The sequence below is a fragment of the Balaenoptera ricei genome, chromosome 1, assembly GCF_028023285.1.
Source record: "Balaenoptera ricei isolate mBalRic1 chromosome 1, mBalRic1.hap2, whole genome shotgun sequence".
In the NCBI taxonomy this organism is placed as follows: Eukaryota; Metazoa; Chordata; class Mammalia; order Artiodactyla; family Balaenopteridae; genus Balaenoptera; species Balaenoptera ricei.
Window position 1 is genome coordinate 83,014,733 of NC_082639.1, and position 127,129 is coordinate 83,141,861.

General features: G+C 37.8%; 1 protein-coding gene across 2 annotated transcripts; it reads right to left on the reverse strand.

The window, feature by feature from the left end:
- Positions 1-482: 482 nt before the first annotated feature.
- ARHGAP29 (Rho GTPase activating protein 29) lies at positions 483-78,187 on the reverse strand. 2 transcript variants are annotated; one of them, XM_059926581.1, is made up of 23 exons: positions 78,056-78,187; positions 60,451-60,687; positions 47,009-47,143; positions 37,478-37,574; positions 37,040-37,112; positions 34,155-34,203; positions 33,587-33,724; positions 32,621-32,685; positions 32,086-32,196; positions 31,896-31,976; positions 31,105-31,293; positions 30,214-30,351; positions 18,099-18,256; positions 17,416-17,555; positions 17,031-17,135; positions 14,476-14,574; positions 12,692-12,831; positions 12,213-12,401; positions 11,807-11,944; positions 7,130-7,362; positions 5,570-5,900; positions 5,328-5,436; positions 483-3,176 (listed from the first exon to the last, which is right to left on the reverse strand). In XM_059926581.1, the coding sequence occupies exons 2-23, from the start codon at positions 60,653-60,655 to the stop codon at positions 2,293-2,295; spliced, it is 3,807 nt and encodes a 1,268-aa protein (XP_059782564.1). In that variant the 5' UTR covers positions 60,656-60,687; positions 78,056-78,187; the 3' UTR covers positions 483-2,292. The 2 variants fall into 2 exon arrangements, with proteins under 2 accessions (XP_059782564.1, XP_059782557.1); XM_059926574.1 differs by lacking the exon at positions 78,056-78,187 and adding an exon at positions 66,264-66,385.
- Positions 78,188-127,129: the final 48,942 nt, after the last annotated feature.

Consider the following 127,129-nt stretch of genomic DNA (forward strand, 5'->3'; position numbering starts at 1 on the left):
CATCCAAAGAAGGAGATGTTGTGTATATGGTGGGATCGGAAGGGAGTCCTCTATTATGAGCTCCTTCTGGAAAACCAAACAATTAATTCCAACAAGTTCTGCTCCCAGGTAGACCAACTGAAAGCAGCACTCAACGAAAAGCATCTGGAATTAGGCAACAGAAAACACATTATCTTTCATCAGGATAACACAAGACTGCATGTTTCTTTGATGATCAGGCAAAAACTGTTATAGCTTGGCTGGGAAGTTCTGATTCATCTGCCGTATTCACCAGACATTGCACCTTCGGATTTCCATTTATTTTGGTCTTTACAAAATTCTCTTATTGGAAAACATTTCAATTCCCTGGAAGACTGTAAAAGGCACCTGGAACAGTTCTTTGCTCAAAAAGATAAAAAGTTTTGGGAAGATGGAATTATGAAGTTGCCTGAAAAATGGCAGAAGGTAGTGGAACAAAACAGTGAATACGTTGTTCAATAAAGTTCTTGGTGAAAATGAAAAATGTGTCTTTTATTTTTACTTAAAACCCGAAGAAACATTATGGTCAACCATCAGAATCTGGCAGCCCTGTGTTTGAGACTTGACTCCAACTGTTACACCTGTGGAACCTAGAGCACATTATTTAACTAAGCGTCAGTTTCCTTACCCATAACACAGGAATAATAAAGTACCTACCTACCCATTATAGGCTGCTGTAAACTTGAAATAATTTATGTGGAACTTAGCAGAGTTCATGGCATGCAGAAAGGGCTCAATCAATGTTGGCTCTTATTTTCTTTTTAGGTTTTCATACCAATACAATTCTTTTATATTTTTTACAATGAGGACTAAAAACAAGGCTCCAGCACAAAAAGATGGGTTATTCTTTCTTCCTAGTCCTTAATGTCATATAGAACTATATAACAACTTCCCATAAAATGAATTCCATGTTGTAGTCAAGGGACATATGAGCCCCAAGTGCTGACCACTAAGCCAATGGTTAATAAACCTTAAAGTCTCACACCCTAAGAGGACACAATTTCAGAGAAACCACAAGAACTTGAAATAATTTAACAGGTTAATATATATATTCTTTATCAAGTATAACATGGTCATACAAAAGCATTTGTTACAAATATAATTCACACATATAAAAAGAGGGTATTTTATTTTTTGTCCCTTTTATATCCTATTTTACGCAAAATGACAAAACCAAGAAAATAACAGAACTATACTAGTTCTAAAAACTGGGAATTTTATAAATGAAATATATCCAATCATCTATACTTCCTCTCAAATTCCAAACAATGAATTATTGAATTATACTTAGAATCAACTTAAATAAATCTTTGTATGATTCAGATGAAACATACATTGTCAATGGTTATAAACTCAGGTAGAAAAAATACATAAAATTATTCATAAGTGAAAACACTTCATACAAAAGAAATGTTTTTTTTAAAGAAAATCCCAGACAATATTAAAAGGAAAGGCACTGAATTTTAAAACATTGTTTTGGACTATTATATAAAATACCAAAAGGTTCAGAACTGTTGAACAACAAAAGTTTATGCAGAACAAAGCCAAGAAGTGAAAATTATTAAATGTATAATAGCTAAAACCAAATAAGACATGACTGAACTATACAATTTAGAAACATGTTTAAGTGCATTTTCTTTGTACAATTCAACTGACTATCACGTGTAAAATCTGGCAATTAATTAAAATGCAATTAAATACAGATTTGCAAGCCTTTTGGCCATTACGCAAATATGAAAAAGTTAAGTGACTCGCCAACTGAAAAATAAAAGGTTACACACATACCATAAAAGCACAAATGGTCAAAGATACACTATAAAATTGTGTGAAAAAACAATCATACCAAACAAAGATCTTTCAGGCACTTGCACTTGGAAACATTCCTTTTATAAATAAGCATGTAGTTTCACTTCAAAAAAATAAAGCTGATTTCCTCAATTGCACCTATTAGTTGAGAGCTATATCATATATTAGGGATGCACTTAAATGGACCATATTATGGGGAATCAACTGAACTTTAAAAAACATGAGTCTATCTATTTATTCACAACTTCAAAAATACATATAATTCCAGTGAGGCACAGATGGGGCCCTATCAAAACATTCTGTCATTCAGTATAACCAACACAGGATAACACAACACAGTGACAAAAACCAAAATCCACGATTTGGCAATCCTATACAAGAGAGGCTCTGTCAAAAATTTCTTCCAGAAAACAAATACACCACCACAAAACAACAAAACACAAAAAGAAAAACTGAATTCTGACAACCCTACACAAACTGTGGGATTTCATCTTCAAGGTCTTCAAACTGCTGCATTCGTTTTAGCCTCGGTCTCTGACATGCTGGATGTACACCAGGTAAGTCACGCTCTTCAGCCTTCTCTTTAGGCTTGCTAACTGGCTGCACGGGACCAGCTGATGCATTTTCAGAACCGGGAACTGATTTCAGCGCGTGCTCCTGGGGAGCGTGAGTTGTGCAAGGGGGCACAGCTGCGGAGGTTGTCACAGATTTCTCCTCATCCCCTCTCCCACTAGCAGCAGGAGCAGGTGGTTTATAAAACGTGGTCCAGTGCTGGGGCTGCAGTGTTCTGGGTGCTCTGACAGGAGCAGGAGGGCAGGAGTCAGAAGACCGTCTCTCTGACACTTGTCTGGCTGACCTGATGGGTTCTGTGTATGGCTTACTGGTGGTGCTGAGTGGGTGGTCCCCACCACTCCTGATGCTCACTGACACTTCTCTTTCCTGGAATGCACTGGGCACAATCACTGCAGTCTTTGCAGTCCGGTCATTTTGTTCATACCGTTTCTCCCGAGTTTTCGGTAGAGGTTGCTGATCAAAGCCATCAAATTTGGAACAAACAATAGTTGGGGTGTCTTTTCTATTAACTCCTTCAAAGGTAGGATTCTTGCAAAACTTGTCTGAATTTACATTCCCCATATTTCTGCCATTTCTCTCATTAGGGGAGCTTGCAAGAAGTAGTCGTCTGTCTATAGGCAAACTTACAGGTCTAATCTTGGTCCTTGGAGTATGCCTCTCGACGCCATTTATTTCCTTATCGGACTTCAGAGTAGGCAGCTTGGAGGTTTTACAAACATCTTCCATCTTTTGTGATGCTGATTCAAGCTCTTGGTCTACAAGCAAACGCACTTTGTTGTCTGAAAAAGGAAAAGATTCATTTAAAAATCAAACTTTATGGCACGTAGTTAACAAGAGAGTCTAAATGAGTTATAGATGAACACCCTCTCAAAACAAGGGTCTTCGTATATTTTTTCCAAGTTATTCTCTGGTAAAGTACTCATAAAATATTAAAGGTGCACTTTGAATTAAAATGTTAGAATTCCATATTTATTTAAATCAATATAATAAACAGCTACAAAATTCACTGCAGGTTAGTGAAAAAAAAAACCACACCTGCTGATGTAGCTTCTCTTATGTGCTGCATATGAACAAGTATTTGTTGGCTGAAAGGGTTGTCATGATTTCAACAGGCAGATATTGGTGTGTTACCCTCAGAAAAGTTACACCAATTTACATGCCAACTAAATGTAAGTATGTCCTGAATCCTAAGGCTTTTGCCAACTCAATCTGCTTTTCAGTTATGTTCAACCCACAGTGACAGCATATCATATTAAATGCCTTAGATGCCCTCATCTGATCAACTAATAAGTGGACTATAATATTCATCCTGTCTGATTAAGGTTGAATAGTTTAAGTAAAAAATGCCATTCTCCCTATTTGCTGTTTACTCCCAGACGTACTTTCTTCTCTTTCCTATCAAGTCTGGACCCATGTTTTCTCAAGCTGGGACCCTGAACTCCTTCAGACCCTACCCTTTTTTGTAGCATCTCCCCTAAAATATTCCCATTTCTGGTAAGTTCCAGCCTTCTGCTCATGCCCCTCTTTTGGGCAGCGGTCTGCAAACAGCAGCCCATCAGAATGACTTGACAGTCCTTACCTCATCTGACCCTTCTCCTTACCTGAGACTGCGGACCTCTCTTCTCTGGGCTTCCAGGGCAGTGCTCTCTTGTTTTGATTTCCCAGGTGCTTCCCCATGTGTATAAAACACCCTAAGGGACCTGACACACTGTGGTCAGGCTGTAGGCACCAAAGTGCATTCTTAAGTTCTAAGGGAAAAAACTTGAGTGTAATGGGTAAGAGTGCAGACTCTGAACCCCACCTGCCAGGTTTAACTCAGCTCTACCCCTTCTGCACTAGGCAAGGTAATCTCACTGTCCCTCAGTGTCTTCATCTGTCAAAAGGAATCATAATTTTATCTATGATGATATGTGGCCTAAAAGATCTAACCATGAAAAGTGCTTATTTATCTGGTATACAGTTAGCCCTTGAAAAATGACATTTATTTTTATTACTATTCCTAATTGGGAGACCTAGCTCACAGAATAGTGAAATAATCACAAACATAGGTTCAAATACTGAACACTTTATTGGGGCATGACCTCTGACATTATTTAACCTCTCTCAGACTGTTAGGCTATGGGTTGAACAGGGCTGTTACTACCTATTTATAGCACAGAATTTTTCTGAAGATAAAATCAGATAAATGGAATCAAACAATAAGCACGGTGCTTAGCACAGAGCAGGCAGGTACTTAATGAATGTTAGCTCCCTTACTTTTTAGACCTGTCAGGCTGTGATCACTAATACTTCATTACACTCAAATTTAAAATATATGGCTGCACTTAAAAAAACTGCAAGTTAGCTCTAGTGATGTACAGAATTATAGTAACAAGTGGAAGCCTTTCCACAAATGAATAGCTTGGTAGCTATCACTGCAACTAAAATTACCATACAGTGAATAAAATGATTACAGTCGAGGAAATTAAAAAGATATACACATAAGTGTGCTTAATGTGTTACAGGCAGGCGACAGGAAAAGGCATTTGAAAAAAAATTTTAGAGGTTTTTTTGAGTCTAAATTTTTTGAATTTTAGGAGTCTAGTTGACACCTTATGAGTAATGAGATCAATACAATGATCTATAGTAAAGAAGATGCTAATGAATCATCATACTGCTTAACAGATTTCGGCCTTGACTTTAACTAATGGCAAAAATAAAAATAAAAGAAGTTTTCAAAACACAAAACACACCTTTGAACTCCAAGATGTCTTTTTATAAGAAGGGCTACTGTAAAGAATGAAGGCAACTTTCTTAATGGCTGGCGAAGATGCACTTACTAATGAAGCTTCTTTCTCTGACTTCTCTCAACACCACTCACCTTGGCTTTTAATCATGGTTTATTGGGACAGTTTTAAGTCAGCAAATATGCATTTTACATGGCCACTCACCAATGAGACATGCATCACATTTTTCGAATGCATTTTGCTTCTGTTCTGATTCCTCAAATGATGCAGTGGATTCAAAACTTTTGCTTTCACTATCTGCAGTATGGATATCCTGTTGATGGAAGAAAATTTTTAAACTGGAAGAAGCAAAACACACCTCAAAGTAAACAGTTCAAAGACTCTTAACTTATTAATAACGTAAACATTACAAAGTTCCAACACAATTCCATAAGAGCAAAACTCACTTCCTTTGAAGAGAAAAACAGTGACTTCGCAGAATGTTCTGGATCTCTTTCTTCTGGTGATAACAGAGGCTTCGGAAGATAGCCTTGGTCAACCTGAGGTGCACCACCACCTGCACTACACACAGCTACATCTTGTGGCTGTAGGGACCCATCGAAGATCTTCTGTGAGTAGGTAATGAGGAACTCCACCAACCGCGCTTGATTTGAATAGTCAGCAAGAGAGGAGATGGTGATAGGAGCAGCTGTGGGCCTTGGCCTAATGAGACTTGGTCCAAATATCACCCCCAAGTTTCTGGAGTTCATTTTGTTTTCTTCTGCATGATCTACGACTCTGTGATGCAGAACACATAGAGCTGTATTAGATTTTCTTGACAGTAGTTTACTATGGGCTGGGAAGGGTGGAGGAAAAATGGGCTGCAGAAGTCTAGGGAAAGGATATATTTATTTGCTTAAATACTGACCACACACCAAGTTGGGTTTCACAGTATTAGGATTAGGATTAAATTTAAGTAAGTAGAAGGAACCAGTACAGTTTTACCAGCAGAAATTTAAAAACACCCCTAAAAGCTGCTCCCACCTTTGTAAATATATATTACATCCTCCCAGGTCCATATGCTGGAAACTTTCTATCTCACTGCTAGTCCTCAAGCCTAGTTGAGCCTAAAGATCTCTCTGCTTTATTGCCAATCCCACTGCTCTGGCCTTACTTCAAGCTCTCATCACCTTTTATTTCTCTGGCTATTCAAAGAGATCCGAACTGAAATAAATACCTCCCCTCCAACCTGTTCTCCATATTGCTGCCATAAAGATCTAATAGGCAAACCTGAGCATGTTAAATTCCTGGCTTAAAATTCTTCACTGAGTACAGAAAGAAGACAGTCAACTCATCTGCCAGGTATGTATGACTTTACCAGGACTCCTCCAGCTCACTCTGTGCTACTGCTTGCTATATCCTGGCCTAACCAAATTACTTAAACGTCCTCAAAAGCAAAATGATCTCTTGTGCCTCTGTGTCTATTACCCTCTGTCTGGAATGCTCTTTTGTACATTCTCTGTCACCAAACCATTACTCAGTTCTTCAAGTCTGGCTCAGGGTTACCTTCTCTGATTCATGACCCCCTCTCCCCCATCTTCCACTGCATGTTGAGCAAAGTTCCATCAGAACAAGAATGATGCAGCGCTGCACTTGTGTGCAGGTCTGCCCCTCAAGCTAACAAGCACAACAGATTACAGAAGCCTTGTATTTGCATCCTAATTTCCCCAGCCAGAGCCTGGCATATAATTGGCATCTGAGGGAAAGATGTTGGCTGCATGAATATATATTCAATGTCTCTCTTTCCCTAACACATATTAGAAATGAAACATTCAATGTAAAAACAATACCACAAGAGTGTGAATGTACTTAATACTACTGAACTGTACACTTAAAAATGGCTAAAATGGTAAATTTATATGTTATGTGTATTTTACCACAATTTTTTAAAAAACCATAAAAGCAAAACCAAAAAACTGATCAATTATCCACCCACTAATCAATGTCTGTCTTATTCAAATTCTTACCGCTTAAGATGAACTATGAGGTAATGAAGGCTGTTAAAATTTGATGCTGGCAATTGTCTTAGAAGATCCTTGCTTTTTAGAAGAATTCTGTTTATTTCTATACACGTACTTGGACATTTTTTGTCCTCAGGATTATCCTTTTTCATCTCTTGTTCTTCATTTACATGTTGGATCTCTATTGCAAGGTCTATAAATTCCTTGTACAATCGGAATAAAATAAATGGTTCTGGGAGCTAAAGAAATAAAATTATGTTAGAAATATCATTCTGCCCATTTTTTCCCTGTTAATAACCTACTGAATAGCTACTGAGTGGTTTAGCATGTTCTTTTTAGAGTAACAGGACTTAAGGTCAATCACATTTAGAAATGTACATGTCTCATCACAAGGAAAAATACTTTTCTATTTCTTTAATTTTGTATCTGTATGAGATGATGGATGTTCACTAAACTTACTGTGATAATCATTTCATGGTGTATGGAAGCCAAATCGTTGTGCTGCACACCTTAAACTTAGACAGTGCTGTATGTCAATTATATCTCAATACAACTAGAAGAAAAAAAATTACACCCAAGAACAAGAAAAAAAAGAAATGTACATATGTTTGCTAGATGTGATCTATAAAGTGAATCCGATATCACCATACATTATATCTATATTAAAAATGACTTACCTGGTCATCAGTAAAACTCTAAACCTAAAGCCCCATGATATGATTTTAAAACTCTGATAGATATTCTATACCAATTACATTCATGACTGCCCCAAAGTTAGCATGATCTTCAACTATTTTATTAAAACAAACCCAGGCTAATATACAATATAAGTCAAATTAATTAGAAAAAGCTTATTTTCTGTTGGTGTGGGGGAGAGAGAGAACAAAAAGCTATAGGGTGCTTGTGTTTTCCTCGGGCCAGATTGAAGATTAGCAAAAGACAATATGACTTACAAGAAAGAAACTGTCAACATTTTGTTTTCCAATTTTTAAATACCACTTGAATTGCCATAAGTAGGTCAAAAAAAGTTCCTCTCTCAAACTGTCAATGGGCATACCACCTTGATCTGTCTACTGGCATAACTGATTTCAATGATTCCACTGCTCAGCGATGGAAAATACAGCATCTCTCTGGCTAGCTGATGTCCTACAACATCTGTCGTGAGGTAGGCACCACTTCTCCAGTTTCCCCTTCTGTTCCCAGAGAGGGGAAGCCTTGAGATTAATTTCTACCTCTACCATCTTGGTCACTCTTGGAGCTTCAGATTTACCACATGGTAATGAGTAAATAAAGGCTACTCTCTTAACACTGTAAGAATTGAGCATGGCTTCCCACACTAAAGCTTTGGTCCCATGTATTCCTAGGATAAAATGAGAGCTGACAGTATTGGACCCCATTTATTTCCTCTCCTCGACTGACTAAAAGAAATAAAGCATGATTCATTATGAGATTAAAAGTCATTCAAAGATACTGTTTCTACTTCTCAGTTGAGAATCCTAAAAAATGTGATTGAAGAGATATCAATAGTTTCCTGGGCTAACGTGGCACATCCAACATTTGTAGCTAATTTCTTTCCCTCCTACAACCCCATTGAAATACAGTTAAGCCTGCAGGACTGGAAGAACAGGAATGGGGACAGAAGTAACATTTCACAAGCTGAAGAGGAGGTGAACAAGTGCTCACTTAGCACTCCTGAGAAAGCTGAAATTCCAAACTGAGAACCAACATGATTTAGCGGATCCTAAGGAGACTCAGGGATTGTCAGACTAGGTCCTCTGATCTCGGGGAAGGGTGAGCTATCTAAACAGCATTAGATTTCTAGATCCTTGTCTCCACTCCATGCTCCTGAGCAACCTCAGAAGTCTGGGGATTTCTTCTCTGGGCAGTGTGAAACACAGGGTCTCTGGACGGGCAATGCCAAGCACAAGGAACAGGTGGGCAACTATCTTAAAATAAGGATTTAGTGACTGTATGCCTGCTGAATGCAGAGATCCTGGAGCTTCTGACCTAACATGGCTCCCAGAGTTCTGGAACCATATCTGTAGGCAGGGAAAGACCTTTCTCTTAGGTATCAGACAAGCCCAAGAGCAGAGAACTAGAGATACAGACATCAGGTACTTCCCAAACAGCTCTCCTAGATAACACTACAGTAAAGCTCAAAATCTTCAAAGCCTTCATGTATTCAAGAGCTTCTGGATAGATTTCAGTTCCCAAAGCTTTACTTTTAAGGAGACAACTATGGAAGACAGAGTCAAAATAAGTAGGGAAAAAACCAGCTTGAAGGTCTACAACTGTGCTGTCAATATCGTGGCCAGTAACCACATACGGCTACTGAGCAGTGGCAAGGTGGCTGCTCCAAACTGCCATGTGCTCCAGATGAAAAGTATATACCACATTTCCAAGAGTCAGGGCCAAAAAGGCAAATGTTTCATTAATAATTTAAGAATATTGATTAGATGTTCAGATAATATTTTCAATATGTTGAATAAAATATTAAAATTAACTTCACCTGTTTCTTTTTATGTGGCTACTACATAATTTAATATTATATATAGGGCTCACATTATATTTCTATTGGACGGGGCTAGAAGCTAAGCAGAGGAAAGAATCCTCTTTAAAGAAAGCTACGGGGCTTCCCTGGTGGCGCAGTGGTTGAGAATCTGCCTGCCAATGCAGGGGACACGGGTTCGAGCCCTGGTCTGGGAAGATCCCACATGCCGCGGAGCAACTGGGCCCGTGAGTCACAACTGCTGAGCCTGCGCATCTGGAGCCTGTGCTCCGCAACGAGAGAGGCCGCGATAGTGAGAGGCCCGTGCACCGCGATGAAGAGTGGCCCCCACTTGCCACAACTAGAGAAAGCCCTCGCACAGAGACGAAGAGCCAACACAGCCAAAAATAAATAAATAAATAAATAAATAAAAATTTTTAAAAAGCTATGAATATTTCAGGTAGAAGAGATGGTGCATTCAATTAAAAAAAGAATGCTGTAAAAGGGACAGAAAACCAGAATTCTTGGAAACTAAAAGATGATCTCAGAAATAAAATAGTTTACAATAGGAATGGAAAACAAAGTTGAGGAAGTTTCTTAGAAGGTGTTAAAAGAAAACAAAAACAAAAAGAAATGAAAATAGGAAAAAGGGAAGGAAACTAGAGAACGAGTGCAGTTGTTAAGTATCCAAATATAAGTTCCAGAAAGAAAATAGAGAGAAAATAGAGAGGAGGAAATGAGCAAGAAAATTAAAGTTCCAAGAACTAAAGGACAAGTAAGCAGAATGACAGAGCTTGTGGAGTGCCTGACACCACGGACTGAAATACACCCATATCAAGGCATACACTGTGAAATTTTAGGATAATGGAGAGAAAAAGAAGATTCTACAAGCTTTCAGAGAGAAAACAATAGGCCATATAAAAAGAATCAGGAATGAGAAGGATTTCAGGCTTCAAAGAGAATTAAAAAACACCTTCAAATTTCTGAAGAAAAATAATTTTCAGCCTACAATACTATAAACTTTCACAGTATTCCCATTCAGGAAAGCAGAATAAATACATTTACAGATCAAACAGTTTCAAATATTTACTCTTATTCCACCTTGCTCAAAGATGGGCATGACCAAAACAGGACAATAAATAAAAAACAGAGGACATGACACAGAAGACAGGTGTTCCCTCACAGAAGAGGGTAGAGAAGAGAGATCCCAGGATGACAGCTCTTCATCATATTAAAACGGACCCAGATGAAGAACAAAGCTCCTGAGAAGGACACAATGAGGACCATCGTCACTATGCTCTCTGTAACTGTCTCTTCACTTTCACCCAAGGACAGAAAGTTTCACCCAAGGACAGAATGCAGCTGGGCTTGTCCCAGATCTTTTGTACTTGGCTTATCATGACAATGTGCTGCTTGTTTCTGTAACCCTTCCATGAACTGCTGCCTGAGCCGCTAAGGCCACTTACTTCACCCACAGAAGTGTTTTCTTCAGACCTACTCCTATAACATGCAGGTACAAGAGTGAGCAAAGAAAGAGAAAATATAGAGCAAGTCCACTCCCGACCACATTCCTGCTCAATTTCCAGTACCTAGCTTATAGGATAGCCCTGCCCCCCAACTAGGGTGAACTTCATGTTCCCTGAATGCATTCACACCTTGACTACTAACCTCCCACAATAGCTATTTTAAAATATCTATGAAAGTAAAGCCAAACTATGACCCAGAAACTGTTCTACTGGCTGAATTCTTCATATAACAGTGTGAATGGTGGACTTTTCTTAAACAGCTAGATTTATGCTTTCTACTCAGTTTTCTAGAACTTAATGATATATTGTTTAGGAATACACAACAGGTATTAAAACTATTAAGAAAAGAGAGGGAGGTATTAACATGGTTAGGAAAGACCACTGGGTAGAGCTGTGGGCTACAACTGGGGAGGGGCATACAGGGGCCTTCTATAAGGTATAGTGATATTTTATTTCCTTAAGCTAGGTGATGGAAAATGAGTTTTTACTATTATGGGTCTTTAAATTGTACATATATTTTATACACTCTTTGATCTGTACGTTAATAATTGGAAAGATATTAACATGGTCTATGTCAATGAAAACAATATGTGTGGCAAACGTTATCAGCAAACCGCAAATTATATTTTTGCTCTATTTAATGGTAAATTTCAAGGCTAAAAACTTTACCTGTCGAAGGTATAATTTCAAGACATCACAGATGTCATGTGAACTAAATTCTGAAATGTCTACCAAGTGCATTCCATTTTCCAATGCTTGACACAGTTTTTCAGTTTTTATTTTGTTTCCACATACACGATAAATTCCCTTGAGAAGAAAAGAGAAAAAATTTTGCAAAATTCTGCTTCAGTACAAATGATTAAATGCAGATCTCTAAATATACTTAATGTCTACTTCAATTCTAAATATTTTAGAAAAAACTAGGACCAAATGAGGTAATATTTTCCAAATAAATCTGAATAAATTCAGTTATTTAGTAAAAACTGAGAGCATTGTTCTCCTTTAATGTCTCCTTATCATTAGAACAAATCACATTTACATTAAAAAATTTTTAATTTTAAAAGTTATAATGTACCTGTAGACACAAGGCTCTATTTTCAATCTCTAAGGCACATATTTTGAGTACAAAAGGGATGCCATCTGGTTCCTTTTTTGCAACTTGTGTGAATTCTGCTCCAAATAAGTGTATTTTCCCCAGAAGTTTCTGATGACCACAGATGATGACTAAATTTTCCAAACACTTTCGGTGACAAACAAGGAGACACTACAAGAAAATTAAAGTCTGAAATGGTTAACTCACCTTAAAACTATTCACAACTGGACGAACTACAGGTAGAGTGGTAACAGAACAAAAATGAGTTTAAAAGGTATTACTTGTGTTTGAAATACATTTACTAGCAAAATGAAATATAAAATTATAGAAAATACACAGTGGTTCAATTTATTAAAAATACATTTGCAAAAGATCTTAATCGGTAAAATTAATAACAAAAAGCATTCATTGCTCAAAGCAAAAAGCATAAAAGGGCTAATGTAATTCCAGAAAGATCTTACCTCTTCGCATTCAACACCCTGGAATACCACAATGCCTTCACAGTCCCTGCACTTCGTGGGGGACCTCAGTTTGCGAAACTTGTGAGTGAGAGCTGCCTTTGACATCAAAGTTTTCTTAAATGTTCCGAGGGAATTGGGTCCTTGTAACAGAAGTAGAATAGTATGTAAGAACTGTAAGACTACAGAAAAATTATACCATATGATACTACATTTAAAAAAATCTTTAAATAAGATTACAAAAAGCTCTTACTATAATAACAAAATAAGCATCCAACTTACAGATCTCTTACAAGGCACACATATATCAAACATTTAAGCTACGAGTAAAAATCACCATCAGACAAATAAGATACTTCTAAAATAGCATGGCATAATGTTTCCAGAATCAGCGAATTTACACTGTTATTAACATGTCCTTTATTACACAGGTGGCATTACATTCTTAGAAAATGACCCTATGAAAGCTTGGAATAAAACTAGCTATATGAGGTTAGTGTGTCAGCATTATTTGCATTAAAGATAAAGCTATTCTCAATTCATTATAAAATTATAAGTAATACTAGCTAGTTATCTATCAATATCCTACCAGAGGGCTTCCCTGGTGGTGCAGTGGTTAAGAATCCACCTGCCAATGCAGGGGACATGGGTTCGAGCCCTGGTCCGGGAGGATCCCACATGCCGCAGAGCAGCTGAGCCTGTGAGCCACAGCTGCTGAGCCTGCACTCTAGAGCCCCCAAGCCACAACTACTGAAGCCCACGTGCCTAGAGCCCGTGCTCTGCAGCAAGAGAGGCCACCGCAGTGAGAAGCCCGCGCACCGCAACGAGGAGTGGACCCCGCTCGCCGCAACTAGAGAAGGCCTGCGCGCAGCAACAAAGACCCAATGCAGCCAAAAAAAAAAAAAAAAAAAATCCTACCAGAGGTAGAGACGTTCTTATACTATTTAAGAAAATGATACCAGAACAGGTATCTGGAGGTCTCAAATGAAGCCATTAACATGACTTCTCTTTTATATCCTTCAGCATCCACAACTTTCCCTGCCCCCAAGAAGTTCATGTATTTACTTTTCCCGCCTAGCTTCTTACACTATTTCATTCATTCATTCATTTATTTATTTATTTATTTATTTATTTATTTATGGCTGTGTTGGGTCTTCGTTTCTGTGCAAGGGCTTTCTCCAGTTGTGGCAAGCGGGGGCCACTCCTCATCGCGGTGCGCAGGCCTCTCACTATCGCGGCCTCTCTTGTTGCGGAGCACAGGCTCCAGATGCGCAGGCTCAGCAATTGTGGCTCACGGGCCTAGTCGCTCTGCGGCATGTGGGATCTTCCCAGACCAGGGCTCGAATCCGTGTCCCCTGCATTGGCAGGCAGATTCTCAACCACTGCGCCACCAGGGAAGCCCTACACTATTTCTTTTGAAGAGGCTTTTCTCATATAGAAATTCTCATGAATAGAATGTCTCATGTATTGCAACACTCTGAACAATTAAGTCACTATTAGATTTATGAAAGACCAAAATATCTAGCCTATTTTATCAACATGCTAATACATTTTGGCTCCACTGGTTTTGCTGTTTATTCTTATATTCTTACTTGTAACATTTGATTAATACATTATCAACCCATACTTGTATATAATTTGTTGGGATATATTTAAGTCACCATAATGCCTTTTTTTAAAATACACAGTAAAGGAATTCTTTAAATCATACTATTTTTTCCCTAATATCATGCAATGCTACTGATTCAACTGGTTTAGTGGAAACTTGAGTCAGGTGAGTGTAATACCAGCTTCTGAAGGGGAAGGTGGCTCTCTTTCATCCAGATCATCTGCAGAAGACATGGTTCCACTGGATGGAGTTCGTGGAAGTTTTCGATGAAAGTCTCCTAAAAGAAAATTCATTGTAGAATTTAAGAAATGGGTAGTGACAACATTTTTTGAATAACGCAAGTCATACTATTATATTAGCTACAATGTAAACATTTGCTTCCATTCACAGACTTTGGATACAGGGGATTCTGATACTCTTGGGAACAAAAGAGAATTGAGCCAAATCTGACTTTTCCAAATAAATTTAAAATTGAGGATCACACATTCCAATGAACCTTACTGTCAACTTCTGGTAGTAAGTGCTAGAGATTATAAACTCAAGGACAGGGAGTATTTTCTATTCAAGCCTTATATCTAATGTCTGACAGAATAGCTGGCACAATGGTAAAGTTGTCATTAAATGCTTGTTGAATTAAGTGATAAAGAAATACTTACAATGTAACCTAAAGCTTTCTAAAATAAACAAAAATCTACAAATATAGCAATACAATAGTACCGTCACATTTATGTTGCCAGTAAGACAGAAGACCAGGAACCAGGACCAATGATCCTGGCAGGGAGCAGAGCATGGGATACAAGCTGTCAGCCAAGGACTCTGCCATGTGTCTCAAAGCATGTTTGGAAGCAGCCCGACCAGGTAATGAGGTTTATTTGCTCCCTGCTGATATTACACACAGGGCTGTGTCTAAGTGGAGGGTTACACTTAACTCAAGGCCTTAACAGTCTTAGGTTCAGTGTTAGAAAGGGCTTTACAAATTATTAAACCACATCTCTCTCAAAAGATTCCCCCCACTTCAAACTATGCTTAAAAGGTGGTGGTCTAGTTTTTGTTTTGAATGTGTCCCCCAGTGACTAAGAAATCATGAGACCACATGTTCATTTTAGAACTATTCTAACTGTAAAATGACTTCCTTGTATTGCTGAGCAGAAACCTGCCACCTATAAATCCCAGCTCTTGGTCACATGTCTCCCTAAAGGAGCAAACAAGCACTCTGACTCTCACCCTTTTACACTTCAATGTCTGAGAACAGCTGTCACGTCCCCAGGTTTCCTCTTTCCCAGGCTATGCATCCCTCAGTCTTCACCCATTTATCATGCGACCAGTTTCCAAATTTTTGTCTTTACCACATGAAGTCTTACAGGATTCCAAATAATTTAGAGCTGGCTCTAGACTGTCTCTTAATTCCTGGGGATAGCTAGAACCACTCTGTTTTTATAAAACTAATTACAAATATTCAGTTAAATATTTAGGAATGCATCTCCAGAGTGTCCCTGAACAGCAATAATTTTAAAGTAGGACTCAAAGTAGTTGCTGACAATCTGCCTATAAACCCCAGTACGGCATGGAAGTCATTTCTAACTTTAAATTCAAGGGCTTTATTTACATGAATAACATTTCTGTAATATGTAGAACACCAGAAAAAAAAACAAAGCCTTGGACTCTGAGGTAGGTTAAATCCTAACTTATCTCCCGCAGTGCCAAGCTCTTAGGAGAAAGAAACTTAGCCAGGAAGAACAGGACTGGGAGAAGTCTCTGGTAGAAAAGTAGAGGAGGAAGAACATTGAAAGTAATAATCTCAAGGGTTCAAGTGACACCTTCTTCTCTTGCTAGCTGCATTACCTCTGGCAAGTCATTCTCTTTGCAGCCACTAAGGGAGAGTTCAAAACATCTATTCTGCCTCTCTAAGGAGCATGAGACTATCAAAGTACCTTAAAGCACATTTATAAAAAATGAAATTATCAGAGGCACAAGAATTGTTGTTAACTGTACAGTTCATTATAGTGATTAACTACAAAATAATCCAAAAGACAGATCACAGTTATGTTCATAAAATGGAATACTATACAGCATACAGTATACAGTATAAAATAAAGACAGCTTCTCATATCAATATGAATCTCAAAAAAAAGATGCATGAAAGAAGTCACAAAAGAATAGTATGATTTCATCTGCATAATATTCCAAAATGGGCAAAGCTCAACTAGATATAAGTACTAAAACATTTAAAATAGCCAGGGAAAGATTAACAAAATTCAGGATGATGGCTCATCTGGGGGGTGATAGAGCAAGGTTATCAAGGAGGTATACACAGGGGCCTTCTAATATACTAATAATGTTTTATTTCTTAGGCTAGGTGTTGAATATATAAGGGTTTGTTCTATTATTTTTATTTAAACTGTACACATGTATGTACAAACTCCTCCCTATGAGACAGTTCATTATAAAAATAAGATAGTTATAAACAACAAGGATTTACTGTATAGCACAGGGAACTATATTCAGTATCTTGTACTAAACTATAATGGAAAGGAATCAAAAAAGTATATAGATATATACATAAATATATGTATAACCTAATCACTTTGCTGTACATTTAAAACTAACACAATATTGTAAATCAACCATACGTCAACTTTAAAAAAAGAAAAAGAAGGTAGTTAAAAATATCCCCCAAAAGGAAAATTTTAATCTGTCATTGAATTTTCACTCTAGACTTAAATACTTATGTACCTGGACTTATAGATTCAGAATCCAGAGATCTAGATTCACTGCTTCCTCCAGTGCTCTCAGAATCACTAAACATCCCAAATGTCCATGACCTTATAAAAGAAGGACCTTTAAGAAAAGAATATTTGAAGTCAAACTTGGCTACAGACAAATTTCATAAGTGTTTCAAAATACTGACATTATTTAAAACGAGACAAGTCAAACTTCTTTAACAGCGTTAAGCAACTGACTGTAAGACAAGCACAGTGCTCACAACTGTGAATAAAACCTCATAAGGTTACAATTCAAGGCCTGGTTTTTAAATTCCAGAGCTGCAATTCATTTAATGATCACATTTAAACAATTTGATCTTTCATAAATTAGTGCTCTCTTTAATGTGAAACACTACCTGATATGTCTGCACTGTTAGAGCATCTGTCCTCTTCAATCTTATTAGAGTTGTCAGGAAGGCGCACAACATCTTCTAAAGAGTCGGAAGGTCCATACCCGGAAGTGTGAGGGGTATTTGTTAACTGTTTATTTACATTCCTAAGAAAAACCCAAATAAAACTCATCATTCAGAAGCATGACTACTTTATTCTATTTTCAGGAAAATCTGTTAATTTAATGAACAGAGTAGTTAAATTAACTAAATATTAGGAACAAACCATATTATACAGTTGAACTTCTTAAAAGAGATGTGAATAAAACTTATTAATCATTTGTATTTAATACAGCTGAAACACAGAAAAGAATAGCAAAAGTACAGTCCATTATTCATATCATGGTTAAACTCTTCTGGTATAACCTGTGTGGAAAATGTAGGTTGTTAAGTTTGTGGACATTCGAAATTGATATGACCATGATTTGCCATTCTCAAAGGATTTCTACATCTCAAAGAACTGAGCTCTGTGTTAAAATGGAAAGCTTTACTCTTAAGTGAGTCAGATCTTAAATAATATTTTAAAAATTCAGAAGGTTTTAAAGTCAATTCTACCAGTGTTAGAAAAAAACATCACCTGACAACAGATAGGAAACTTAGCAGTAAAGATTTTATGCCTTGAAATAATTTCACCTAACATTAATTCTCACCCATCAACTTTTTCCTCCTCAGCTGAATTCGTGGCCCTGACAAACTCACTGTACTCCTGGCCTGGGTCATAGAGTTTGGCACCATCACAGAGAGACTGTAAATTGTTCGCGAGGGAGGCAGCCTGCAGGTGTTGCATCTGGAAGAGGTTAACTGTTACCTGTGGGAACAGATAGAAACAAAAGGCAACGTAACTCATGTTATAGAGAATGCTGCGTAAATACACATTTATTTCAAGTGACAGCACCAAGAAAAGGTCACACAGTGAAGAGCTCAACAGTGAATCTCCTCGAGAGCACACTATGTTGCCTGACTCAGTACCAGGTCTAAATCAGAAAAAAAAAAAAAGTAGTTTTAATCCAATACCTAACAGCAATCATTTCTGGCAAAACTGGCTTTAATCTGAAACGTTTAAAAGCACAACTCCATGTCCCTAATGGTTCACAATTTTAGGAGACAGATATGTTTTTGAGGATCCCCAGCTCCATACTGATGGTCTGACCACAACTGTCTAAACTGAAAAACATGGGGAAAAATATTCCAATCAGAACACTTGTTATTTTGACTTTCACTTCTTCAATCCTTTACAAATAGAAATGCTTTATACTTATAATGTGTCCTACAGCACTCAGTTTTTATAATTAGGTACTATCCTGAGTCTCTTCAAAATACATTATTCCACTGAGTTTCTACAAATGCCTAAATATACTGTCACTACTGCCACTTATAGTAACAACAACAATAGCAGCTGGAGCGTGCTTACAATATGCCAGATCCATTCTGAGAGCTGTACATGAATTAACTACTCTCATGTTCACAGAAACCCAGGCTTTGGGTATACTACGACAAATAAACAGATGAGATCCCAGCCCTCATAAGAGTCTGCATTTTCCTGAGGGTGGTGTTGGAGAGAGAGGATAAACTAAGTAAATAAGATAATTTCTGGTACTGAAAACTGCTATGAATATGATATAATATTGTCACCTTATGGAATATGACCAGGCATATGCTTGCAAAAGGGTACTTTTGACATGACAGTTTGGTGAAGGACTCTCTGAAGAGGTAACATCTGAACTGAGACCTGATACAAGAAAGAGCCAGTGTGAAGTTTCAGGGAGAAGACCAATCCAGACAAACGGAAGAGGTAGTGCAAAGATCCTAGGGTAAAAGTGAGTAAGAAAGAACTTGTCATGCTCAAGAAGCAGATGAAAGGTCAGTGTGGCATTTCAGTTTGAGATGAAGCCAGAAGGGGAAGATGTAATCTAAACCAATGTAAGGGGTCTGGATTTAAGTACAACTGAAGGAAGCCAGTGAAGGTTTTAAAAGGGTGTTAAGAGCTATAACATGATCTGATTTATTTTTCTAAATGCCACTCCGGCTCCTGTGTGGGAAATGTGAATGAATGCCAAATTTCAATTGGCTTAATGTTGTTATTTCAAAGACTGCCATGTTTCCTCTTTCATCTCTCTTGATTATACCAGATGATATGTTGAACTTCTGATTAGCTTCTAAGTCCTTTCCAAGATAGACAGGCATTCTCCAAGGATAACTAAGAGTCAGCATAAATAGTATTTGAAAAGTGCACATAAATGAATAGCTTGTTTGTGCCCTCTTTCAAGGAACATAGGAAATTCAAACTGTGGATGGTAAACTTTAAGTCCAGCAATTAGCTACAATCAGGGAATTCTCCAGTTAAAGGTAAACTGAACTTACTCTCTTGAGTAAAGGTAACTAACTATATGTTCATTTTTAATACTTTTAAATAAGCTCTATGAATCTAGTTAGAAACACCAATAACTTAAAAAGCCAAATGAATATACTGGCATAATTGCTCATCTGCTGAATGTTTGTCTCTGGGTACTTATTAATAATAAAGACTTAAGCAATAATATATACTGGAAGCCCAATCTTAAAATCTCTTTTCCCTAAATGATTCAGCCTTCTCCCTCACCTAACAGAAATGCTAAAGATTGAGGTCCCCATGGGGTAGATCCTACGGGACTTGCTGGGCATCTTAACTGGGGTGGCTCATGGGTACCTCAACAACCATCATGCCTCTAAGATCTTTTTTGTCCCCCAATCCCTTCCTGAGTCAGGGACTTGGTCCTTTTCTTCTAGGTCCCCAATGTGTAGCACAGTGTCCTAAGTGCTTCATAAAGGGGAAATGACCAAATGAATAGTAGTAGAATGTGTTATCAGTCATGGTCATACTGAAATTCTGCACGTTTCCTGGTACTGCTCACTCAAGCACATAGGACTTCCAACTCTATGCCCAGCTTTTGTCACCTACATCTAATTTTTAGCTACTCCATGGGCACATAGATTAGCACACATTTTTCTGACAGTTGTTGAAACAGAATATGCCATAATATCAAATCAATGGGAACAGATTCTCCCATATAGATTAGCAATAATCTAAAAATTAATTTTTGTTCAATATAATTTTCTATCCTATATTTTTAAAAAGATAAATTTTTCTTGAATACTCTTTAAAACAAAAGGAAAAACTCTTGTGATAATGTTTCCCATTCTTCAAAGCCCATTGATTTGATTAGGTCTTTAGTGACTGACTTGGTAATTTCTCCTTTCTCTCACTTAGTAATGTAATTATGATTTACATCCCATACCCTTCAATACTTCATAATTCAAGACAATTTTGAATATTCAGGAGTAATTCTTGATGTTCATGATATAACTTACAATTTTGCTGGGACATGAAACTGATTTGTGTATCTTCCTTAAGACAGTGAGTGAATATAACTGTGTCTAGCATCTTTACATCTCAAATAATTTTGTTTTCTCTGCAATGATATACACAATAACATATCCTAGAGTGAAAATAAAATTCTTTTAAAAACAATTGGAGAGATGGTGTTGAAAAATAAGTCACCAAAATCCCCCAATTCTCCTGCTTTGATGGAGAAGAAAACATAAAGAAATCTGAGAAAATTATGGCTCTTACCTGGGAAAAAACACCAATATTCAAGAACTCAGTGTTGGATTTGCTATCTGCTTGGATCTTCATGTGAATAATGCCATACGGAATAAGTAAAACTGATTAAACTGGTTCAAAAGAACTCCAGCTAGTAAGAAATTCTGCTCACAAATATATATAGAGAAATTTTCTATAAACTGTCTCTATACATTACATGCTGCAGTAATTTTCAGGAGTTTGGGGATTTGTTCAAGTTTGGGGAACTTTAACCTCAAAGTCTACTTCATACACTGATATGTACTGCTCTCCAATTTTTCAGATGTATTAATTCTCTCCCTCTAAATAAATGCTAAACTCCTTGAGAGCAGGTATCTGTCTTATATTTCTTTTAAATAAATAGTAGGCATTAATAAATACAGATGTTATATACAAAATTAGGTAACTTCTTGTTTGTATCACATCAAATTAAAAGAAATCATAATTGTTGGATCACCAAATAGCATCACTTTTTAAGAGAGAGGTAGACAAGCAAGATTAAGCTCGTGAGAGAACTCAAAACCATGTTACATGAAGAAGAGTAATTAGATTTGGGGGTGTTTAGCCTGGAAAAAAACATCCAGGGAGAAAAGGTAATAACTATCTTTAAATATTTAAAGTACTATCTTGTGGAAGAGGGATTATATCAGTACAGTACAACTTGAAAGGTCCACAAGAAAACAGATCTTTTTTTAGCTCAATATAAATATCACATTAATTTTGAAGCTGTTCAAATCCAGGCTAAGTAATCATTCAGCAAGACAGCATAGTATTTAGGAGCACAGGCTCTGAAGTTATTCAACCAGGGTCTATCCTAGCTTTACAACTTACATGCTGGGTGACCTTGGTATCAAGTTATTTATAACTTCTCTAAACCTGTATTTCCAAAAAAGTTAATGTACAAATACGTATCATAGGGGATCTTGTTCAAAATGCAGATTCTGATACCAAAAGTCTAGGTTGAAACCCAAGATTCTGCATTCCTCACAGGCTCCCAAAGGAATGAGAATGTGACTGGTCCAAGGAACACATTTTGAGAAGAAGGGCTTTCTAAGCTTTAGTTTCCTCATCAGTAAAATGGAGCTTAAAACAACTGTTTTTACCTAGTAGGACTCTGTGAAAATTAAATGAGTTAATGAAGGCAAAGACCTTAAGGCACTGGCAAGCACATAATCTTAGCTATCATCAGCTATTGTTTGAGGTGAAAAGGGCTTGTTAAAGGTAAAAGATTGGCTTAAATAATTTACGTGGGAATTTTGGATCCTGGAATTTTGTAATTCTTTTAAATAATTTTACTAAAATTGATTCTGTAAATTAACCACATATTAATTAATCAGAATTTGGTAAATAAATGAAATACAATCTTAAACACCCAGAAACATTTTAAGGAAGACTTCTGATTCAAATGGAATAAGCTCACTTCCCACAGTCTCTCAATGAATTTTCCTAAAAACCCTTGACAGAATGCATGGATTAGCTATCTGAGGGCTCTGAAAAGTAAATGGTAGCAGGTAGACTGTGGAAATAAACTACAAATCAAGGTATGACCAATTAGTGGTATGCTTCCTGTTATTTTTTTTTCTTCTACTGTGTTTCCCAGCTAGTACACAGATCCTACTCCAATAAATGTGACTGAAAGAGTGGGGGAAATCCTTTGGTTTCTTTTGTATGTTTGTTTTCTCTCCTGCCCCAGCCCCCAAGCAACCCCCAAGCCCTAAGATGAAGTCCTGTGGCAGTGGCAGTGATGGCAGTAGCAGTAGAATAGACATCTAAAACTCTTCTCTATAAGCAGAGGGGAATTCTCTATAAGTAGATGAACTGTGGTCTGAAGAGTGAGGGGTCTGAAATTCCTGTTTTTTTTTTCTCTTTATCCTTCCCCTACTTGGCTCTTAAAGCAGCAGACTAGGTTGACTACAGCTTCCCAGCCAGAAGACCTAGAAGGGAGCCCTTAGGAGTTGAAGAGTGAACCTAGCTAGATCAAATGCCTGCAAAACTTTTTAAGAATCAACATTCAATATAGGTTATAAAGAAAACCCAGAGTCATATAAGGTAATATTGCAAATGTCTAGGATATCATCCAAAACTACTTGTCACACAAAGAACCAGGAAAATCTCAGTGACTCACAAGAGAAAAGACAATAAACAGATACCAACCCTGAGATGACTCAGCTATTTGAATTATCAGATAAAGACTTTAAAGCAGATATTATAATGGTTTCAAGAAATAAGGGCCAACAATATTAAAACGTGGAAAGACTGAAGTCTCAGCAGAGAATTGGAAGATATAAAAAAGAAACCAGAGGAAATTTTACTACTGAAAAATATAATATCCAAAACAAAAAATTTACTGGATTGACTGTATAAAAAATGGAGATAACAAAGGAAAGAGTCAGTGAACTTGAAGCTAGATCAGTAGAACAAGAGGAAAAAAAGATTGGGGGAAAAAAAGGTCCCACATTCCTGTGGGATAATAACAAAAGGTCTCACATTTGAGTCTTTAGAGTCTTAGAGGAAGAGGGGAGCGTGTTACAAAAAAATATTTTAAGAAAAAATAGCCAAAAACTTCCCAAATATTGCAAAAGTCAAACTTGCAGATTCAAGAAGTTCAGGGAATCCCAAATAGGAGAAACTCAACAAAATCCACACCCAAATACATTGTAATCAAACTGTTGAAACCCAAAGATAAAGAAAAAATTTTGCAAGCAGCCAAAAAACCCAAAACAAAACAAAACAAAAAACAATGCATGCCACATAGGGGAACACTGATTCAAATGACTATAGATTTCTCATTGGAAACTATGGATGCCAGAAGGCAGTGGAATAACATTTTTAAAGTGTTGAAAGAAAATAACCGAATTCTATAACCAGTGAAAATATCCTTCCGGAATGAAGAAGAAGTAAAGACATTCTCAGATGAAAGACAACCAAGAGCATTCATCACCAGAAGACCAACTATAAAAGAAATGGGAGGGTTTCCCTGGTGGCGCAGTGGTTGAGAATCTGCCTGCCAATGCAGGGGACACGGGTTCGAGCCTTGGTCCAGGAAGATCCCACATGCCGCGGAGCGACTAGGCCTGTGAGCCATGGCTACTGAGCCTGTGCGTCTGGAGCCTATGCTCCGCAACAAGAGAGGCCGCGATAGTGAGAGGCCCGCGCACCACGATGAAGAGTGGCCCCCACTTGCCGCAACTAGAGAAAGCCCTCGCACAGAAATGAAGACCCGACACAGCCAAAAATTAATTAATTACTTAATTAAAAAAAAAAAAGAAATGGGAAAGGAAGTTCTTTAGACAAAAGAGAAATAATACCACAGAGAAGATGGAACTTTGGAGTGAAAGAATAATAACAGAAATGGTAAATATCTGGGTAAATGTAAAGGTTATTTTTCTTCTCTTCTCTAAAATATGAGACTTTTGAAAACAAAAATTGTAAGATTGTCTGGTGAGGTTTTCAATGTACATAGATGTAATATACATATATTAAGCACAGCCCAAAATGAGTAAAGGAACTTATATGGTGGTATCGTTTTTACATTCCACTTGAGCTTGGTAAAATATTAGTTCTAAGTAGACTGAAAAGTTCATATATATATATCTCTAGTGCAACCATTTAAACAAAAAACACTATACAAACAGATATAATCAAAGACCCAATAGATAAATTAAAATGTATACAAGAGATAAATTAAAATTTAGATAATTCTTTTAGATAAATTAAAATATAATTCTAACATATAAATAAAACAGATTAAATCTTTAATAGATAAACAGATGAATTAAAATGTAATTCTAAAAAATTATCAATTTATACAAAATAAGGCAGCAAAAGGGAAACAGATGAAGGGAAACATAAGGTACAAATAGAAAACAAATAAAAAATAGTAGGCCTAAATCTAAACATATATTTACATTAAATATAAATGGTCTAAACATTCCACTTAAAAGAGATCATCAAAATAGATTTTAAAAAAATCAGCACTGAACAATATGCTATATAAGAACTTCATTTAAAATATAGTGATTAAAAGTAAACAAATGGGAAAAGATATACCATACTAAAAATAATAAAAAGAAAACTTAAATACTTCTATCAATATTAAACAATGTAGACTAAAAGGCAAGGAAAATTACTGGGATAAAAAGAGACATTTCATAAAGATGAAAGGATCAATTCACTGAGAATATATAACAATCATTAATATATAAGCAACTGAGAGATTCAAAATATATAAAGCAAAAACTGATAGAATTAAAAATGTACAGTATATTGAAAACTTCAAAACTCCTTTCTCGATAATTGACATAAATAAAAAGTAAATCATCAAGGATATAGAAGAAATAAATAACACCATAAACCAAAAGGAACTAATTGACATTTACAGAATACTCCAGCCAACAACAGTAGAACACACATTCTTTCAAGTGCACACACATGGAACAGGCACCAAGATAGACCATATCCTGGGTCATAATGCAAACCATAACAAATTTAAGAGAATTAAAATCATACAAAGTATTTCTTTCACCATAACAGAATTAAACTAGAAATCAATATCAGGAAGATATCCAGAAAATCCTCAAATAATTAGAAATCAAATAACAAGCTTCTACAATATCCACAGGTAAAATATGAAGTTTCAAGGGAAATTAGAAAATATTTTGAACTGTATAAAAATGGAAGTATATATAAAAATGGAAGTACAAATTCAAAATTTGTGGGATGTAGATAAGTAGTGCTTAGAGGGAAATTTAAATCATTAAATATTTGTATTAAAAAAGCAGAGGTCTTGATGAAACCTAAGCTTCTACCTTCAAGAAACTAAAAAGAATAGCCAAATAAATGCAAAGCAAGCAGAAACAATAAAAAGCAGAAATAAAAATTTAAAAAGACAACTAGAGAAAAACCAATGAAATCTAAAGCTGTTTCTCAGAAAAGATCAATGAAATTTATAAACCTGTAGCCAGACTAACCAGAGAGAGAGGAAGTGAGGGAGAAGGCACAAATTATCAAAATCAGGAATGAAAGAAAGGATATCACTACAGCCCACTGAGACACTGAAAGGATAAGAGTTATGAACAACTCTATGCACATAAATACAACAACTTAGATGAAAGGGAGGGACCTAATTCCACAAAATACCAAAATTCACCTAAAAAGAAACAACTAACTCAAATAGGCTTATATCAAAAGAAATTGAATACATAGTGAAAGATCTTCTAAAAATGAAAACTCCAAGCCCAGATGCTTTCACCAGGGAATGCCACCAAATATTTTAAGAAATAACACCAATTCTACACAATCTCTTCCAGAAAATAGAATAGGAAGGAGCATTTCCCAACTTATTTTATGAGGCCAAAATTACCCTGACTCCAAAACCAGACAAAGGCAGTATAAGAAAAAAACTAAACTAAACAAAAACATAATACCAGTATCTTTCATTAACAGATTAGGAAAAAAATACTCAACAAAATATTAGCAAATTGAATCCAGCAATATAGAAAAGGAACAATGCATCATAACCAAGAGCAGCTTATCCCAAGAACGCAAGGCTAGGTGAACACTCAAATATCAAATGTAATCCATCATATTAAGAGACTGAAGAGAAAAATTATATTATCACATCAGTCAAATGATGCAAAATAACCCTCATTTGATAAGATCCAAGATCTTCATGATAAAATTCTCAGCAAACTAGAAAAAGGGGAAATTCTTTAACATGATAAAAGGTATCTTTAAAAAAACTTACAGCTATCATCATGTTTAATGGTGAGAGACTGTTTTCTTCCTAAGATCAAGAATAAGGCAAAGATGTCTTTTCTCACACTCCTATTCAACAATGAACTGTAAGTCCTAGCCAGTGCAATAAGAAAAAAGAAAAAAGGAATAGTTTGAAAGAAAGAAAGAAAACTGTCCCTTTTTGCAGACAACATGATTTTTTATGTAGAAAACCCCAATGATTCTGCAAAAAACGTTCCTAGAACTAATAAGTGAGTTTAGCAAGGTTGCAAGATACAAAATCAACATACAAAAATCATTTGTATTTCTCAACACTAACAATGAATAAATGAATTTGAAATTAAATAAGTGTGTGTATGTATGTATGCATAGATACATATACACATGTACACATAAATCATGTATGTATTTATTTATATCAATCACATTCACAACAGACCCCCAAATAAACACTTACATACATAAGCTTAAATCTAACATAACATGGGGAAGACTTATATGTTAAAAACTACAAAATGCTGATTAAAACTATCATTTACCTAAATAAATGGAGACACATACTGTGTTCATGGATTGGAAACTCATAGTTAAGATGCTATGTATATAGTCAATTCTCCCTAATCTGATTAAGATTTAACACAATTCCAATCAAAATGTTAGCAAGATTTTTTTGTAGATACAGACAAGCTGATTCTAACATTTTAATGAAAGTCAAAGGATCTGAAACACTCAAAACAATTCTGAAAAGAATAAAGTTGGAAGACTCACAGTACCTGATTTTAAGACTTGCTAGACAACACCAGTAATCAACCTAGTAGTGTTTTGACAAAACGATAGACACATATATATATATCCATGGAACAAAATAGAGAAACTAGAAATTGAACTACAAAAACATGGTCAATTGATTTTTGACAAAGATGCAAAGGCAATTCAATGGTGATGGCACACAGTGTCTTCAACAAACAGTATTGGAACAAGTGGACATCTGTATTAATCATGTTTTCTTTTAAATTTTCTGTATTTTATGATGTTTTAATATCTTAAAAAGCTTGCTGGCTGGGGAGAGACTGCTCCATCCAATGCTAGCCAATTCTTAGCCGGGGAACAAGCATGTCTTTCATATGCAACTCCAACCATCTCTATCTAACTCTCACACACCAAGCCAATATTTCCCCCTGCCCTAAATCATCCCAGGGCCAGGTACCAAGCAATTGCAGGCCATCCCTATTCCCCAAAGCCCACTGAAATTACACAAACTAGCCAATCCTTTATTGCTTATCCTGTCCTGCCTTGCCTTTCCCCAGAAACCCCAATAAAGGCTTTATACTCAACTCTCCCCTCACTCCTGCTTCTGCTTCACCAAACCTGGTACCTTTATGGCCCTGTGTGGCATAGTGTGTTCCCTTCTCTCAGAAAATCTAAGTAATTCATTTTTCAATGACATTGACCTCTCCACGTCAACATTCAGTCACCTCTATAAATTAAAGTCCCGTGGGTATAATTTTAATACAACATCCATATGCAAAAAATGAATTTCAACCTATACTTCACACCTTATAAAAAATTAACTTAAAATGGATCATTTCTCAATGCCAAACTATAAAAGTTTTAGTAGAAAACATAGAAGTCTTTGTGATCTTGGGTTAGATGAAGCACTCTTAGATATAATACCAAAAGCATGACCCATAAAGGAAGAAATAAAGTTAGACTTAATTTCTTAAAACTTTCTGCTCCCTGAAAGACACTGCTGAAAGAATAAAGATATGCTTCAGACTGGAAGACAATATATGCCAGCTCAACAATAAGAAAACAAACAACTCAATCCAAAAGAATAGGCAAAACACAGATTGCAAACAAGCCCCTTAAAAGATGCTCAATATCATAAGTCATTCTAAAAAACACAAATTAAAACCACTACCTAAGAACAGCAAAAATATAAAAACAACAACTGACAAGTGTTGTCAAGGATGCAGAACAACTGGAACTCTCATACATTGCTGGTTAGAATGAAAAATGTTATGGCTACTCTGGAAAACAGTTTGGCAATTTCTTATAAAGTTAAACAGACATTTACCATACCACCCATTAATCTCACTCCTAGGTATTCACCCCAGAAATGTGAAAACTTACAGTCACACAAAAAACTGTAAATAAGTATTCATAGTAGCTCTATTCCTAATCACCCCAAACTGGAAACAATGCAACTGTCCAACAGGTGAATGGATAAACACTGTGGTACATTCATATAGTGGACTACAACTCAGCAATAAAAAGAAATGAACTATTGATACATGCATAACACTGATGAATCTCAAAAGCATTATGCTGAATAAAGAAGCCAATCTCCAAAAGATACATACTATGATTGCATTTATATGACATTGTGGAAAAGACCAAACTACATAGATGGAGAACAGATCAATACTTGCCAGGGATAAGGGGTGGGTGGAGAGTTTGACTACAAAGGGTCAGCTTGAGGAAATTTTTTTGGAGTGATGGAATTGTTCTGAATCCTGACTGTGACAGTAGTGGTTACACAAATTTATATACGTGTTAAAACTCGTGAAATGTACACCGAAAAAAGGTACAGTCATTCCTCAGTATCTGAGGGGAATTGTTTCCAGGACCACCCATGAACACCAAAATCCACGGATGTGCAAGTCCCTTATATAAAATAGCATAGCATTTGCATATATATTACTACGCACAACCTCCTGTATACTTTAAGTCATCTCTAGGTTATTTATAATACCTAATGCAATGTAAATGTTATGTAAATAGCTGTAAATACAATGTAAATGCTATGTAAATAGTTACCAGCGCAGGACAAATTCAAGTTTTGCTGTTTGGAAGTTTCTGGAAAATTTTCCCCCCTGAATATTCTCAATCCATGGTTGGTTGAATCCACTGATGTAGAACCCGTGGATACAGAGGGCTGACTGTATTTTGCACATACATTTTTTTAATAAAAACCATGGTAAAGAGGCAAATGAAAACACCTGAGAACAGGATGCTTTGTCTTCAAATAAACCATTGGGTTCAATTTCAATATTTAGTTTACTCAAATTTTGAAGAAAGATCTCATACTGCTTATAGAAGTTCCAGGGATTAAATCCATTTTGTCAACCAAGCTGAGAAAGACAGTGGCATAGAGGCAATTTCAAACTCTCAGACTTCAGTTTTAACCAAACAAATCATCAATCCATGGAGTGGAGAACCAGATAAAAACAATGAAACTCAAACCACGTACCAGTATTAAAAACTGAGAGTCAACTTTTAAAGTCTAAACTTTCCATTAATCTCAGAAATTAAATCCCATAAGAATCATGACTCATCAAGCATTCCTCTCCCTTCTTCAGATATATAGACTTTTTTTTCCTCTTTAAAATACTGAAGAAATTACTTACAGCTTTAAGGGTAAGATCACACTGGAAAACAAGTTTTCGGAGTTGTGTTAAAATTTCTCTTTTGGTATTTTCTAGATCATTTCGTCTTTCTTCAACATTTGTCACACAAACTTTGTAGAGTTCATTTGCTTCTTCTACCTTCAGGAGTATCAGGGGAAAAAGTGACACTGGTTCACTGAATCTATATTTTAAAACAAATGCTTACTCTAGTAAGGCTTGACTTAAATAATTGAAAAGGCTTATGCATGAAAGTTCTGAAATATTCTATATTTTAAGTAGAATATTTCTAAAGAGAAATATTCTGTTTTGGTCAGCAATTCAAGGGCACTTGTCTTTCATGAACAGTCAAGTATGATTTACAATTAGTATACTGTTTGTCTATAAAATAAACATCCACTTCTATTTAATAGCCTTTTCTATTTATATTTACCATTTTCTATATAATCTTCTTACAGAATTTATCAGTTATATTTCATAAATAATACAAAGCTTCAGCCTAGTCTTGCTACCAGGTATTAGAATAAGTACACATATACACACAGTTGCCTAAATGGTGAACTTTCTGAACAATCAAGTAAAAAAGATTAAACTACTGCTCTAAGATATATCTTTCACAAACAAACCCCAAAATTCAAAAGATAAGCAAAAATCTCTTGGCACAGTGGTTCTCAAAGTGTGGATCCTCGGCAGCAGCAGCACATGGGCACTTAGAAATGCAGGTTGTCTGGGGCCAACCCTACACCTGCTGAATCAGAAACTCTGGGGATGGGGCCCAGCGGTCTGTTTTAACAAGCCTTCCAGGTGGTCCTGATGCAGGTTAAAGTTTGAGAACCAAAGCCTTAGCAGATTTTTGCTAATTCAGTAATAACAAATAACAAAAAAGATGATTACTTTTTGAAGAGCCTCTTCTTCCAGTCTTCGCTTTTTTTCTAGCTGCCTGTTGAGATTTTTTACTAATCCACCACTTGAGCACAGATGCTCCTCTTCTGCACGAAACATGGAAGATTTTGCTTTTTCATATTCATCTTGACGTTGCATGCACAACAATTTTGCCTTTTTAAGAGCAGTCTCTGTTTCAAGCTACACAGAAAAAAAAGAGTATTAAATACAGAATAAGAAAAATCTTAATGTACAAGTTTCTTTAGCATATTCAGCAAGATAGTTAAGACTGCATTTTAGATAACCTATAGAGTAAGATATGCATCTTCCCAGGGTAGATGCTTACAGACTGCAGATGATTTTTTTTTTAAAGTCTTTTTTATTTTTTTATTTTTTAATTAATTAATTAATTTATTTATTTATTTTTGGCTGCGTTGGGTCTTCGTTGTTGCATGCGGGCTTTCTCTAGTTGCGGCGAGCGGGGGCTACTCTTTGTTGTGGTGCGCAGGCTTCTCACTGTCGTGGCCTCTCCTGTTACGGAGCACGGGCTCCAGGCGCGCAGGCTTCAGTAGTCATGGCACGTGGGCTCAGTAGTTGTGGCTCGTGGGCTCTAGAGCGCAGGCTCAGCAGTTGTGGTGCACAGGCCCAGCTGCTCCGCGGCATGTGGGATCTTCCCGGGCCAGGGCTCGAACCCGCATCCCCTGCACTGGCAGGCAGATTCCCAACTACTGCGCCACCAGGGAAGCCCCCGCAGATGATTTTTAGATGTTCATAAATAGATGAAACTCTACTGTAATACTAACCATTTTATTTTGTTCCTGTTTCCAAAGTTCTTTTATTTCTTTCCTTTGTTTTTCCATTTCATTTTTCCTCCCAAGTAGAGGCTGGCAAGGGTATTTTTTAAAAAAGAAAGAGAGAAAAAAGCTGTTTTCTAAAGGTATACTGCTGTTGTTTTTTTTTTTTTTTAAGTATATTGTATTTATAAATTTTTACCTGCACAAATTTGTTGGCTTGGAGAGCTGCAATTGTTTGTTGTAAAAGGTGACTGCTCTCTATATCATTAAGAAGAGCATTGGTAAATAAAGACTGCAGTGGCATAAACTCCTAGAATTTAAAATTGAAAAGTAAATTTTCCAATAGAAATGTACTAGAGTTCTAGATCCTCCCCACCCCCACTAAACTTCTTCAAAAAGAGAAATTTTTAAGCTTAGATTTTTTTCAGAAAAATGACTATTCATAAATATGACCATATGAGAAAAATACTGAAGAAAATTAACGAAGTAATTCTAAACCTCATTAGCAAAGTTAGTAGCTAACAAGATAATCAACATTCATATAAAACTGTGGATTTCCTAGTTTCTTCATAATGCGTATCCTTATAAGTTTAAAAAGATTTTATTTTGTCAGTAAAAAGGTTATTTAGCATGTAAGTTCTTTCCTATGTTAAGTACAAAATTTTCTGATTTTGCAAGGCGCTCATCTGAGTAATCTCCCGGCAAAGGACCCTAGTAGTTCACTGACCACTTACCTGAAGTCCAATGTTAGTTCTAGTTGCCTCTGCCAACTTGACAATATTTCTAGTGGACTCCAATTCTGAAAAGGTCAAAGAAGGCATCAGAAGGTAAATTCAACTTATTTTTCCCCCCTCCATACTCTAAAAATATTTGTAATCCCCCAATTAAAAAGTGATCACAAATACTAGTCTGCATCATGATATGAAGTTATGATTCTTAATTAGAAGTACTCATCAAAATCAACTGGGAAACTTTCAAAATGCACTTGATTAGATCTCACTTCTCTGGGGGAATGGGACCTAGGTCTGTGTATTATCTGTTTCTAAGGCTATTCAGGTGAATCTGATGGGCATTCCCTATTAAAAGCAAATAATGTAGTGGAAAGAGCATAGCCTTTGGGTAAATTCTATACTCTTCCAGTTACTACTATATGATCTTAGGCAAATCTGCTGACCTTAGGCAAATCCCCTGTCTCATTTGCCTCCACTGTAAAATGGCGATGATAATCTTGTCTTGCCTACTTCCCAGGGTTTTGGTAAGGATTAAATGAGAAAATGGATGTTGAAAGCATTTTGTCAACTGTAAAACACTGGGAAAATATTAACTATTAAGATGTTCCTTATATGTTTCCATTGCCTTCTGATCCGACAGCTACTGTTGTTTTTGTCTCCTTTAACCATATTATCTGATTGCATTTCTTTTCACCCACTAGAATATGACTTCTTTAAAGGCAAAGACAGTTTACTATGTCTTGGTGCCCGCAGATCTAGTGGTTGGTCCACATCAATGTTCAATAAGTATATTTACTGTGAGAAGAGTCTTTCCTATTTTAAGAAGAGAAAATGGGCAATGATTTTATGTACTACAATGAAAGAGCTACTAATTTGGAATCATATTATTTATAGTCTGTAGAACATGAATCACAAACAATTCAGTTCTTACGTTCCAAAGTTAATCAGATGCCCCAAAGGGCAACTCACCCAAGCTCAGCTTCTTTTCAACCCATGCAACTATGTTCTTGGTATATTTTAACCATGTTTTAGCATATGACAAAGCCAATTCTATAGAGTTAGTGTTCTTTAACAGCATGCTGTCTAATTCTATAGGAGAAAAACTTCCTGAAAATAAAAATATCAAGGTAAGTATACATTAAATATGAGCTCATAACTCTAAACAAAGACACATTCATATCCTAAGATGTTCTTCAATGTAAACTGGTTAAAAAATATGTGACAAATTCATAATTAAAGGGTCACAGTTTAAACTGAAAATAATTTTAAATTATATTTTTTAATCAATGTGTATTTCTATTATTCATCAAGTTACAAGCCCTATATAATTCTTGATCAGTCTCTATCATCACATTATCTATCTACTCTAGCAGGTTTTTTTCCTTAAGTTTTATACGTAAAACTTCACACATCATTCATTTTATGTCTGAAATGAATACTTTAGGTTACTAAGCAAGGAGAGATTAAGTAATCCAAAACATTTATCAAAAGTAACTGTAAAAAGTTTGACTAAAGTTTTAAGTACCTCAAGCATTACCTTTTTCACTGGATGAGTCCACTGATTCCACAGAAACATTTTCAAAAGACTTAAAACATGGAAGAAAACAAATTTAAGATTAGAGCAGAAGATAACAGAACTTTGCTTCAAATTTTTTTCACTCTAATTTGTTACTCTGACATAATTCCTACTAAAGAATTTCAAGCATTTAGAACTCAGAGGGCCTGAGAAGTCTGTTTAAATGCCAGAACATTTAATAAGAATTATATAGCTTTTTACAACAGCAGTTCTCAAGGTCCAAGAATGAATAACCTCATTGTTTACTAACAGCATTAGTTAACATTAATGAATCCATTCAAAACTTTAGATTCTGCAGATCTCAAAAATATTAGTCAGCAAGTTATAGAAGCAATCTAAATAGACTGCTATCTAAATAGAAGACAAAGACCTCTCTCTTTCAGCCATCTTTTACCATTTCATTGTATGATAAGCTGTCTCTGAAGGTCCATTGGACAGCTTAGTGCAGAACTTTCTATGATGATGGAAATGTTCTATATCTGCACTGTCCAGTAAGGTAGCTAATAGCTACATGTAGCTATATGAGCATTTGAAAAGTGGCTAATTTAAATGAAAATTAAAATTTTAATTTAATGAATTACATGTGACAAGTGGCTACCTTATTGGACAGTGCAGGAAAAGGTTATATACCGAAATTGTGAGGATTTATATTTAGTTGGGCAATACGGAGTATGAAGGAATTCAATGCAACAGGAATCAAGTAAAACCTGGGTTTGAAGTCAAGCTCTATCACTTAGTAGCTGTATAACACTGAGCTATGTATTTATACTCATTTAACTTTGGTTTGCCCTTCCATAAAATGAGGATAAGAACAGTACTTCATACGACTATTTTTTTTTTTTTTGGCATTTTTTTTTTTTTTTAATTTATTTATTTGTGGCTTTGTTGGGTCTTCGTTTCTGTGCGAGGGCTTTCTCTAGCTGCGGTGAGCGGGGGCCACTCTTCATCGCGGTGCGCGGGCCTCTTATTATCGTGGCCTCTCTTGTTGCGGAGCACAGGCTCCAGACGCACAGGCTCAGTAATTCTGGCTCACGGGCCTAGTTGCTCCGCGGCATGTGGGATCTTCCCAGACCAGGGCTCGAACCCGTGTCCCCTGCATTAGCAGGCAGAGTGTCAACCACTGTGCCACCAGGGAAGCCCACATACGACTATTTTAAGGATTAAGATGATGTAGGTTTAGCACAGTGCATGGTTATCTATTAAGCACTATTAAATAAATGGCAACTATTATTTTAAAAGATATTTTTCAAAACTCTTCATCGAACGAAGTAATTTTATTAGTAGTATATCATCATGGATTTTTAGATTTCAATTTCTATGGTAAATTAAAAACTGCAAAAAGGAAAAAGTATTATCCTATTAAGAATTAGTATACATGTGCACAACAGAAGTACACGAATAGGAGATATGATTTACACCTAAAATTTAAATTGTTTAGACCCCTTTTACACTGATATAATGTTTTATTACACCTTCTAAATTAGCAGCAAGCTTGAAAATATGAAATTGAGGAAAAATCATAAATATCAGCAAAATATTTAAAGATCTTAAAATTCTTCATCATTCTGATATGGTTTCTACACTATCCTCCTTTAGTCCTTCAGTCACCAAATGGATGACTTCAGAAGTTGTCACAATTGTTTTCTAAATACTGTAGTACATATAACAAATGCCTTAAATAGTCATTCATATTTTGTATTATTTAAGAAAGATCTATAGTTTTTATATTATTTTGATATAATAACAGGTACTTGGCACATTTCCAAATATTTGTTGAAATCCTTTTGGATTCCAATCCTTTTTGGAAATCCTTAACAGGAAATGATCAACATATGTCCCTAATGCAGTTTGTTTAAATATCTTGCATTTGGTGAAAAACTTTTAGTCAAATGAAAATATTACTACTACAATTAGTATAAATCTTTAAAGCAATATTCTCCATACATTCCTAATGTTCTTTTATTTCATAGCAATTTTTCTTCCAATTAGGAATCAGAACCCCAGTTCTCTAACATACTTATAAGGATGCTCTCAGGGAGAATTCAGACCTTCAGTTCTGTTAATAAGTGTTTCATGGTAACAAACAAACTGTAGGATGTGTGAAAAGATTAACACCCTCTTTACTTCTTTTATCATTTTTCTACCAGTCTTAAAATCTGCGACAATGTCAGGAAGGAAAAACAGCTATGAATTACTTACTAAAATTTTGGACCATAGACATATAGGTTCATTACATAAGACACTATAAAATTACCAGCTATGTTTTTTTAAAAAGATGGTTCAGGACTTCCCTGGTGGCACAGTGGTTAAGAATCCGCCTGCCAATGCCAGGGGACACAGGTACGAGCCCATGTGGGAAGATCCCACATGCTGCGGAGCAACTAAGCCCGTGTGCCACAACTACTGCGCCTGCGCTCTAGAGCCCGTGTGCCACAACTACTGAGCCTGCATGCTGCAACTACTGAAGCCCATGCGCCTAGAGCCTGTGCTCTGCAACAAGAGAAACTACTGCAATGAGAAGCCTGCGCACTGCAACGAAGAGTAGCCCCCGCTCGCCGCAACTAGAGAAAGCCCGTGTGCAGCAACGAAGACCCAACAGATCCAAAAATAAATAAATAAAATAAATTTATTAAAAAAAAAAGAAAAAGATGGTTCCACTTCAAAAGTACAATTAAATTTTTGGTCCAGAAACTGACCATAATTTATCATATTTAAAATGAACTGAGCTGTTTTTTTGGCTAAACGAAACAACTATCAAAGACTAATGCTGAGATTAAGATTAGGATATTATTAAAATATTAAGTTAAAAACATTAAAATCTTTGCTTTCATACAAACTTGGCCTACCTTACTTTCCCGGGAAACAGGCAGTCGCAATAATGAATCATTGCCTACATCTCCCATGAGGAAGTTTGTCAGGCTATCCAGGGGAATTAAAAAAAAAAAGAGAAATGGAAATAAACAAGTCATGACATTGCTCTGTCACAAGCTTTACATTCAACATGTCATCTAGGTTAAATTTTTTAAAAGTAAGAACCTTAGAAATAAACTGCTAGGAATCTATCCACATACCACATATTCACTTGCAAATGGATGTTGCTTCTAAACAGCGATAAACACCTCCAAATACAGCAATAAAGCAACACAGAATGTAGCTTTTCTGCAGTTGTGATAATATTTCATGCTAGTTAATACTTTACTTTGCATGTATGTACTGAATTATTGTGACATACTCTCATTGAGACATCTAGGCCCTAATTCTTTAAATGACAATTCTCTACTTACATATTTCCAAAGGTAAAGGCCAAGGTTTCAATGGAAGAAAACACTTCTCTGAAGAGATCATTTTTGTTATCTTCATTTACTTCTGTGAAGTTCACAGCTTTAGGGAAAAGTTGGTTACAATAAATGAGGAGAAAATACTTTAAACTAGATTTATACAAAGTCATTTAATCCCATAAAAATCCATCATTACTACTAGAAGCATTAGAAGATTCAGAAACTGAAAAGCCTAATACACAAAATAAATATGATGTTCAAGTTCTTCATTAAAGAAATCATACAAAAGAATCACCTTGCATAAAAGTAGCCGACATTCCAACCTGACTCCTCCACACATTACATAATTTGACACATCTAAAAAGTGACTCAATGTGAAATCAATCGATCTTGAGTCACACAGTCCATGTTATACCAGCCTTCCCTCATTAAGAGTGCTCTGTGTTTTTTTCTCTTGCTTATTGCTTCACGGCATTTTTTAAAAACAGCTAAGTGCACTGTGGCTCACTTAAGTCAATATGAAGTACATTTTCCACTACAAATTACCAATATTTGAAGTCACATATACATTTGACATAGCATAAAACCTATATACAAAGCATACCAATTAAAAACACACAAAGCTTTAAAATTTTTCAATTCCTATTTATTTATACCCTTATTTCTTATAGGGTCTTGGGCTCTGAGGTCCATTTTAATTGATACATAGCTGTCTTTTGTTTATCACAGGGACAGTCTAACATTTTGCATTTTGTTAAAATTATGAAACATAAACTGAAAAAGGTTTCTTATCATAACTTCATCTGTATGCACCTTTGTTAAAAGCCCAGATACAATCTACAGAGACAAAATCTGAGGGTTGAATAGGTAAATTTTTTAAAGTAACTCATTCTACTCAGATTGAGTTCAAGGAGCAACCGGCCCCCTGTATCCCACCCTCCCTAGGATCCTTGCCAATAACTGGAAGGAGAGAAACCAAGTGGAGAGGAAGCTATCCTTTGTTTTAAAACAGAGTTGTTCTGAAGCTTGCCTGCACATCAGAATTACTTATGCGGCTTTAGAAACAAAGTCTGAGTCCCACCACCAAAGATTCAGATTTCACAGGTCTGGTGAAGCACATATATTTGTTCAACAGCTCTCCCAGGTGATTCTAATGTGCAACTAGGGTTGAAAATGTTTCCTGGAAAGCCAGGATTCCTAAGCAGGGATGAATTAAACCTTAAGCCTGGAAGCCTCATGAAATTACAACCAAGATTTTACACGCCTTTGTAGATATGAGGGGGTAAGGTCCACACCTTTCATCAGATTCTTCTAAATATCCCTGATACAAACAAGAAGAAAAACTTAAAAACTGCCTTTGTAGATATGAGGGGGTAAGGTCCACACCTTTCATCAGATTCTTCTAAATATCCCTGATACAAACAAGAAGAAAAATTTAAGAACAGCCATAAATAATTTTTAAAATATTTTTTGATTTCTGCTCTGGTCAAGATGGAAAAACAGGCTTATATATCTGAAACAACTAAAAGAAATCTGTACAAAATATATGAAACAGCAGTTTTCATGACATTAGCTATCAGGCAACACAGAACAAAAATCCTAACAGACAAGAAACAAACATGGTGAACTCTACAACTGCCCCAAGCTTACTGCCTAATAACACACAAAGATTTCTAAGCAAAGGAAACTACCAGAGATAAAGAAGGTCATTTTATAATGATGGATTCAATTCATCAAGAGGACATAATTTTACACATTTATGTACCTAATAAACAACTTCAAAATGCATGAAGCAAAAACTAATAGAACTGAAATGACAAATTCACAACTATAGCCAGAGATTTCAAAAACCCTCTCTCAATAATTGACAGAACATGTAGACAGAAAATCAGTAAAGGATGTGAAAGCCTTCAACAATACTATCAGCCACCTTGACGAGACTGACATATAAAGAACATTCTACCCAATGACAGCAAAATACATGTTCTCTTCAAACACACACTGAATATTTACCAAGATGGACCATATTATGGGCCATAAAACAAGTCTCAATGGGTTTAAAAGGATTCAAGTCAGGCAAAATATGTTCTGTGACTAGATGGAATTAAATTATAAAAATCTCTGGAAAAATCCTCAAATATTAGGAAACTAACACACTTCTAAATAAACCATGGATCAAAGAAGAAAAAGGGAAATTAGAAAGTATTTTGAACACAATGAAAATGAAAACACAACATATAAATATTGGTGAAGGTGGCGGCAGAGAGGCACAGAAGGGAGGGATGACAAAGGGACATGCATTACCTGGATTGTGATGGTTTCACAAGAGTATGCATATCAAAATTGATCAAATTGTACCCTTAATTTAAATATGTGCAGCTTATTTTAAGTCAATTATACCTCAATAATGCTGTTTTTAAAACTGCACTTGAAAGTAGACTTTAAATGTAATTTATAATGTAATACCAGCAAAAATGTAAAGCCTACTCCTATTTCCCAACTTTAACCTGTTAGACTTTAAAGAAAAAAATACTTTATAACACTTTGCAAAATTCTATAATTATTCTTCGTTTCCTATAAATATATTTTTCAAAGCACTAAACATGACTGGGAGATAACTGTAAGTAGTAAAAAGACAATTAATTTGAACCATCTTCAATCGCTATCTTCATCCCTACTCAAATGAGGTTACAGCCATCTAATGAAAATTCCTATTACGGCCCTTGCCTCTACTTCAAAACAGCTCTATACTTCTAATATCTTTTCATTTTTTTGCTCCTGTCCAGTGTTTCAAAGAAAAGTCTTTGGCTCCTTTCCAATAATAAATCTTCCCATTCTCTCCCGCATTCTCCAAAACCCTATACCACCATTACTCCTCCCTCATAACTTCACTATCTCCTACCAACTGACATTTTTTCTTCTGCTACTAACAACATACCCAAATCTTTTCTACAGGAAAAAAATTAAATTTACTATATTTCTTCTTAAAGTTACCATCCTATCTAATTCAGCATTTCTTTACAGCTAAAACTTTATAAATAGATAATGACAATTCACCAGGATTTGGCTTTTCATCCAGTTTAATGGTTAGCAGGGGTTGGAAAACTTTTTCTGTAAAGGGCTAGATAGTAAATATTTTAGACTTTTTGGGACATACAATCTGTTGCAACTATTCAACTCTGTATAAAGTAGCCAAACATAAACAAATAAGAGTAGTTGTTTCCGATAAAACTTTATTTACAGAAACAGGCAGCAGGCCAGATTTGGCCCACTGGTAGTAGTTTGTGCACCCCTGGTTAAAAGGATGGGTTCCAAAGCCAGTCTGCCTAGGTTAAATCCTAAATCTGCCTCTTAACGAGGTTAAGTAACTTAACTGCTCTGTTCTTCAGTTTCCTCATTTATAAAATGGGGATAATAATATGTATTTTGAGAAACACTGTGAAGATTTAATGAACTTAGAACAGAGCTTGTTACACAGAAAATGCTCAATGAATGTTAGTTATTTTCACTCAATACCACTGAACAACACTGTCAACAATAACCTCCAACTGTTTTAGTCAAACTTGGAAGTCTTTTTCCTTCTAAGTTTTCATCCTACTTCACTATTCTGCAACTCAGAACAACTCTACCACTTCATACATATGCAACCTTGGACAAATCACTCTATGTCCCAGCTTTCTTATCTGCAAAATGGGAGTTGAGATGATAATAATTTGCTGTGAAGATTAATGGGTAATCCATGTAAAGAGCTTAACAGCATCTGGCATACAGTAAGTACATCCTCAATGTATTATGTCAGCTATTATTAATACAAATATTAACCATTTCCTTCTATCTTGAAGCATTTTGCTTAGAAGCAATACATTATAGCAACTAGAAAATGCAAGGCTTCAGAGTTTCAAACCTGAGTTTAAATCTGACCCTTACCACTTCCTGTGTTACTCTGGATACATCACCTAACTTCAATTTCCCCATATGTAAAATGGCGTGTTACTGAAAGGAACAACTGAGAAACAAATGTAAAACACCTAGGGTACAGTGCTTGGTATTTAGTAAACATGAGCACCCCCATATTCTACATCTGATCTGTGCTTCATACAGTTGTTTCCACTCAGCCAGCAGTTCTCATCTGGCCTTCTTCTCTATACATTACCCCCAGAGAATCTCATCCACTTTCAATACCTTTAAGGGAATGAATCCTTAAACTACCTGTCTAGTTTCACCCTCTGAGCTCCAGACCCATATTTCCGATGGTCTGTTTGATACATTCCTCCCCCTATTTCCCAATCTTTACCCACCAGCACTGCAATCTCAACATGTACCAAACTGAACTCTCATCTCTTCCTATCTACTCTGCCCCTCAAGCCTACTCTCTTCCGTACATTCCTTAGCTCATTAGTTGTGCTTCCAAAATGCCTCTAACTTTTTTTTCTTTCTTTCCATTCCCATTGACACTGACTTAGTTCCAAGGCCATATTTTACTTCTAGTTTGGACTACTTAACAACCTGCTAAGTGGCCTCTCTCTCTCCACTCTCTCCCCTCTACTAGCTGACTTTCGAATCAAATCAAGATTTTGCTTAAAGTTTAAATAATTGTCTCCCTTGGGTTCCCTATTAAAATAGTCACAACAATGAGCACTAAGACACATTTAGTATCTCTTTAAGAACACACATGAATAGCTTTCATACATATAACCTATTAGAAACAGCAACTTTCAAACAGTTTTACCACAACCTTCGGTAAGAAATACATATCACATCATGACCAACTATACCATACACACATAATAGTTATTAGTTACATAACACCTACAAAGTTTCTGAAACATCCTTAAGTCTTATACAATGAGTGTTAACACTCCGATTTTTCTTTTCTATTCTCTTTCATATTTTAAAACGCTGGTTACAATTCACTAACTCGATGTCATAAATCAAAGGCCAAAGTTTGAAAACCACCGAATTAAAAGATATAATGGAAGAAAATTTTCACCATTTGCACAGGGAAAATTCCTTAGGGAGAAAAACAAAACAAAAGCTACAAGATTTATAAACTGAAAACTTCACATTGCTTCTGAGAAACAAAAAAAGACAACCTGAAGAACTTAAATGCATACTATATTCTCAGACAGAAATGATAAGTATATAAATTCTCCTTAATTTTATTTATAAATTTAATTATAAATTAACTATAATTTATATATTCATAAACTTAACTATAAATTAATTTATAAATTTACATATTTAACTCAAATCACCCTCAAAATACCAATAGGTATTTTTTGGAACTAGACAAGCCAATTCAAAAATCTTGATGGAAAAATAAAATCCTGAACAAAAACAGTAATAGAAAGAGAAGTTACCCCAACCAGACACTAAAACATACTCTAAAACCACAATGAAGACAGTATGGTACTGGCTCATAACTAAACAAATCAAGAGGACAGAATAAGGTCCAGAAATAAATATATGTGACAATTTAGTGTGTTTATGATAAAGATGGCATCTCAAACCAATGGGGAAAATATGAATTATTCAATAAATTAGCTAGAAACATACTCTAGAATGTATCAAAGTTTTAAATTTAATAAATAACACCATGAAAACATTAGAAGAAAAAATAGTGGAGAACGCTACTATAACCTCCAAGCAGGTAAGTCCTTCCCTAATACTCAAAAAGCATACAAAAGGCACATAAAAGATCGAGATAGAAATGCAAAATAAAATATAATACCATAAGCAAATCAAAAGATAAAAAAACAAACTAAAGAAAATCTGTAACTTATATCAAAGATTAAGGGCTAATTTCACTTATATGAAGTTTCTATAAATCAATACTAAAAAAAGACCAACTATCAAGGAAAAAAAAATGAATAAATAGTCAAGTCACATAAAAGGATGTGCAAATGACTGCAACATATTAAAAGATACTCAACTGTACTCAAAATGAGGCAAATGCAAATCAAATCTATACTGAGATACCAGTTTTTACTATCAGATTGGATAACAAAGTTTGGTAACCAGCTTTGTTGGCAAAGGGGTAGGAAATCAGCTTCTTCAGCATGGCTATCAGAAGGACAGAACCTCTACAGAGGGCGTTTAGCAATATACAAAATATAAATGCACATGCGCTCTGTGCCAGTAACTACCCACCTAGGAATATACAGGGCTATCCATTGAAGCATTGTTTGTAACAAAAAAAACCTGGAAACAATCCAAACATCTATTAGTAGTGAACTGGTTAAATTAATTATAGTAATCAATATAATGGATTATCATGCAGCTTTGAAAAACAAAACAAATAACAACAAAAGAAGAAGACTTTTTATATACAGATAACTCAGAACAATGAGCAAGGAGCAGAATGCTACCCTTTGTGTAAAGAAGAGAACATACTGTGTTTGCTTCTATATGTGTATAATGTCTCTGGAAAGATACACAAAAAACCAGTAATAGTTGTTGTTATCTAGGGAAAGGAATGGTGGCTAAGGTCTGAGGTAGAAAGACACTTCACTGTTTGAATACTCTTTTATACCGTTTGCACTATGAATCACGTGAATGAATTGCCTATTAAAAAATTAAGTTTCAAAACAGAAAGAAAACATGAGGCATCTACAATTTTGGATGCATAATTAAAGCTTATTTTCCTTTTTTGTTTCCAATTTTTAAATATAGGGCAAAATACAAATCATGAAAAACCTTAAAAATGGTCCTTTTAAATTATATTACAAATAAGATTTACCAGAGTACTTCTAAATGATGAAAACACAAATACTAAGTACACAATAAATTACTGAGTGCTACGATGCCTTCATCTACTTCACAAATAAGCTGTATCTCTCTTACCATACTGCAAATATTTTGTCAGACTGAACTTCCTGCTTGGAAACAAGAGGAGACACAGGAAATACAAATCACTATTAGAATGAATGGGGAAAAGCTAAGGATTCTTCTTTTAAAGTTATTAAAAGGTAAATTCCACATTTAAAATAAAAAATAAGAGATGTTAAAAGATTCCAATTTTATTCCAATGTGCTTATTCTTATTATGCATAGGAAGTGGATAGATTTCATGCATTCAAACCTGCAGCAGCACAAATAAGATACCTCCCTGATCTAAAGTTATTACTCTGTATATGTTATTTTTTAATGGTTTGGTATATTTGCAAAATGCATCTGACAGTTGCAAGATCTCCAAAGCAAGTCAGGTTACCACTGTTTTTTAAATGTAATTAGGAGGTTAAGACAAAATGATCACATTCCTGACAGCTTTCTGGTCATAAGATACAATAGTTTTTAAGTTTTCCTCTTTAATATAGAAGTAAAAATGTACCTTTGTAAGTTTTTTGAAAACATGAAAGTAGACAGCGTATGCAAAACATTTAAATTGCCACAAGACAGACATTCAAAAATGGTTTCTACCTCCCCCTTGCCTTTCCAGGGTTTGAAAACAAAATTACCATTCAATGAAAGAATTAAATAAGCTCCAATTTGGCATCAATTTTCTAGGTTACTGAATATTTTTCATTTGGGGTATCAATGATATTTTTACATGGCCTCAACAATAAGATGGGGGGGTTATTTTAAAACTTAAACTTACACCAAAGAAAACACAATTTTTAAAGTTTTCTAGCATCATGGAGCCCTACTGAAACAGAGTAAGTTCCCCAACAACAAAGTAATTTTTAAAATTTCATCCAACAAAAAAGTAAAATCGTAACAATAATTCCAAGGGTAAAGACAGTCTTAGAGGGAAATAATACTCAAAAGATTGCTTTACCTCAAAGAAAAAAAGATCTATAAGGCAGCTGAGAGGCCACTTTCTTCAAATCTGTTTCTGGAATGTGGACATCAACAGACACACTCCTTCCCCAGGACATCCTGACTGCACACAATAGCTACTGACAACAATTGAATGAACTGTGGTCGCTATTTCCAAGCATGGAAATTTTACTATCTACAGACACAAATTTCCCTAACTTAAGTTAAATTGCACTTATAAACAATCTATTTTAAAACAAATTTGGTTACTAAGCATTTTTAAGAGTCACAACAGAAGCTATCCATTTTGAAGCCATCTACATTTTTTTCAGTGCTTGAAATACAGAAAAAAGAGAAACATGGAAACATGATTAATCTATATAAAAATAGGGAAGGCAGTTCTTAAGTATATGGACTATATTTTATTGACAAGGTTTTTATTTTCTCTTCCTGCCTCATCCCCTTGACACTTGCCCTTTGCCCTCTCTACATATGAGTATGTTCATCAATCACATCCTGTTCTTCACATCCAGAATTCTCATACAAGCACCCTTTATCACAGCGCCAATCCCCACTCTAACCCGGTTAATGCCCACCTGACCTTTGAGACTCAGGACAGATAATCCCTCTCCCCAAAGAAGCCTTTCGTTTCCTTACTCAACCCATGGTGACTCACTTTTGTTAAACATTTTAATTCATATTACCTAACAGATTGACATTTAACTCTGACAATCACTTCCTAGAATATGACACTTTTAAAATGCCATAACATCTTTCTCCAATCATCTCCCTACTTCTTTAGTGCTTCTCAGGTTCCTCTATCTTCTCTCTGTCCCTGGGATCGCACACTCAGTCCTCTACTTAGTCTGCACACTCTGAGTTGGTGTCATCCTCTTCCATCGCCACCCATAGACCAACAACACTCAAGTCCACGTCCTCAACTCCAAACTTCAACTTAATCCCTAACATTCAACCTGTCCTGTTTCTTCAACAGCCATCCCCTCTTCTGTGACAAGCACATTCCACCTCTACCACACTCCAGCTTCTGCCTTAAATCAGACTATTAACCCTCATCTAGCCCATTATTTCTAACAATCTCCTAACTGAACTCCCTGGTTCCAGTCACATTCTTCTCAATCTTTATATAATCTTCACCCTCAATCTTTATATAATGCAGCCTAGGTTAACAGATTCTAACAATTTTTGGTGGCAAATCATTTCATCAAAGGATAATGTCCCAATTCTTATTTCTTTTAGCACATGTAATATATACACACACACACATATATATATATACACACACATACATACACATATATGATAAACTTATTTTCCAATTTTAGTTTCATTTTTCCACATTTGAAAATAAGGTCTCAATTAAGTCTTCTTTTTCTCCATTTGTTTCCCTCCTTTAAGTGGAATCACTACAAATGGCCATTTTCCAGCACCAACTGTCCTCAGATAACAGACTTTTTGTACCCTAATAACCTACTTCAAAAGAGCATCAATCTTTCAAAAAACTCAAAAATTGTATACCCCAGGTGTTTAGTTCATTTCAGTTAGCATTTTTAGAGTGTTTCCTGCCAAATAAAGTTTTAATTTTTAAAAAAAGAGTTTTAGGTGTGACTTAGCGGGGATATTTAAATACCAAAGTGTATATAACTCCTACTGATACACAAGAGATGCCAAGAGAGATGGTTCTATAATCATTATAAACGAAAATGTATCACCTGGATCCTTTTTGCCCATGCCAACCCACTGTTAATATTATCTTTCTTACCTTTCACTTTTGCAGCAAGCATTTCTGCAGCATTTTGAAGATCAACAGAATTGAGGTTCTGATGTTTATTCATTACAGACTTTAAAACACGAAGAAGTTCGTCCAGACGTATATGAATGACTTCTTTAAAACAGTCTTAAGAAAAAAAAATTTTTTTTTAGTTTGTTAAATCAACCATCTTGAAGCACATTTCAGGTAGAAGCAGTGGCTCCACAACTTTTGCCTACTGTATGTTCACTTTTATTTTCACTACTGCAATTACATGTAATTTATTTAGCCTTCAAAAATCCATAATCATTTTAATTTATTAAAGATTTCAAAGTCACTCACAGTCATGGTCAACTTAGCACTACCTTTTTCAGTTTTCTCAGTCTAAATGTGCTCTCCAGATTTCCCTTGAGGCAACTTTACAAGTTTTTCCTGTCTTACAGTTTTTACTATAATATACTTTTTAATATATATATGGTAACAGAGTTAAAGCCCTATAATGCCTGATATATTAACTAATATTAAATAGCACTTACATGTTAAGTTTCTACGTAAGAATTGACTCTTTGCATTAAGTTATCAGATATTAGAAATGAGCAACTCACAGGCATATATATAAGGACCACCACCTGACCTGCACATCTTCAAAACTGTGATATAATTTACATACAATAAAATGCATAGATCTTTATATGGTTCAATGAAATTTTGTACTTTTTAGAAAAATTGAACTAATTGCCAATGACGAAAAATTGGGGGATCATTATAAAAGCTCCAGATTTATGCCTACTCTTGAAAAATCAAAATCTGGTTATACCAGGCCCACATCCTCCTTGGCCACAAGCAGCTGAAACAGACCAGTACTGCTCTCTTAGGTGTGCTTCTTTCCCAGTCCCTACCTGCCTAGCCCTAGTCTGCTCTACCCATTTACAGCAGCCCCGGTCAGAGGGACACAGACAACGTTTTATAACCCCTGGAAATAAGGTGACCATATAATTTATCTTCCAAACCAAAATACTCTAGCAAGAGAAAAGGTGCGTACTACTCATAATCATGCCAGCAAACAGGCATATCCCTGGATCACCATCCCAGGCAAACCAGAAAGTATAGTCACCCTAACCTGTAAAACTCCTGAAGTAGGGACTTCCCCAATGGTCCAGTGGTAAAGAATCCGCCTCCCAACGCAGGGAACATGAGTTCAACTCCTGGTCGGGGAACTAAGATACCCACATGCCGCGGGGCAACTAAGCCCACACACCACAACTACTGAGCCCGCGCGCCACAACTACTGAGCCTGCGTGCCACAACTAGAGAGAAGCCCACACGCTGCAACGAAGAGCCCGCACGCCACAATGAAGAGCCCACGTGCCGCAACAAAGAACCGACACAGCCAAAAATAAACAAATAAATAAAATAATTTTTTAAAAAACCCTGAAGTAATCCTCAAAAGTTTGAAAAGACAACCACCTGAAATACAATACTCTGATGTAATGTACATTTCTATAACCTCACACATAGCACTAGTGTTTAACAATGGCACATTTATTAAGTGCTTCCTATGTACTAGGCACTGTTAAAAGCACTTAAAACCTATTATCTCATTTAATTTTCACATCAATTCTATTAAGTAGATGATTTTTTAAATCTCCATCATACAGATGAGAAAACTGAGGCAAACCTAAGTTTACCAAGTCAGAATTTGAACCCAGAGAGTATAATTCTAGAAGCTAAGCTCTTAATACTGTCTCCCTATTGAAACAGCTTAAAAATCAAAAACATTTTTTAAAAGAGTGTTTTATAATTATGCAATTTTTTTCCAGAAATGTTAAAAGATAATCACTAGAAAGAAAAACTGTCTATAGGATAAAAAACAAAAACAAGTAATTCTACTATCATCTATCAAATATTCCATTCATTAACAAGAAAGAGAAATAAGTAGTATAAGAGGAGCAGGCAAGGTGAGTGCAAGGTGGGGAGCTGGGTATATTAGGGCAAAGAGTATCCCAGGAAGGGGTAAAGAAAGAATAGTTCAGGTAGTGATGGAAGGAGAGAGAACAGAGTGCCTTCAGGAAAAAATCCAACTCATTCATCCAAAAATTTTAATAACAGAAAAAGAAACACAGGCGATTAGGTGCTGACTTAAGCAGCTTTGGAAATGACTGGAGTCTATAAGATTAAAGGCAAAGGAAATGCACATAAGCACTGTACTCTAGTTGATAAAGTGTTTTCAATGAAGATTCAGGTTAAAAATGTTGATATTGCTATACATGTATTCTGGAAGTGAACAACTAGGTAACTGGATGGTGGATGGTGGGAGCCAGGAATCTCACTGTTGGAATGGAAATTTACAAATAAGCAGGGAGAGGAGGCTATAATGATCCACGTGGTGATAGATTAGAGTTGGATACTTCCGTAAGAATTCATATTTAGCATAATATAGATATAGGTGGCTAGAAATATTTATAGATGTGTGTATATACACAGGTTAGTACACATACATATATTTCTTTTCTTCATCAGGTGAGAGGGCCTAAAAGAAATGATGCCCCAGTAGCAACAAACACACCTAGCACCCTGATCTTGGCTTCTAATACCATTCTCCAATAAAAGGAACCAGGGCTCCTTAGAGAAATGGCTCGTTCTAGGACTGTGTCAGGAAATACATGAGATGATTTACGAGCATCTTGTAATGCCAGAAAGTAAGAGCTTAAAAAAAAAAAACCCTCACATTGAAGAAGGTATGCCAAGGGTGCACAGGAACCAACTGAAAGACCTCCCAATGGCCAAAGGTGGAAAAATTTGAGCAATAAATTTAAAAAGTAGCACTGGATTATAACTCAAAGTATAAAGTAAATATCCATGAGTCCATATTGATACAAATAAATGTCTGAATAAATTAATAAATGGAAGGAAAGAGACAACTCTCTTGTATAAAAGAATTCCAAATAATTTATATAGATATTTTGTCCTCAAGGAGGTGAAGCATGTGCACAGTGACTTCCTTCCAAAGAGTACAATATGGAAAGGGGGACGAAAAGATTAAACTAAACAAACTTGACAACTACTTCTTATGACAGGTGATCAAGGTCACCATTAACAGTGATAAATCATGTACTCTTGATAATGACATAAGAAATATGTCACTTTACACCTGTTAGCTTCTTCTCAGTATCCCATAACCCCAGTCTAATCATAAGAAAAACATCAGACAAATTCTAATCAAGGCGCATCCAGGACTTCCCTGGTGGCGCAGTGGTTAAGAATCCACCTGCCAATTCAGGGGACATGGGTTCAAGCCCTGGTCTAGGAAGATCTCACATGCCATGGTCACATGCCACGGAGCAACTAAGCCTGGGCACCACAACCACTGAGCCTGTGCTCTAGAGCCCGTAAGCCACAACTACTGAGCCTGCACTCTGCAACAAGAGAAGCCACTGCAATGAGAAGCCCGCACACCACAACGAAGAGTAGCCCCTGCTCGCCACAACTAGAGTAAAGGCCGCACGCAACGAAAACCCAAGGCAGCCAAAAAAAAAAAAAAAAGGCGCATCTTACAGAATACCTGACCAGTACTCCTTAAAACTGTCAAGGTCATCAAAAATAAGGAAAGTTTGAGAAACTGTCATTAACTAAGAAGAGCTTAAGGAGACACAACAATTAAATGTAATACGATACAATTCTGGAAGAGAAAAAGGACATTAGAAACAATTTATGGAAATCTGAATAAACTATGGGCTTTAATTAATAATAATGTATCATTATTATCAAATACTGGTTCATTAACTCTAACAGATGTACCATAGTAATGTAAGATGTTAACAAATAGAGGAAACTGGGTATAGGAGTATATGGGAACTCTCTGTACTATTTTCTCAATGTTACTGCAAATCTAAAACTGTTCTAAAAATAGTCTATTTAATAAATGAAATAGAAATGGACAAAAGATTTTAGAAATTTTATGTACTGTTGGAATTTCTCCCATAAACATATATTACTTTTATAATTTAAAAATTCATTTATAATTTTTTAATTCCTAAGGAAAATGTAAGCATGTAATTTCAAGAATTATCTTAATTAAATGATCACTATCTATTTTGTCTGTTTTATCACTGTGGATATTAGTTTGGTCAGTTTACTTAGCTGAGGCAATACAGCTTAGTGGTTGGTTAAAAGCATAGTTTCTAGAAACAGATTGCCTGAATTTGAATTCCAACTCCATGGCTGATAAACCTTGGGCAAGTTTAACCTCTCTGTGCCTCATCTATAAAAAAAAAGAAGATATTGGTAGCTACGTCATAGGGTTGTTGGACTAAATGAGTTAAAACACATAAAGCACTTGGAACAGTGGCTGGAACATAGTAAGCCCTCCATAAATGTTGGCAGCTATTTTTTTTTAGTTTATACAGAAGTAGAAATAGGTTAACAACATAGGCTAGGTCTGAAATAGAATCAAGTAGCTTCGAAATGAAAGAAACTTCTGGGACAATAATATAATTTGAATACCTATAAAAAATAATATAAATGTATTTTTTCCCAGTTTTGCATTGCAAAGTCTATCCTTTGTTTTATACATATAGTATATATATATATATATAACTAAATAAAACTATTTTATGGTAATACTTCTGCCTACTTGTCAAAACCAAGGCTGAATCTAATGTCATAAAGAGTTGTGCTATACTCTTTCTGAAGCCTAATCTATGTTTGTCTTAAAAAAGGGAAAGGAGGGAATTCTCTGCTGGTCCAGTGGTTAGGACTCTGCGCTTTCACTGCTGGGAGCCCAAATTCAATCCCTGGTCGGGGAGCTAAGATCCCGCACAGCGGGGCCAAAAAAAAAAAGAGAGAGAGAGAGAAAGGAAAGCCAGTCATTTCTATCCCCTACTGATGTTTCACAATAAAATCTACAGATACTAACATACTTAGGAAATACTAAGTAAAAATACTTTGTCTTATTTTGAGGTCTCAGGACAAAAGAGCTTGATTTTTGTGTGTCAACATCATCAATATTCAAAATTAGGGTTGGATATTAAGCAAGAACTACAAAATACTAGCAGTTTAAATGCCTAAATAAACCAAGTTAATAAATTCTGGTCTTCTCAGAGTCAAGGAAATTAACTATGTGGAATAAACATATTTCAAAATTATTATAGTGTTTTTATATGTTTTAAAAACATATTATTATACGGTTTTCAATGTTCCTAGTTTTAATTTCTAACACAGTAAATAGTAACAGATACGGCCCACAAAAACAAAAACTTTTCTGGATTCTCAAAAACTTTTAACAGCATAACGGGTCCTGAGGATTGCTGCTATAATTTTTCTTTAAAATCACTGCAGGACATTCCAATAATTGTCAACATAAATGTTTTACCAATTTGAAATTCTTTTTTTCCTACAAGGAAGCCCTTATAAACAGATATTGAAGTTGTTTCAAAGCAAAATACTAGAAAACGATAACTGAGTTATTTAGTAAGAAATTTCAGAAGTATCTCAAACTACCCTATAAATAAGTCCAATTTTCTGTGATTGAACACATCTCTGAAGCCTATAAATCAACATAAATGAACAAGACAGCTAAATTTAACAAGCGTTAATTACAAAGATTCATAAATTCTCCTATGTATTTGAGTAGATGAGTCAACTACTAGGACATCAGTATATTCTGATAATACTTCAGCTGGGACTTTATAAAATAGCAAGCCCTTAATTACGTTTTATGAGTGGTAAAAATGTTCCAATGTTCTATTTTCTTATAGTAGAATAAAGCTACCTCAAATTATTTTTATGACGCAAAACCCTCATGAACTTTTTTTTTCAGAAAGTCTTAAATTTAGGCAGCTCCTTCACCAACACTAAATATCCCCACATCAACAGCAGCAGCAATGAGCAAAGCAAAAGAGAGAGTAATTGTTCTTCCCTAATACAGAAGAAAGGTTAAGTGGCTGATTGGTGTGGTAGAAAACAACAGATTTAAAGCAAGAAACCTGAATTCCAATGTTTGATCTGCCACTTGCTTGAAATGACCATAAACAAAACTCTCAGTTTCTCTGACCTCAGATTTCATCATCAGTAAAACAGTTGTTGTGAATATCAAATAAACAGAAATGAAACTGCTTTATAGTCTTAATATATGTAAACTATTATTACTATTAAATCTGTAAACCATTCAAACTAAATACCTTTGAAAACAGAATTGTCTCACACAGAATTACACTCAGTAACAAATTACAGTATGCTCCCACAATATTTTGGCTAATGAAAAAGAGACATTAAAGTTAAATTTCAATTTAATTTTATATGTAAAGTCTAAATTAGTAAATTACTTAGAAATAAAATCATAATTAAGAGTATATTTTACAAAAATATTTCTATACCTATCAAGTTATAGTATTTAATTTAGTCATATAATTACCAGATAATTTTTAAGTTTTATAGTGTCCACGTTGTAAATGTAATAATTCAATTTATACTACAAAGGTATTATATATGCAAATATTATAATGTTCAACCAGTCTTAACACCAGTTATATAGAAGAGTAAAACTCCTGTATCCCAATGTTTGCTTGTTTATCTACCATCCCTACATGGTAATCTGAATTTTAATTTATTGTTTCATTCATTTGTGCCATTTATTTTCTGCTTCATTCAGCTTATCAAGTGAGAACAGATTAGCCAGTTCCACTTTTTGGTTCTCATGCATTAACACAATACCTCAGTGTTTATATTGCAAACACTTCATGGAAATGCTTATGTAAATAAATGAAAAAACTAAGGTGTTTTCCTTGATTTTTAAAAAACTGACAATAATTTTTAAAATCAGTCTTGTTAATTCAGCTTAACCCCTCTGGGAAAGCAATGAAAACAAGAAGCAAGGAAAAAGTTTCAGAACTTATCACTAGGAAACTCACTTTTTTTTTTCTGTAATGACTTCTGAATTTACAGGATAAAATGAAGCCTAAAGTGCTGCTTTCGTTATCCAGCCACTTGGGGATTGTAAAAATAATAATAGCTGACATTTTAAAACACTTATTCTATGAGCTTTATATAAATGAATTATGAACTCATTTAATTTTCACAACTCAATAATGTAGGTACTATTATCTCCTTTTAGCAGATGTGAAACTGAGGCAGAGAATATAAGTAACTGGCCCAGGGCTATATACAAACAGTGGCCGAATGAGGATCCCACCTCAGGGTTCTGGCTCTAGAACTTTAACATGGTTAAAGAAGTTATAGCTTAATGACAGGTATACTCTGCAATCTGTGATATAACAGGCTTTAACTTCCAATCAAATATGCCAGTTAACTACTGTAAATGGTAACATTATGTAAGCCATTCTAGGTAAGTGCAGAAGAGGAAAGCTATCTCCTAAGAGCTGGCACATGTGTAATAAATGAGCTACCTGTATTTCATACTTCATTCCTCAAGGATTCATTTTGTACCTTCTAGGCACTAAGCCATAAACTACTAACATTCATATTAGCTTTTCCTAAACAGTAACCATTGGAAATCACTTCTAGAGAGGTTTACTTCTAAAAAAACACAGCAGGAGGACATATCTGAGACTAGCAACTTAATGTTTCCAATATTTCACAAAATATCTTGCACACTATAGAGAGTGAAAGTTAAGTAATAGTCAACAATGGTAAAATTAATACTCATTGGAATTTGCCTAAATAAATTTACACATCTTCCTGTATATTCATTTATTCTGGAAAAAAACTCGGGTAATCCACAAGACAGGATTTCAATTAAGACTTTGAAAATTTATACAGAACTTCCCTCTCACAACAGAACATAATATTTAATGATATTAAAATTTTTACTTAATTCCTTCTTTCAATAAAATTTGCTTTAGAAAGCTCATATACCACTTCTGACTATAGTTCTGTCAAATTTAGGACCCAGAATTCATCAAAAGCTATCACTTAAGAGATCAGTTACATTTTTACAAATTAAAAGTGATACACTCAAATTAGAAATCATTTTTAATAATAGAGAACTTAACTAGTTTATCTAAAACTGATGATAAAGTTTAATCTTCCTTTCTAGCCTATTTAAAAAACAAAACAGAAAAACAAGCCACAACTGTCACCACAGTAAACTTTTGTTAAAATCCATTTAAAAAATAGTGTTACATAATCAAAAAGCTACAAGAAGTATTAGATTAACTGCCAATTTTTCTTCAAATATATGTTATAATGGCAATGGACACTGCCAAGCATTGAGTACCAGACAAATTAAGCAATTTGCACCACTCTTTCTAGCTCAATTAAAAGCCTTGCACTTTTCAAATTCCCAGATTTTGAACTTCCACGCATGGTGTTCCACCTGGGAATGGGAAGGTATGTCACAAAGAGAGAGTTTAAGATTACTGTATAAACTAGAAGAACATTTATGAATGTGTTCTTTGGAATTCAGAACACATTATTCCTCAGGGGGGCAACCATAAACCTGAACTGGTACTTAGACTGCACATACATTAATCTGCAGTGTTATATTTAAATACAAAGGACATATGCATAATTGCATGCCTTCAGCATTTTAACATAAGATGAAAATTTTGCCCTGTAATTATTCATAATGCACCTTAATGACACTAGATGGAGATCTAAAACTTCAAATTCCACATATGCTACTTATATAAGACTACAGGGTAACCTCCTCCTGGAAATAAGTAGCAGACAGAGAATCAACAAACTATCACTTACCCTATCAAAGTAAGCATGTTCCTAGTCCTCTGATCTCCCACATTAAGCTCTCCACTTTTTGTAAATAAAAACAGTAGAGGACTTCCTTGGTGACACAGAGGTTAAGAATCTGCCTGCCAATGCGGGGGGCACAGGTTCGGGCCCTGGTCCGAGAAGATCCCACATGCCACGGAGCAACTAAGCTCGTGTGCCACAACTACTGAGCCTGTGCTCTAGAGCCCACGAGCCACAACTACTGAAGCCCGCGCACCTAGAGCCTGTGCTCCACAACAAGAGAAACCACTGCAATGAGAAGCCCGCGCACCGCAACGAACAGCAGCCCCCACTCGCCGCAACTAGAGAAAGCCCGCGCGCAGCAATGAAGAACCAATGCAGCCAAAATAATTAATTAATTAATTAATTATTTTTAAAAAACAGTAGAGACAAAGTGCATACATACCTTAACTCTGTTGGGGGCAAAGAGTTCTTTGGCAGACACTAATTTTCTCTAATCAGTTCATCAACACCTACTGCAATACGAGCTTCACGTTCTTACTTGGGAAAATTTCATAAACCCACACTTAAGAAAGTTATCATAAAACTCATATTAAAAAATCCTACAGACTGGTGGGAGGTGAATGTCCTCTAAAATGCATTATATAGTTTGAAAACAAGTACTTAGCTGTTTTCTTCAGCCTTAAATTGTCAATATTCCACACAACGTAGAATTTCCAACTCTAATCAATTTTTGGATCACAGAATTATAAAATCAATAGAATCTGCTGTAAGCGCCTCATTCTTAACAAATTATTAAATGACTTAAGCCATATTCCAAAACTAGTTAATAGCAGAACTAGGCCTAGAACCTAGATTGTGTGATTCTCTTTCCTGAGCTCTTTCTGCCATTCCTTACTACCAATCTCACCAACTTGTATAAGATGCTTGGAAAGTGATCTGCTAGTTCAAATCAAAGAACGGCATGAAAGCTAAACATTCCAAAGGCAATTTGAGGGAGATTCCAAATAGATTCCAAGAGTTCCTATTTCTAGGTAAAATTTTCTTTAATTTGCTCCAATAACAACTTTTTCTAGGTTTTCTTTTCATGCTATACAAATCCAAAATACTTATAGCTCAAAATTTCATCTCAATATTTTCGAGATTGATAAAAGCCAAATGTCTATACCATCACTGTCTGATAGAAATCTCTGTAATGATGGTAATTTTTATAACTTCACCATCCAAAATGGTAGCCAGTAACCAGAGGTGGCGAATAAGCACTTGAAACGTGGTACTGCAACTGAGCTGCATTTTAAATTTTAATTAAATTTAAATAGCCATATGTCTACAGGTTACTATATTGGATAGTGCAGGTAGAGATAAACCCCATGGAAAACAGAATTGGTTAATGAAATAATGAAAACTGAGCAGTGTTTTTATAGTACCTGCCATGTGAAGCAGCTGAGATAGCAAGAAAAGAACACACCATTCTGCATTCACGACCTCTGGGTTCCAAATGAAACCACTATTTATCAGCAATAAGATGTTGATGAAATCACATAATCTAAATTATACATACAACTCATCTGTGAAACAGGTCTAAAAGTACCTGCCTTTGTGGGGACTGCATGATTAAATACCGTTTGTATGTAAAAGTACTCTGTAAAATGTGAAGCACCATATACAATTATATGTCATCTCTGTAACTAGTTTAGGAAAGGGAAATGTGGCTATAAACCTATCACAAAGCTATTAACCTAAGCCTAGTCTCAACAACATGATTTAACACTTGAAGCAGTAGTCAAGTGATTTTGCACATCATTGCCTCATGACAGGTAAAGTACATAAAGAAAATGGTATTCAGATAACATCAAAAGGTGATTACTATACCCACAGTCCATATTCCATATTCTTAAAAGCTAACTTTTTAGCTTTTTAACAGCCAACTGACATGAACTGAAAAGTAACAAACAATACCAAAAATTTGGCTTCCTTCTTTTAAGGAGGCAAAAGACAAAATACTGGCAAGGCCGCTGATACAATATTGACAAGGATCCCTCACTCCAAATAAAAACAGTGGCCACAGTTTACAACTATGCTGGTACTGAAGAACAGCAGAAGTCCAGGGATATTTCTCAATACCCAGAGACAAAAGCATGGCCTATGTCTATGTCCAGTAACATATATAATAACACCACCTTAAATAGTTACAGAATTTAAACATTTTACCTGTTTTTCTGAAGATCTCATGTGACTGTTGTAATAATTCTATTAAATAAATAAATAGTATGATACTCTAACAAGCTGAAAATCATGAGCAAAATTAAAGAAGCATATTATTATGTAGCATTTCTTGTCATCTATAATGAGGTTAATTTATATGTTTAACATACTCCCTTAAGGAAAACAACAAACAAAAAAGGTTCCATCAATTCAAATAAACTAAAGAATATATTTCCAGATTTTGATAACAATGATGCAAAGACAGAGAAAACAAATTCTTGTTAAATCCAAGATTTATTCTGAGATGGCATACATAAATCCTTTTAACTCTGACTGAAGAACCAAGCATTAAAATCAATCCAAAGATAAATTAATGAAAATACTCTGGCCACTGCCTACTAATGAGAGTTGGTTACCCAAAAGATGGTTTTTACATTTTTAAATTAATCTACCAATCATAAATGGCAAGCTTTTTTATTATTAGCAATATAATCAAGTCAAATTATGAAGTACTGGTTTTCTTATTAAAAGAATAACATCCTTTCGGATTTTTAATATTACATTTCTGTAAAAAATATATTTCCTCGAGTCACATTGCTGTGCACCTGGAACTATCACAACATTGTTAACTGGCTATACTCTAATATAAAATAAAAGGTCTAAAAACAAATAAAAAATAAAATAGATTAAATAAAACAAGGAGACAAGTACAGACACACTCCTAAAATATATATATATATTTCCACACACACCCTTTTACCTCAAAAAGTAATCTCCTTTTGCTGTCTTATATTTATATATTATCAATTTTCTCTTTTGTTCTCACTTAGGATCAGCTTTCAGTCCTCTTTCCTCCTAACCTATGAACTGTTTACTCACAAATTAAAACTCATATAAAAAAATTGTGGAGATAAGGAATGGGTCCAACTTGTTTTAAATTACCATCATTTTAAATCTGTGAAACAAGGGATAAATATGCGAGATGAGGATTTCAAATGATATAAATCTCCTATGGAAAACAAATAAAAACAAACAGATATCCTAACTAAAAATCTTATTTATATTAATGAAAACCTATTTTTATTGATACATTAAATAAAATCAGATTTTACCCTAAAGTGAAGTAAATAATTTGTTAATTAATACATAATTTTAAATTTCAAATTCAAAATTAACCCAGCTACAACAAAAAGAGTACATTTTACTGTATGTAAATTAAAAAACAAATTTAAAACAAGTAACTCAGTTAAGAACAAGTCTTTATTACAAAGGTATGCTTCTTTAAATAAATGGCAGATGTGTCATTTTAGTATGAATTTGTTACCAGTATAATGCTTAATGTATTTAGAATATCTTTCCACACTAACAAGATAACTTTATTACCATTTAATTATCCATAATTAGACTTCAAATTAAGCTATTAAGCTATTAAAATGAACAGAAGTGTAGGTAAATTCTTTTCTAAAAACATACATATAGTGTCAAAAGAATGACTTATGTGATTGTCATTCTAAGGAAAATTCAAATACTAAAATCTTGAGGCTACAATTCAAGTCCAGGTATTTTGGGCATTTCAACTTGAAAATTACAATTAGGTTAGAAATAAACTCCTAAAAGCAGCATTTAGGACAAATAGAAGACATGGTTGCAGTTTCTGTTTTTCAGAACGTATGTCAGAAAACGAATATCTAATTTATAAACACAGAAAATATTTACAGAAATCTTATAAATGTCTATGAAGCCTCAGAAGGTCTCATATAAGTAACACTAGGAATCTTCATTTTTCTACATCCAGACATACCTTTATGAATATGGACTGAACTGCTACTTATTACAAAAGAATAGGAACTGTATGATTATTAATTACCATTGCCATCAAAATTAGATCTAAAAGAGGCACGGAAAGTTGAAAGACTTAAGTACTAAGATCAAGTCAGGGAGTACAAATACATATAGCTCTTTACTTCAGGAGAATCAAGTCTCATGCTCCATTATCCATTTCTAACTAGACAGAGAATAAATTCTGTGATTATCTCTTAATTGAGGAAGAGAATAGCAAAACAGAATTAAGTTTGATTTTTGAGGAAAAAATTCACTCAAATCAGTGATTTTAGATTCTTTTAGGAACAATATAGAAAACTGAATCCAGGCAGAAATGTCAACAATGTAAATTAAAAACATCAGTCTGCTTATTAAAGACCAATCAATGCACTGTGTTACCATTAACAAGAAGGCTAAAATTCCAATTATCTAAAAATCTCCCATGTCAAATGGGTCCAACTTCTAAGAACCAAAGAATGATTTTTTTTTTTTTTGTATTCTTGTTCCCTCACTTACCAAAGTTTCTACTATGTATTGCACTGTATCTGATTATAAAATACTTCACACTGTAAACATCAAACATTTGGGAAAAAAAAAAAAAGAATAACTAAAGCAGAATACCCTGTTGCTACTACTGTGTATACACTTATCTGTAGCTAGGCTGGCATTTAAAATTTTACAAACTATTCAGTAAGAATGCTAAGAGAAAAGAGTTGACAAACCTGAAAGAATAGCTTCTTTCAAATATAGTAACACATGGGAGAACTTCCTGATATCATTCACCAACTCCTTGATGTAATCAGGATCCAAAATGGAGTTGGAATTTAAGGACTTGAGCCCCATTTCAGAAGTTGTAACATCAGTAGAGAGCTGGCCTGTTGACAAGACACGTTTTTTCTTTGTCTTTTTCTGTTTGTGAGCAATCATCCTTTCATATAACAGTCAAAAAACCGGAACTCCTTAAGGGGGTGAGAAAAAGAGAGAAACACAAATACTACATTAATCAGGAGACATTATACTAGATTTTCACAAATAGCCCAAAGCCCGCCTCAGTATTCTATTTAAAACAATAACAACAACAACAAACCCTGTATTACTGATAAAGCAACTTCCGTTTATTAAGTGCCAATAATCTTGACAACTCTATGATATGCAAGCTACTATTCTCTTCATTTCACAAGTTAGGAACCTGAGGTTTGGAGGTTAAATAATTTGTTTAAGCTCTCAGCTGATAAATGAACTGGTACTTAAACCCACATCTGCCTTGTCACCAAAACCCATGCTCTTAATAAACTCCCTCTTAACTCCTAAGGTACAGAATTTTTTAAACTGTAAAAGTTATTTGGAAATGTCAATTAGTGGAAGAAAATATTCTCCCTCCATGACATCACCTTCAAAAATAAAGGTAAAATATGAGCTTTGAAAAAAGAAAGACCTGTTTTCAAAATCCCCCTCCATCACTTACTATGCGTGACCTGACAAGCTGTTAATCATCTCCTCACTTTGGTAAACTCATTTATAAAATGGAAATAACATCCTGACAATACCTACCTCATGAGATTATTGTAAGCATTAAAAGAGACAATGGTATAGAAGTGTCCAACACATAAAAGAAATTCAAGTAGAGTATGTTCTCAATAATAATGTATACTCATACACACACATACATATTCTGGATTATCACCTTTCATGAAGAACATTTCTCTGCCGAAAACAAGTTCTAAAGATGTCCACTAATCTGACACACCTGGATTGGTTGAACAAATACATGTATGATCACTGGAGCAATATTTTTGGTAATTTCAGGGTTGTATAATAAAAACACAATCTTTGTTATGAGAAAGATTGAGAATTGAATCATTACTGAATACTTCCTAAATGTGTGACCTGTACAATTTGCTTACAGGCTGTGTGAAGATTAAAAGGGAACACAAAGTTAAAAGACTTCATATGTTAAAACACCTAAACCTTGCACATAGTTGGAACTCAAGAAAATCTTAGTTTGTTTCTGCTTCATCCTTACCTTTTACCTTTCTGGAATTAAAAGTCCTAATTTTGTTTGAAATCAAAAAGGAAATGACTGGAGGAATTAAATTAGCTCAAGCATTATCATTAAAACATTTTTCAAATGTTTGAGCTGAGATCAGAATGAGTAAACAAAGAGGAAGGTGTAGTCTAGCTGCTGTTACTAATTTCCTAATAATCTCTCCACATCCATTCTTGCCTCATTCCAAATGTAGTGAGTACATTTTCAAAACATGAATCTCATCACGTCATTTCTCTGCTCAGAACTCTTCCAAAAGACGAGAAGCTACCGTGCACTACAAGGCTCAGCGTGAGATCTGGCTCCTACCTACCTCTGCAGCGTCGTCTGGAGTCACAATTCCTACTCAACACTTTCAACACTCCTGCCACACACACCTCTTTCTCATTTTTCCAACAGTATTTGTTTACCGTGACCCACAGTGGAGCCAGTATACACATTAAGTATGTTATGTTTGTGTGTGGTGTGTGTGTAGGAATGCGTAAACATAAAACAGATTCTGGCTAAGGAGCCAGGTGATGTACTCAGATGTTTTCTTTCCTATCCCATTTCATTTCTTAAAAAGCCGATTGCAACCCACCAAATTGGTCTGACTTATAATGGGTTCTGTCCCTACAACTTGAGAAACACCAACTGTTGGACTCAGGGTCCTGTCTATATGCAGTTCCATTTGCCTGGACTACTCCTTCCTCTTTGTTTACTCATTCTGATCTCAGCTCAAAGATCACTTCCTCAAAGAAACCTTCCTGGACCTCCCCTGCTCCCATAACCACCACCACCACCACCAAACTAGAACAGAATCTCCTGTTACATGCTTTATACCATCTTATACTGTTCATCACTGCACTTATCGAAGTTCCCATAGGTGATTCGTGTCTCCCTATCCAGACTGTAACCTCAAGGAAATCACAACCAATGTTTGCTAACCATGCGTTCTCTGCTTATAGCACAGTGCTTGGCACATGAGGGATAAACAACTCAAAACTGTCCGCAGAATGAGTGATGAATTTGCAGAACTAATAATGAATAATAATAAATAAGTAGTTTATAACGAATTTATAAACTTAAAAAATTTATGGGGCTTCCCTGGTGGCGCAGTGGTTGAGAATCTGCCTGCTAATGCAGGGGACACGGGTTCGAGCCCTGGTCTGGGAAGATCCCACATGCCACGGAGCAGCTGGGCCCGTGAGCCACAACTACTGAGCCTGCGCGTCTGGAGCCTGTGCCCCGCAATGGGAGGGGCCGCAATAGTGAAAGGCCCGCGCACCGCGATGAAGAGCGGTCCCCGCACCGCGATGAAGAGTGGCCCCCGCTTGCCGCAACTAGAGAAAGCCCTCGCACGAACTGAAGACCCAACACAGCCAAAAATAAATAAATAAATAAAGTAGCTATAAAATTAAAAAAAAAAAAAAATTTATAAAGTTTCAATTAATTTTTACAGAAATAAAAATGTTTAACTCTATATTGTTGCAGTGTTTTGAATGGAAAATAGAAACGGTTTTTAAAAATCTGTCTCTAAAATAGTATCTTAACCAAAAAACCAAGCATATGAAGTTGAGTAACGGCAAGAGTACATAAAACTGAAATCAAAGGTTGATTTCTATTATTGTTTCTCTACTTCTGATTATTAAATAAGGTGTCCTGACACTTCTTCAATGGCTTTTAAGATTCCTTTATTCAGTATTCTTATTAATCTCAAATTATTTCTGGAAATGCAATTTCTACATTTAATCTAGTTTCAAACCTATCTAACATTAATCCTTAAATGTGTAAATAACTTCTAAAATGAACTTAGGTATAACAATAGTGCCCCCCAAATTGTCCTAAGTCTCCCCTCCAACAAAAACAAGCAAAACACTCAAGTGCCTTGTTTGGGCAGCTCTTTTACAAATCGTTAATTGAGAAGACTATTAGCCTAATTTATCAGTTTTGCAGCTTACTTAATAAAGTCACTCTGATTAATTTTGATGGCTTTTAGTTTAGTAAATTAGAAAATTGGTCATTGTCACTGGTAAAAAGATGGTTATAAATTTTAAAGCATATATCACAAGCTTCGAATAAAACAATTCACCTCAGTAAAAAAAAATTTATTTTAACTGTCGAATTAGTAGCCCAAAGTTGTAAAAAGTGTTTCAAAAATGCTTGAATATATTTAGGCAAGACTAAGAATGTCTGTAAACTAACAAAAACGATGGGGAAGTGAGGAACTAAAAGGGGTTATACTCTACCTCTAGTCGGCATTACGGTGAGCAATGTACTACTTGTATTAATATACTTTACTACTTTTCATATTTCAAACTGAAAAAAGGAAACATTACAGTTGAAAAAAATGTTAACATAAAGTTAATCCAAGCTTTCACAAAACTGAACTATGATAATGAGAAAGTTTGGAGGTTATACACTTCCTGAGATCATCCACATTACTTTCTCATGTCCCAAAATGAACATCCTCTAGTTGGTGGTAACATAAAATGTAGTTACTAACAGATTGCAACTGGAAATTTAATTAAATGAGATAATAATATGGAAAGCACTTAGCACAACGCTTGGTTCATCACGAAGACTCAATAACTGTTAGCCATTATCACTAGCGTGCTTCACTGTGGGAGATTGTTAACATACATAAGTAATGAACAAAATGTGACTTCACTACAATATATCTGTAAATTGTGAGCAAGAAATACAGGACTGGAAACAATTCCAGAAACTTAACTGACTTCATGGAAGCCTACTAAATGGCTTCCAAGTGAAGTTTGAACTGTGCAAACAGACTGTTGAGCAAAATATTTGTGAAACTCTCCTAATTCTCTGCATCTCTTCCAACTCCAAACCATCAACATAAAAAAAGCATTTCATCCACTTCGCAAAGAACTTTGTAGCAAAGAGAAAATCACTGTGCCAAACTACTTTCTCTATATGTTCTAAATTCTAAGTAATATGTGTATTAGAAATGTGAACACTAACTTCCGGTACCCAGGAATGTGGCTTTTCCAAGATTTCAGGAGCCTGTGTTAATCAAATGTTCTTGCCCCATGTTCCTCCTCCTCAAATGTATCCTTACAGAAGTATTTTCATTTTAGGCGCCTGGCTGCCTAATTGAAGAGTAAAACAAACCCAAACATCTGTACTTAATAGTTCCCTATCTTACTATTTCTACCTCAGGAAAAACTGCCATATATTTCTGAAATCTGCTACTTCAACAAATTTCTGATTGGTAAGACTCTATTAATACCTAGAGATGTTTCTTAAAAATCAGAAAAATTCATTCTGGAGGCCTTTGATTACGTTTTTAAAACGCACTCTTCACAAAAACAGAATGGGGCATGTTAAAAAGCTTTATCAATAATCTGCAAATAACTAATTTCTAAAGAAAGGCGCGCAACGCACATACACTTCATTCCTGGGCAGTTAGAATTCAGCACGTTTAAAGAAGATGAAGCTGCCCAACCTCCCACGCCTCCAGAATGTCCAGCATTCCTGACAGGGAGGGCTCTCCAAAACTACCCAATGCCAAAGACCACGTTCCCCATCCCAGGATTTAAATACAGAATGGGAAAAGGGAGCAACCAAAAAGGGCTGCAGGCACTGATAGCGATGGACAAGAGATACCATGTCGGAGACACCTGGAGAAAGAGGAAGGGGCGCTCAGCTCCCGCTTTTATCAACTAACAGTCCTCCTCTCCGAAGAGGTATGAGGCCAATTCCTTATTGAGGAAGAGAGTCAAAAAAGATGAATATGGAGACACAAGGCTCGTGAACCACTAGCGCTCCAGCTTGAAACGTCTCAGACTTGAGCTCACCCGTCAAAAAAAAAAGAGAGAAAAAAAAGTCAAGCCCCAAACACGTCCACAAGGGATTGGGAAAAAAACATTGAGGCTTAAGAGGCCTCGGAACGAAACACCCCTCCCTCACAGGGACGAGAACAATGCACCACGGAAATCCTAAGATATCTCGGGACAGAGACCCAGTTGAATTGAGGGCTGCTGTCAGGGCGGAGGGGGGTGGGACAGCATCCGATCAGACTCTAGTGGTAGGGAGCACAGATTCTGGAGCAAAACTGTCCGACTTTAAATCACACTGTGCCAATTACTAGTCTGTGTGTTCCGACAGGTTTCCCCCGCGTGAAAAATTAGTTAAATAATCGTGGAACTCTCGTGAAGTTAAAATGTGTAGCGCTCTTAGAAAACTGTACGCCGAACGTGGGACGTGCTATGTGTTTGCTTTTACTATCTTCATCATCTGCTCAGGGCCACAGCTCGCGCCCTCGCCGCTCCTCCGCTCCTGCCGCGCCCGCCGCGCCCCACGTCCGGTCGGACCCCTCCCGGAGGACCAGGAGTTTCGGGGACACCGGCCCGGCCCGCCGCCTGGGCCCCCAGCGCAGCCCGCAGTCGCCTCCACTCCGGGCCGCCGCCCAGACGGCAACTCGCGGGTGACCCCAGCCCCCTGCCGCCGCCGCCGCCGCAGCAGCGAGCGCCGCCACCCTCCACTCACCGCGGCGCTCCATCCCGCGTTCCGGACGCGGACGCCCGCCCGACACTCACGGCCGCCGCCGCCGCCGAGGGCTGGAGCTCGCCGCTCCCATCCCCCACGGCCCGCGGACGCCCGGCCAAGCCGCCGCCGCCGCCGCCCCTGCAGCCACAGCCACGACCACGCCAGCCCCGGCCGCCCCGCCCCCGGCCGCCCCGCCCCCGGCCTCGCACCTCCCGCCCGGCCGCGGCCCGCCCCCTGGGGCCCAGCCCATTGGCCCGCGCGCCCGGGGGGCGGGGACGGGCGCCTGCTGCAGGTGGGGCCGGCCACTGGCTCTCGCGCGCCCGGCGCAGGCTGTCAGCTTCGCCCCGACCCGCAAACTGTCCCGAGCCTTGCAGGACGTGTTAGCCGCCCCGTGCGGCTTGCGGCAGGACAGGCGGAGGAACCTTAGGAACAGGTCACCTGATGACTTCATCTGACAAATCGGAATTTCTTGGATGAGCAATCTACATTTTTTATGAGGTACTTCTTTGACCACCTCGTTCCTCTCTCTCCAACTCCTTTACGAAAACAAAAACAAAAACAAGACCCCACACAGGTAAAGTGTAACACAGGCCTGGCTCCTTTCCGGAAGAATAAACTTCCTCAAAACCAGCCAACTACTCTGCCCTCTGTACAGGGTCATATTTTTCCACTTAGACCTATATTACTTCAACTGCACTCTCAAACTCGCTCAGAATGAGAAAAATTTCTGAGAAAGATGGAATAATTAAAGAAAGCAGCAGGGGCTGAAAGCTTCTACATCATTCTACTCACGAGAACAAGCCTCGTCATTAGTGATCTCAGTTCTGGAACATTCAGAAAGAACTGATGGAGAAACAGAGGGCACATGGGGAGGGTAGCTGGGGGTAGTGGTGGAGGCAGAGAAAAATATTATCGCATGTGGGAGAAAGCAGAAAAAGACACGGGAGAGTGTGAGGAGAAGTAGGACGAAAGCGGGCTGCAGACATAGGGAGAGAGAGGGGCAAAACCAAGGAAGGCAGAAACAGGTGGAGACAGAAAGAGAAAATATTGAGAAATAAAAGAGAAAGGAGAGACTACCTACTTACAGAGACAAAAAGGAAGTGAGCATGAGAGAGCCAACATGTGAAGTAGTGAGACAGGGAGAAAACATTCATTGGCACAGAGAAGAGGAACATCTCTCATATCTTTGAACCCTTATACTAAAAACAATGTTCGGGAAACAGAGCAAATTTAGCCCTTCAGGTGCTACTTGGAAAATATAAATATGAAAATGCTCAGCGTCTTGGATATTTTACCTCCACACTGGAATTGTCAGACTCAACTTACACAAATTTACCCCTGCAGACCCCAAACACAACAGTACCAAGGACATGCCACAGGCACTAAGGAAACCTCAAAACCAAACTCTCCTTCTAACCACACTTAAAAAGAACAATGCACCATGGACTCTCACCATGGAAAATGATGATGCCCTGAACTGAAACAAACTGAGAGGTCAGAGGTCCCAGGGCAAAAGGGGGCTGGAGCATCCCAACCCTTATTAAATCATCAGGAAGATTTGGGGAAGAAATATAAGCCACTCAACCTCAAACACTCCTTTATATCTATTTTTAAATACCTGTATATTAATTATTTTGTACTTTCTTATTCCATTATCACCATTTTCTTAATAAAGAGGATTGTTTTCCTTATTAAAGTTGAACAATATCGCGCACAAGATCCTCATGGGGAGAAAGCGTATGTGAGGTAGAAGTGGTGGTGTGACAGACAGAAAGGAGCACATGGGAGGGAAGGAGAGGAAAAAGCCGTGAAAGAGAGATGTGAGAAGGTGAGAAACAATTATGGAGAAGAGAGAAAGAAGACCAAGAAAGATGCAGAGACAAATGGAGGCAGAGAAAGAGAAAATAAGATACAGACAGAATAAGGAAAAGAGACAGAAATGATAGAGAGAGAAAGAAATAAGGAGACTACCCATGGACAGAAAAAGGGGAGACGGACACCTCTCACACCCAAACAATTCTGGACAAATAAACCCAATTAGGGCCCTAGGTTGTTACTTGGAAAGGATAAATATGAGAACCTCAGGCTCCTTGATTACCTGGGCTCTACTATCATTTTGCAGATAGTAGAGCTATCTTAATTTTTATTTATCGTAATTTCTTTTATCTTTGCTTAATTTTTAAAAACTTTAAACTGTGCCAAGATCAAAAGCACTAAAAATGCTGGGGACACCTAACAACCAAATGTTCCTTCAAATCCTAATGGAGGAGAATGATGCACCATGGACACTCACCATGGAAACCACTGATGACTAAACTGAAGGACACCAATGGGGGAGAGAGGAAAGGATTCTGAAGGCCATGGAAGGTAGTGGCAGGGTAATCCTCAGGGAGCTCAAGGGAGGAAAGTCTGCCCCTTGGATCTGCTCTGGGTTAATCTCAAGACCCTTCCCACCAGATCTACCTCTAAACCATCTCAAAACAACCAACTATTCTGCATAGAACCAACACAGAGTGAATCTTCAACAAATATTAGACCATTAAATTATAAGTACGGTTATCTGAGGGAAATTTTGAGAAGTCTCTCAATCCCAGTCCTCCTCTTATAGCTTTTAAAAAAACAGATTAATTATCTGTCATCTTTTCTACTCTTTTTTCTTAGTAAGGAGGAATACAATATTTGGAAACATTAGCAAAAATGGTAGTTCACTTTTAAATTAAAAGGGTTGTTTTATTAATTCCCCCTAACTTGCATTTGTTTAAAGAAATTTTATGTCACACAAGTAAGTTTCAAGTATGAAAAGTACACTATTGAAACAATACCTTTCTGCAACTCCAAAATTCTTGGTTTATAATTAAATTATAAAGGGTTAAAAAAAAAAAAGAAAAAGTAACACCATCTGTATATCTATTGTAGAAGTCCAACATCTTAAAATTGTGTTTTTACCGTTTTACGTTATTATTGTCTCAAGTATTTTTCCCTTCTAAAACAGAAACACATCCTCTGTGATATTGCTCTTCTGTCATTCTATGAAGCCTCAACTTGCATATTGTTAAAATCTTTTTCATGTGTTCTCTTCAGTGTTAACATAGGTAGTATTGCTATTTTTGCTGGGTAAGGATCTTCATATTCCTGAAGTTGATTCTGTAGTTTAGGTAGCCTATTTTTCATAACAGAATATGGTTCTAAAAACATTTTACAATGTCTGGAGACATCTTTGATTGTCACAACTGGGAAGGAGTTGTACTGACATCTAGTGAATAGAGCCAGGGATGCTGCCAAACATCCTACCTGCACAACAGAGCATGCCTCAGCCCTCCTACCTCTACCCCTAAGAAAGAATTACCCATCCCCAAATGGCCAATAGTGTCAAGGTCGAGAAACTTGGCTCTAGACCCAATTACCACTTTATAAGCAATACAGAAGACAAGGGAATATGTTCAATTCACATCACAGGATGCACTCAGTAAAATCTAGACTGTGGGTCATTTTATAGAGCAAACAACAGTTTCTTAAACAAATAAATTGCAAGGAAAACGATGAAAAGAAAATCTCCAGATTTAAAAAAAAAAAAGTCTTAAAATTTGAAATACATCAAGTGCAGGAACAAATGAGATCAGACCTGCCCTTCCACTATACTGTTTTCAGACAGACTATAAACAGCACAGGACTGTGATCCTGGAGAGATGGGATCACAAACAAATGAGGTGATCCCTACAGTCACCCCAACTTTCTGCCTGGAGACACACTCTAGACCATGGCATGCAAGGAGGAAGCCAAACAGAGTGTGGTACTCTTGCTAGGTTGAGGAGAAAGGGATCATAGTTCAGGGAGACTGGGACAGCTGGAATCTGTAGGACAGAGTACCAGATAGGAAGAAGGTAGGCAGAGGAAGAGCTCCAGAAATTTGCATAGACAACTCTTTAATTTTCTTGCTGAATACAAAGCTATATATGTATAGGGTGAATCCCCACAAGGATAGACAAAGAATTTCCAGGGACCTGTAGCTGAACAATTCCCAGGGCTCTCGCAGGGCTGGGAGACCTCTGAGTGTTCATCAGCCAAAGTAGAAAGACCTGTTGAATACTCAAGGAGAGATCCCAGAAGGACATGTGTTAGTAGTATATCTAACCCAGCCCTACTAAAATAGTATTCTAGACTCACCCCAACAAATCTTCAAAACAAGCCTCACTTTGTAAATTTCTTTGGGAAAAAACCTGATATTTAAAACAAAAGTAATAACAATGTGCGTGGCATTTACAACATATGCAGGACAGCAAAAAGCATCACAATAGCAAAAATTAAGGGAGGAGGAAAATGAAAGTAAGGTTCTTACATTATATGTGAAATAGCATAATATTATTTGAAGGTATATTATAATAAGTTAAAAATGTATATTAAAATCTTCAGAGGTACAGTTAATAAGCCAACAGTGGACATAAATGGAATTTAAAAAAATTAATCCAAAAAAAAGGCAGGATAAGAAAAAAAAAACAAAGAACAGATGAGAAAAATTAAAGACAAACAACAAGATTATAGGCTTAAACCCAATCAAATCAATAATTACATTAGATATAAATACTCTAAACACCCCTATAAAAAGGCAGAGATTGTCAAATTGGATAAAAACTTAAGACTCAACTACATACTGCCTGTAAGAAACAGACCTGAAATATAAAGACACAGATAGGTTGAAAGTAAAACCACAGAAAAAGATATACCACGCAAATACTAATCATAAGAAAGCAGAAGCAGCTGTATTATATGAAACAACCCGTTTTACTAAGGATAAAGAGTAACATTTCATAATGATAAAAGAGTCAATTCATTATAAAGACATGATCTTAAAAGTATATGCACCTAAAAATAGAGCTTCAGAATATACAAGGAAAAACCTGACAGAAATGTGAGGAAAAACAGACAAATCTCAATGATAGTTAAGATTTCAACAATCCTCTTTCATTAACTGATAGAACAAATAAGAGAACAAATAAGAGAACAAACATATGGACACCAAGGGGGGAAGCGGGGGTGGGGGAGCTGGGGGGGAAATGAATTGGGAGATTGGGATTGACATATATAACTAATATGTATAAAATAGATAACTAATAAGAACCTGCTGTTTTAAAAATTAAATTTTTTAAAAAGTAGATCAAATAAAAATGTGTGACAAGAAAAAAAAAAAGAATAAGAGAAAATCTGTAAGGATATAGAAATTTTAAATAATACTATCAACCAACTTGACCTGATATACATTTATAGAAAATTCTACCCAACAACAGAATACACAGTCTTTTTTTCAAATACACATAAAATATTCTCTAAGACCATATGTAGGACCATACAATAAGTCCCAATAAGTTTAAGAGAATTGAAATCATACAGTATGTTCTCTGACCCAAGCAAAATTAAATTTGGAATAAATAACAGTAGGATAATTGGGAAATCCCCAAATACTTGGAAATTATAAAATATGTTTTTAGCTAATCCATGGGTTAAATTTTCACAAGGCAAATTTGAAAATATTTTGAACTGAATAAAAATGAAAACACGATATTTCAAAATGGGTAAGTTACACGGTAAAAGCAGTGGTTAGAGAAATATTCAGCTTTAGTTGCTTTATTAAAAAGAAAGGAGGGAGACTTCCCTGGTGGCACAGTGGTTAAGACTCCACCTGCCAATGCAGGGGACACGGGTTGGATCCCTGGCCTGGGAAGATCCCACATTCCATGGAGCAACTAAGCCCCTGAGCCACAACTACTGAGCCCGCGTGCCTAGAGCCCATGCTCTGCAACAAGAGGAGCCACCACAATGAGAAGCCCACATTCAGCAACAAAGAGTAGCCCCCGCTCGCTGCAACTAGAGAAAGCCCATGTTCAGCAACAAAGACCCAATGCAGCCAAAAAAAAAGAAACAAATGAGGGCCTAAAATCAATGGTTTAAGCTTCCACTTTAAGAAGCTAGAAAGCAAAGAGCAAATTGAACAGGAAGTAAGTAAAAGGAAGGAAATAATGGTAAAAGTAGAAATCAATGATATAGAAGACAGATGACAGAGAAAAAAATGAATTCAACTAAAAGTTGGTTTTTTAAAAATATCAATTAAATAGATAAATAGCTTGCTGAACTGATCAAAAAGTAAAGAGAGAAAACACAAATTACTAATATCATGAATGAAATAAGGAACATCAGTACAGACCCTACAGATATTAAAAGGGAAACAAGAGAATGTTATAAACAACTTTGCCAAAAAGTTCAACAACACAGATAAAATGGAGAAATGTCTTGAAAAACACAAATAACCAAATCTAACACAAGAAATAGAAAATCTGGATACCCTTATATGTATTAAAGAAACTGGATTCATAATTTAAAATATCTCACAAAGAAAACTGCAGACCCAGATGGCCTCGCTAATGAAGTCTATTGAACCACATTAAATAGTCCTACAAAAACTCTCAGAAAATAGAGGAGGCAGGAAAACTTCCCAACTCATTTTATGAGGTCAACATTACTCTGATACCAAAGGCTGACAAAGATATTACAAGAAAACTACAGATCAAATTTCCTAACGCAGTATTAGCAGGTCAAACCCAACAATATATAAAAAAGAATAATACATTAGAACCAAGAAGGGTTTGTGCCAAGAATAAAGCTTAGTTTTATTTAGGTTTATAGAGAGCTTAGGTTTATAGAGAAAAACCATGTGATCATCTTAACAGATGCACAAAAAGCATCTGACAAAATTCTTCAACCTTTCATGATTAAAGCAGTCACCAAAGTAGGAATAGAAAAGAATTTCTTCAACCTGATAAGAGACAGCTACAAAAATCTACAGCTAACATCAGAGTCAATAATGCAAGACTATGTTTTCCCCTTAAGATCAGGATCAATATTGTTACTGAAGGTCTTAGCCAGTACAATAGAACAAGAGAAAGAAATAAAATACACTCTGATTGAAAACGAGGAAGTGAAACACTTTATTACAAGTTGACATGTTTGTGCACCTCAAACATCCTAAGGAACCTATAAATAAGGTACTACAACTAATAAATGAATATAGCAAGGCCACAGATTACAAGGTCAATATACCATAATCAATTTTATTTCTATATACTAGCAACAAACAATTGGACAGTGACATTTTAGAAACTAATACCATTTATAATAACATCAAAAAACAAGATATTTTTAGGAATAAATTAGACAAAACATGTGCAAAATCCTAAATTTAAAACTACAAAACACTAGTGGCAAGAAATTAAAGAACTGGATAAATCAATAAGTATGCCATGTTCATGGATTGGAAGACTCAATACTGTTAAGACTTTAATTTCTCTCAAGTTGACCTATAGGTTCGAGCAATCCCAAACAAAATCCCTCCTGGCTTTTTTATAGAAATTGATAGGCTGAGTGTAAAATGTATATAAATATGTAAAAAATCTGAACAGCCAAAAAATTTTTGAAAAAAGAACAAACTTGGAAGATTCACAATGCCTGATTTTAAGATTTACTATAGAGCTACAGTTGTCAAGACAGTGTGATATTGGTATAGAGATAGACATAGATCAACAGAATAGAATAGAGTCTAGAAACAGACCCACAAATATAATCAGCTGATTTTCAAAAGGTGCTAAAGTAATTCAATAGGGGGAAAGATGGTCTTTTCAATAAATGGTGCTGAAATAACTTGATATCCATATGAGAAAAAAAATGATCCTTGATCCTTACTTCAGAGCATACCCTAAAATTAATTCAACATGTGTCATAGACCTAAACATATAACCTAAAACTATCAATCTTTTAAATACTGGAGTTGGAGGAGGCAGCTGCTTGTTTTTATAAATAAAAGTTATGGGGGGACACAACCACGCCCAACTGTTTATGTACTGTCAATAACTGTTTTTGCCCTACAACAGCAGAGTTGAGCGGTTGAGGTGCTGTAGCCTGTAAGCCTAAAATATTTATGATCTGGTCCTTTAAGAATATGTTTGAGGATCCCCATTCTAAAAGAAAACTTGGGAGAAAATCCAGGGAACAATTTCTCAGACACAAAAACCAAGAACCATAAAAAAAAAAAAAAAAAAAAAAAACTGGTAAACTGGACTTCATCAAAATTTAAAGCTTCTGCTTTTTGAAAGACACGGTTTGTGTTAAGCCCACAAACTGGGAGAAAATATCTGACAAAGGACTTGTATTCAAATTACATCAAGAACTCCTACAACTCAATAAAAGAGTGAACAACACGATAAATTAATAAGTAAAAGATCTGAACAGTCACTTCAGAAAAGAAGATACACAACTGGGCAATAAGCACATGAAATAGTGCTCAACATCATTAGTATCAGGGAAACACAAATTTAAGCCACAATGAGATACCACTAAATATCTACTGGAATTCTCAATTTTAGCTAGACTGAAATACCAACTTTGGTGTAGGAAGGATTTATAGCAACTAAAACTCCCACGCACTGCTGCTGTACACGGTACACACCACTTTGGAAAATAGCCTGGCAATTCCTTATACAGTTGAACATACATTTACCATACAACCCAGGAATTCTACTCTTTTATATACCCTCCCAAAATGAAAAATACATTCATCCAAAAACTTGTACAAAAATGTACGTAGCATTATAGTCAAAAAATGGAAACAACCCAAATGTCCATCAACAGATAAATGGTTAAACAAATTGTGATACAGCCTTACAATGAAATGCTACTTAACAATAAATATCTATGACATAGCAAAAAAACCATGGGTGAATCTCAAAAACATTAGGCCAAATGAAAGTCAGGCACAAAAGAATATATGCTGTATGATTCCTTTTACATGAAATTCTAGAAAAGGTGAACCTAATCTTTAGTAACGAAAAGCACAAATGGTTGCCTGGTGACGGGGTTGTAGTGTGGGAGGTGGGGGGAGTTCCAAATGAGCATTACTTTTTGGAGTAATGGAAATGTTCTGTATCTTGATTACGGGCATTACATGAGTGTATACAATTGTCAAAGCTCACTCGTAGTGTATAAAAAGCTCTTATCATTTTTTAGTGCTCAATGAATATTAGATAAGTAAATTAAAAGTAAAATTGTAGAAGGTTCTGTTTGAATAATCCCTCAAATTCAACTTCCTCTCTCCCTTAATATTTTTCAAAGTATTTTCCATCTTCTTCCTTAGAAAGGAAGACTATGGTATTTGAAAACTTTCTCAGTGACAAATACTGGAACATTTTTTAAGAAAAAGAAAAAAACCTTATCCTAGGGAGGCAATATCATCAAATGGCTCTTTTGCTTATCAGAGTAATGATAAAGGCAAGGAAGAAAATGCAAACCCTCCACAAAAATCCTCACCATATCGAAACGTGTTCCTGACCTTCCTTTTAAACCTCCTTGTTTCTTTACACATGAATGTGTCTTTCTGTGTTGTGGCTCATCATCATACTGGAGATGAGGTGGGAAATTAAAAACAAACAAAACAGCCTTCAAAGCAGAATCATGGAAGCTGATCAGTGACATCCTTGTGTGTATTAGAGATAACCAGCAATTCTGCCCGGAAGGATCCTTCTGCCTTCTGTGCTTATTAAAATCATTCTCTTAATTAACTTCAATCTCACACAAAACATCACTTCTTCCAAGAAGCCTTTTCATTCCCTCCACTGAAAATAAATCATCCCTTTAACTTTCCCATAGGACATTCAACATACTTTCCTCAGGTAACCCAAGATACTATGCCTTGGGCCCTATTTATTTGGAATTGTCTCCTTCTACCCAATAGACTGAAAGGTTCCACAGGACCTTGTCTAACACAGAGTGGGATCACACTAAATTTTCTGAGCGAATGCTGAATGAATCACCAATGGTACAGGAATGAAAATCTTTCCAGGGTACCTTCTGGGCATGAGCTTTGTTCTATGCAGTACTAACCACTGGGACCAACAGCAGTGGTTGTAGAAGCACACATTCCTAGGTCAAGGGCTTTTACAGCTGGGAAGTGAAGGTGCTGATAATTTAGGTGGATGTTCTATTTTAGGGAGGTGGGCAGAGCAGGAATGACCAGCCACCATAGATTTGCTGAACAGTGCTTTCTTCATCTCAGCCAAAGTTTTATCTCCTGCCAATTTGGGGAGTGAAACATTTTCAACCCAGGTCTATCTTACTTCCCTTCAAATTCACTCTAAAACTTTTCTCAGAATCACAAGACTAAAGCTATTTGTACCATAAAGCTAATGAAGCTTAAGTGTCCGGGTTCCTCACTTGCACAGTTCCTACAATCAGGAAGCATTTCTAAGTATGCATTCTTGGCAACTGCCTATAGAAATCTCTGAAGAAAGGGATTTAAATCTCCAAGACTCATAATTTGATTTGTGATTTCTTGACTCATTCTAAATATTCACTTTCATATTTAATTATGAATTCTTTTTCTTGAACAGGAAACTCCCCTCCCTCAAACGGAACAAAGGGTCGAAACTAATTGTCAACAAAGAAGAGAAAAGGAAAAGGTAAATGTGCAACAAAAAGTTCCTTGGTTATTTTGGCTCCACCGTCGTCTTGGAACTTTCACCTCCTAACAGCTCCTAAAAGATCCACCGTTAGAAATAGATAGAGGATGTCGAAGATCAAACAAGACAAAACAAAAAAAACCAAAATACCACCAGTGGGGGTAGTTGGTAAACAAACCTCCCCCTCGTTTCTAAAGAGGAGTGGTGATGAAAAAGCGAGATAGACCCTGGAAATGTCAGAGGGGCTCAAAGACAAGGAGAGTCCCTGGCTACTTTGTTCTGGCCTTCCCTCGAGCTGAGGTTTGGAACAGGAGTCCTGGGACAGCCTGGGAAACAAACTCACAGGGATACGCTCTCCTCTCCTCTTAGTAGCTGCAATCCCCCGCCTGTCAACTTCTATTTCGCAAAGCACAGGGCTTGCCCTAGGACCAGGCTGGGTTAGCGAGCGCGTGCGTGCGTGCCTGTGTGTGTTGTGTGTGTGTGTGTGTGTGTGTGTGTGTAGGACGGCTACAGGGGTGTGAGAGACAAGGGTCGGGTGGTGGGAGAGGGAGGGAGGAGTGTGAAGAGAGACAGAGATGCACCAGAGTAGGGCACTTGGGTAGAAAGGGGAGTGTTTCTCTACTTTTCATTCCCGACCCCCCAACAAAAATAAATAAATAAATAAACAGCTGGGCCTAGGTGAGACGAAGTGTGATAAAAGGTAGACAGGGAACACGAGGTGTTTGTTATTTTATCTCAGCCTTTGCATTTGTCAGACTAAAATTTCAGAAAAAGGCACCAAACTTCCATAAAGATCCCAAGTAAAAAAGACGAATGTGAAGACCCGGTTAAGGAAATCAAAAGGGGGGCGGGGAGGAGTAAAGGAGCCCCCGCCTGAACTCCGCTTAAAGGCAGATGAGGGCATGTGGTTAGAAAAGGGAGAGGGGCTACAGACGCTCAAGGGGGACTTGGAAAGGGAGTAAAGTCCGCCCCGAAAGCCTCTCCCCAGCGGCCGGGGCGGCGTCGCCTAACTGGGGACAACGGGGTCCGACGGTCCTTGCAACGCCCGCTCTTGCCCTCCCCGCTCCTCCGTTCCTGCCGCGCCCCTCGTCCGGTCGGACCCCTCCCGGAGGACCAGGAGTCCCGGGGACACCGGCCCGGCCCGCCGCCGCCAGCCCCCAGCGCAGCCCTAAGTCGCCTCCACTCCCTGCCACCGCCTGGGCCGCCCGGACCCTGGACGGCAACTCGTGGGTGGCCGCCGCGGGTGACCCCAGGCCCCGGCCGCGGCCGCAGCGAGCGCCGCCACCCTCCACTCACCGCGGCGCTCCATCCCGCGTCCCGGACGCGGACGCCCGCCCGACACTCACGGCCGCCGCCGCCGCCGCCGCCGCCAAGGCTGGAGCTCGCCGCTCCCATCCCCCACGGCCCGCGGACGCCCGGCCAAGCCGCCGCCGCCGCCGCCCCTGCAGCTACAGCCACGACCACGCCAGCCCCGGCCGCCCCGCCCCCGGCCTCGCACCTCCCGCCCGGCCGCGGCCCGCCCCCTGGGGCCCAGCCCATTGGCCCGCGCGCCCGGGGGGCGGGGACGGGCTCCTGCTGCAGGTGGGGCCGGCCACTGGCTGTCGCGCGCCCGGCGCAGGCTGTCAGCTTCGCCTCGGCCCGCAAACTGTCCCGAGCCTTGCAGGACGTGTTAGCCGCCCCGTGCGGCTTGCGGCAGGACAGGCGGAGGAACCTTAGGGATAAGTCACCTTTCGCACCCTTCAGTAGGGAGCAGGTTCTTGTTGTTTAAGTGGACATTTCTCAGGTGGACATTTTGAATTCCTTCCAGGCAGGAATTTGGTCCCCAACTTGTTTAGTCCTACCCCTTCCCACACCCTCCTTCTCCCTTCAGGAACAAAAATACATTTTGTGCTTAACTTTAAAACTGCCACACTCTTTTCTGTCTTTGACTGATTGTCATTTTCAGAAAACTAAATTACCCAAAACGTCAACTATTATGTACAGTACCAGGCTCGTGGGAGTTGCTCAATAAATACTAGTCGAATGCATGTCCCCCTAATCATGCTACTTGGTTCTTACCATTAAATGCTCCTTTACTGATGGGACTCATCAACGCTATAGGGAAAATGAACAACAAAAATTAAAGCATTTATCTAGATTTGGATCACACATCATAATGAAAAAAGTACAGCGTTTCTATTGAATAGTTAGAGTACATAGTCGTAACACGTAACTCTACCAAGAATACCCTTCCTGTCATCTATGCTGAGACATAGCAGGCACTCTGTGAATATTAGCTGAGTAAATAAGTAAAATTATGGGAAGGGAATTTGGAAAAGTTCCTCAATCTCTTCCTCCCCTTAAACCTTTTTCAAAATACATCAAACATCTGCCATATTCTCCACTCCTCTTCATTAGCTGGGAGAAATATATTAAAAAACATTCTCAGAGGAAAATGGTAACTCATTTTTGCAATAAAATAAATACGATTAACTGAGAATAAACATTAAAAATCTGTTATCTGCTGTAAATCAACTATAATTCAATAAAATTTTTTAAAAAGGAAAAAAAGTCTGTTATCTGGGACAGGAGGCTCATGTGTTTGGTAAAGAAAAGAAGAAATAAATACCTCCACCAAATCCTATAACACTGTCACAGCATTTACCCTTATAAGCCAACTTGTTTTTTACCTATAAATGTTTCTTGGTTAAAGTGGCTCAGGGTCACGTCTTTGGAGGATGAGGAATCAGAGACAAACAAACAAAAATCAGAGGCATAATTGGCTGCTGGATCAATAAGGAAACATTCATGACAGACGGTGTAGTATTGCTATTTTATAATTATAGTATTTATTAATAACACATAACTACTCTGCCTATTGAAATGTTCTTCATTCTTTCTGTGATAGAGAGAATACAACCTCTGCTCTGAAGCCTTCTGTTCTCACTGAAAATTAGTCATCCCATTTAATATTATATGGTACATGGAACCTTATTCTTATGGCACTTTTGATTTTCATGCAGTCTTTTACTTTATACTAATACCAATGTTTATTTATATTAATTAGATTGTGGAGGTCTACAGTGTTATGTTACCTAAGTCTGTGTCCAGTACACAAAGGGTCCCTACTAAGTATTTTCTAGAGGAATGTTTAGGGACTGACCAGTGTGTCCAGAAATAAAAATTTCTTCTAGGATGCATTTTTTTTTTTTTTTTACCTTAAGCTCTATTCAATTTGTTGTAACTAATGAAATCAAGTGCAATGGCCACAAAAACCACATGTCTAAGCAAAGACGGTCCCAGATACCCTGTGCCCAGAGGTGAAGGGGCTGATAATGAAGGCAGATGTTCCACGTGAGTGATGGAGGTGGGAGCCCAGCCCCAAAGGAGAGTACAATGGACAGGTGCTCTTCCTGTCAGTCACGCTTCAGTGACAGCTTGTTTAGGAGAGCACAACATCATCCACCAGACAATATTTATTGAGTACCTCCATTGTGCCAGGCATTGTTCTAAGCACAGGGGTTATATTAGTGACCTTTCAATCCACTTTCAGACTCTCTTCAACCATGGCTAAATGCCTGGGAGAGGAAAAGAGGTAACGGAAGCAGGCATGTTCCCCGTCACTGAGGCTGTCTTTGCCCCTCACTGCTGGAGCACTCAGAAAGAACCACGGAGAGCCTGATGGGCCACAGTGAGTACAAAGGCTCCAGATTCCAAAGTGGACGAAACTCACCAAGCAGGTTATTAATCTTGATTCTGTGATGGTTGTAATTGAGAAACAAGGAATCAATTCAGACCACATGCTGGAAATGAATGTGAAAGATGTTGCAAACATCCAAGAATTCTGTGTTGTCTCAAGGAGTGGGAACTGAGTAAGATTGACTGAAAAAAATAAAGAAAAACTCAAGTGAGTATATGGATATGATATCATACTCGTTTTATGTCTAGCTTAAGGTTTTAATTTTTAAGCCCCAATTTGTTTATGTTATTTTAAGCTCTCTATAAGACATTTGATGACATAAACCTCTGTGCTTGAGTCACCGCATACCATGACTCTACCTAATGTCCTAACAGGTGTAAGGAAGCTCTCCAGATAATTAATGATTGGTGCCAAATTATACTATTGGGCTAAAAATTGAATTATTGATATTGTTGTGAATAAAGAGATATGATTATGATGATAGTAATAATAAGTAGCCCTCCCTGGTTTACTCTGTGCTAGATACTGTCTTAATTATTCTTTATATTTAGTAAGTCATTTAGTCCTCACAACAACCCTATGAGATACTATCATCCCTATTTTATGAATTAAAAACTGAGGCACAGAACAAGAGAAGTTCAATAAAGAGTTTCTTTTGGAGTTTATGAAAATCGATCTTAAAATGAAGATAAATTTGACCATACTTTTCTTAGAAAAAGATAGTGGGGACTCACTCTTATTCTTCCTCTGCCTCTCTGGCCTTTTTGCTGTTCCCCTGATACCCCAAGGTCCCTCTTGCCTCTGCTGTTCCCTCTGCCTGGAAGGGGCTCCCCTGCCCCATATATGTGACTTGCTCTTTGCTCCCTTCCAGTCTCCGCTCAAATGTTCCATGTCATTGACATGTTCCCTGACCACTCTGTAGAAAAGAGCATTCCCCTCTTTGATACTCCCTAGCTTCCTTACCCTGCTTTATTTTTTTTACTACGATAGTTAATTTTATTTGTTCAAGGACTCATCTTGCAAGCATTAAACCAAGCCTGGGCTTTGATTCTGGGAGCCCAGATTCACACACTTAGGAAGATAACAGCAAAAACTGCCCCATGTACATGGATGAAAACTAAAGGCTCATGGTTAATCACACTGTAGTTTTTAAGTTTCTACAGCCTAGAAGCCAGAAGTCACCGGTCCTTTAGGTCCATCTGGATGTCCCACAGGGTTTCTGCACTTTTATTGAGTTGGGCAAACTTATCACTTACCCTGCTTTAAATGCCATAAAGTGCCATAACACGTATCCCTCTACTGACTTGGTATAGTTATTAATTTATTTGTATATTTTTCATTTCCTCTCACTAGTGTGGAAATGTCAGTGCCATGATGAAAGGGACTCTGCCTGTTTTTTTCACCATTGTATCCCTAGCCCCTGGAAAAGTATTTGGAATTAATCAAGAAATAAAATAGTTGAAAGAAAATAACAGTACAGCCCAAATACTAGATTTATCTTTCAAAAAGATTAGTTTAACATTTTGAAAGTTTTAATCAGATAAGAGAAACATATTGCTTTGTTTGACAAAAATTTTACATTAGCTGCTTATAACCGACATACTAACACATGCCAAGTTTAATTACTTCACCTAGTCTTTATCTGAAAGAACCATAAATAACTCTAGAATCTTAAATTATTTCCTTCCTTCTTTAAAGTGAAGGGGTGAACATTTTCTGCTATTGTTTTCTTTCATCTATTCCACCAGATGCTGACTAGATAAGTAAACAAATACTGCTACCCCTCACCTACATATTCTATTCAGTGGATGACCCTGTGCTTTGGAGTACATCATGTCATTTGACCCTCACAAAAACCTTTATGAGATGGGAAGATGAGATCTGTTTTCCCCAAAAGAATATTGTAATTTTCAGAGTCAGAGGATGTTAGAGCTCCTCTACTACATTCTCCTTTATTTTATTAAAAAAAAAAAAAAAAAAGCCCAGGTGAGTTTTCCCATAGATCACACGGTGAGTCATTGGCCTAAGTAGACTGGAACCAAGACCAGGGCTCTTTCTATACCAACTGATAAATTCAGGTTTTAAAATGTCCGTAAGTCTATGAAATTAGATCAAAGCCCCTACCTGAATCATTCTTAATTTATGTGTAAATATTTAAGCTATACTAACATGTTTAAATGTGAATTTGTTCTGCAAATTTACTCCTATTATTTCAGAGGTCTGACTTATTAAGTTACTAAAAAATGATGGCCCTTAAAAAATGGGTGGCTTAGCATGGAGCCAATGAGGAGCTTGGTTTGCTCTTGAAGTAGAAAGTTGTCCTGAGGCATTCTGTAACACACGCACAGATTACCGCCTCTCTCCTAGGGAGAAGGCTGGCTGGCTTCAGGAAGGAGTAGAGCCCAATGGAAACACTGCTAATCTCTTTCTTTATCTACACACTGAGCAAATATTGCTGAACCCTGAGAAACAATGCAACCACTAGGGACTTTAATGAGTGTTTATCTTTCTAACTGCGTATTTATATAGGGGTGGCTGCCTGTGGCACGCTTGCCAGTGGATTGGGAAGGGACTGCTTGTAAAAGCTGAAAAATATTTAGTTATATGAACCTGTTTCAGCAACATCTCCTTTTACGTTCATTCAAGAGGACATTACGTTCCATAGCAACAGAAGAACTATTATTACTCAATCATTTAGATATCTGGATTTAAATGATTTTATTTTGAAACTCAATATTATTAATTAAATTAATATTGAAATTAGCTCAATAGCTGACAATGTATGACTTAAACTAGAAGAAATAAAATACAGGAAAAAATAGTATTGTATGACTTAATAATCCTATAATATTGGCATCTTGAAATGTCTGTAAACTTTTGTGTCAAAGACCTTGAAAAATAGTAACTGAGAATCATTGATGGATTGACATCCTTTGCTGCTGATGGATTTGACATTCTTACTGTGCTTGATGACATAGTCAGTTTAGGATGTTCATCAGTGTAATTAAATTTTCCTGGGAGCTACATGGTATTACACTATAGGAGGTCACAAGCATAACATATATCCTACTAACCAAAAAGCTGATGAAATACCTGTTATGTAATATCACTGAAACCATCAGCTTAGTATACACAAGGTGGAGAACAGATGGAATGACAAACAAGCTATTAAGACAGTCAGTTGCCTTGCTTCGGAGTTAGCTCAAGCTGGGTTGCAAGGTGAAATGCTTTAGATCTTTCCTGTGAATAGATGAAGACAATCCTCATGGTTAGAATGAACAATATCAAGCTGACTTCTAATATCTTCCTTCTGGGTAATAACTAAGAACCAAGAGGAAAAAAAAGAGTTCCACTCTGGAAAAGTTATTGAAAGATAAACAAGCTTACCAAGAAACCAGAATCTAAGGAAATGAATAGACCAGTAGACAAGAGGTCTTGATATAAACCTTGGAGTTACTTAGGGACTAAAAAATTAGAAGCATAGGATGTGGATCAAGGAACAGTGGATTCTAGAAGGACTCTTCAAATGTGTTTCGCAGAGAACTGGTATTTAACTTACACAAGCTTTTCTTGAACACCAACAAGTCAGTGAAATGGAGCTGCCAATGCCAATGGCATTGTTGTATTTGCGAACCAATGTTTGAAGTGCAATGAAAACTGAAGGGGCTTTTTGTAGTTTTGTAGGTGGTAGGTGGTTTGGTAGTGGGGATGGGGCAGGGCTATGGGGAAGAGGAAAAAATAACGGAGATAGCGATTACTGGGAAAATTTCTCAAGAACAAAGTAGATCACTGATTTATCAGACAAAGTGCTGTAGGCTGAATTTTATCCCCTCAAAATTCATATGTTGGAGTCTTAACCCCTAGTACTTCAGAATGTGACTGTATTTGGAGATAGGGTCTTCAAAGAGGTATTTAAGTTAAAATGAAACCATTAGTGTAGGCCCTAATCCTATATGACTGGTATCCTTGTAAGAAGAGAAGATTAGGACACAGACACACACAGACCACATAAAATACAGGGAGATCAGGTCTACACACCATGCAAAAACACAGAGAGGACAGCCATCTACAAGCTGAGAGACACCTCAGAAGAAACCAACCACGCCAACACCTTGATCTCAGACTTTTAGCTTGCAGAATTGTGAGAAAATACATTTCTGTTAAGCCACCCAGTTTGTGGTACTTTGTTACGGCAGCCATAATAAACATATAAGACAACACCGTTTAAGTTCTAGGAATCAAATAATAATACCATTAATGGGTTCTAGTTGGACCCAAGATAATTTCCTTCCCCTACCCCATAGAAATATTAAGTCCAAGTCTGGCTGAAAGTTGCCATAATCCAACTCTTTAAGTGGACCATTTCTTCTTCATAATATTCACGAGAAGCAATAAGTCAATATCGCTCCTACTCTGGGGTGTAGGCCAGGATGGAGCATCATCTCCATTGTAATATTATCATTAAAATCAGAAGGCAGGATGTTTACTAAGCCTGGTGTTCTATGAGTATTTTCAGTGGGAGGAGGCTGATTGGTTTCTGCTCAGAGTGGAAGGGATGTCCTGGTCTCTTCATCTGTATCCAGTAGAGGAAGATTTGAGAGTGGCAATTTTAAGGGTACAATTTTAAGCCACTGCAAGCAGTATTAGTGGCTAGTTAACACTAGTAATTTCATCACAGTGCTTGGTTCATAATAAGAGCTTGGTAAGTGTTAATTTACTTTTCTATTATTTTTGGTTCTATGGCATTTCACAGTGTACAAAGCTACATTATCTCAATTTATCTTCAAACTAAGTCAGTGAAATATGAGTTATTGTGATCATTCTTATTCAGATTTCTCATAAGAAAGCTGTATCTTAATGAGGGTAAGTTATTTACCCAAAATTGCACAATGAACTAATAGCAGAGATTGAACTCAAAGCAAGGACACTGTCTCCTCAAGCAGGACTCTTTCCAATAACCCCACCAGCTCTAAATAAGTTTAGAGCTGTAAGTTTCAAATAATCCACTGTAAGTTTAAAACAATCCACTTTAATCAAAAAATGACATATTCTGTATTCATCAAGTATTCTAGGTAGTAAAGAGCTTCGATATTTATTATACAAATTGTACCTATCCTACAAATACTACATGAATAAATACTTTGCACATGCAAATGGGCAGAAGAGGAGACTGTCCCCAAAACCTCCAAGTAAGTTACTTCTCACACCATTGGCCTTGGTCCAGAATTCCTAAAGAATGAGTGTTTTTTAAAAAAAGAATACTTAGAAGATACTTTTCCTTATATAAATACAGAGTTCCATCTACTGATACCCAGGGATCGATTAAGATCCAGTACTAATCTTTAGATATTCTATAGTGTATTTATTTTATAATACAGATAGAGTATTTTATTTTGAGTGTGTATGTGTGTGTGAGATGGGGAGGCAACAACATTGTTCCTATAGGAATATGCCTTTTGATTCTTTATGCTAGACTTACAAGCAAACTTTTGGAATACAGTCCATTCATTGGATGGGAACTCCTTGAAAATTAAGAATTTTCGGAGAATTTGTTTATATTCCCCTTAAACCAATCCTTATATGATTCAGAAGGCACTTCAAGAATCTTGCGTTGTCTACAAATGATTATTATGACACATGTGACATAGCCCAATGATAAATGCTCTCTAGATTCAGAGAAAGACTAACTAATAAGACACCAGATGATGATAAAGTGTTAATGACATTACAAAGGCGTTGCTATGCTATAGGAAATTCTATCAGAAACCATAATAGCACTGAATGAAGTCCAGCATATGCACTGATTGATGACTCACCCCACACTCTTTCCTTCTAAGAGAAGGAAGATGATAGAAGCCCAGTTCAGAGATGTTGAATTCTGAATGATGGAGGACCAATTATTACATGTGATATACAAAGGTTAGTTAAAATACAGGTTTAAAACTCAAAACCCTAGAAGTAGGGGCAAACTGAAAGAGCCAGGTCCCCTCCAGGAGGTATTCACTCTTACTTAGCTCCAGATCACTGAGGTCACAGGTAGGGTAACCAACCACATATTCTGATTTGCCTCAGGCAGATTCAGTTAATGCCTGTTGTTCAGGCGTAATTATTAATAGAGCCTCTTCTTACTCTCAGAAGTGTGCCAATTTGTACAATACAGTATACGGACACTCTAGTTATAGGAAAATTTAGGTATAGTATTGCCTGGTCTTTTGGTTTTTCAAGCCAGAAATTTGGGTTTTAAAGAACATCTTTGGATTTTTTTAATGTGGCCAACAAATTCCAAATTTTTAAAAATTTTGTTCAGGCCAAGGAAAACTCATAAGGAGCAGGATCTGGCCTGGGAGTTGCCAGTTTGCAACCTCTAGGTTAAAACCTCTGGCTGATATGAGAGTGCTCTTTGGTTTGCCTTTTTGGAGAACATTTCTCTCTTGTAGCTGGTGACAAAGGGTCTTCGGATGTCTCCTACATGGGAGGGCCATCTTGCTGTATGAAGTTCCAGTAGAAATCAGTGTGGAGTCAGGACATATGATATGAGCAGCTTAAGCCTGTTGTTCTAGGCCTTCGTAATGATTGTAGCTAGCACTTCCCATGTACTACATGCATTGCATAGATTATCTCATTTACTCCTCACAATAGGTCTGTGAGGAAGATATTACTATCTCCGTTGTTCTAATGAGGAAACTGAGACTTAAGTGACTAATTAGTTTGAACAAAGTCACTCAGCTAGTAAGTGGCGAAACCAGGATCTGAACTCCTGACAAACTTAACTCCAAAGCCCACGCCCTTTTCCTCTGTGTCTGCTGCTTCCCAAGGTAGAGAGATCAACTTTCTCTTTCCCTTGGGACATTTTTCATTTTAGTAAATCCTTTTTGACCTCTTGTCACTATGGAAAATTATAGTCTTGACTCTGGGTCTACAAGAGACATTTTCTTGCTTTTATTCGGGCTTTAAGTCAGAGGTCCAGTGGTTCAGCTCACATCTCTGGGAATGGGGGACCCCAAAGGAGTTTAAAGCCAAAGTCCCACTGAGTCATAAGCAGTGTTCATTTACCAGGTGTCCCCTTCTACTCAGACCCTTTGAGAATCTATAGTGATGCTAGGCAGCTGGTCATAGATTTAAGGTTTCATAACCCCAGTCATCTCTGTATCCCATATCCATTTTAGAGATACAAGTAACAGATAGACCTCATCTAATGGGGACTAAGAAAAAGCATAGGATTTTCTTTCCATTATTAATTTGACCAAAGATTGGGAAATGTTTAACATGTTATACTGGGTTGAATAATCCCCACCCTCCCACCCCCTGCCACCTGCCAAATTCATTTCTGCTTGGAACTTCAGAATGTGACCTTATTTGGAAATAAGTTCTTTGCAGCCAGTAATTAATGAAGATGAGGTCATACTGGATTAGGGTGGACCATAATCCTAATCTGATGACTGGAATCCTCATAAAATAGAGACACAGAGACCTACACAGAGGGAAGGTGGCCATATAAAGATAAGTAGAAATTAGAGCAATGCAACTGTAAGCCAAGAAATACCAATGACTTCAGGCAATCATCAGATGCTGGAAGAGGTAGAGGGTTATTCTCTAGAGATTTCAGAGGGAGCACGGTCCCACCAATGCTTTGATTAGCCAATGCTATCAGAACTGTGAGAGAATAAGTTTCTATTGTTTTAAACTATCTAAATTTGTGGTAATCTGTTACAGCAGCCACAAGAAACTTGTACATGTAAAGAAAAAATTGTGAGTGCTGTAATGCCCTTTCAGGATGCAGCAGAGGAATCTGTATTGAATATTTAAATTCAGAGTTCACAAGTCAAAAGTTCAAGTATTTTATGACCCACTATTAGTTAAAGAACAAACTCTTCAGAGAGGAAAAGTTCTCTCCCTATATAATACAAAAGCATCTGTGGAATTTCTACAGAAGACAAAAGGCATCCAGTATGTTGATTTAATATGGCTCAATTCTGTGCTAATCCTGACCAAGACTGGTTGTGTTAGGGAATCCCTCTACCAATCTACCACCATTATTCATCCTGTCCTAAGCTTGAAATCTGATAGAACTGGGGTGAGTCATAGGCACTGGAGTGTGCATTACGTGGTAGTCTTTTCCCATTCTCTGCCATATTTACCCTGTTTATTTGACTGGTATCTGACTCAATTTCTCTCCTGGGATTATGATTCTGACAACATCACCAGCTTTTATTTCTCTAAGGGCAAATCCCTGCCTTACTCTAGCCTCTGGCTGGGGTCTGCCTCAAATTGGATGGACTCTCTGTATTGGGGGGAAATCTCTTATACTCTCAATTCCTGAAATGCCCATTGCCCCTTTTGAGGAAAGCTAGTCACAGCTCCTACATTCTGACCTCAGCTGATTCAACCAAATTTGGATGTCTTATCCAAGGCCAGCCCATCCATATGCCTATCAGTGTTCTATGAAGCAGTCTGGCAAGTGAGCTCTACCCAATGAGGGAAAAGATAAGCAACAGCACCAATAGGACCTTCTATGTTGGAGAGTTTAAATAAGAGGCCTTTGGAGAGCCCCTGCTGTTGGTAGTACGGACAGAAGTTGAAAAGACACACAGAAAAAACAGACACAGAAAGCAGAAACCATGAGGTAGAAAATGCCATCAGTGAGGAGAAATCAAGAGATAAAAAGAGGAAATCGGGAAGTTGGAAGTAAGTGGCAAGAGCAGTAAAAACAAAGACCAAGAGTAGCTGCATCATTGTAAAACTTGCAGAGCATTAGAGTCAGGCTGGCAGATGTCCAGGGGCGCAGAGGATAACCCAAACTGCATTGTATTCTGAAGTGGCTTCTAGTTCTTAAATGATGGTCTGGCCTCTGAAGCACAGCTGTGCAGCTGTTAAGAGTGTTCCCTGACTTTCTTACATTCTACATCCCTACACACCGTCTTCTTATCCCCGTCTCCCCCACCATTAACTGAGGTAAATGGGTCTCTATTCTTGAAACGTTAAAAACCACGCCATGAAACCACCAACTGCCACTGCTGAATTCCATTAGATTAGAATTCTTGGATACCAGCCCAGTGATCCTGAGTATCCAGTCTCCTGTGAGACACTGACACTTGGACTGCTCATTACTCTAGCTTGGCTAGGCCTTCTTACCCCCAGCTCTGCTGCTTCTCCTTTCCCAATTCTCTTGCTGCAACAGCTCTGACATGCCTTGTAAATCAAGGCACATGGATTATGATAACACTGATCCCATTTAATAATGAAGTAATAAACTCTTGTGTTTGTTTCAACAAGGTGAGGTCTCATTTGTCTTTTACAGTGTTATGCATGTGGGTCAAGTATAACTACATCTCAATAGAATTTAAAGTTTCAGTAATTTAGAAGTAAAAGATTTGTGGTATGTGTGTCTGGTTTATCTGCAATCAGAAATGGTAATGTCTAAAGATGTTAGAGGACTTGCAGACCCTATGTACATGTGTAATTTTGAGATACAATTATGAAGGGTCACATAGGGAGGCAGAACACCTCAATGTAATAAATTTCACCCCATCCTCTAATTCCCCTTGGGTGTTACACAATATGTTTATGTTTTCTGCATATAATAACACAAGTTCATTTTAGAAAATTGGTGAGAATTTTAAAATAATCTATAATATCACTACCCAAGATAGTGATTATTAATGCCTTAGTATTCCTCCTTTCAGTCTTTTTTTTTTGTGTTGGTATATTTAAATGTTTTAGCAAAATTGAAATTTTTCTATGTACGTCACTTTCTACTTCTGTTTGCTTGTTTTGTTTTTGCTTTTTTCCACTAGCGTTTTATAATATATGCATTTTCCCATGCCATTTAGGATTCCTCAAAGGCATGATTTAGTGTGACTACATAATAGTTCACTTTCCAGAAGTTCTTTACTTTTGCCAGGTCAGTTCTCTACCTTTTAATGTTTGTATTGCTTCCAATTTTCCTTGAGTATGAATAACACGATGGTGAGCCTCCTTGTACATAAATCTGAGTCCACACCAATCCTTATTTCCTTAGATTAAATCCCTAGAAGTGGAGTTTTTGGTCAAAGGGTAGGCATATTTTTATGGGTCTTTCTACGTATTACCAAATTGTCTCCAGAAAGAATATACCTCTTCATAATCTTGGCGGTAGCATATCAGAATTTCCAACTCATCTCAGCAGCCCTTGATTTCTTTCTACCATGTGTTAGCATTAGTCCCATTGAGCCTCAGGAGTTCTTGCTGGGTCCTCTCTGAATCTTTCTTTGTTAGGTTCTATGCTAATCCTCATCTCATCTCCACCATTTGTAATTGGTAGCCAGACATCCAAAGCTACCCCCTCTATCTCAAGACTGAGAAGGCTCCATTTGGGAAGAACATTAATGGCCCTTGCTGGACTAGTCAATGGAGTTCTGGAATGGTCTTTGGTTTACTGACTGAAACATAAGACCCAGGGGCTTCAGGGTCTTTGGGCAATGATACTCCCTGAATGCCCCTGGATGCCCCTCTGTAGCTCCTTCCACTTGTTTCACTTAGGCTTTTGAGTTTACTCAGGGGAGTCCCACCCTATACCCCACCATCAAGCTGGGATCTGCTTCCCCTGCATTACCCTTCCTGCCCCATTTCCTGGGGCTGGGCCACTCACACTCTTCTCCACCTCTATTGGATAGACTTCCCTGGAAGATTTAGCTTTACATCTCACATTCCTCCTTCCCAACAATCCTCCAGACCATCTTACTCCTGGTCTCGGCCAGAGGCCGGTAAGGCCACTCCCTTAAGCTGCTCCTCTATGTTAGTTGTCCCTTTGACTTTGACATCTATGAAAAGGGGCGGTATTTTCTATACCTTCTTGGTCTCTTATTGCCATCTTCTCCTCTGGGTTGCCACCTCTGTCCTACCTTTGCCCCTGACTCTGGTAAGTTCCTGTCACTTTGGCTCAGGGCTTCTTCTCTGTTTCCAGCATGCCCTGGCCCTTGCACTGCAAGTCCAGTGAGAAACTGACACTTCAAGGCCTTGCTTCAGGATATTAAGGGAGTGTACTAAATGTGCACCAAAGGGCTGTGGCAGGTGGCCAGTTTCATCTTAATAAACCCTATTTCATTCCCCAGACTTATCCCCTCCCTGCTCAAATTCCATTTGGTCCTTCCTGCCTCCCATTTGTTTAAGGTTCGTCTCTGGCATTGGCATCTTGGTTGACCTTCCCTTCTGGCCCCTGGCCCACCATATGATATTCACGTTCATTACTTGGCTCTCCCCTCCTGCCTTGGCATTACTGGCCTGGTCTGGCTTCCCTATGAACTGTATCCATAAGCTGCCCTGGCAAGGATGACCTGGCATTCTTGAGGGCCCTGCCTCCTTCCAGGCTCTGGCCCTGCTCCAGAAGCTGTGTGGATAGGATATTTTAACCCCTCCAAGTTCAGTTTTCTCCTGAAAAGTTAAGGCCTAATACTTGAACGTGGGCAGCTTAGACTCAGACCATCCCTTTCCAGCAAACCCTTTCCAGGGACATGCCTTGGGGAGGAATGTGGAAAATAGGGGCAGCCACTCAGATCTGAAGAAATTCTAAGAAACAAGCCATCAATCATTGCCTAGAATTCCCCGATCATGCCTCTATGGGATATTCTTACCCAAGTTCACATCCTCAGTTACTGGGAGCTACAACAGTGCCTTCACCACATAGTTGGGATCTCCTCTCCTTGCTATTGCTGCCTGTTCCCTAAGTTCCAGTGACTTTTTCCTTAGACCTGCTGCTGACTCTCTGAATCCCACTGCTTCAAGGGTGGGGGGGGGTGCTGGTTGCCTTAGTAAGTGCACCAGGGCCAGGGGCTATTTTACCAGAGGTAATGAGGAATACCAAAACCAAGAAGGTGAGGAGCTATCTCTTGATTTGTAAAGCCAAAGTACAAATCCATGGGGAGAGTCTGGTTGTCTCTATCCACTCTAGCAGCTGTTACAGACTTGGCACAGAACCAGGAATGTGGATGTAGGGATACTGGGGAGAATCACTGTTCTTGTTTCTGGCCTATTTTATGAGCCAGCAGGCGAGGCTCATGGTGGCATTGCTTCTGGTCAAATTGCTTTTGATTAAAAGAAACCAAAACCTACTCAGAGTTCAGGCAAATGGAATGAGAGGAGGGACTGGCCCTTCTAAGGCAAACTAGCAGGGCAGTGGGGTTGATAGGCAAATTGACTGACGTGTCCAGGGGAGCAAGTCAGCCAAGCTCAAATGCCAGCCACTAAATGGACACTGGTCACTGGTCATTCCTCCCCTTCTGCTGCATGCTTATTCCTGCTCTCCCTCCTGCCTATACAAAGACTAGGAACTCCTGAAGCCCATGCTACTCCAGGAACTGCTCTCAACAGAGCCTATATTCTCTCCCCTCCAAACCATGTTGAGGAATTATCAGAGCTTCTAATAGGATTCTGAGTCTCTCTCCCTTCCTGAATATTGCGCTTACTGTGCCCACCTAAGAGCTAACAATATCTCCTTGCCTCTCTTCTCTTTTCCCCTCTATTCTTCTCTCCTCCCCATTTCATGGACTGGGCCCCTCCGTGCTGTGGACTTAGCTTCTTTTCACCTGCATCATGGTGGGATTCAGGGTGTAGAACACAGAGAGAGTCTGGGAGAACCAACTCATTCCCTTTAAATAACTCTAGTTCTAAAGAGGACTCTTCGGGGTCAATGGAGTACCTGTTGGCCATTTAGTTCCTAAATTCATAAAAACTTATCACTTAGTATTCATAGCCTCCCCTGCCCTGGAGTTTCCCATTCTAAGCTTTTTGAATCAAACTTTGTGGTTCCAGAGACACATATACAAATAAATTATTTATGACAACCAATCATCAACTCTTGGAGGAAGTACACTCACTGGCATTCTTCAAGCTTTACAGCATTGGGCATCAAATGTATGAGGAAACCAAGACTCAGAGGTGATGTGACTTGCCCAAGGTCACATGAGTTAATGGTAGAGCCAGGACAAGAACTCAGGTCTCCTATCTTCAGTTCAGGAATCTTTTCATTACCCTATCATGCCTTCCTCAGAGCTTTGTTCATCTTTGGCTTATGCAACACTCTCTTGAGTTGAAATTACTTCTATAGCTTAGAAATAGGCCAGTTGCCTGTTCAGCATTTTCTTTCTGGCTTTCTGCAGTGGAGCCTCAGAATACTATGATCTGCTAAATTATGGAACTGAAGTATCATGGGACTATCTTAGATCTGAACAGGTGTGTTCATAATCCTAAATCTGGAAAGTTCTTGTTGGTGTGTTCTCACTTAAGATGTAGTTCTACAGCCTTGGTTTCCAAAGGCTGTAGTGTCACAGTGCTTGAATGTGGATTATGGCTATGATGTCCTTGAGTACCCCTTTTTAAAATTCTGGGACCAGGTAAAAATACAATACGATTATCAAATCTTATGTACATTTCTGCTCTGTTCTTGTGAAGATTTAACTCACCTACATTTTATCTCCCATCATAGACATGAATGTAATAGTAAAATGTAGTAGAAAGGTGGTCCAGCATAAAGAGTAAGATGGTGGATTCTGAAGTCAAACAAATCTGGGATCATATCCTGACCTGGCCACTTGCTAACTGTGTGACCTTGGGTAACTTACATAACATTTCCAGGATCTGATTTTCTTGTTCATAAAATGAGTATTAGTTGAAATAATTATAAAAATAATCCATGAAAAGGGATTAACCCTGGGTGTGGCCAATAGCAAATGCCCCCCAAATAATGATTTAGTATTATTGCATTCCTTTGAACTACCTCAGTCTTCACTATATAATAAGAGCCTGAATACTCGAGCTACTAGATGAAATAATTGCATTTCTTTGACATATTGTCAATGCTAATATTTGTTCTAGTACCTTGTCCCTCTTTCTCTAGCTCTCTTAATTATTTTTACACTGTATAAACCTCAATTAAACATGGGCTTCTTCCAACAAACAGAAAGAATAATTAGTAAATTGCACTAACTATAGTTCTGTTTAATATTTTGATTTTTAAATTATGTCTGTCAGTTCAGATATTCATTTTGAATATGACCATTGAAACTCTTAGTTTAATTAAAATATTTGTATTAAGTGGCAAGACCTATAGGCAACATTTGATATGTTAATTTCAAAGATATCCATTTTACTAATTCCCTCCCCTTCTTTAAGTTTTTGGTCAAATCTCACCTTATTAATGGGGCTTACTCTGATCATCCCATTGAATTCTGCAAGCTTTCACCTTCACTCGCTCCTGCCAACCCCCCACCAACACAAACACTGGCACCCCTGAACCACCTTATTTTGCTCAATTTTTTTTCCATAGCACTTATCACCATCTAACATACCATGTAATTTTACTATGTTTATTGTAGGTTTCCACACGGACAAGGGTTTCCCTCTCTCTCTCTCTCTCTTTCATTAATATATCGCAAGTGCCTAGAATAGTGCCTGAGATATAGTAGGTGTTCCGTAAATACAGTAAATGTCAGTTGAATGTTTGCTAAATAAATATACTGGCACATTTAATTAAAGTAATTCTACTTAAACTATCAAATGATTATCTTCTATAGTAGAAATATAGACAAATCTCTGAGCCATTAACTTTTTAAAAAATTTTATAGAAATACAGTTGATTTACAAAGTTATGTTAGTTTCTGGTGTACAGCAAAGTGATTCAGTTGTACATATATATAAGAGTTTGCATTTGCTAATCCCAAACTCCCAATCCATCCCTCCCAACCCTCCTCCCCGTTGGCAACCACAGGTCTGTTCTCTATGTCTGAGAGTCTGTTTCTGTTTTGTAGATAAGTTCATTTGTGTCATGTTTTAGATTCCACACATAAGTGATATCATATGGTATTTTTCTTTCTCTTTCTGACTTACTTCACTTAATATGATAATCTCTAGGTCCATCCATGTTACTACAAATGGCATTATTTCATTCTTTTTTATGGCTGAGTAGTACTCCATTGTATATATGTACCACATCTTCTTTATCCATTTATGTGTTGATGGACAATTTAGGTTACTTCCATGTCTTGTCTGAGCCATTAACTTCTATTTGTCTTTCCATATTTTCCTACTAAACCAAACTAGACTTTAGTAATGGCTATTTACATATGTATGCACGTATATATATATACATGTACACACATATACATGTATCATACACATATAAGTGCACATATATCACATATGTAAAAAGATAACTTTTGTTGCAATAACTTTTAAGTCTGTCAAAAGAGTATAATTGTTTTTTTCTATTTTTCTATTTTGAGGCTATGTTTATTTCTAAAAACATAGATATTTCTTAACATATCCCACAGAGCAATGAATGTCCTGGGGTGAAAGTCCAGAAAAACTTCCTTTTCAAAACTCCCAGAGTTGAGTCCAGTTTTGGCCAAGATCCAGTTAGACAACGGAATCATTTACCATGTTGGTGCTCGAATATGAAGCATCATTTTAGAGTGAAGCTCAGAAGGAATCTGTTTTTATCTAAAATAAATTTGTTTCTAGCTGCTTAGCCTTGGCAGACTGACTTGATTCATTTATTCATGAACATTCATTTTAATTAACTTATTCATTCCTGTTGTTTGTCAGGCATTGTGCTAAGTCCTGGTTATATATGATGTTATATATGATGAAAGGACAAAGTTCATTCCTTTAAGGAATATAATATAGGAGAAGTAATAGACAAGTAAAAAGGCAATTATAATGCAGTATAAATGCCTCTGTACAGCTGACCACAGAATGATAAAGGAAAACAAGAGGCTAGGATATACTCACAATCTCTAAGTAATCCAGACCACTACCAAGTTCACCTTTAGACAGTCAAATTTTTGAGATTGGATCAGCCCTTTTGTCTGCTCTGAAATGGCAATTGGTTGTGGCCAGGAATAGAGGGAGCAAACTTTATTATTATTATTATTACTACTAGTAATATTACATTTTTAATGATAATGATGATCATGAAGAAAAGGCAGTTTACAGAATGAGAACTATAATCTTACTCATAATTAAAGCAATGCAAATTAAAATAATATTAAAATAAGAATGCAATAGATTTATGCAATTATTGAGCACTTGCTTACTGTGTGTCAGGCCTGTTGAAGGTGCTGAAGATAGAGCAGAGACTAAAGCCTTAAAAGTCATGGCTCTCAAAGAGCTTATATTCTTTTTGGAATAAACAACAAGAAATACAGCAGAGACATAAAATAAACAAATGAAAAAATAATATGTAGGTGCCTGTAATTAGAGTCCCAGCTGAAGCCCAGTTTACGGTGGGTCCACTGGGCCCATGGATCCAAATGGGGTCATTTCTTTTGTCCTCAGTGTATAACTGAGATTGACAAACATGGAAGTTGGAGATAGAGAAAGTCAAGGGGATGAACAACAATGTTACAGTTTTGCTCCAGGGCTTTATTAACTACCCTGCTTGCCATAATATGATCTGAAAAAGAGAGCTGGACTTCCCTCAGAACATAATTACCTTGATAACATCATTCTGATCAGGCAAAAAAAACAAGAGATAGTTAGCATGCTGGAGACCTTGTTTAGATACATGCACACCAGAGGGTGAGAAATAAACCTTAGTAAGATTTAGTTTTCAGGGTCCAGTGGTCAACAGTGTGCTGAAATATGCCTCCAAAGTAAGAGACACATTACTGCATCTTACATTCTCTACTACAAAGAAGGAAGCACTGTGCCTGATAAGCCTTTTGGGTTCTGGAAGCAACATATTCTACACCTAGGAATATTGTTCCATGTCATATATCAGTGTCACAAAAGATTGCCAGCTGTGAGTGGAGCCCAAAGCAGAAAAGGGCTCTGCAGCAGGTCCAATGCAAGCAGCTGGGCTGCTTGGGCCATAAGCTCCAACAAACCTATACTGATCAAGTTGTCAGTGGTGGAAAAATGGAGTTTATGGTAAGTCCCAGTGGGAGAATCACAATACAGGCCCCTAGAGTTATGTAGATGGTTGTGCCATCTGTAGCTAAACATTATGCACCTTCTGAAAAATAGTTCTTGACATGTTACTGAGTCCTGGTAGACAGAATGCTTGACCCTGGGACACCAAGTATCCAGAACTATCTATTAAGTTGGGTTATTTGGGGCTCACCAAGTCATAAAATCAGACAGATCCAGCAGTAGTCCATTAAAAGAAGGAACTGGTACATCCAGGATTGAAGTCAAGCAGCACCACAGGGTACAAGTAAGCTTCCTGAGCAGACAGTCCAGAGTTCCATGTCACCCACCACAGTTATACCAGCATCTCTCCCTTAACTTGCACCTACCTATGGCTTAAGAGGGGGAGGGGGATCCCTGTATGACTAGCTTAAACAGAGTGGAAAAGCTTGAACTTAAGTTATGGATGAGTTGACTTTGCTTATAGGAACAAGCCAAAAATGGACAGCAGCTACATTACATCCACCCTCAGGGACGGACTTGAAAGAGAATGAAGAAAGAAAATCTCCCCAACAGGCAGAGTTGCAAACAGCACACCTGAATATCTACTTTGTGAAGAAGGAGATATGGCCCAAGGTAAGAATGTATTTTTGTTATCTATTGCTACATTACAAATTACCTTAAAACTTAGCAGCTTAAAACAACACATATCTCACAGTTTCTGTGGGTTAGAAATCAGGTGTGGCTTGGCTGGATCCTCCGGCTTAGGGTGGCTTAGGGTGTCTCACAAGGCTGCAACCAATATTTCAGCCAAGCTGGAGTCTCTCCAGGCTCGACTGAGGAAGGATCTGCAACCATGCTCACTCATGTGCTTGTTCACAGGACTCAGTTTCTCACAGGCTGTTAGACAAAGGGCCTGGGGTCCTGGTCGCCTGTTAGCCAAAAGACTCCCTCAGTTCCTTGCCACGTGGACCTGTTTATGGGATAAATCACAACACGGCAGCTGGCTTCTATAAGAATGAGCAAGTAAGAGAGTAAGAGAAGGCAAGCAAGATGGAAGTCAGCATTTTTTTTTTTTTAAGATTTAATTCTTTTTAATTATTTATTTATTTATTTATTTATGGCTGTGTTGGGTCTTCGTTTCTGTGCGAGGGCTTTCTCTAGTTATGCCAAGCGGGGGCCACTCTTCATCGCGGTGCGCGGGCCTCTCACTATCGCGGCCTCTCTTGTTGCGGAGCACAGGCTCCAGACGCGCAGGCTCAGTAATTGTGGCTCACGGGCCCAGTTGCTCCGTGGCATGTGGGATCTTCCCAGACCAGGACTCGAACCCGTGTCCCCTGCATTGGCAGGCAGATTCTCAACCACTGCGCCACCAGGGAAGCCCGGAAGTCAGCATTATTGAAACTAATCTTAGAAATGATATCCCATTACTTTTACTGTGTTGTTTGTTAAAAGTAAGTCACTAGGTCCTGCCCACACTCAAAAGAAGGGGATTATATAAGGGCATGAATACCGTAGGTGGAGATCATCAAGAGCCATCTTAGAAACTGCTTTCCACAATGGATTCCTGCGCAATGGCCAGTAGTGACTGCCCATTAGAGCATTAGAATGGCGTACTGAAGGTACAGCTGCAGTGCCAATTTGGTGGCAATACCCTACAGGATGGATGCAGTGCCATTCTTCAGGACATAGCTTTTAGAGACCTCTTCATGAGACTATATCCCCTCTACAAAAAATACAAAGAGTAGAAGCAGGCATAATCTCACTTACCGTTACTCCCAATGACTTATACTGCTAATTCTGGGCTCTGCAGGGTTAGAAGTACTGGTCCTCAAAGGAAGTGCCCTCTAGCCAGGGGACAGAGCAAGGAGTCCCATTGAATTACAAAGTATAGTTCCCACCTTGACACTTTGGAACTTTTGTATCCAGAGACCAGCAGACAAAAAGTAAAATCAGGAATAATTGACCCTGATCAGCAAGAGAAATAGGGGTGCTTTTATATGATGGGGACAGGGATGAACACATGTAGATTATCCACTTGGTCACCTCTTGGTAATCTGCTACCCAGTTGTAACTATGAACAGTCACATATAGCAGCCCTGGTGCAGAAAGAATATGAATACCCTTCAAGGATGGGGGTTTGGATTCAACCACCAGGAGAGCCACGAATACCTGCCAAAATGAAGGCTGAGGATGAGGGAGATTTAGAATGGATAGTAGAAGTAGGAAAGGATGAGTACCAGTTTTGACTCTAAGACTAACTGCAGAGATGGGACTATAGTTTGTCCCACTAACCTCTTCTAAGTTTTTCCTGAGGAAGAGAGAACTATGGGAACCATAGAGGAGCTGCTCTTTGATCTTGTGTAGAGAAGTGGGTCTGTGAGGCACAAGGGGTGACTGCGGTGACCATGGAAGTGGGTTGTCAGATCTCCCTTCAAGAGAACTAGATGCAAGGAGTGTAGTGCAGCCTCCAGCCTTTGGATGCACTCTAGTGTTCACTCTGAGGCCACAGTTCCCCAGCCAATGACTGAGATGAGGGGGTACTGGAGCTGGGCTATTTCTGCCCAACATGAGACTCCTCTGATGAGCAATCTTAGCTCCGGAGCTCTCCACTGGCCTGGCTGAGACTTCCTCAGAGCTGTATTGTAGTTGGAGGTTCCTCCTACCCAATTCTCCCCCCTCTTTTCTCCTTTCACCTATGTTAGACCTGCATCACAGTCTGAAGGCTCTTCCTGCCTATTCCTGCTTTCTTGCCCCTTGTATCCTTCATGGGCCCCCAGTAGATCTTGGGCATGTCTAATTCCCTCTCAGTGACTGCTTCTTCTACGTCCTTACCAGGACTGACACAAAACAGTGAGCTTATCCCTCGGAGTTCAGGGTAAAATTCCAAAATAGATTTCTTAATCTAGATAGATTTTAATCCAATGCCTGAGTATCCTAGATACAAATCCACACTGCAGTCCAACTTTCAGAGCACAGATTTGTACATTAACAAAAACTGTACAATTCCTGTTGCTATGGGCAATTAGACACAGTGCCCAAGCAGGTGACTCCTTACATGGGTAGATGACTACTGACTGGAGTCAAGGTAGGAGTGGCCGACTGCTCTCAATTCCTGTAGGGCAGAGTCTTGGTCAATGCCAAGACTTTGGAAATCTTGAATGCTAAAGGAAAAACTGAAATTCCATTCAAGCTTCATGATCAGAAAGAGAAACTAATAAATAACATGTTAGGTGAGTCAGAGAGCTGTCCTCCTTTGCAAGAGCTATAATCCACTCTGCAGGACATTTGTCTGATTAAAGGACTTAATCAATTTATTTTAACAAGAGTGGTCAGCAGGCTTTCCAGCTACGAGGGTTACAAGTTAAATAACAGATGCCTTTGGGGATTCTTGGCTTGGTCTTTTATTTATCATTCAGACATTTCTTGCTAGAAAAAGAAAAATCCTTTCATATATTTAGTGCTCCACCCCTGCCTCCACACTTTCAAGAAATTTAATAGAAGTGCTGTGGGTGTTTGGTTTTAGAGACAACGGAGTAATATGTTGGACAGATCCCAAATTAGGGGATAAACATGTGAAAAGCCAAGCCCCATTTTTGTTTGTTATGATAGAAAGGTATGTAAAACAAACCTCTTATACCAAAACATGTTTATTAAATACCCAAAGATTTTGCCTTAGATTTTTCTTATAGAATTAATAAATTTTTTAGTCTTTGTTCTCAGGAGCTGAGCAGTTTATTACTAAAAATGTGGTTGAACCCAAAGTTCTTTCAAATAGCAATGCCTCTATTAAAGCTAGAGGATGCTCTGGCTCTATTTTTATTAAACAACTTTTTAAAGCAGATGAGGAATAGCAGAAAAAGGACAAGAAAGAATATAGGCAAGTTTTTTAAAGTTGTAAAAATAACAGCTAATATTTGCTGAACACCTACTATATGCAGGTTTACAAGGATTAACCCATTTATTCCGAACAAGAACCCTATAAGATAGAATGTCATTATTATCCCCAGTACCCAGATGAGAAAACCAAGAGAGATTAAGCAATGTGTCCAATGTCACACAATTAGATCTATACAACTCTAGGGCAGAAGTTGGCATACCCTTCTGTGAAGGGTCAGATGGTAAATATTTTGGGCTTTATGGGCCATATAGTCTCTGTCTCTCTGTTGCAACTACTCAGCTCTGTTGTTGCATCATGAAAGCAACTATAAATGATAATGTAAATGAATGGGCATGTCTGTGTTTCAATAAGACTTTATTTACAAAAACAGGTCATCTGGATTTGACAGGTGGGTCTAATCTCTATGCATCTTTTTTCCTGTTCTCAGGTGAAAGTGTTTTAAATTGTGAGGCATACAGGTTGTTTTTCAAAATAAATGTATTGGAGTCCTGCAGAGAAAATTCTAATCAAGTTGGAACTATCTAAAATACAAAGTCATTAATTCAGCAAATACTAGCTGAGTGCTTACTGCTGGGATGTTGGCAATACAGTGATAACAGATAACTTAGATGGAATTTACAGTGGGAAAAAAGACAAGTAAATAGACAATTATTGTTTTAATAGACTGTGACAAGTGCTGTATGATAGGGGCAGTGATTAGGGCCCCAAGGGAACATAGAGGAAGGGTAACTAACCTGGTCTGGGGAATCAGGGGCTTCTGGCAGAATGGGCCGATGATCCAATGCCAACTCTATGCTCCCACCACTCAACTCCATTCTCCAGGAGCAAAGGTTATTTGAATAAAACAGCTGGAGCATGGCTTTAGCTTGCTGTAGTCTCAGGCTCTTTAGAGTGTAAATGTCCTATGCACCAGGGCTTGACATTGTCACCCGAAGGTAAAAGAAATCCCCAGTTAATTTGTAAGGATCTTAGTAACATTGCCTTGAACCCCGACCCTCTCTAAGAAGCCATCGTGCTCACTCTCATTTGTTGTTCACTCCCCCAAAGAATAGCATGTAGGACAAATGGGTAACTGTGGATTGGCCTGCCAGTGGTTCTGAAACTTGACTGTCCATGAGATACTTACTTGAAATAAAGTTGTAGGGCCCTAATCGTAGAGACTGTAATTTAGAAGTTCTTGGTTTAGTGTCTGAGAATCCAGACTTTTAACAAGCGTCACAAGTGATTCTGATGTGCATGAGCTATGTTTGGAAACTGCTGGTCAGGAGGATTTCTAAAGTTGCTTTTAACCTTTCCAGACAGCTATTCTGTTTATTGCCATGACTACATTTACAAACATCCTACCAAGAAGGAAGGAAAAATCTAACTGGTTTTGGGGATGTTTACCACCGTTTCTACCTTCCCATCACTGCCATATAGGGACAATGATTTGTGTGATAGCCTGTGGTGAAGGAGTCAATTTTGTTGCCCTAATATGCTGAAGAACGCTCAGGAGTTCCCCCTTGGTAGGTAACAGAACAAAAATGTGACTCTTGGATGGAGCGTGCTTGTGTGCTTACTTCAGGTGTGCTTTGCATAGCAAAAGAGCAGCACCTGTGTATAAATCAAGCCTGGCAAAGCACAAGCAAGATTCTTTCTGCCCCCAGGTTCCGGACAGGCTGGGGTTTGGAGGTCTTCTTAGCACCCAAATTGGTTTAATGTCCCACAGGGTCACTGAGTGCCAGTTGGCAAAAGCTATATGCAGGGGAAGGAAAAGGGTAACGGATGAGGAACACACAAGAGAGGGAGTGTTAGAAGGCAATGAGAAAGAAAAGCAACGTTAGAGTGGCAGATTGTCTCCTGTTTCCTAATTCTGCTTTAAACATTCATCCAGTTATTGAGTTTTTAGTCCTCTGGTACTCCAAAGACCTGGAATTTTCAGCTTCTATTTTTCCCCCCACCCTGGTACTTAATCAAATTTATTTATTTATTTATTTTAAGATCTCTATTGGAGTATAACTGCTTTACAATGGTGTGTTAGTTTCTTCTTTCTAACAAAGTGAATCAGCTATACATATACATATATCCCCATATCCCCTCCCTCTTGCATCTCCCTTCCATCCTCCCTATCCCACCCCTCTAGTTGGTCACAAAGCACAGAGCTGATCTCCCTATGCTATGCAGCTGCTTCCCACTAGCTATCTATTTTACATTTGGTAGTGTACATATGTCCATGCCACTCTTTCATTTCGTCCCAGCTTGCCCTTCCCCCTCCCTGTGTCCTCACGTCCATGCTCGACAACTGCATCTTTATTCCTGTCCTGCCCCTAGGTTTTTCAGAACCATTTTTTTTTTTTAGTTCCATATATATGTGTTACCATATGGTATTTGTTTTTCTCTTTCTGACTTACCTCACTCTGTATGACAGAATCTAGGTCCATCCACCTCACTACAAATAACTCCATTTCGTTTCTTTTTATGGCTGAGTAATATTCCATTGTATATATGTGCCACATCTTTATCCATTCATCTGTCGATGGACGCTTAGGTTGCTTCCATGTCCTGACTATTGTAAATAGAGCTGCAATGAACATTGTGGTACATGACTCTTTTTGAATTATGGTTTTCTCAGGGTATATGACCAGTAGTGGGATTGCTGGGTCATATGGGAGTTCTATTTTTAGTTTTTTTAAGGAAGTTACATACTTTTCTCCATAGTGGCTGTATCAATTTACATTCCCACCAACAGTACAAGAGGGTTCCCTTTTCTCCACACCCTCTCCAGCGTTTACTGTTTGTAGAGTTTTTGATGATGGCCATTCTGACTGGTGTGAGGTGATACCTCATTGTAGTTTTGATTTGCATTTCTCTAATGATTAGTGATGTTGAGCGTCCTTTCATGTGTTTGTTGGCAATCTGTATATCTTCTTTGGAGAAATGTCTATTTAGGTCTTCTGCCCATTTTTGGATTGGGTTGTTTGTTTTTTTGATATTGAGCTGCATGAGCTGCTTGTAAATTTTGGAGATTAATCCTTTGTCAGTTGCTTCATTTGCAAATATTTTCTCCTATTCAGAGGGTTCTCTTTTCATCTTGTTTATATTTTCCTTGGCTGTGCAAAAGCTTTTAAGTCTCATTAGGTCGCATTTGTTTATTTTTGTTTTTATTTCCATTTCTCTAGGAGGCGGGTCAAAAAGGATCTTGCTGTGATTTATGTCAAACAGTGTTCTGCCTATGTTTTCCTCTGAGAGTTTTATAGTCTCTGGCCTTACATTTAGGTCTTTAATCCATTTTGAGTTTATTTTTGTGTATGGTGTTAGGGAGTGTTCTAATTTTATTCTTTTACATGTAGCTGTCCAGTTTTCCCAGCACCACTTATTGAAGAGGCTGTTTTTTCTCCATTATATATTCTTGCCTCCTTTATCAAAAAATAAGGTGGGTGACCATATGTGTGTGGGTTTATCTCTGGACTTTCTAACCTGTTCCATTGATCTATATTTCTGTTTTTGTACCAGTACCATACTGTCTTGATTACTGTAGCTTTGTAGTATAGTGTGAAGTCTGGGAGCCTGATTCCTCCAGCTCTGTTTTTCTTTCTCAAGATTGCTTTGGCTATTCGGGGTCTTTTGTGTTTCCATACAAAGTGTGAAATTTTTTGTTCTAGTTCTGTGAAAAATGCCATTGGTAGTTTGATAGGGATTGCATTGAATCTGTAGATTACTTTGGATAGTATAGTCATTTTCACAATGTTGATCCTTCCAATCCAAGAACATGGTATATCTCTCCATCTGTTTGTATCATCTTTAATTTCTTTCATCAGTGTCTTATAGTTTTCTGCATACAGGTCTTTTGTCTCCTTAGATAGGTTTATTCCTAGGTATTTTATTCTTTTTGTTGCCATGGTAAATGGGAGTATTTCCTTAATTTCTCTTTCAGATTTTTCATCATTAGTGTATAGGAATGCAACCGATTTCTATGTATTAATTTTGTATCCTGCTACTTTACCTAATTCATTGATTAGCTCTAGTAGTTTTCTGGTAGCATCTTTAGGATTCTCTATGTATAGTATCGTGTCATATGCAAACAGTGACAACTTTACTTCTTCTTTTCCAATTTGGATTCCTTTTATTTCTTTTTCTTCTCTGATTGCTGTGGCTAAAACTTCCAAAACTATGTTGAGTAATAGTGGTGAGAGTGGACAACCTTGTCTTGCTCCTGATCTTAGAGGAAATGGTTTCAGTTTTTCACCATTGAGAACAATGTTGGCTGTGGGTTTGTCATATATGGCCTTTATTATGTTGAGGTAAGTTCCCTCTATGCCTACTTTTTGGACGGTTTTTATCATAAATGGGTGTTGAATTTTGTCAAAAGCTTTCTCTGCATCTACTGAGATGATCATATGGTTTTTCTCCTTCAAGTTGTTAAGATAGTTTATCACATTGATTGATTTGCATATATTGAAGAATCCTTGCATTCCTTGGACAAACCCCACTTGATCATGGTATGATCCTTTTAATGTGCTGTTGGATTCTGTTTGCTAGTATTTTGTTGAAGATTTTTGCATTTATGTTCATCAGTGATATTGGCCTGAAGTCTTCTTTCTTTGTGACATCTTTGTCTGGTTTTGGTATCAGGGTGATGGTGGCCTTGTAGAATGCATTTGGAAGTGTTCCTCCCTCTGCTATATTTTGGAAGAGTTTGTGAAGGATAAGTGTTAGCTCTTCTCTAAATATTTGATAGAATTCGCCTGTGAAGCCATCTGGTCCTGAGCTTTTGTTTGTTGGAAGATTTTTAATCACAGTTTCAATATCAGTGCTTGTGATTGGTCTGATTATATTTTCTATTTCTTCCTGGTTCAGTCTCGGAAGGTTGTTCTTTTCTTAGAATGTGTCCATTTCTTCCAGGTTGTCCATTTTATTGGCATATAGTTGCTTGTAGTAATCTCTCATGATCCTTTGTATTTCTGCAGTGTCAGTTTTTACTTCTCCTTTTTCATTTCTAATTCTGTTGATTTGAGTCTTCTCCCTTTTTTTCTTGATGAATCTGGCTAATGGTTTATCAATTTTGTTTATCTTCTCAAAGAACCAGTTTTTAGTTTTATTGATCTTTGCTATTGTTTCCTTCATTTATTTTTCATTTATTTCTCATGTGATCTTTATGATTTCTTTCCTTCTGCTAACTTTGGAGGTTTTTTGTTCTTCTTTCTCTAATTGCTTTAGGTATAAGGTTAGGTTGTTTATTTGAGATGTTTCTTGTTTCTTGAGGTAGGATTGTATTGCTATAAACTTCCCTCTTATAACTGCTTTTGCTGCATCCCATAGGTTTGTAGTCATCGTGTTTTCATTGTCATTTGTTTCTAAGTATTTTTTGATTTCCACTTTGATTTCTTCATTGATCTCTTGGTTATTTAGTAGTGTATTGTTCAGCCTCCATGTGTTTGTATTTTTTACAGATTTATTTCTGTAATTGATATCTAGTCTCATAGCGTTGTGGTCAGAAAAGATACTTGATATGATTTCAATTTTCTTAAACTTACCAAAGCTTGATTTGTGACCCAAGATATGATGTATCCTGGAGAATGTTCCATGAACACTTGAGAAGAAAGTGTATTCTGTTGTTTTTTTATGGAATGTCCTATAAATATCAATTAAGTCCATCTTGTTTAATGTATCATTTAAAGCTTGTGTTCCCTTATTTATTTTCATTTTGGATGATCTGTCCATTGGTGGAAGTGGGGTGTTAAAGTCCCCTACTATAATTGTGTTACTGTCAATTTCCCCTTTTTTGTTGGCTTCTATTTTAAATTAGAGCATTTGGGTAGAAGCAAAGCCACACACCCAGCAGGAGGATTTTCAACCTAAAAAAGTTTCTGGTAGCCATCCTGGATATTAAATGATTGCATTTGTCTCTTCAGAGGGTATAGGGAAGGGAGCATCTTGTTAGACTCTAGAAATGTAAATAAGATGATCTCATAGGGACAATCTTATAAAGGCAGCAAATGATCACATTAATCTCTAATTGTTCATGTAGAGTGTTGATTTTAGAGATTTTAAAACATATAACATACGTATTAGAAATTCATGAGTCCCAGTTCTCCACTGTCATTGTAGTTCCTATTACTGATATATTGGTGTATTGGAAAAAAATAGTCCACCTGTATGTTTTTCAATTTCTTTTTTGTAATATTTGTCACCCTGCTCCTGAGCACTGTAAAGGGCCAGCTAACTTTAATGAATAATTATGTCTTAAGAGTCTTAGCTATGACCCCCAAATTGTTATTGAGGCCTTTTTGAATACTAAAAATGAAAATAGACATGCTTTCAACCGGTTTTGACACAGCAGAAACTTTCCCAAAAAGTCAACTCGTAATTTTCCATGCTTTGGAGCAGGGTGCAGTTTTTCCTCTTGCTCTGGAATGTCTTTTTATTCTAACATTTGAATAGGGATGTTTCTAGAATTCTAGGAATTCAATGGACTTTAAAAAAAATAATGTTGCCATTCTGGGAAGATCCAGCTCTGAAGAAATTGGAGAGCAAGCCAACTTCTCATTCTTAAAGATGAGTTAAATATGCAGGGGGAGGGAATAATGTCACAATGAAACTGAAAGGCAGATTTGTCATGGATTTGGATAATCAACATTTGGCTGTACTGAATGAGACAATTCAGACCTTGTTTTTCCTCAGATCATGCTCTCCTAAATTACTGCTCCAAGTGAAAGAAAATGCTCATTTTGACTATGATTTTAAACAAATTTAGTTATTTTTTTAAAGGACCAATTATTTTTATAGGCACCAGAGGGATCAAATTCAGTATTTGATTCTATCTTGTGTGTGTGTGTGTGTGTGTGTGTGTGTTTTGTCTTAGAATGGAAGAAGAAAAAATAAGGGATTATACTCCACAACCTGGGAAAAAGGATAATTCCATTGTAGCAGTGAAATAGTTGATATTTTAATTTTCCCCTTCCCCTTTCTCTGAAATTGTCTCCTCCTTACCCCATCAAGATAAATATCCCACAGTATGATCTGCCTGACGTGGTGATAGGCGAAAGGAAGTGAAAAGGATAGGCTGGTGATTTGCTTTTAGCCTCAGATCCCTACTGGAGGGAGGCAGGTTGGTTAGAGCTTTTCTTCTCCATCAATTGCTGATGGGTCCTCCTCCAAGAAGTAGCTCCTGGAAGGAAAGCAATTCAAGCCCTCAGGAGTGGAAGAGTTAAGTAGTTTGAGGAAAATAAATACATCTTGGTAACTCCAGATTGTCTCCAAATTTTATTTGTACATCGGCCAGTTAATAAAATCTTTCAAGGTATCCTTCTGTGCACCAATAATACACCCAGTCCTAATTCTACGACTTGCACAAAGCCATCAGAATGTTTGCTATTATTCATTTAAGTGTGCATGTGCAAACACACACACACACACACACACACACACTATGTATATATTGTACAGTTTAGGACCCTCTGCCTCCCTAAAGGGGAAGTACTGAGAACAGCCATTCAACTGTTGCCTTAATAAAAGGTAAGAATTGGAAGGGATTTTGAATACCTTGTCCAAACTTTTTTCTCTATAGATAAGGAAAAAGCAGCCCAGAGAGGTTCAGCGATTCTTCCCAAAGTTACACAGCTAGTACCAGATACATGAAAGGCTAAAATCCATGCCTGGTATGTGCGCATGCATGTGTTTCTCACCACATCCAGGGAAGAAATATCCTGAGAGACATTCTGAAACTCATTAAAAAGTTAACCTAATAGAGGCTGAAATTGAGAGTGTCTTAATTAGTTATTAAATTTATTAAACCAAACCCTTTGTTGAGGACCCTCAGGTCACAGTCATATTAAAATATTTTAAGCCATATAAAAGCCTCAATTTAATTACTCGGTAGACATGCCAGCCTAGAAAGATGGGTTTTGGACCAACCTGTTAATAGACAGGAGCAAATGCTTAGCAGCTCCACAGAACGAGGCTGCCTGCCTGGGAGAGCTCCTGTGGCTGCTTCGGCTTGTCACAAGCTTCAGAGGAAGAGGAGTGATGAAGACTGTAGTCAGGCTTATTGGGTAAACGCACAGACGTGACCATTAGGAAAAATACTAACTTATGATGTGTAGGAGGATAAGATGGTAGTGATATTGATCAATTTATATTTGTTAAAGAGTCAAAGAAGACTAATTACGGTGTGCATTTGTAAGAAATCAAGGTGACGAGCAACTTGTAATTAATCTAGCTACGTTCGTATGAGTGTCAGACAATAGTGTCCTACTTTCTAGCTTCTTTGATTGTTTTGGCCAGGTTTGGTATTTCTCATGGTTTCCTTTTTTCTGTTAACACCGTGGCTCTCAAAGAGCAGCTGTGAGGGTCCTCCAGATGGTTAATCTCCAGCAGTCTCAGTATTTCTTCAGAGATTAGCAGGCAGCTGCTTATGGTATGAAGCAATGCTTTGCTTGCCATGCAATTTCATGCCCCTTTTTGTCTGCGCTGTACCCTCTGCCTGAAGAGCCCTGCCCCTCTTCTCTGACTCATGAGCTTCTACATTATACTTCAAAGACTAGGGTTAAATGTCATCTGTCTAGGAGGTTTGCCTGACCTCGAGGGGTGGTACAAATCTCTCCTTCCACTCTACGTCATTTCTTTTAGCACATAAGCTTGTTATAGCACCTTTCAGATCTTATCAAAATCGCTAATTTACCTTCCTATCTTTAAAAGTAGAATGGAGGCCTTGGAGACAGTGACTGTCTTGCTTAGCTCTGTGGCTACAGGGATGGCCTGTGTGGGCCTTTAGTCCATGCTTGTCAAATACATGCCATTGCTTCACTGTTTATGGCTCACTCAATAGATGTGTTCATGGAATTTCTTCTCTGGTCTAAATTTCTGTCTTAATTCTTGGGCCCCACCTCCACCCTCATTCCCACCCCAGTGTCCTGAGAGCACATGAAAGGGTAGTGTTGACTTGAACTTTCACTGTACCTATTGTCTTTCCTTCAGGGTCTTTCTTTCCATTTATTCTGATGGAAATTTCATGAGCATTGGCCAAGGTTTCCCTAATCTGATTCTAACTTTGTCTCATAGCCTCTTGATACCACCTTCCACCATACATTCTGACCACATCCAACTATTACACACCATTCATCACAGTTCCCTTACACTTTCACAGTTCCCAGCCTTGGCTCAGATTTGGACCTCATTCATTTATTCATTCACACATATTTACATTTCATTTATTAATTCAAAAAGAGCACTTACCATATGCCAAGCACTGTTGTTTACTGTGTTCTACCAACATCACCCTTCTCCTCCTTTAGGAATTCTGTTCATCCCCTGATCTTCCCTAATTAGACCTAATTCTTCCTTCTCCTTCTCCCTCTTAGCACTTGTTTTCTGGAGGTCATTTTTGGTTTGCTTGTTTTTAATTGTGTTTTGTTTGATGGTTAGTTTTTTGGTTTGGCTTTTTTCTCCAGCAAATGAGGCGCTCTTGGAGGACAGGGAATGGTCTGCAAAGTTGTATTTCCCATGCAGCCTGGCATAGTCGTCTTTTTTTTTTTTATAAATTTATTTATTTTTATTTATTTATTTTTGGCTGTGTTGGGTCTTTGTTGCTGTGCACGGGCTTTCTCTAGTTCTGGTGAGGGGGGGCTACTCTTCGTTGCAGTGCTTGGGCTTCTCATTGGGGTGGCTTCTCTTGTTGTCGAGCATGGGCTCTAGGCACATGGGCTTCATTAGTTGTGGCACACGGGCTCAGTAGTTGTGGCTCGTGGGCTTAGTTGCTCTGCGGCATGTGGGATCTTCCTGGACCAGGGCTCGAACCCGTGTTCCCTGCATTGGCAGGCAGATTCTTAACCACTGTGCCACCAGGGAAGTCCCCAGCCTGGCATAGTCTTCTATAGATAACCTTCCCACAGTAAAAAATCTCTTGAATTGAAAAATTAACAAACCATTAAGAAACCTATAGAGGAAGATTGGAAGGTTGGAGGCTTCCACAGTTCTTGCATGTATACCCTTGCTAACCTCTCCCACAGGCCACATAAATTGGTCACAATAAGCACAGTTGACGCATGCATTTCACCATTAAGTACAGAAATTTAATGCCACTGAATTTGTATACTTATGAATGGTTACAATGATAAACATTATGTTATTTATATTTTATCCCAATAAAAACCAGAAATGTTTTGCCCTGGAGTTAGGGAAATAAAGGATAAAAGAAGACAACATGGAGGGCACTAGCAGGAAGGAGAGTTGTTTTGGGAAGGAGAGAAAGAAAGTCTAGAGCTTATCCCGACTCTTTTCTGTAAACTGCAATCCAGTCTCCAGCTGTTGTAACCAGGAGGATGGGATGGATTTGTCAAATTACCTAAAAGATGGAAAAATAGCAGGATAAGTAGAGAAAGCTGATGTCCTCCCTTCCATTCTCCTGTGTCACATCCTCCATCAATCCTGGGTTTCTAGGCATCACTTCCCAACTTTGAATAATGACTTCCAGTGACATAGAAACATTTCAACTCCCTTCAAGGGTTAATCATATTGCCACAGTTGACAACTGTGCCCTGTTATGATTATTAGATATAGAGATAGCTATAATATTGCTCTCTGAGAGACAAGAAACAGTAGAAAATTTAGTCTTATAGTATATTAGTATACGCATGCACTGTATAGCACACATATACACACCCATACACACACGTGTCCAAACACATGGATTTACAAAATATTCATGTAGGTATATATGCATACATATTTAAACTTACTTTCTAAACAAGGATTTATAATTTTCTAAAATTACTCTAAATCCTTATGTTTGCCAAATATGACAGCATGATAGGGAAGGAATTGAGGCCCCTGTACTATGTCTCTGGGCAAGCACAAGGCAGGAGGTGCGTTAGAGGCTGCTCTTTCTGGAAACAGCCCAGCACTTAAAGCTAACCCTGAGATCAACACCATCAGTGAGACGAGTTACAGGACTTCATGGCAGCGCATCACAGAAATTCAGGAATGTATCAAAGCATTCGTCACTCTGGTGGCAGGAAATGAGCTGAAAGAATTTAGAGAATTGCAATCACACATAATAGTGTTATCATTGGGAACTGTAGAATTTGTATTATGTGCATGCAGGCTTCTCTTTTTAAATGAGTTCCTGCAGCAGGTACTGCTTACAAGTACTCAAGGAAAAAGGGGTTCTGGATAAAATCAACTAGTGACTAGCTACCTACACTTGGACAAATGCTATACAGAGCAGCTAGGGTTGGTGAAAGTCAATTCTGAGCTATGTGTTCAACATTGGCAGCACTGCTGGGGGATTCTTTTCCCCTGGGGATGTCATGTCCTAGGACTACCATGCTGATGGACATGCAATTACTGAGGCCTCTGCATGGAATAGTCTTTGGTCCACAGGTTTTCACTCCTCAGCGTTTATGAGAGCATGGCATATGTGTGGGAGGGGGCAGTGCAGACAGGTGGTGAGGGGGGTTGTGGAACTCACCAGGTGTCTCTAGTGCCAAAATGATCCGAGCTCCAGGTACAGCTCTTTTACCAAAGACAGAGACCAAAGTAACCCATAGCCTGGCAAGCCTCTTAATACTTCCTAAAGTTGGCAGATAATCACAATCACCAAGAAACTCTTTAAAAACACAGATTCCTAGGCCCTACCACCCAAAAATTCTGATTCAGAAAATTAGTGCTGGAGCCCAGAACCCTGTCCTTTTAAAAAGTTCCATGGGTGGAACTTTTTAAATCCAATGTAACTATAAAACTATACATCAAAATGTAACTATGAACTCAGAAAATCAGTGGAACTTTTTGTAATCCAATAGGTTTGGGAACCATTAGTTTAAGTAATGGTCCATTTTTGCTAATTCTTGGTAAAAAATGAAAGATAAGAGAAAGAGAAAGATGGCAGAATGGGATTTGAACACTCTTCAGGGTCTTCAGTGCTCTTCTCTGCTGTGTGAATGTCCATGGCTCTGAAGTATTTACTGGATGATGAGAGGGGAAGCCTTGCAACCTGGAGACTGATGAAGTGCTTCATGCTAAAGAAAAAGAACCAAGAAGGGGCTTTGTGTAAATTGATGAAGATGATTTTCCTCTCTGTGTGGTTTGTCCCCAAGCAACAATTATGACTGAACATCTGACCAAATCTAAATTACTCAGGTCTAGTTCAAATCAGTATTTCTCCTTCTATGGGTAAGGGAGGATATATCCATTCCCCTTTTGTGGACATGGTCCTTCCCTCACTTTTCTCTCCTTTGACAGTATAGGCCTAGTATTTAAAGCTCTATAAATACCAAGTTAAAAAGTTTAGCAAAGACACAGTGATCAACAACCTTTTTTTAAAGCTTAAGAAAAAATGCATAAAAGCATTGTTTTAAATTCCAATGCCAACTCTATAAGGTTCTTGTTATTACTGAGTTTATTTTAATGAGATTACAAACCTGGTGGGTTCTGGTTTTGTACCAAATAGGTAGCCATTTGAATGGCAGCATGTGTACCACTGCTTCTGTATTTAAAGCACTGCATGGTCATGAAGAATATTCTTCATAAGATGACATTGCTGAGGGATAGCCTGGTGCCAGGCACACATGGTTCATAGGGCTGAATGGTTTAGAGAAGTCTGCAAAGGCACCACCCGTGAAACTTTGGAGCATCACTCCTGTCCCTCACTTCAAATGAGATTTCTTAAGAGGTTGAAGTGGAAGATATATAATATATTTCAAAGTCTCACTTTCGAATGCCCCAACTGCACAATTTTTCAAAAAACATTTGATAACTCACCTGGTTACCAAATATTTAAGAGAACTAGAATCAATTACCTCATGAAAAGAATTTTCAACTCTATACATACATAGAATTTATTTTAGTCACTCTAGGAAGAGTAATGAAAAAGTGGTAAATTACTATTTCACTTAGTTTTTAATGGGTATATCCAGAAGCAATCTTACCAGGATTTGTGTAACTCAACCTATATGCCAAATCAGACAGCCATGCTCTTTGCTCTGACATTATTTGGTAGGAAACAGTGTATAAATTTAGCAAGTCAATAAGATGCTTCTAAAAAGAATTATCTTCAAAATGTGACTATAAACTTAGAAAATCAGTGGATACTGTGAAATGACAACATAAAACCCCAATTCTACTTCCAAATATCCTTATCAGCACCAAGAAATCCTCTGGGTGGGGAATTGTGTGAGTTTCTAGTGATGCAAAAAGGTATGAGACGTGGCCCTATTCCAGTTGCTTACAATCCTGTTTGGAAAACAGAGCTCAAACATGAAAAAATGAAAAATAAATCATAGAAATTTTATCCAACCTAATTCTTCACAGATCATCTTGATTCTGACAAGAATGGCCTTGATGGAAAAAGCATGAAGCCAGTGCTGGAAACATGGTTCAGACTGTTTCAGTGGGGTCTTCAAAGAAAAAATTAAAAGGAAGAGTTAACTAATTTACTTTATTCTGAAGTGCTTGGAGAACTTTACTTATGAATATCAGGATTTTTAAACTTTTAAACTGAAATAGTCACCATTTCCTGACAGAAGACTTCAATGTATCAAACACTTTACATACATTATTTTGCATCATCACTTCAGTCTTCAAGGCAGAGATTATTATTATTATCATTATCTTTATTATTATTATTTTACAAATGATAAAACAAGGACTTGAACAGGTTAGGACACATAGTATGGTATGTGGGTACCATAGATACAAATAAAGGTATGGTTCACCCTTTTACACCCCTCTCTGTGTGAATCTACAGGTGGTCACATGACTTGCTGCAGCCAATGAAGTGTGAGCAGAAATGATGTGTGTCACTTCTGGCAGAAGCTTTCATGGTTCATCGTGCTTTCTCTCTCTGCCATGAAAACAGCAATGTTGCAGATGGAGGGAGTCTGCTCCCTGGAGTGAAGACTATGTGGAATAGAGCCACACTCAGTCCATGATAGACATGTAGCATGAATGAGAAGCAAAATTGGGAAGTGGTAAGGCACTAATATTTGGGAATTATTGGTTTCTGCAGCAAAACCTAGCCTATCTTGATGGATATACACAGCAAGTGGCAAAACTAGGATTCACACCTAAGTCTGTTTAATTTTCAAGTCCTGGGCATAGCAGAAAGGTGCTTGGCACAAACTTGGCACTCCATAAATATTTGTTGATGGAGGAATGCGTATTTATTGCTCAGAACTGAACACAGTACTTCAGATGTGATCTGATCCACATAAGGATCATTAGGAATACAAATACTCTTTTGACACTGGACATCTGTTAATAAGGCTTAAAGTGCATTAACTGTTTTTGGATCAATCATACTTATTTTTTTAACAAAAATGTATTGTCTATCTAACGTGTACAAAATGAGATGTCATGGATGATACAAAAATAAAAGGTAGAAATAATTGGCTCCTAGCTAGTCATGATTTTATGAGTGAGAGTCACACATTCATAAGCAACTGGGTCACAAGGCAATGAGTAGAGGGTTGGAGAGAGTGTGTTGTTGAATGCAGACAGAGTGTGGAACTAGGAAGCCATGAGTTTCATTCATTCATTCTGCAAATATATGTTGAGTATCAACAATGAGTTGGGTCCTATGTTTGCCTCTGCAGATTCAAATTTAAGAAATACAGCTCCTGATCTCAAAGATCTCACAAGCTAGTGAGAGAGACGGATTTGATAATAGGGAATTACAATAACAGCTGTGATAAAGTTACTCAGGAAGCTGTGGTATATAGAGAAGGAATATGAATCAGCCTGGAAGAATCAAGGAAGGTTTTCTGGAGGAAGTGATCCTTAAGTTGATTCCTAACAGATGAGTGAGTATTGTATTATGAAGAAGGAAAGGGGATGTACTGGTGGAGAGAAGGAGAAATTAATTCATACCCCAGTGAACAGTGGGTGAAAAAGCCAGGCAGGTCACAAAGACAAGATAGTCTGAAAGAACATGATTTGTTCCAGGAGACAAGTAGCGCACTGTCTTAGCTCAGGCTGCCATAACAAAACAGCCTATACCAGGTGGCTTACGCAACAGTGATTTATTTTCTAACAATCTCATTGTGGGTTAGGGCTTCAACACATGAATTTTGAGAGCACACAAACATTCAGTCCATAACACACACCATGGCTGGAAAAGTAAGGTACAATTTGAAGAATAGTGGAGAAAGAAAATTGAGAGGTAAGAAGTGCAGAGTATAGCAGACACCCATTAGATATTCTTTCAGCTCGCAGTGATTCTCAGTTCTTTGTGAATGCCTTATACACAGAAGGGAGCCCCCAGTGGTCACACCTGTGCCATGTGCTCCTTCAGAGAGTATAGAGATTAACTGATTTACCCATGCTGGGCTAATCAGAATATTATTCCTGGGAATTTTGAAACTAGAAGTGAGGGACACAGAGCCTGGGAATCTTTAAGCTGAGTCACATTAATGACAATTCCGTAAAAAGAAGGACCACCACAAACTGCACAATTATAAGTAGTAGCCCTGGTTAAGGTTTTCAAACTTCTGCTGCTGACGTCTTCAGAGCAGCCCTGGTTGGGGTTCTTCCTGGCACTTGGTTGTTCAATTCCTCCAATTCCACAAGCTTCTCCAATATCGTTTCAATAAACTAGCCTCTCTTTTCTTGACTTAGCCAGAAGGTTTTTAAAAAACAGTTCCTTGCAACCAAAGGAATTTGTACTATTAGAGATTATTATATCATGATAGTGTGTTTGGATTTTACCCTCAAGACAATGGAGAGTCACTGAAGGGGTCTGAGAAGGGAATTAACATAATAAGACTTTTGTTTTGGAATGACCATTCTTTTGGTGGTATGGAAGATGAGTAGATTAGAATTACAGAGATTGGCTAGAAGGTTGTTGTAACATTCTAAGCAAGAAATAATGAGGTCAGGGGACTTCCCTGGTGGCTCAGTGGTTAAGAATCCACCTGCCAATGCAGCGGAAACGGGTTTGAGCCCTGGTCCGGGAAGATCCCATATGCCGCGGAGCAATTAAGCCCACATGCCACAACTACAAAGCCTGTGCTCTAGAGCCCACGAGCCACAACTACTGACCCCAAGTGCCACAACTACTGAAGCCCATGAGCCTAGAGCCCGTGCTCCGCAACAAGAGAAGCCCACACACCACAACGAAGAGTAGCCCCCGCTCTCTGCCACTAGAGAAAGCCTGCGCAGCAACGGAGACCTAACACAGCCAAAAAAAAAAGAAAGAAAGAAAGAATGAGGTCAGACGGAATAGAGAGGATGATTGGATTTCAGAACTATTGAGAAAGAAATAGGATCAACAAGGGCTTGGTGATCAAATGAAGGGGTAAGAACTGGCGCATTAGGAGTCAGAGATGATTGCAGAATGTTGGGAAAATGGAAAGCGGTGCCATTCAATAAAGGAGGAGGACTGGAGCAGACTGTAACATGGAGAGAAATAGTAATCATTTAATTTGTAATATATTGAGTTCTGGGTACTGGTCAGATATACAGTCAAAACTCTCAGCAATTAGATTTAGAATTTAGGAACAAAATTTGACCTCTAGACTTAGGGACAATCAGTGTACAGATGGTTCATGCTAGTGACCGTTGACAGTGGATAAGAATACTTGGAGAGATGAGAAGAGCATTAAATGAGAAGGGAGAGATGAGAAGAGGGAAAAGGAACCCCAGGAAAATGTCAACATTGAAGAAAAAGAGGAGGGCAGGAGATAATATTGTCCTAGAAGGCAAGACAGGAGAGAGTTTCAAGAAGGAAATTGACAACAGTGTCAAATTTCTTCAAGAGGCCAAATAAGGCAAAGACTGAAAATTCAATTGTATTGAGAAATTAGGAATTCATTGCTGACCATGGCAAAAGAAACATCAGTGGACAGTGTGAAACTGAAAGATACTGGAGTGAATTAAGGAGAGAAAAGGAGTGAAAAAGGTAAAATGCCAAGCATAGACCCTGCTTTCAGTTTAAGAAGATTTGAAATTACATTGTTTTGGGGAAAAAGGGAAGATGTGGACTAGGAACACCTAGAAGGGTCAGAGGTGAGGTTAGAGATCTTAAAAGAATAGTGACTCCAATATGTACAAATGCATGTTCTTCTCCACCAGTGTTAAGTATAGGGTGGAGAAAGTGGTTAGTTGAATTGATCCAGGATTGGGGTTTTTTTCAGATGAGTATGTAAAAGAATGAGAAGAAATAGAATTGCTAGTATCAATTAGGCAAGAGAGAGATTGAAAGGATGTACCTTTGTCTTTTAAACTGCCTGGAGAAGGAAATGAGAACAAGATGAGACTGAGAAATTGGAGGTGGGGTGGAGGAGTCAAGGGGCTTAGCGCTTCTGATACAATTTAAAAATATGCACTGATAAGGTAAGGAGATGGTGCTCAGATAATGGTGTTTAAGATTTTAGAGATGGAACAATTCCAATTGATGACGAGATCTGGGGTGTAATCAAGAATGTAGAATAGAAAAAGTAGGTAACAGGTAAAGATTAAGGATCTGTGAGGCTAGGATACCTGAACACGTTTATACGTTGATGAGAAGAATACATTAGAGAGGAAGAGTGTGTCAGTCAGTAGGAAACAGATGACATACTCACATTAGTTTAATTTGAGGAAGGGACCATTTACAATGGCGTAGTTACAATATAGGGATCCAACAGGGGATTGTAGAGTACCCTGGGGGAAAAAAACAGTGGAACCATTACCTTAGATTTAAAGGGGGGGGGGGGGTGGCAGACACAGTAATTACCAGAAACCAGAAGGAGAGGGCTGTTTTGAGAGGACAGTGACTTTGGTCAGAAGAAACAGCAAACCCAAGAAGACTTAGAGAAGAAAAAGTCAGAGAAATAAATACTCCGATCTCATGATCCTCCCTCTCTCAGATCTTCTGCTGGGGCTTCCCATTGGCCACACCCCCAGGGAGTAGAGGGCAAAGAAGCCTGCTGATACAGTTCATATAGACTTCAGCCTCCCCAGCACAAGCAGGGTGGACAAGATAAAAGTGTCTCTAGAGAGGCAAACAGCGTGACTCCGATTAGTGATGTTAGAGATACAGGCTAGAGAAAGGCAAATCAACAGTATGGATTTCTGACGAGGTGGGAGGAGATGAGATCCCAGTCTCAGATAGAAGAATGGGACTTAAATAGGAAAGATAATTCCTTTGTTATAAGAAGAGGGAATTAATAGAGGATGGGCTATAGTAGCAGATGGTTTTATGGTTTCCATTTTGTCTATGAAGCAGAGGTCATCAATTGAGATGACTGGAGGAAGAGATGAGAGTGATGAAAGGTTTGATGTTACCATTGGGGAACATCAGAGAAAGCCAACCAGAGAATTGTAGCAGGATTGCTGAACCATACTGAGGATCATTTGAGGTATGATCATGAACTTAAGGTGAATCAGTCTGCTCTTTGTGTGATTTTCTCTAGTGTTGTTTAATTGCTCATGTTCAAGTATGGAGAAAGCAGGTAGGTAGGCTCCATGGATGGAATTTTTGCCACATGGAGGCAAGGGAGTTTTTGAAATGATGAACCATAAATCTAAGTTGCAAAGGGGGGAAAGTAAAGGCAGGAGGGGACTAATCCATAAGGAAAAATAGAGGAGCTGATAGAGCACTGGGTGCTCTAATAAGGCGTAATCGAACAAACTAGCTGGAAAGATGACAAGTTGTAGAAAAAACAAGATTCTTGAACTCATGATTTTGAAGGTTGCATTGGCCTGTGCCCTTTCAGTCGTAAGTAATAGAAACTGAACTCAAACTAGCTTAAAATAAAAAGGAAGTTATTGGCTCACTTAACTGGGTCCAAGGGCAAGGGCAGAGGTAGCCTCAGACACATCTGGATCCATGGGTTTAGAGGACACTATCAAGGCTCTCTTTTTTCATTTCTAAGGTTTCTTAGAGGTTTCTATTCCTTAATCTCTCTTACAAAAGACAGACTTTCTCCATATGGCCCCCTATGGAAATATGGTTACTGGCAGCTCTAAGCTCACCTGACAGCATCTCATGGTCCTTTAGGAAGAGAGACTCTTCCAGTGTCCATAGACCAAATTTTCTGGAAGGAATGAGACTGACCTTGCTTAGGTCTCAGCCCATCCGTTGAGCACTTACGTGCGCCGGGCACTATGCAAACTCTCTTATATCCACAGTATTATTGAATTTTCATGACAATTCCTGTGAACTACTGAATTGGATGGTCATTGGTTGCCTCTCCACTGACCATTCTCCCTTCCCCTTTCCTAGTAATGTCCAGATTTTCCGTGGGGGAAACAGGAACTCCCCCATTGTTAGCAAAATTGTTAAAGGATGACAGATTTCCACTCTCGGATGCAGGGAGAGTCCTGGACTGTTTTAAGCTAAGCAGAGATACTCACCTCCCTGGTCTTTCATGGGATTTATTAGTATGTAGCTCTTTTTAACACATGTACATATACTTTAGAATAATTTATACTGCGTAAGTATAAAAAAGTAAAATTACTTTTAGAATAACGTATTCAATTTTTTCTATTATAAAATTATGTCCATTGTAAAAAATATAAATGGCTTATGTCATTTATAGTTGGACCTAGTGTTTATGGTCGTTTCTATAAAGATTTAGCATTAAGTCTTTGACCAGAAGAACACTTCTTCATTATTTGTTGTTCCATGGGAAAATCTCCTTGATTTCGATGATTTTCAACTTATATTACCTAATTTAGGAGCATTGGTCATGAGGAACACAAGGATTACTTGTATGAAAGCAGTCTCTCAATCTCTCTCTCTTTCATTCTCAGATTTGTGTTTATTTAGATCTATAGCATTTTACACAAGACAAGCTAAGCATAGTCCTTAAAAATTATTTTTGTTTTAGTTTGTTTGTTGCCTACAATGTATTCATAAAAACATTTACCAGAGAGCAATGATATAATTATCTGTCCTTATGGTCAAGAACCTATGATGCAGGACTTCCCTGGTGGCCAGTGGTTAAGAATCCACCTGCCAATGCAGGGAACACGGGTTCGATATGTGGTCTGGGAAGATCCCACATGCTGCAGAGCAACTGAGCCCATGCGCCACAACTACTGAGCCTGAGCTCTAGAGCCTTTGCGCCACAACTACTGAAGCCCGTGTGCCTAGAGCCCGTGCTCGGCAACAAGAGAAGCCACTGCAATGAGAAGCTGGCGTACCACAATGAGGAGTAGCCCCTGCTTGCAGCAATTAGAGAAAGCCTGCGTGCAGTAATGAAGACCCAACACAGCCAAAAATAAATAAATAAATTTATTAAAAAAAAAAAAGAACCTATGATGCTATGTGCCACAAAAAAATAGAGAGATGAAGAAGAAGAGTGAATAAGTAAATAATGAGTTCATTTGTATGGTTTCACAGACTTAATCTTGCAAATCCAACTCATGACAATAAACTTATGAAAACAAAGCATTAAAAAACTTAGAAAGTAATAATAAACCATAAACACAATGCTGCTGAAACTCAGCTCCACCACATCCTCAGCTCTGGTTTGAATGTAACACAAGTGTTTTAAATTGCACAGGGTGGAGGCCTTGGCAGGAAGGAAGCATTGGATATTGCTGGAACATATCTTTGTTTGAGCAACAGCTAATGAGAAAGGTCACCATTATGCTTTGCTTTCAAACACTGTGTTTGTTTTGAAATTGGTACTGAACATTTCTTCACAAATGCTGGTTTATAACATTGAGGTACACAATCCTGTAGTATTAACCTTTTTACTCCTAAGTGGAGAATAAAAACCAAAGCTTATATTCTCACCACTGTTTTGATCAGAATATGTCCGTTAAAGACAAAATGACTTCCTATTTATGGGCTCGGGGTTCCTATTTATAAAATTCCAATAGTGGGTTTAAAGGAAATTTAGCCTTATAAATTTTTTCCTGCAGTTTTAGTGTTATTCATAAACTCATTGTCAGCGTTTGAGATGCAAGGCTTTCGGGACTTTGCTTCCTAACAGTTTATTGCATTTGTTTAATGGACCAAGTCAGTGGCACTAAAATCCTAAAAAGACCTTAACTTTTTTCTGGGCAAAGTGTTTGCTGACAACTGCAATAAACGTCAGAAGGCCTCCTCCCTGAAAGGACTGATATATCAAGAATAGTAAAAGCAGTAATAGCAGGCATTTCTGCTCTAACTTTGAGGGAGAGAGAGAAAGGAATCTATTAAATCTCTCCGTTTATATTTTTGGTTTTCCCTGTTGGCTGGGCTGTTGTATTCCCATGTCCACAGCACGTTCCACTGTGGGAGCCTGGAGCTCTCAGAATAAACTTTGGGAAAGGTTGGGTCCACCCTCTGGGGATAAGGGAGCCAGAGGGAGGAAGGGGAGGGGGTAAAGGAAAAGGGAAGGGGACGGCTGTTTTCCTGTGTTTGGATGACCTTTTCTTATGTTTATCTGGAGGGACCGTGCAGCCCCGCTGGTTGGTGTCTTTCTGCCATGTTGCCCGACATGATCTCTTTCTTTGCTTTATGTAGGTAAAGGAGCTTTGCTTCTGCTGGAAGGACTAGATATAAATCTCTGAGGAAAAACAAAATGTACAAGTCTGCTAGGGGTGGGTGCCTAGAGAAAGAAGTCTTAGCAAACGTGCACATAAGCCTGTGTCTAACGGTTCCCTAAGGGAAAGATCTGGGTGTCTCTTGGAGCTTTTTGAGGGAAGGTCCTCCAGTGCGTCTGCCTTCCTGCTGAGAACTAGACTAGAGATTGTCTTCCTTCTCCTGAATCCTCATCATTTAGCAAAATACCCCCCACCTGTGGGTATTCCATAAATATTTCTTGAATGAGTAAATAAATGAACAAATGAATGAGCAGAGTCACTGAGAGGGGACTGGGCAACAGGCAGTGGGGTTCCTACAATAGCTAATTTATTTGCCAGTCCCTCTCTAAGGCCCTGTATAGCTCCACTTCAAAGAAACCAGTTTCAGGCCTTCCTGCCTCACATTCCTGGTGAGTGAATCACTTGTTTCTTCTGGGTAGGTGAGACTAACACCTCTGGTTCCCACCTGTACTTTTCATTTCAGTGTTGACCTCTCACCCTGGCCTGGCCTTAGCTTAAACGTTATTTCCCCAGAGCAGCTATCCCTTAATGCCCTCACTCTCCTCCATCTCAATTAGATCTTTCCAACATACCTCTTATGAAACTCCATTTTCTTCATCGCACTTAACACAATTTCTAGTTCTATCCATTTGTGTGATAATCCATTCTATGCCTGCTTTCTCCACTAGATTACACACTCCTGAAAGAGAGGAGACCATGTTTATTTTCTCATCACTATATTCTCAGCACCTAACACAGTACCTGCCATACAGCAAGCACTCAGCAAGTATGTGTTACATGAATGAATGAGCACATTAGTGAATGGATTATATTTGGAAGGAGAATTTATATTAGGTTACTAAGTGGGGATGGAGGATAAAGGTGAGAGTCCAAAAGCCCTACCCCAATCAGACCTTGAACACTTCATGAGTTTGAGATCCTAGAAGGGGATGAAGTGGTTAGTAATCATAAGTAATGTGCATTTTACCTTTGGAAGCTAGATAGCACTCAAGACTCCTGGGAGTACCAGTAATTTTCTCTTCCATACCCAAAATAGCAACTTTTCCCACTTCTTCAGTAATAAATTATTCTTGGTCACCAGGAATCCAAACCTCAGAAGGACTCTTTTCCTCACACCACACACCTTCACAATGCTTCTTGCTAGTTTCTTCCTTTCCATGCCCATGAGGGCTGTTTGATCGTGTATTAGTCAGTTTCCTTTCTATTGCAAGTTACAGAAATTCAGTTCTAATTAGCTTAAAAGCAAAAACCAGGAATATATTGGATCATGTATCTGGGAAATTGATGACCGCCACAACCCCTGGCTCACAACCTCCTCATAGCAGCAGAGAGAACTCTGATTGCACCCTTGAGACCACTCCTGAATAGGTCCCTGTTGGGGGATAGGGGCAAGACTCTGATTGGCCTGGCCTGGGTAATGTGCTCAACCTTGTAGACCTTGTGTGGAGGGTGATACAATCACAGAAAGAACTCCTCAAGGAAAAGAGGAATTGTGTCACCAGGATGAGCTGAGGAAGCAGTGACAGATAATCAAGAACAACTAAATATCTTCTTGCAATACACCCTGTGCCAGGTGCAGTGGTAGGTCCTTCACCTACGCGAGGCAGGATATACAGGGGAAATGAGGATTTGCTATGGAATCAGATTGCTTCAGTCCAAATCCTACCTCTATTTTTTACTAGCTATGCTATTTTGGACTAGTTAATCTCTCTAAGTCCCATTTTCTTGTGATAAAACAGTGATGTAAGACACTCAATAGAATAGCATTCAGCCTTAAAAGGGAAGAAAATTCTGGCACATGATGCAACATGGATGAGCCTTGAAGGCATTGTGCTAAGTGAAAGAAGCCAGACACAAAAGTATAAACACTGTGTGATTCCACTTACATGAAGCACCTAGAGTAGTCAAATTCACAGAGGCAAAAAGTAGAAGAGTGGTTGTCAGGGCCTGGAAGCTGGGAACGGGGAGTTATATTTTAATGGATATGGAGTTTCACTTTGGGAAGCTGACAAAAGTTCTGGCGATGGTTGGTGGTGAGGGTTGCACAACAATGTGAATGTACTTAACGGTATTGAACTGTACACTTAAAATAGGTTAAAATGGTAAATTTCATGTTATCTGTATTTTACCATAATAGAACAGTGATGTAAGGATTAAATGAGACAACAGGCGTAAATGTGAAATATTATTATTCTCATAATAATCCTTAGAATGAGGTATAATCTCTATTTTTATCACTGGTTATATGGAGACTTAGAGGTTAAGTAACTGGTCCAAGCCCACCTAGTTAGAGGGTGTCCAAGCCAGACTCAAACCCAATACTTGACCCCAGAGCCCCTGCTGTTTTCTACTATTCTATGCTTCTTCCCAGCACACTGCTTGCTAACTACTATCACCTGATTAGTATTTTAAATGCTGCTTTATGTCAAGTTCCTGTTTAACAAAACTTTAAGAGGTTTACTCCTGGTCTAAACCCCAAATGCCTCCTCCTGGCACAATTTTCTTTGCAGTCTGACCCCACTGACTTTTCTAGCCTCATCTCAAGGTCTAGGCCCTGTTTTACCCTGCCCCATGTTATCTGTGTCCATAGCACATACTGGTTCTCCTGCTGGGACAGTATTGAAACTCTACCCACCTTTCAGTGCTCAGCTCAAGACCCAACTCCTCCAGGAAGCCTCACCTAACTGAAAAAGAGGCATAGTCAGTTCTTCCCCTTAACTGACATAGTGTTTATTATTTGAGAGCAACACACCATGTACTGCTCCATAAAAATGATGACTTCAGTTGTTCATTTCTTATCTCCATAGCGGACTGTCAGCTCACAGAGAGCGTGGATTGTGCGGGTTGCTTCTTTAAATTCCTCTCAATGTTAGTTTAGTGTTTTGTATTGAGCAGTGACTTGAAGACACAGTAATTTTTTAACAATGCTGATATAGGAAATATGATTAATGACAACTAGTTAGCACAACCATTATTTGGATTGAAGAAAAACATGTATTATTTTCTTTCTTGTTAGAGAAGATCCTGGAACTTTTCCTTGTACTTTTAGGTCAGTTCAGGACATAATGTTTCCTAGTCAGCATGGAAATAAAAAGATTAAGCCTGGTTAAAAAAAAAAAAACAAACTGATCTGCTGGTGGGCCTGTGTGAGAGGTAGATGTCTCTGGCTGATTAAATTCTGAAAAACATAAGCAGGCAAAACTATCTACAAGGCAACCAGAGACGAGGCAGTGGTTTTTTTGAGCACATCTCAAAAAATAGAAAAGGTCATTTCAGGTTCTGCAAATAGTGCTTACCGTGCAAATACTTCGGTCTCTACCTAGGTGCTGGAAATGTTAATCATGGTGTCTTCATGTCCATAAACCATCTAAATGATGCTGTCTTTTACCTCCAGCCACTGCTTAATGGCCAGTCTTCTGTGGACCATGTAAAGGATCTGCAGAAGTTCCCCAGAGAATCATGGTCAAGGTGCTAGAAACAGCAGTCTGAGCTGATGTTCAGCAGAATGCCCTAATGAGTATCTCTCAGTGGTCATGTGGTTTGTTCTGATTGACTTGTTCGTGTTCTTTAAGTATTTTTAATTTCATCCCTGGGCAAGGGGAACAGCACTGGAAGTGCAGGCTGTTCTATGTGGTAGGAGCACAGAACATCAATGAGAGAATGACAGAAGATGAGGCAGGAAACATATAGGTAAGGACCAGAACTTGAAAGAATTCAGATCAACCATTTGGGCATATAAGCCACAGAGAATTGTTAGGAGAGTACTATGAGCAGATGTACATTTTCAAAAGATGAGAGAGACTGGCTTTAGAGTGGATCAGATGAGCAATGATGAAGACTTGAACCAAGGGCTTGGCAGTGCCAATGGATAGGAGGGGATGATGTAAGAGATATATTTTGAGTTAAAATCGACTGGGTTTATAATTGGATGGAGATAGTGTCTAAAGGAGTCAGAATCTGAAATGCGAATTTTCTAATTGGTGGAACATGCCAAGAATACACTGAAGTTTCATGTTTATTTTCACTGCCTTCCCTCAAAGTTCAGGGAATAAATTGTGGTTGATCATGCATAGGATACGTGAGTAGGGCAGTTGAATGTGAGGTTTCTGGCAACTCTTGAAAAATGCGGTCACCCCATCTGACCACATTTTGGTTCAGTAAGAGTCTAGACTAGAACAACAACTCATTTAAATTTGTATGAGTCCAGGCTTGCCATGACTGAAGGAGATACGAAGAATATTCTGAAGGCTGATGGAAACTATGGACACAGCAGCCAGATGCCTTCAGATGAGGCCATTTCCTAACCAACTTATAGGACATCATGTCCTCTTCTTTGCAGTAGCTGAGCCTGGGTATCAGTGGGATTGCTACAGCTTTTTTGGATCTTTCCCTACCTACAAGGCAGTCAGGCTGGAAG

Bases quoted from the DNA above. Each gene is read 5' to 3' on its own strand.
- ARHGAP29 (XM_059926581.1), bottom strand. From the start codon at position 60,655: ATGATTGCTCACAAACAGAAAAAGACAAAGAAAAAACGTGTCTTGTCA. The intron at 34,204-37,039 runs GTAGGCCAAGTT...CCATGTTTTAAG, and splicing joins CTGTTTCCCGGGAAAGTAAG to TCTTTTGAAAATGTTTCTGT. The intron at 12,832-14,475 runs GTATTACACTCA...TTCTGTTACAAG, and splicing joins ACCTTCCCCTTCAGAAGCTG to GACCCAATTCCCTCGGAACA.